Below are 144,179 nucleotides of genomic sequence, written 5' to 3'. Positions count from 1 at the left end.
CCTGAAATCATGATAGCCAAGAAACAGGCAAATACCTGCAACACAGATGGGAAAATATTTAAATTTATAATCTAGCAAATTGTACAATGTAATAATTAATGTTAACTGAGTGAATCATCAAGCTCACAACCTATAAAGTGGCAATCAGCTGTGCCTTAGCCAAAAGCCACATAAAAACAAAAAGTAGGTAAAACTTCATTAATGAAACAAGTTATTTATCTTATAGTTACAACAAAAATTTAACAGATTCTGATAGTAAGAAACAGTTTCCATTTCTGTATTTGCCAGACACTGGCATAACCTCATGCCAGACAGCTATAACAGGGTCCCTTCAGCAAAATCTTTCTGGCGTATGCAATAGTGTCTGGGTTTGGTGGCTGATTATGGGATGGATCCCTGGGTGGAGTAGTCTCGATAGTCTATCCTTTCGTCTTACCTCCAAACTTTGTCTCTGTAATTCCTTTCATGGATATTTTGTTCCCAGAGCTCATATCTCTAGCTGCATATGTAGCAGAAGATGGCCTAGTCAGCCATCACTGGGAAGAGAGGCTCCTTGGTATTGCAAACTTTATATGCCTCAGTACAGGGGAATGCCAGGGTCAAGAAGCAGAAGTGGGTGGGTAGGGGAGCAGGGCAGAGGGAGGGTATGGGGAACTTTCAGGATAGCATTTGAAAGGTATATAAAGAAAATATCTAATAAAAAACTAAAAAAAAGTTTCCATCTTAAGTATTAAATTAATGATCTAAACTTAAAAGATTATTGTATGCTGATAGTAAATGATGTCCCAAATTAAGTAGTTAACATAAAAGATAAAAAGGCAAATTAGTTCATGGGGGGTGAGCCTCAAAATAAATATTCATTAGTATTATAAGTAACACCAAGAATTGGCTTGTGGAAAAGATGTATAAGAAAGTGTAAAGAAAAACTAACAATAATTAATATATTGAAGACATCAAAGGATGTATTAAAGTGGGTGGAATGTCATCAGTCATTACTCTAAGGGAGTACTGAAGGCTTTTAAGTTTATTGATGTATTGTGGAGGCTGGAAATTAGATTTTACAAAGCCTTTGCGTTACTTTTCATGCTGAGCTCACAATCAAGAGTCATAAGTAAACCCTCACTTCTGAAATATCACACAATTCTAATGAATGCATTTGATTTAAGAAAAATTAAGCACTCAAAAAGTTTAACCTAATGAATATTTGAGCTCAAAACTTTATTTATAACACATTTAATGTGTGCTGCATTTGCTATTCATTTATTGACCATAATCATGCTTTATTTTAGCAAAATACAAACAAGCACTTGGAATACCGCATTGTAAACTCACTTTTATTCATGAGATTTAAAACTGAAAGCTATGTTAGTCTCACATCACACAGTATCCAGTTTCACATGTTCTGGGTAGCGGTGAGTTTCTACATATCTTTCTACATAAAACTTAACTTTTCTGTAGTAGTGTATAACTGTGAGTTTACGTATTGTCTTTAAAAACTGAAAATTTAATTTGTGAGATAGTTTAATTTACATGAGTGAACTAATGAGCTAATATACTTATGAATACATATAAATTATTGTACTGCATATTTCAAACCTACATCATTAGATGATTAAAATTGAAACGAAGTAACTTTCGTGAACTTAAAGAAGTTTTTAAATTCTAGTTTGAAAGAATATCTTTTAAAATTTTTCTTGACAATAAATGTCTTCTTTCATAATTAATAAAAAATAGAAATTGAAAGGCTATTTTTGTAATCTAGTTTTGTATTAAAACAATTCTGTAGTTAAATGAATTGAGGATTCAAGTTTAAAACCCTTTTATGGTATCTAAATTTTAAGTAAAATATTTAAATAAAAGAACACCCTGAGATGATCCCAGCATGGGGCCATATGGCCCTGGTGGGGCATAACAGGCAGAGACTCAAGGGTACCACTATGATGAAAAAATATGTGTTAGAGAGATGAAAGAGAAGCAGAATAATGAGTGCACAGTGAAGAGAGCTAGAACTGGAGACTACGGAGTAGTGAGGAACACACTGATATGCATAGTACATGATGCCAATTATGGTCCTGGTCAGTGCCGCCACCAAGGGCCATGTCTGGGTCTTGTGGACCTGCAACAAAAGATGTCTGTTGGCAGATGTCCCTGGCTGGGCTGCTGTTTGGAGCCATATTGATGTCAGGGGGCTATGCAGAGCTGGCCTCACCCTTCTGTCACCTAAGCACCATAGCAGAGTTGGCCCTGATGGTATGAGAGCAGAAGAGCTGGCCCTGTCCCTTACCAGCAGCAACACTTGGGCCAGCAGCCCTGCATCTTATCTAGGATCCATAATAGAGCTGACCCTGGTTGTGTGGGTTGCAGGAGAGTTGGCTCCAGGGTCATAGGAGTAAGAGAGCTATCCCTGCTCCACACTGGCTATAGCACTAGGGAAAGTAGGACATGAACCTTGCCTCAGTAGCACCACAGGATTAGCCTTGATTGCAGGCTTAAGGGTTTGTGGGTGAGCCAGCTTCAGGGTGTGAGCAGGAGAGCTCTTCTCCTGCTGCTGCAACACTCTGGAGAGCTGTTGCCCTGTACCTCATCTGGGCAGCACAATAGAGCTAACTCTGCTAGAGTGGGTGCTGGTGAGCTGGTCCAAGAGCATGAGAGAAAAGAAACTGGCTCTGGTCCTTGCCAGTCATGGCATTGGGTGAGCTAGCTGTGGCCAGGCTGGAGAGCCTCCCCTAGTGATATGGATGTCGAAAAGCAGGTGGGTTGGTTTGCTACAATGTAGGCCCAGATCCAAGGCTTTCAACTGGCCCACCCCAACATCTCCCCTTTCTATGAACTGCTGGGTCACAGTGAACAGGCCAGTCTTACAGTTTGAAAGCTACAGGCATTCACTATTCAGAGGTCATGAACCAGACCAATGACTTGAGAATTTGCAATGCACATTTGCAAGTAAAAAAGTGTGGGCAAAGGGGTATATGGTAGAACACACTGTGACACAGCACAGCTTCTGCAACAGGATTTCTTTTTCTTCTGTTGGGGGCTGGGGAGAGGTAGCAAGAGTGGAGGGTTAGGAATGAAGCGACAGGAAGATGAAAGGTTTGGGGGTATATGGTGATATAAAATTCATTAAGAGACAATAAAAAGTTGAATACAAACATTTAAATAGATTTTAGAGCAAAATATATTACAATGTTGAAACAAGTTTTGTAGGAAGAATTTTTTTTCACTCAAATTAGGACATACAAGGTATCATAGAAGCTGACCAAAAGGCAGATAGAGGCGTGGGTTTATATAAGCAAGGGAAACGGTGTTAGGTTAACATAGCGCTACAGTTTTGCATGCTGTGTCCCTAAAAAGCACAAGAGCTACAGGCTGAGCTCAGTGAAATGATTTAGAAACTATGCACCTAGGGCTTCATATCACTTGAGTTGCACCATTGAGTGCGGATGGGACTCCAAAACTTGTCTCTTCCTCTGCCTCTCCCTGTCAGTGAGGTGCTATTATGTAGGAAGTACAGTTTAGAGTAAGAATCGGAGGAACCAGAAGTTGGCCTTTACATGAATTTTCCAAAATCCTGAGCATTGTTTTGGTTCTAATCTTGGGGCTTGTCTGACTCATGAAAGTGGCCCCAGGCTGGGCAGTGGTGGAGCATGCCTTTAATCCCAGCACTTGGGAGACACAGGCAGGCAGATTTTGTGAGTTCGAGGCCAGCCTGTTCTACAGAGTAAGTTCCAGGACAGCCAGTGCTACACAGAGAAACCCTGTCTCGGGAAACAAACAAAAAACAAAACAAAACAAAAAGAAAAACAAACAAACAAACAAAATTTTAAAAAACCAAAAACCAAAAACCAAACCAAAACAAAACAAAACAAAGGGGCCTCAGGTACTTTTATCCACCATTAATAAAATACATCCTTATTACAAATCCTTCCTTAGAACCTAGATCTGAGCACTGCTTTTAAGTCAGTAGAACTGATTCATATTGCTGTGAAGGTCACAGGTGCTTTGCTGCATTGCTAGAGATTTTCTGTATAGCTTAGTCTATAGATTTGTTGTGATAATTGCCAGGTGGAAACCTTTCCCCAAAGTTTTACTACACACACACACACACACACACACACACACACACACACATGAGATTCTTAAGAAGTTTTGATCCAGTTTGAATGACCAAGTCCAGCTGTATAGAATTTTCATTCCCATCTCTTGGTGGTTTGCTTCTCTGCCAGTGGTAACAGCTGCATGACTCACCCAACAGTACCACGTGCTAACAGTTAATAGTACGCTATGCTGTCTTGCTACAGCCACTTAACAGTAGAGAGGATTTCTCATGGACTGATCTCAATTCCTAAAACAACTGTGATCAAGCAGAAACCTTTTCTCTTTGGTGTATGTTACAATAACAGAGATATGAAAATGCAAGATAAAAATATACATATTTATCAAATCAAATGATTGAATGTGCCTGATACCCTCTGAAGTCATTTAAGAGTTTGATATAGAAATGACAAGTGGCGATTGATTGTAACAAGAATTCCATTTCTCTTTATAAGCTTTTGAAAATACTTGGAAGGCCTGTATGTCAGGATAATTAAAAGTATTTAAATTTGATGAAGTGTGTGTGTGTGTGTGTGTGTGTTTTAATGCAAATGCTACGTCACATACATAGAGGTCAGGGTACAAGTAAGTTCTCTCATTCTTGTATGTGGGTCTAAGGCAGCAATTCTCAACCTGTGGGCCATGATCCCTTTTAGAGTCAAATGAATCTTTCAAAGCAGTCACCTAAGACCATCAGAAAATAAAGATATTTCCATTTCAATTTGTAACAGTCACAAAATTGAAGTTCTGAAGCATCAATGAAATAATTTTATGGTTGGAGGGGTCATCATAACACGAGGAACTCTACTAAAGGATCCCAACATTAGGAAGATTGAGAAACACTGGTCTATGGGATTGAACTCACGCCATCAGGTCTGTCATCAAGTGCATTTACTCACTAGGCTATATCATTGGTCCCAAGCAAGTTAATATTTAAGTAAGAGTTTTCATAATTTTCGCAACCCAGAGGACCATGTTTATAATTCACCTAGCTTCATTATACACATCAAACTGATGAACATTTGTCAAAATAATCTGTTCCCATCTCTGTTCTCTTCATTAAAATGAGGTGGCGCATGAGCTCACTGATGTAATACATGACATGCGTTTTTGCTTGTTCTGGAAGTATACAAGTTAGTCTTACTAATTAAAAAATTCAACTGTAATAGTTTTAAAATTCCCTGATTTCTAGGAACGTATTTGCTCTACTTACTATCACTTCTTTCCTACCCACCAGTCCAGTGCCTGCTGTCATCCCATACACTGTCAGTTTCAAATTGTGTGGCTTATCTTGTGCATTCTGCTCCAGGAAAGAAGGTGATCTGTACGGAAAAAAATCAATTCCTTCTTATCTTCACTCACATCTTACTGTTTTATGTCTGTCCCAGTAGCCTTATAGCATTTATCATAGAACATTCATCTTCCTTCCCATGGTTGACTTTGAGGCTCACGATCCTTCTGACAGGAGTCCACAGAAAATAGACATATTCTCAACCTAACCTCAGGACAAGGAAAAAAATACAGCTTTTTTTATTCTCAAGGGATCATTGTCAAATATATTGTCATCCAGACAAATTTCTTGTCTCTTATTTGTGATGCAAGCAAAGAGATGTTCTCTCCTCTTTATACTCTTTGGTTTTGAATGAAATATATATATATATATATATATATATATATACATATACATATATATTTATACACTCACACACAACTTAATACAAATCAGTCATATCTACCTCTCTTTTCCTCTTCCATTGACTCACTGAGATCAGCTAGTGCTGCCCACATTTGCATGGGCTTAGAATGTCTCCTGGGACATGGGAAGTTCCCTTCCCCAGAAACGTTTCACTTTCCTTGCTGCCTCAGTATCAGCTAAGGTCTGTAGGTGCTCTTGTCGATCCCAGAGTGCTGGCTGGCTTGCTCTTGTGTGTATGCTGAGTAACTTACCACAGTTGCTGTGAATTCATGTTTGTAATAGCTGTCACATTCTTACTTTTTAAATCAAGGTATTTAAATTTCTAGAATAGAATAGTACACATATTTACTAATAAATGAGGCTATAAAAGACAAGTTAAATAAAATAATCTGTGTTAACAGAGAAAGTACTTTTTGCCCATTGTGAGTGATTACTTACTGTAAGAAATTAGGAATTATTACATAAGTAAAATTATTAGTAATAGAGAGAGATAATTTATACATGATAGCAATTGGGATTTATTTTCAAATAGTAATACAGACTTGTTTTTCTCAAAAGACATATACCTATCGAACACAATATATTCTATTCAGGATAATGTGTCATAATTAAAATCTTTAAAATTTAGAAAGGGCTATAGGGAGATGGTTCACCAGGCTAAACCACTTTCTGTGTCTACCTGATGGCCTAGCTCAATCCCTCAATATAATTCTACATATGTATAATCTCAGCACTCTTAAAATAAGATTAGATGTGGATACAGGGGAACTGCTTGGAAGACTTCAAGCCAAATAGCCTGGATATGCAGTATGGAAATAAGCAGGAAGTCACTGCCTCTGAACAAGATAGAAGGAAAAAAACGACTCCTGAAAGTTGTCCTCTGATCTAGACATTCACATTACAGCAATTATGCTTGGCACATCATACCACATCCATAAAAAAAGAAGAAAATAAGTGCAATGACTAATATTTCTTGTATATTAAATTCAATTTCCAATGTACTTGCAAAGCAACTCTACTTTTAAAATATTATAGATTTTTTATTGTATATACATGGGTGTTTTGTTTAGCTATATATCTGTGTGTCATGTCCTTACCTGGTGTCCTCAGAGACCAAAAAGCATTTTATCTCCTGGAACCCAAGTTACAGATGTTTGCATGCCTCCATATGAGATCTAGTCCTCTTCTGGATATAGAGCCACTCCCTCAGCCCCAGATCATGGTAGTTTTAATGTTAATGTTTAACATTAAGCTTATTTTGCTTAAAATCCTACAAGATGTTGCTAGTCATGTCTATGATTATTTTATTAAGTTTGTTCAGTATTAAAGAACAAGCATGGTTTTTCTCTCAAATTACATGCAGTAAAATAAATCGCCATGATTGTTAGATGAGCAGATACTGTTGGGTCCAGAGCCTGTGCTGATTGCATTTGGATCAGAGAGGTTTTTCATGGTTTTCTGTAAAAGCAAATATTACTGCTTTTCCCGTTCTTTCCCTAATTAAGAGATGCATGTTAACTACAGAAAGACAATTATTTCCTTATTAGTGTAAATTAGCTTCATACTCAGCGATAGCTATAAAATCTAGAATTAGTACACTTTTCTGCTAAAGGAACAGAAAAACACTTTTTGAAATGTAAATGATGAATCCTAAGGCTCATGATGGCTTCTTAATGGAAAGGTGTTTTCCTGCTTGTTTTCCTCCCAACATAAAAAATATACAGCTTTGACGCATGAAAGTAAATGATTCTGCATACTACTTCAAGGATTTTGAAATCTCTTGCCTTAAAGAAAATATTTGAAGGGAATTATCAGATGATTGGCAGGGTGTATTTTACATTAGCAGTGCATTAAGCTTGTGTATATAGTATTTGCTTTTATATCATAGTCTCTTTCTGGAGATAGAATATGAATAAAATCCACGAGTGAAAATGTGTTCACATGTATCATAGAGGAAACTATGCTTGCACATAGTATGAATACTTTGATTAAAATATATTTGAATTAAACAATTCAAATAAATTTAAAAATTTTATTTGCTGCTGTTAAAAAAACAAGAGTTATTTTATCATCTACCTCAAGTGGTTTATTGAGGTAGATGTTTATTTAAAGAAAAAAATGTTTCTAATTCAATTTGACAGTGGTATTTTGTAGGAAGCCGCCCTCACATTTGCCATTACAAGATGGCGCTGACAGCTGTGTTCTAAGTAGTAAACATAATCTGCACACGTGCAGGGGCAGTTTTCCTGCCATGTGTTCTGCCTTTCTCATGATGACAACTGGGCCGATGGGCTGCAGTCAATCAGGGAGTAATACGTCCTAGGCGGAGGATAATTCTCCTTAAAAGGGACAGGGTTTTGCCATTCTTTCTCTTGCTTTCTTGTTCTTGTTCTTTTTCTTGCTCTTGTTCTTGTTCTTGTTCTTTTTCTCTCTTGCTCTCTTGCACTCTTGCTCTCTTGCACTCTTGCTCTCTTGCACTCTTGCTCTCTGGCTCCTGAAGATGTAAGCAATAAAGCTTTTGCCGCAGAAGATTTCAGTTTGTTGCGTCTTTCCTGGCTGGTCGCGAGAACGCGGGTAAGAGTATTTGACAATATCCACTATTGTAAAATACCCTATAAAGCTAACCTTTATTTACCTGATGGAAGTATTGTCCCGGAGGCTTACTCTTGAATAACCTCACCCTTTTTATTTCTTTCTGAACTCCGGCTAACTGGTTCTGAGCTGTTCTGGCTCAAACTCTTATCCAAGTTGACTGATTCAATCTGGCTTCTCTTAGCTTCTTATTGAAATGCTCTGCTTGAACTAAAACGAACTGGCAATTTGTTCTACTCTTCTGGCTCCTTCTTATTCTCTGGTTTCAACTGGCTCTGCTGGCCTGCACTGACGGCATGATTTATGAACAACTCCACCTCACAGCACTGCACTCACTGCTGTAATTCCAACGGACTAACTGAACTCTCTCGCCCTGCTCTGTTGTTCTTAAGTAGCTTTTCTCCCGAGAATTGGCTAATATCCTATCTCTGACACATTCTGTCAGTTTGATTAGTCATTTTGTCTGCTCTTCAATTAGATGTCATTGCTTGGGATTAAATGTATATACTAAAGGATTTCTGTCAGAGTGATTAAAGGTATGGACTAAGGGTGAGTCTGCATTCTTGACCTACCACACTGACCTGGAAGGTCTATGTGTGATCAGAGAAACCGTGCTTCTACTTACATTTTCTCTATAATGACTAGAGGAAGGGAGAGCATGGAGGAACGTATTTCCTCCCCAGTAGTCCTCTCTTGGACATTGTTCCTGTCTCTTAAGTAGCCCCTCATGACCCATTGTGCTTTCATAAATTAAAAACGACTCTAGGTTCTGCAAATGGGAGAAAACAAATGATCTATCCTTTTGAGTGTAGGTTATTTTATTTAGCACAATGATAAAGAGGTCTATCTATTTTCTTGTGCATAGTATGATTTCATTCTTTATTACAGCATAGTAGTTCATTGTGTGCATAGTATATGTTCTTTTTTAACTTGTTAATGAAAATTAACTTGGTTAGTTAAGTTCTGTTAAAATTATTATGGATAATGTAGGACACTTGCAGACTTTAAAATATGTACATTGTCATTGTAGGTTTTAAAGGAACATCCATGTTGAATTTTCTACATCTAAGGGTAAATTTCGATTCCCAACTGCAGTGTATGAATGGTTTTAAGATTTTAGGGAAGTTTATTATTGAATCAATAAAAATATCATCTAAAGATTCAGAAAAATTGAGGAGGAAGAAACATCTATAAATGGCAATGAGTGACTTAAGGTACTTAAACCATAGAGAAAAATAATTATAATTAATTATTACAACTAATGAAAACATCCTTAAGTGACAGACTAAAAGTTGTTAGGGAGAGGAAAAGAAATGAAAACACAAGAGAGAAAGCAGAGCTGAAGGGGCAGGGAAAAGCTAGGCTGATAGAATGTTTACTTTCAGGCCTGCTGATTTATGCATAGGTGTGTTGGTGTGAATGAAAGTAGCTCTTATAGGCTCATAGGAATCAGCACAACTAGAAGGTGTGGTCTTTTTTTGAGTAGGTGTGTCACTGGGGGAGGGCTTTGGGGTTTTTATTGCTCATGCCAGGCCAAGTGTCTCACTGTCTTCCTCTTGCTTGCTGATCCACATGTAGAAGTGACAGGTAACCTCCAGCATCCTGCATGCCTGAATGCTAGTCCATGTGACCCCCACCTGTCTCCATTACCTATGTAGCAGAGGACTGACTTGTCTGGCTTCAGTGGGAGGGGATATACTTGGTCCTGTGGAGGCTTGATGCTCCAGAGAAAGGGGAGGCAAGAGGGGTGAGGTAATAGTGGGTGGGTGGGTGGGTGGGTGGGGGAGCACCCTCTTAGAGGCAAAGGGGAGGGGGGAGGGGTGGGCTCATGGAGGGAGGATGGGAAGAGGGATAACTTTTGAAATGTTAAGTAAGAAAAAAATTTTTTTGCTTTTGTTCATGGTATTTTATTACAACAACAGAAAAGCAACTAATACAGGTTCCATCTACTCGTCTAATGATAATGCCAAATTACTGTTACTAAGTAATTTTTTAAAAGTTCCATGTTGGAAAACATGTCTTCAGAAAAGATACACATGCCTTATTTTCAGCAAAGGAAGGAGTGTTCAGAGGATACACAGAGCTCAATCTAAAGAGCATTATGGTGGAAACAGCATAAGACTTTAAGACAGGAGCATAAAAGAAATAGATTGGGTAGTATCCACAGTTGATATTCAGTGGCTAACTGTGTCAGCTACATTTCTCCTCAGGGTGAGACAAAAACAAACAAGCAAACAAACCAATATAATACAAAACAGAAAAAGACAAAACAAAACAAGAACTTCTAAACTGACTTTAAGTAAGGGTTGCTGATCATGGCTCACAGTTTGAGAGTATAGTTTGTCATGGCAGAGAAGGCATGGCAGTGAGTCTTGAAGCTCCCACCATGTCCTTATTTAGGAAGTAGAAAGAGATGAGTGTTGGTACACTGCCTTCTTTCTCCTTTTAACTAAATCCAAGAATCCTGTAATGATGCTACTACATTTAGGGGAAATCTTCTCTTGTGAACTTAATCTTTTAGGAAGCAAGTCCACAGACATACCCAGAGGAGTACAAGCATTCTAAGTCTGGTCAAGTTGACAATGAGGATTATCTACTACACTGACAAACAAAACTTCATCAGACCAAAAATACATAGGGTTCTGCTCCAACATTTTATTTTTTCATTGACAAATATTAGTTTCCTTTTCAAGGGAAAGGAAGACACGTTTGGGAAAAATTTTCATCTCTCATTTTGAGACATTAGTCCAGCCCCAATAATATTGATCATTAAACTTCAAGACAATATGTGTGTGTGTGTGTGTGTGTGTGTGTGTGTGTGTGTGTGTGTGTGCATGTGTGTTTATACATGAGTACTTGAAAAGAATACCCATCCTTTATCCTCAATGAAAAGTAAATTTGGAGACATGGTTTCAACCCTAATGGCTTACTATGATTACAAATAAAAGGAAATCGTTGTGATATAAAATTCCTATAAAGAAACAATAATTGAATTGGAAATTCAATCACATGTAATCTCAAAAAGAATGGTTTATCATAATAAGAGGCTTTGTCCATATACAACTTTGATCTGACAAAATTTTCTAAGTTTCAGAAATTTGGTACTGAAATTGACTTATACTTTAATTTTTAATGCAAGTTAAAATTTTGTAATTGAAAATTATGCAACTTTTTATGTGAAAAGACAAAGAATGATGAGTTCAAGTCCAGAGGACCAAGGGATCCATTTTCTACTATGGATATTTTATAGACTGCGTTATTTTCTTTCATTGACTTTACAGGAGATATTTCATTCTTCATTTCTCTTCATGTTGGTTGGTCACGAAGCCTTTAAATGAATGTGTAATGATTGCTGGTTAATATTTTAAGGCTCTAAATATTTTAACAATTCTGACAGCACTATAAAACAACTTGTAATTATTCTAAGATGTGAAGGAAGAGAAAGGTGATGGAGGGGAACATGTAATATTTAATTCATTGCTGACCTCTAAATTTAAATTATAATGATGACCTAAGAAACATTATATTATGTGATGAAAAATAATGATTGTTGGTAATTTATCAACAAAGAATAACCATGTGATAAATGTTCTCTTTGTTTGTAATAATTGGACAGAAAATATTTTAGAAGTCTTCAAAAGGCCATTTAAAACCAAAGTCACTTTTCCCCCCACACAGAAAGGCTGATATATCACCTTGTTCTACACATTTAATGATCAGAAATATATCCAAGTATTCATCACTACATTAAACGTCTTTAAGTAGTAGACAAAACTGATATGCTTCTTTTTATTTTAGCAATATGGAAATTAATTTTTTAAAACAATTACTGAACATTTTTACTGATAGTAATCAATTACAATGATTAACAATTATCAACAATAAATATTGATTTGAAAAAATAGGTAAGGATGTAAGAACATAGTAGTAGACATTTGTTTTTCTGAAGCAGTATGAGTGCTACTCATGAACATTTGAGAAAATGTTCAGTGTTCAGCAGTTGAGAAAAGTGCCAGTGTTCAAATTCTACTTCTGAGCTTCAATTTTTTTGAAGAGGAAAGATATTAAATGTCTTCCCCTATAATTGTTTATATTAATATAATCATGATTTTCTAATTTTTAAGTTTAAAAATAGAGGAAAAACTAATTTAACTTTTGTCTCCTTAATTTCACTTGTGGAATAGTAATTTAAATACTATCCTTGATAGAGGTTTGGGGGGATCAGAGTAACAGTCATATAAAAGAAAGGTAAGCACGCAAAAGATATGGAGCCCAGGTCAAAATTTCCTTTTGGGTAGGTAATTAGGAATATTCAGACTGACTGTTGAGGGAAATGAGGTGCATAGCATAAGATAGTGTTTGAAATTAGTAAACAGGTCTTCCATTCTTTAGAGATTGTCGTAAACAAAAAAGAGGAGAAAAAGAGATTAGCTTTTGATCCTTCTGAGTGAATGCTCCTCTATGAAACTAACTTGCAAAGTCTGTCTCCATTTGCTAAATCACAGCCAATGTTTTTCACAAGACCTGTGTAAGGGTTGTGTTTGCGGAATGTAGCTTATTAATGTATTTGAATTATTAAATAATGACTACTCTCATTTTTCACTGACTATAGAAAAACAAATTATTTGTCAAACTTTTATTAACTAACAGGAACATTATTAGTATTAGAATTTACAATTTATTTTCAGTACTGATGTGTCAAGTACAATATAAATAAAGTATGAACAAGTGTCAGCGTTACTTTAGCATGATATTTAAATACATTACATAAATGTTTTCCCGGAGGAACAAGTATGCTAAAATGAAAAATTCAAACACTTGAAAGTGCTAACTTTTCCTGATTCTTAGCTTCATCTATTTCCAGTAAATTATGAATAAAATAAATGTGAGATTATCATTAGTATTTTTTATATATTGTGGTATATTTTCAGGAAAGAAATTTATGTTTATATTATTAATCTTTCTGCTTGTTTATCCTGCTAGAAGGTAGCAGATGAAAATAATCCTTCTAATTGGTAGAACAAAAGAAATTAGCAAATATGTTTCAATCCAGGTAAAATTTTAATATTACTACACTTGATCTTAGCCAAAAGGCCGAGAAGCAATAAATTTTAATATCACTAAAGCAGAGGTACCCAATGTAAAATGTATATAATTTTAAATTTTATATTATGGAAGCTAAAACTAGTAAAAAAAAAGAAACTTCCTTATTAATTTAATGACATAATTCACTAAAGGCAATTTCCCAGATATTAAAACATCAATGTGTACTTTATACTAAAGCTGGTAGAGAGAATTTTTATGCTGCTTATTGATACTATTGATAATACTTGATGTTTGTTTGTGATGGTACACAGAATCGTCATAATCATTTTAGAATAGAAATGAAGAGAAAGTCCTTTTATTCAAGGTCTCATACAGCTGCTCCAACTTTTATGATGATGATAATTTATCTATTGCTCCTTAAATCTACATCAGATTTAAAATAGAAGCTACCAAGGAGAATATTTTAAAAAGGGTTTTTTTTTTTCAAAATCATAATCACCTTTGGTTATACTTATAATTCAATATTCAAAAGTATTAAAATATCTTGTGTGCACTTTCCTAAGATGATATTTTACTCTGCCATGATTCTGTGGCCCTGTGACTAGAGCTTCCCTAATGAGTTAGATGATATTTGGAAGTATGTCCTCCAATGTCATCTGTGAGAGGACAACTTTCATTCTCGAGGACTCAAAATGTAAAAGTTTTCAGTGTATATTGTGAACTGTGGTTGTATTTAGGTCTCTGTCTGCACAGGGGTAACGATGTGTGCTTTCCTTTGCTTGCTTTTGTGTTTATTCATTATGTGCTCAGAATGGAGCACAGGCACAATGTATCCAATTGTTGTTAATAGGGAATCAAACATGTCAGTGCATCCGATGCCAATAGACCTTTACTTACTGTGACTCACTTCTACTACCTCATTTACAGTCAAAGTTTCCTTTGTGGCATCAGGATGTGCTAAGGAAAGTGCTTATAAAGTTGTGTAGATTCACATTTATGTTTTCTTATGTGTTCGCATATTAATTGTTCCATTAAATGTTACTCTGATGTCACAATCATTCATTCCCCTGCACAACCCCTCATACAGTAATTATTAATTTTATGTATGTAATACATGTATGAAGAACATGTATTAATACATATATAACATGCATGTATATTCACACACATATATGTATATATGTATGTGTGTGCTTGTAAATGTCTTGCAGTTTGCTTTCGCATGTGTTACATAGTATAAGTAAGACAAATGAATAAGAATCCAGCTTGTCAAGTTCTCTGACAAATGACAGAAGATTAATGCATATGAGATGGATTGCAAGTTCAGAGGCAGCATAATCAAAGATGACCCTTCTGAGGAGCAAGCATCTGTGCAGCTACCCGAATGAGATGAGGGATGAGGTTGTGCTCTCCCAGTGAGAGCACTGGGGTATAGATAGCAACTGACCTTGTGAGGGAGTAAGAACTCCAGGAAAATGAGATGGAGAGAAAAATATGTAAAGAGTAGGAAGGACAAAATAAGCAGTCCTGTGGGATGGCCAATAGAAAAGACTGGTCATTAGAAAACATTGGCCATTAAAAAACACCATTGGCTATTGAAAAGCAGTGGCCAATAAAAAACACTTTCCAAGATTTTCCTGTAAACTTATTGAAAACTCCTGAACTTCTGAAATGACTTGTTGAATGAGCTGGAGAAATGACTCAGCTCTTAAAAGCATTCACAGGCTCCTCCAGAGGCCCTAATTTCAGCCCCCAATACTCATGACAGGTAAGTCACTGCAAACTGTAACTCTAGGTTTGGGGACATCCTTTTTCCTTTTCTGTCCTGCATCCCACTGCCCCTCAACACAAACAATGAGCATAGACACCAGCAAGGGCAATAAGTCATTCTAAGTAACTGAACAGTTTATTTTCTTTGGGCCAACCACTAGAACGCGCATCTCTAGATGATCCATCCGTTTGTCTCAGCTCCAAACTTTGTCTCTGTAACTCCTTCCATGGGTGATTGTTTCCAATTCTAAGAAGGGGCAAAGTGTCCACACTTTGGTCTTCGTTCTTCTTCAGTTTCATGTGTTTTGCAAATTGTATCTTATATCTCTGGTATACTAAGTTTCTGGGCTAATATCCACTTATCAGTGAGTACATATCATTTGAGTTCTTTTGTGATTGCGTTACCTCACTCAGGATGATGCCCTCCAGGTCCATCCATTTGCCTAGGAATTTCATAAATTCATTCTTTTTAATTTATATTGTGTAAATGTACCACATTTTTTGTATCCATTCCTCTGTTGAGGGGCATCTAGCCTCCAAACGATGACACCATTGCATACACTAGCAAGCGTTGGCTGAAAGGACCCTGATATAGCTGTCTCTTGTGAGACTAGGCCGGGGCCTAGCAAACACATAAGTGGATGCTCACAGTCAGCTATTGGATGGAGCACAGGGCCCCCAATGGAGGAGCTAGAGAAAGTATCCAAGGAGCTAAAGAAATCTGCAACCCTGTAGGTGCAACAACATTATGAACTAACCAGTACCCTGGAGCTCTTGACTCTAGCTGAATATGTATCAAAAGATGGCCTAGTTGGCCATCACTGGAAAGAGAGGCCCATTGGACTTGCAAACTTTATATGCCTCAGTGCAGGGGAATGCCAGGGCCAAAAATGGGAATGGGTGGGTAGGGAAGTGGGGGGGGGAGGGTATGGGGGACTTTTGGGATAGCATTCTAAATGTAATTGAGGAAAATACGTAATAACAAAAAATATTAAAAAAAAAAAAGAAAGCGCATCTCTATTCTGCCGCTACCGATTCAAAGCCCTCCCTGACCTTTCATGTATTTTTCAAGTAGAGAACTTTCAGCATACTTTTCATTGAAAGTAATTTTCCACAGTCTATTCTGATCAAGATTTCTTCTCTACCAAATCCTTACAGAAACTCCTTACCTCCTCACTCACCCAAACTCCATGCCCTCTTTCTTTCTCTGTTTGTAAGGCAGAGGCAAAGAAAAACAAACAAGCAGAAAAGCAAACCAGAATTTACAAAAATAAGAAAAGAAAAAGAAAGAAAGAAAGAAAGAAAGGAAGGAAGGAAGGAAGGAAGGAAGGAAGGAAGGAAGAAAGAAAGAAAGAAAGAAAGAAAGAAAGAAAGAAAGAAAGAAAGAAAGAAAAAGGAAGGAAGGAAGGAAAAGCACAGGAAACATCTCTCTCTCTCTCTCTCTCTCTCTCTCTCTCACACACACACACACACACACACACACACACACACACACACAAACACACACACACACAGAGTGACTTGGAAGTTTTCAGAGATATTCCTGTAGTGAATAAAATTGGGAAAGTGGCCTGTATTGGCCAGGTAGAGTAGGGCAATCAAGCCCTAAGTGTCTGCATTTTGGGCAGAACCTTGGTGGCAGGCAAGGGATGGAGCAGTACTTTGCCCAGTGGTCAGTGTTACTGAGATACAGATGGAGTCATCCCCATCATTTTCTTCTAAGACCCAGGGTCACTCTTTTGAGCTGGCATATCTGTCTATCATGGAACCCTTTTCATTAAATACTTTAAATGCCATATTCAACAGATCTCTGAAGAGTTTGGGGACTGTTATCTATTAAATATACATAATTTAAACAAATTTTACTTGCTTTTAGTTACTTGCTTTAGGCTTAACTTTGAAAACACACATATGGTGCTAAATAAAGCTTGCCACTAAATAAATTATATAACAGTTTACAAGTTAGTAGCTTTTATAAGATTAAGGTTTTATAGCTTTACCCCAGATAGTGTTTACAGCATAGTCTTAAGAGATTATTTTTGAGAGCAGGGCACAGAGAAATCACTTTGATAAAAGCATTTTAAGAATGGGAAGTAGAGAAACCTTAGAGACAAGAGACATTTGGAAGTGTAGAGAAATGTTTAGATATTAGAAATTTGGGGTTCATTTGTTTGTATAGTGATGAGAGATGGGATATTTTGAGTTCAGACTCTAGCTTAGAAAACCTAACCTAAGTTTGGACTCAAGTTAACTAACAGGCCAGTACCTCCACCCAGTTTCCAGGTTACTCCCCAAGAAGACCTATGTCTAGTACCAGGTTATTCCCCAACAGATCTGCACCCCAAGCTTACAAGCCTGCCTCTGACCCTAACTTCATAACGACCACTAATCAGGAGGAAAACAGAAGTTATGTTTATGGTTTGGCTCCCAATACCGGCCAATTATGTTAACAGTCATAAAATGGCCCCTCAATAAGATGTGTACCAGGCTAGATGCCCCCTTCTTGTCTCTACAAATGCTTACCTGAAACTGAGTTCTTGTCCACTCCTGCTTTCCTGCATCAGAGATGGTGTTGTGACCCACCCTTGTGCTTAAATAAAGAGAGGGTAATGCAATTACATTGGAATTGGCTCCTTGGTGGTATTTTGGGGGTTCACGAGTGTTTCCTGGCACAACAGTAGATGATGATGTTACCATATGAGAGAATTTGGAAATCAAGTGCTCCAGTTTTGGTCATTGATCTGTGCTGAGGCTAAGCCCTTTGCAGCAACATAGTGAGCCTCTAATATACTCTGAGTCCTAGGAGGAAAAGAGAAAAGACCACAAATTCTTGACAAAGACAAGGCTGGAAGGAATTTCTATAAGCTTCAAGTTAGCCGAGGGATAACATAGGTGGCCAAGATGGAGCCAGGGAAGCTAAGGGACTGCAGATGGGAGCGAAGAGATAACATAGTGGCCAAGGAAGGTTTTAGGACATCACCGGATTGCAGGCAACTTTAAGAAGGAGGGGAGACTTGCTATGTAGACCAGTAAGTGTTTTTAGTAGAAAGACGTGCCCACATTGGCATTACACAGATGAGTTAGCGGGTCATATCCAAGAGATGCAAGTGCCTAGGAAGCAGAGTGGGCTGCAAGAGCAACAATGAAGAAAAAAGGCAGGTGGAAGGAAGCAGCTGAAAAAGCAGATGCTAGAATCAACTAAGCATAAGCCAGCCAGAACAAAGGATCACACCTATGTTAGGAGAATCTAATCAGTGGTTCAAAGAGGCTGAGTCACCTTCAAGGGAGCTCAGTTATGCCACTCCCAAGGATTTGGCACTAGATAATAATAATTTTAAAAAGAAAAAAAAAAAAAAAGAAAGAGAAAGAAAGAAAATGAGGAGGAACTGACTCCTAAAGTATGGAGAAGATTTTTCACTGAAGGTATAACAGAGAAAGCATACAGAGAAAAGAGTTCAGGATAAACTTGACTGGCTAACTACACCAGACCATGAGAGGAAAGAGTAGGCGGGAGGGAGAGCAAGAGAGGAGCTGCCAGCTGAGAGGCAATCTGAACTAAGAAGCCAAGAGACTGAATTATACAGGGATCAGGCTGAGAGAAGTAAGGTGGCCACTTAGCCCCTTGAAGGGAATGGTTTAGATTAAGTGGCAAAGTAATTCTTAGATTAAGAATTATGGGGAGGTGCCACAGGTACTGAGGGAGACTTATCCTGGTTTGAGACTTAGCACACACATGCACACACACACACACACACACACACACACACCACATGTGCACACAGGAACACACACAAAAGCCCCACCAAAAACCACATTTTTTTTATCCATTAACATCCTGATTGCTACCCTTTCCCTGTTCAGTTCCCCCTCATACAGTTCTTCCTTCCCATCTCCCAGTCCCCTTCTCCTCTGAAAGGATAGAGGCCCCCTTTGGGTCCCAAACCTTGCACATCAAATCTCTGCAGGGCCAGGTTCATCCTCTCACACTGAAGCAAGACAAGGCAGTCCAGATAAGGGAACTGTATTCACAGGCAGGCAACAAATTTAGGAACAGACCCCTCTCCAGTTGGTGGGGGACTCAATTGAAGACTGAGCTGCATATCTGCCACACATGCGCCAAGAGCCTAGGTCTAGCCTGTGTCTGTTCTTTGGTTGGTAGTTAAGTCTCTGACAGTCCCCAAGGGTGCAGGTTAGTTGACTCTGTGGCTCTTCCTGTGAAGTTCCCCCTTTCGGGCCCAAAATATTTCATAAGAGTCACCAAGCTCTGCCAATGGCTGTGAGTTTCTGCATCTGTTTCAGTCAGCTGTTGGGTGGAGCCTATCAGAAGTTAGTTATGCTAGGCTCCTGTCAGCAAGCATAAAAGAATATCATTAAAAGTGTCTGGGATTGGTGCTCACCCATTGGGTAGGTCTCAAATTGGGACAGTTATTGCTTGACCACTGTGATGGTTTGACTATGCTTGGTACAGGGAGTGGTATTATTCGGAGGTATGGCCTGGTTGGAGTAGGTGTGACCTTGTTAGAGGAAGTATGTCATTGTGTGAATGGGCTTTAAGATCCTTTATCCTAGCTCCCTGGAAGCCAGTCTTCTCCTGTTTGGCTTGGAACAAAATGTTGAATTTTCAGCTCCTCCTGGGCCTGCCTGGGTGCTGTTAGGTTCCCACCTTTGATGATAATGGTCTGAACCTCTGAACCTGTAAGCCAGTCCCAATTAAATATAGTCCTTATATGAGTTACTTTGGTCATGGTCTCTTCACAGCAGTAAACTCTTAGCTAATACAGCCATTCTCTCAGTCTCTGTTCCATCACCCTGTCTCTGCATTTCCTGTAGATGGGATAAATTTTGCATTGAAACTTTTGCGAGTGTTTTGGTATCCTTATCATTCCACCAGGGTTCCTACCTGGCTACAGGAGGTGACCTCTTCAGGTTCCATATCCCCACTGTTGCGAGTCTTAACTAAAGTCACCCCTACAGATACCTGGGAGCTTCCCCATCCCAGATCTAGTGTGATCTTTATCCCCCCCCCCCCCCATTCTCTTACCCCTGTCAGCTACAGATTTCTATTTGTTGTTCTGGCCATCATTCCTGTTTCTTCCCACACCTGATCTGGAACTTCTCTCATTCTCCTCCCCATCTCCTCTCCCATCCAGCTCCCTCTCTCCACCTGCCTCCTATAATCATATTTTATTCTCCCTTCTAAGTGAGAATAAAGCAATTTATGTGGGCCTTCCTTCTTGTTTAGTTTCTTTGGGTTTATGGAATCCTGCATTTTATGGCTAATTTCTACTTATAAATGAGTACAAACCATTCATGTCCTTTTTGTTCTGGGTTACCTCACTCAGGATAATATTATCAAGTTCTATTGATTTGCCTACAGAATTCACGATGTATTTGCTTTAATAGCTGAATAGTATTCCACTGTGTAGAAGTGACACATTTTCTTTATTCATTCTTCGGCTGAAGAACATATAGGTTCTTTCCATTTTCTGACTATGATGAATAAAGCTGCCAAGAATTGGTCCCTTTGAAATATTTTTAAATACTGTTTTGATAGAAATAGAATTGCATCACTTTCCCCACAGCTTTCTTCCCTCTATCCCCTTCCAGCTACCCTCCCTTAAACACTGTTTCTCCTTCCTCTACCAGATTTATTAGCTGGCAATCAAAGGGTTATGTACAATGGAATTCAGAGTATGAAACCCCTCCACACACACACACACACACACACACACACACACAGAGAGAGAGAGAGAGAGAGAGAGAGAGAGAGAGAGAGAGAGAGAATTTACCCTACTTATCTCATTCCTTTTACTAATCTGAGATACTCAGGATATTCACTATGCTTACTTTTCATACCATGTGTTGCATAGCTCCAACTATGTGCCTGTAGCTGCTACTCACCCCAAGACACTGGATTCTCCAATGAAAGACACACACACACACACACACACACACACACACACACACACACACACAGCCTACTATTTTAATATGCCTTAAATGATTGGGCCACTGTCAAATTTCCATGTTGCTAATGGCTTCCCTTCAATAGTTCTGAATTATTACTTTCTAAAATCCATATTCCATCTTTGCTGCCCTAGACACAGTCGGTGGGACCTCCTGGGCTTGCTCTTCCCTGACTCCTACATGATTGTATGTTTTCTCTTCTGCAGCTCTCAAACCTTGCCCTTCCGCTTCCTCAGAATGGTAATACCAAATCCTTCTTCCATTAGTTTCCTTGCTCAGAAAATCTGAAGTCCTGCCTCTGCCTCACTGCTCAGCCATTGGCCAGTGGCAACTTTATTTACCAACCAGAAGCGGCTGGGGACAGGGACCTTTAACATTTTACATCCTCTCACGTGCAGGATTCCCAAATAACATAACTCAAGCAATAAACTATATTCACAACATGCCCCTCACTTGAATTTGATTCCATCTTTTTTTTCTCAATCATGCCAATGATCTGGTATACTTACCAGGTGTGAGAACAACCGGAGACCTATCCACTGTGCGTTTCTTTCTCTTTCCCCAAGAGTGATCTTTTTTTTAGGAATTGAAATCCAAATCCTTTTATCTTTAAAACATCTACTTAAATGTTGGCATTGAAAGAAGTTCGTAAGGACAATAACAAACCCCAGTTACCTTGCTGCTCTGTTTTAATTTGCCACAGAGATGGTTTGAGTGTTTCATTTCCAAATCATGGCAGTTATTCTTTTTCATTTCCTACAACCAAAGCCCACGAGGGTAAGAAATCCTGGTATTGAGCCTCAGCCTTTCCTTTGTTTCAAACAGTGTTTATTATACACTAAGCCTTCAAAATATTGCCAGGATAAGTAAGCCAATGTGGAATACATGGATGATGCCTGTGTAGCTTGAGGTAGTTAAGAGAAAATGAGCTGAAGGATATTGACATAACGTTTATAATCTATGATATCCTTATACGGATGAGAGAAAATGAAGAAAAATGACTAGAACACTGGGTAAGGGCAGGAGACTTTCTATGGGTTCCTAGAGAATTGCGAAAAACAGACTTATTTCAGCTTCTTTCTGTTCTGATGAGTATGTTTCTTTTTGTCCTTATCTCTCTTATTGCTGATCTGAAACAGCGTGATAAGCCCGGAAAGCTGAGAAATAAAGAAAGGACTTGTGAAGGGCTTTGGCTGATAAAGCAGACCAGTGAGCTTATTCTGATGTTATCCTTCACCTGACTAGGATGGATCCTCTGAGTGAGGAAATAACTCCTCACACTCCCAGTGCAGTGTAAAGGACAGGCTCAACAAGAGATTTAGGAAAGTGAGGGGAACCATTTGTCTTTATGGTAAGTTAATACTTTTCCCAGTTCTTTGTTATATATTATGTGTTAAAAATCCATCCACATTTCTAATTATAGAGTAATCTTTTCCAGCTGTGAAAGTTTTACCTGCCATTATCTATCATATGTGAAGTTTGGGTCCTCTGAGGATACTAAAACCAGCAAAGGAAAAGGATAAAAATTATTATCCGGTAAGCCCTGAACTGTGAGAACTCTAGTGCCTCACTCCTTCTCTCTGTAATTTCAGCATCTGTCTTGTAGATGGATGACTGATATCATATTTACCTTATTTTTCTTAAATTTAAAATGTTGAATTTCCACAAATTGCATATGGTTGGATTTTGTTTTTCTTGTAATTAAGCCTTGATCTGAGGAAAAAAGATCTGCTGATAGGCAAGAGAAAGGACAAGCATAATATGGGAGTCATTAAGATGTGTGCCGAGGCTCAGAGAACTGAGTTCCTAGTAGATATTCCAGAGAGACACTGGGGATAGTAGCAACCATATTAAAGTTACTTTACATGTGATTTTTAAATTCATACTATGGTAACATTTTAATAAACACAAATGCAAGCATATGATGAGGAATAGTCATGTTGAATGACACACACATGGGGTTGTGATGATCACAAAGGTTCTATTGAGAAGGAAAAGAAAGACTAGGACCAAGGTTGAGGATTGTATCAGACATACTGTCTTGCTGCTCTGGGGTTCAGTAATATCCTAAGCATCAGTATACTCAGAACAAGAGGGGTCAAAGACTGTGCTCCAGTTACTATTATTCTCCAGTTTCATAAGCAATTCTCACTAAAAATTGACCTGAGATTTCTGTACATTAAGGGGTCCATTAGGTAATAAAACATGTTATAAACATAACTTTTGGTGCAGTAATTCTTTGGGTTTGGAATATATATTATTCTCCTGGGAAGAACACAAAGTGTATAAAGTAAAATATATTTTCAAATTAAGGCAGTCCTTTTATTCTCTGCTCATTAGGTCCTAAAGAAACATGTAAAATAAATATTACATACATAAAAGTAGCTCTTAGTTATTAAGCAGTAATGCCAGTGAAAATGAATGAGAAATATCAGCAAAACACCTTTTGGGATATGATTGAGGTAAATAGGTAAATAGGGATAAGTAAAAAATATCTTGAATAAGGAAAAACAAAAATATATTATCTTTAGCTTCAAAACATTTATAGTCATGGCTTATTCTTAATGCCCAATTTTCTTGGTTGCTTAAGCCACATAAGAAGCAGAAAAACTTATTTACAAGTACATTTTCTTCAGACTTTTAACAGAAACCTCACTGCTCAATATTTTAATATTACACTACAAATATTTAATCTAATACCAATTTTATTGACTAAATTTATAAAGGTTAATACTATTAATTTTATTTTTATATCAGCAAAATAATATATACACATGGATGATTTTGAAAGTGTTTAGTAAATCTATTTAATGACAGTAAAAGATCTAATTTTTAGGCCCAGGTTCAGGAACAAGCACACCTTGGTAGGCATACAAGGTCATGGTTATAGAGGCAGAAGCAGGGTGCTCTAAAACGGACAATAACTAATAAGCTGTGTTTCAAAGGCAGAGTGGATCTGCTCATCATAAATTTGAATACATTTAAAAACAGTTGATTCAAAAATTAATGATCTTTTCAATTCTAAGAGGAGAGAGAAGCATCTATTTTTAATTATTTATTCACTTTACATCTTGATCGCTGCCCCTTCCCTCCTCTCCTCCCAGTCCCACCCTTACAATCTCTCAACCAATTGCCTCCCCACTTCTCCTTAGAGAAGGGGAAGTCACCATTGGACTTCCCACCCTGCCCTGGGATATCTAGTTCCAGCAGGACTAACTAAGCACATCCTCTCCTCTAAGACTAAAACCATTCAGCCCAGTTAGGCAAAAGGGATCCACTGGCAGGCAACAGAGTTAAAGATAGCCCCAGCTTCAGTTGTTACAGAACACACATGAAGATCAAGGTGCACATCTGCTCTAAATGTGTAGGGGTTTCTATAAGCAGCCCATGCATACTCTTTGGTTAGTAGTTCAATGAAGAGAAATATTTAATTCAGAAACTGGTCTTCATACTCCCCATTTCAGGTTAGGTGTAGTAAGATAAATATGAAGGACTGTGTAGTAAGTCATTGTGTTTGATATTTATTATGAGAATTAAAAAAAATTATAAAACAAAGAAGACCAAAAAAAAAAAAAAACCAAAAAACAAAAACAGTTCTTGCTTTTCAGTATACCCAAATGTTTCAAACAAAATGTATATAGATTGCCTTTGACAAGTTTAATTGAGACTGCTGGTCCTCCTACAGGGTTTCCCTCCTCCTCCGCCTCCTCCAGCTTTTCCCTGATACTCATAGGTGTTCAGAAAATTTCCCATATAGGTTTTGCTGTAAAAATATAACCAGAAAAACATAAGAGACTGGAAACAAGATCAATGTGCATTGGTCTCTCTTCAGGCAAGGACAGTTTTAACTGTCTTATGCCTCAATGAATTAAGTAAGCTCAAATAGAGTATTATGAATTATAGAGGTTCTGGTAATATTAGTTAAGAGACACTCACGATGACGAAAGTGTTAATAATTTTTGTAAGTTTAACTGTAATATGCACCCCACCCCCTATCTCCACAAAGATATTCCCAGCCCTTCACCCCACACCCCCAACCTGAAAACTCCCTGGGGCTTCCAGTGTCTTGAGGGTCAGATGCATCTTCTCTGACTGAACACAGACCTGGCAGTCCTCTGCTCTATGTGTGTTTGGGCCTCATATCAGTTGGTGTATGCCACCTTTTTGGTGGTCCAGTGTCTGAGAGATCTTGGGGGTTCAGGTTAATTGAGACTGCTGGTCTTCCTACAGGGTTTCCCTCCTCCTCAGCTTCTTCCAGCTTTTCCCTAATTCAACCACAGGGTTCAGCAGCATCCATTCATTGGTTGGGTGAAAATATCTGCATCTGACACTTTCAGCTGCTTGTTGGGTTTTCTGGAGTGTGGTCATGCTAGGTCCCTTTTTGTGAGCACTCTACAGCCCCAGCAGTAGTGCCAGGCCCTGAGACCTCCCCTTGAGCTGGATCCCAATTTGGGTCTGTCATTGGACCTTCTTTTCCTCAGGCTCCTTTCCATTTCCATCCCTGTAATTCTTTCAGACAGGAACAATTATGGGTCAGAGTTGTGGCTGTAGGATGGCAACCCCATCCCTCACTTGATGTCCTGTCTTCCTGCTGGAAGTGGGCTCTATACGTTCCCTGTCCCTACTGTTGGGCATTTCATTTAAGGTCCCTCACTTTGAGACCTGAGAGTCTCTCACCTCCCTGGTTTCTGGTGCATTCTGGTGGGTCCCTCCAACTCTAACCTTCTTGTTGGTTGCCTATTTCCATTCTCTCTGCTGGCCGACAGGGCTTCAGTCCCTTTCCCTCACCCAATATCAGATCAGGTTCCCCTCTCCCCCTACCACCAGACCCCAGTCCACTTTCCCTCCCAGGCCCCTCCCTGCCCACTTGGGCACCTCAGCTTAATACATGGATATTAGCCATACATGTGTGTGTGTGTATATATATATCCCAAAATACATTCCACAGAACTCAACAGACTCAATTTTTATTTTGGTTTTGTTTCATCTTGTCATGGTATTTTCTATCTTATTTGTTTTGTTTGCTATGATTTTCACTTCCGTCTTTATAGTTTTGTTTTGAGAGAGAGAAAGAGGAGATCGAGAGACTAGCATAAGCATGGTTGGGTTGGGAGATATCAGGATCTGAGAGGAGTTCAGAGGTGAAACATGAACAAAATAAGTTATAAAAACATTGGAAAATCCAAACAAAGAAAGAGAAAAAAGAAAGCTGAGATTTCAGAGGACTTCTACAGTGCTTCTTTTGTACCACCAAAAATACAGGGACTCTCCACTCTATTTCCTCATTTCTCAAAATAATAATTCCTATAAATAATTTATCTGATCACCAAAGGTGAAGCACATTGAAAGGAAGAGTGAAGGCATAATGACTCAGAATCCAAAAACCAGGAGCAGGTTACTGGCAATTTGTCTTCAAATTTATTCTTCCATTACAGTGACCATTGAAAGAAGATCATTCAGTCCTGGAATTCACTGACTTTTGACCTAGAAATAGAATAAGATCTAAGTAGCTTTTTTTTTTTTTATAAAGGAGACTGAACAGCTGATCTGATGACAAACCCAGTGAGCCTACACAAAGAGCAGGGTGACAGTTGTCTGAGCACTTTCCTGACTGTAAGAAGGGATGATATAATTCTGGCCTGTCACAGAAGAAATCCTTACCTTCCATTCAAGGGCAAAGGAGAGTTCACCTGAGCAAGAACCTGTATCTCAGGATTCCCTCCCATCCCACAGATGTGTGTAATGTCTCAAGAGGAGGACTTTTATCTTGAGAATCAATGATTCTGGGAGGGACCTGGAGATAAAGACTATTTTGACTTGCAGCTAGTATTGCCTCCTTAAACAGCAAGAACAGTAACCAGTAGTAAGACTTGAAGCTCACTAGAAGGTAATAATCCCACACAGATACTGGAATCAAATTAAATCCACTGTAACAACAGTCTATGAAAGGACACCCTGCCTTTTGAGATAAATATGAGCTAACCTCTTTGCAAATGTTGAGAGCATGTGAACAAACCTACCTCCCCTACCTTCATAACCAGATCATTCAAAACATTGAGCACCATATAAAATATCAGCAAAGCCAGAAGGTTCATTTGAAAACCACTCCTACAACACTGAGACTAGTTAGAGGAGGAACAGCCATCAAGGGTGAAACAATTTTCATCGTAAATGGTTCCTTTTCAGTGAGAAGTTACACATTATCTTGAAACAAACACAAAAGCTTCAAGATTTCAGGAGAAAAAAATAAGCTATGCTAAATAGTAAATTGAAAATTGAACTATTCAATAATAACCATTAAAGAATTAAAATGGATAAGCAGTGTAGTCTCTCCTAGGGAAGACTATTTCTCTGGCTCTAGGCAATACTTGGTTGTCTATAGTTGTTTTGAGTAAAGTTGAGGCCTCCTAGGAATTCCATCCTCCTTATTAGCATGTCTACTGTTGTGATTCATATTAAGGTTATGTTGAGACAGTTACACTGCTGAGACTTCCATCATGAAGAAACATACAGGGTACCATTATATAAATCAAGCAGGTTATACATATTTATTAAGGAATATATAATACAAACATGTATGTTTATATTTTATTGTTTTATGTATATATAGCAACAACTAATAAAAAGGGGACCACAAATTTGAAAAAAGAGCAAGGAGAGATATGGGTGTTTGGAGGGAGGACAAAAGGGGGATAAATGATCTAAATATAACATCAATAAATGAATGAACAAATTAATGAATGAATAGATGGATGGATAGATAGATAGATAGATAGATAGATAGATAGATAGATAGATAGATAGATAGATAGATAGATAAAACTGTGAATCTAAGAAACTTCTGGGGTAGTAGGAGCTTCAATATTTGTTTAACTCAAGTTCCAGATGAGGCAAAAAGCATGATAAGAAAATTGAAGAGATATAACCATGAAAAACATCTCAATGTAAGAATAAGTATAAAGTCCCTATATCCAGGAACTTCAACAGGCTGCAAATAGGATACTCCTAAAATTTGCATCAATAGATATCACAGCTAAAAACATGGTAATTAAAGGTATGACAATGCTGTCAAAGGAACCAGAAAGAACCATGGTGACACTTGTAGAAAAACAGCCACCAAGTGATCTTAGGAGATGTTGGTCCTTCTCAAACATTTGGGTGGTGGTAGGGGGGGTCCCTCAGCTCAAGTCAATTATTTCTCAAAGGATGAGAGTAAAGAATTAGATCATACATTGTATTGCCTTTAAGATGGTTAAAGAGCAAAAAGTGAATAAGGACATCAAATGAAATGGATAGATTAGATTATAGGAAAACACTAAGCAATTTTCATTAATAGGATGTTCATGCTTGTGTGGTGTGTGTGTGTGTGTGTGTGTGTGTGTGTGTGTGTGTAACACTTATATGAGTGCCAATAGAGGGCAGACGACGGCATCAGATTACCTGGAGCTAGAGTTAAATGTAATTGTATGTGGGGAATTTCAGTCTGGTCTCCAGTTGAGCTGAGGTCTGAACCCTGATGGTCATAATTCACCTACATGACATGGTAGGTGTTCCCTCATGCTCCTGGAACTCTGGCCCCTGCGTAACTTACCACCTCCCACAGCCCCCACAAGAGAAGTATGGTCAGTAGTCATGTAAACAATGGCCCAAGCTTCTGACCTTCAGGCTAAACTCCTCCCCAGTTACCTAGCAACAGTGAAGACCATAAAAGGGGCTCTTAGACCCCCACTCTCTTACTCTTACTCCTTTGTTCCTTTACCTCTCACTTCTCTCTCCTCTTCCCTTTCTCTTTGTCTTCTCCTCTCCTCTCTACTTCTCTCTCTCTCTAGCCTTTCCTCTCCCCCAGTTCTCTATTCCCCCCTGCATTTCTCTAATAAAGCTCTTAAACCATAGACAGCCTCTGCTCCATCAAGACCAGCTGCACACTCTGGTAAGTGTTGGGGACTTCTTCCCCTATTCCCTCTCTCCTACAACCCTGGGACTTTAGCAAGGTATCTCTGGGGTCCCAGGTCAGGGGCTGCCCCTTTTCCACCCCCGCTGCGTGGGTCAGGCATGCTCACCCAGGGGCCAAGGGGAAAAGTGTCCAGCAGCTCTGCCCGTGTCTGCCTGCCTGCCCAGAGCACAGGAACTCTGGCCCCTTTTCCTTCCCCTTCTTTCCCAAGGCCTCCCCAGGGCCCCCCTTTTTTGTTCCCAACAATTGTGTACTGCCTAATAGAGTTGTGGAAAACAGAATTTAGTTCTTTTAAAGTTCAGTAAATATTCTTGACCACTGAGTCATGTCTCTAGCCCTGAAATTATTAATCTTTGATTTCCACAAACAGTAATCCAATGTCCATATTAAGTGTGAAAGAAATAATCATAATAACTCTAAGAAAAAAATCAATGAACACTCAGATAAGTAAATAAAAAATAGGATTTTGAAAGTCCCTTGGAAAATCCCAACAATAATACAAGGAAAGATAAAGAAATGATAAAGAGTAAATCAAGAGAAAACAGATGACTGTAATGTGTTGAAGTCAGGACATTATTATTGTTACCTGAGGAGAACAAACTGGAAATTGTTTAGAAACGTGACAAGTGCCTGCAGAATAAATCCTGTACATGTACTAAAAACCAAAACTGATTAGTTGGATGAAAAAAAGGGCTTGCTGTTTGCAAGAAACTGAAAATATGTTACCAATGTAAGTTGAAAGTAAATACTCTTTTATAATAAACCTTCTTTACATATTTATTTATTCATATGTTTACTATGTGCATGTGTATACACGTGCATGTGTGGTTATGTTTGTTTCTACATGTGTGCTTATGTATCTGTGTGTTTCTATGTGAGTGTCTTCATGTGTATATGTGTGTTTGTATCTTTGTCTGTGTATGTGCATGTGTATATGAGAATGTGTGTGTGTGTGTGACAGTACATCTTTTGAAAGAAGAAAGCATGCCAGATACTATTTATGGGTTCTCTGTTTTGTGGGTTCTCGGAATTTAAATCAGGTTACCAGGCTTGGTGGCAATCATCTTTAGCCACCAAGCCATATTGTTAGCCTGAAAGAAAATAGTTTTTGTAAATTGTACATATATATATATATATATATATATATATATATATATATGATAAAAATAAAACTTTCAAAAATTTAAAATGTGTTTTTGGCAAAACAAATGTGATTTCATTATAATATGCTCTTAACTAAGTGTGCTTATTTTTATCCATGGGTCATCATGCTATGAGACAAATACCTATGGCACAAATAAAATAGATGAAGGAATCCACAGAAGAATAGAGAGTATATCATCATGTAAATACAATAAACATACAAGCATTGTTTCTAGTTACACAGGTTATTGTTAATATTTTAGTATTGTGTTGATCAAACTAGGTAACTGTACTTCCTTCTTCCTTCTTCGTTTTGTTTTGATTTCTCTCTCTCTCTCTCTTTTTTTTTTTATTCTAACTCTGCATGTTCAGGTTTGCTATTTCAGCTTTGCTAGCCTCAGAGCTGTTCAACTTTCACAAGGAACAATATTTTCTGTATGGAATACATGAACATACCTTTCTTTAATTCTTGTTATTTCCAAACAACTGAAGTGTACCGCCTGGAATAAATGCAAATGAAGTTGCAAATATTTGAATTTCATGGTCATCGCCGAGGTGAAGAGGTCCGTGTTTTTATGTTATACTGTCTGTTCTGCTGGATACATTAACAAAATGATAAGATGGCAAATTAAATATCTCTTTAGAGTTTTTGGAATATTCTTTTGGTGTATGCTAGTATGCTTCTTGTAGAAAATTACTTTGAAATATTTAGATAACCAAACCAAGGATTTGTCACTCAGATTTGTTGTGGATGTATATCCACAGCCACAGCAAAAATACAAGTGACATGTTATATTTTCATTAAGATGCTTGTATCTGTGAGTTTGACTAATCATTTTCTTTCTCTGGTTATGTTTAATATCTAGAGTATACAAAATTCTAAATATAAAGCGAGAAAGGAAAGTGCCAGCTGAGTACCAGAATTTATCTCCTTTTCCTTTCTTACTCAAGATGCTCAATGTGATCCATAGCTTCAGCCTCCAACCACCATCCCTTCCCCACTGGGATGGATTGTCCCTCCTTATGAATGAATTCTTTCTAAGCAGCGTTTTTGTGGCAGTGATGTAAAACAGGTGAGTGACTCACTATACAGCAAGGTGTAATTGTGAACATACTGCTCCTGCTTTGCTTTTTTCTTTCCTATTTATTTGTTTATTTATTTATTAGATATTTTCTTTATATACATTTCAAATGCTATCCCAAAAGTTCCCTATACCCTCCTTCCACCCTGCTCCCCTAACAACCCACTCCTGCTTCTTGGCCCTGGCGTTCCCTTGTACTGGGGCATATAAAGTTTGCAATACCAAGGGGCCTCGCTTCCCAGTGATGGCTGACTAGGCCATCTTCTGCTACATATGCAGCTAGAGATATGAGCTCTGGGAGTACTGGTTAGTTCATATTGTTGTTCCACCTATAGGGTTGCAGACCCCTTCAGCTCCTTGGGTACTTTCCAATCACAAGAGAAGTCATTAGATATGCACTCACTGATAAGTGGATATTAGCCCAGAAACATAAAACACCCAAGATACAGTTTGCAAAACAGAGGAAATCAAGAAGAGAGAAGACCAATGGGTGGATACTTCATTCCTCCTTAGAATAGGGAACAAAATACCCAAAAAAGGAGTTACAGAGACAAAGTTTGGAGCTAAGAGGAAAGGATGGACTATCAAGAGGCTATCCCACCCGGGGATCCATCACATAATCCTGCTTTGCTTCTAATGAGAGCCTTTCCACTGCACCTTTTCATCTCTAAAAACCATTCTTCTATAGATTAAGAGTGAAGCTAGAAATTAAATGCACTAGAATAGTCAATACCCTTGTGGTACAAATTTGGCTCAATTGTGGAAAAAAAAAGTAATTTGGAGGATTATCGAGAGGTTTTCAATAAATAGTTCAATAGCATCTATTAAAATGAAAGAAAACACATTCCAAGTACATTTAAATATAATGAGAAACTTAATCTGCCATGAGCAACGCTAGTTTAAGGCTCAACACCTACCATCTATTTTCTGTTAATATCTTTATGACAATCCCTTTTTATTTTGTAACATTATGTGTGAGAATGAGAATGTAAGAATATATTTTGATGTATTTTTTTCCATTTTTTATTAGGTATTTAGCTCATTTACATTTCCAATGCTATACCAAAAGTCCCCCATAGCCACCCACCCCCACTCCCCTACCCACCCACTCCCCCTTTTTGGCCCTGGCGTTCCCCTGTACTGGGGCATATAAAGTTTGCGTGTCCAATGGGCCTCTCTTTCCAGTGATGGCCGACTAGGCCATCTTTTGATACATATGCAGCTAGAGTCAAGAGCTCCGGGGTACTGGTTAGTTCATAATGTTGTTCCACCTATAGGGTTGCAGATCCCTTTAGCTCCTTGGGTTCTTTCTCTAGCTCCTCCATTGGGAGCCCTGTGATCCATCCATTAGCTGACTGTGAGCATCGACTTCTCTGTTTTCTAGGCCCCGGCATAGTCTCACAAGAGACAGCTACATCTGGGTCCTTTCGATAAAATCTTGCTAGTGTATGCAATGGTGTCAGCGTTTGGATGCTGATTATGGGGTGGATCCCTGGATATGTCAGTCTCTACATGGTCCATCCTTTCATCTCAGCTCCAAACTTTGTCTCTGTAACTCCTTCCATGGGTGTATTGTTCCCAATTCTAAGGAGGGGCATAGTGTCCACAATTCAGTCTTCATTCTTCTTGAGTTTCATGTGTTTAGCAAATTGTATCTTATATCTTGGGTATCCTAGGTTTGGGGCTAATATCCACTTATCAGTGAGTACATATTGTGTGAGTTCCTTTGTGAATGTGTTACCTCACTCAGGATGATGCCCTCCAGGTCCATCCATTTGCCTAGGAATTTCATAAATTCATTCTTTTTAATAGCTGAGTAGTACTCCATTGTGTAGATGTACCACATTTTCTGTATCCATTCCTCTGTTGAGGGGCATCTGGGTTCTTTCCAGCTTCTGGCTATTATAAATAAGGCTGCTATGAACATAGTGGAGCATGTGTCCTTCTTACCAGTTGGGGCATCTTCTGGATATATGCCCAGGAGAGGTATTGCTGGATCCTCCGGTAGTACTATGTCCAATTTTCTGAGGAACCGCCAGACTGATTTCCAGAGTGGTTGTACAAGCCTGCAATCCCACCAACAATGGAGGAGTGTTCCTCTTTCTCCACATCCATGCCAGCATCTGCTGTCACCTGAATTTTTGATCTTAGCCATTCTGACTGGTGTGAGGTGGAATCTCAGGGTTGTTTTGATTTGCATTTCCCTGATGATTAAGGATGTTGAACATTTTTTCAGGTGCTTCTCTGCCATTCGGTATTCCTCAGGTGAGAATTCTTTGTTCAGTTCTGAGCCCCATTTTTAATGGGGTTATTTGATTTTCTGAAGTCCACCTTCTTGAGTTCTTTATATATGTTGGATATTAGTCCCCTATCTGATTTAGGATAGGTAAAGATCCTTTCCCAATCTGTTGGTGGTCTTTTTGTCTTATTGACGGTGCCTTTTGCCTTGCAGAAACTTTGGAGTTTCATGAGGTCCCATTTGTCAATTCTCGATCTTACAGCACAAGCCATTGCTGTTCTGTTCAGGAATTTTTCCCCTGTGCCCATATTTTCAAGGCTTTTCCCCACTTTCTCCTCTATAAGTTTCAGTGTCTCTGGTTTTATGTGAAGTTCCTTGATCCACTTAGATTTGACCATAGTACAAGGAGATAAGTATGAATCGATTCTCATTCTTCTACATGATAACAACCAGTTGTGCCAGCACCAATTGTTGAAAATGCTGTCTTTCTTCCACTGGATGGTTTTAGCTCCCTTGTCGAAGATCAAGTGACCATAGGTGTGTGGGTTCATTTCTGGGTCTTCAATTCTGTTCCATTGCTCTACTTGTCTGTCTCTATACCAGTACCATGCAGTTTTTATCATAATTGCTCTATAGTAAAGCTTTAGGTCAGGCATGGTGATTCCACCAGAGGTTCTTTTATCCTTGAGAAGACTTTTTGCTATCCTAGGTTTTTTGTTATTCCAGATGAATTTGCAAATTGCTCCTTCTAATTCGTTGAAGAATTGAGTTGGAATTTTGATGGGGACTGCATTGAATTTGTAGATTGCTTTTGGCAAGATAGCCATTTTTACAATGTTGATCCTGCCAATCCATGAGCATGGGAGATCTTTCCATGTTCTGAGATCTTCTTTAATTTCTTTCTTCAGAGATTTGAAGTTTTTATCATACAGATCTTTCACCTCCTTAGTTAGAGTCACTCCAAGATATTTTATATTATTTGTGACTATTGAGAAGTGTGTTGTTTCCCTAATTTCTTTCTCAGCCTGTTTATTCTTTTTATAGAGAAAGGCCATTGAATTGTTTGAGTTTATTTTATATACAGCTACTTCACCGAAGCTGTTTATCAGGTTTAGGAGTTCTCTGGTAGAATTTTTAGGGTCACTTATATATACTATCATATCATCTGCAAAAAGTGATATTTTTGATTTCCTCTTTTCCAATTTGTATCCCCTTGATCTCCTTTTGTTGTCGAATTACTCTGGCTAATACTTCAAGTACTATGTTGAAAAGGTAGGGAGAAAGTGGGCAGCCTTGTCTAGTCCCTGATTTTAGTGGGATTGCTTCCAGCTTCTCTCCATTTACTTTGATGTTGGCTACTGGTTTGCTGTAGATTGCTTTTATCATGTTTAGGTATGGGCCTTGAATTCCTGATCTTTCCAAAACTTTTATCATGAATGGGTGTTGGATCTTTTCAAATGCTTTTTCTGCATCTAATGAGATGGTCATGTGTTTTTTGTCTTTGAGTTTGTTTATATAATGGATTACATTGATGGATTTTTGTATATTAAACCATCCCTGCATCCCTGGAATAAAACCTACTTGGTCAGGATGGATGATTGCTTTAATGTGTTATTGGATTCGGTTAGCAAGAATTTTATTGAGGATTTTTGCATTGATATTCATAAGAGAAATTGGTCTGAAGTTCCTTTGTTGGGTCTTTCTGTGGTTTAGGTATCAGAGTAATAGTGGCTTCATAATATGAGTTGGGTAGAGTACCTTCTACTTCTATTTTGTGAAATAGTTTGTGCAGAACTGGAATTAGATCTTTTTGAAGGTCTGATAGAACTCTGCACTAAACCCCTCTGGTCCTGGGCTTTTTTTTGGCTGGGAGACTATTAATAACTGCTTCTATTTCTTTCGGTAATATGGGACTGTTTAGATGCTCAACTTGATCCTGATTCAACTTTGGTACCTGGTATCTGTCCAGAAATTTGTCCATTTCGTCCAGGTTTTCCAGTTTTGTTGAGTATAACCTTTTGTAGAAGGATCTGATGGTGTTTTGGATTTCTTCAGGATCTGTTGTTATGTCTCCCTTTTCATTTCTGATTTTGTTAATTAGGATTTTGTTCCTGTGCCCTCTAGTGAGTCTAGCTAAGGGTTTATCTATCTTGTTGATTTTCTCAAAGAACCAACTCCTCGTTTGGTTAATTCTTTGAATAGTTCTTCCTGTTTCCACTTGGTTGATTTCACCCCTGAGTTTGATTATTTCCTGCCATCTACTCCTCTTGGGTGAATTTGCTTCCTTTTTTTCTAGAGCTTTTAGATGTGTTGTCAAGCTGCTAGTATGTGCTCTCTCCCGTTTCTTCTTGGAGGCACTCAGAGCTATGAGTTTCCCTCTTAGAAATGCTTTCATTGTGTCCCATAGGTTTAGGTACGTTGTGGCTTCATTTTCATTAAACTCTAAAAAGTCTTTAATTTCTTTCTTTATTCCTTCCTTGACCAAGGTATCATTGAGAAGAGTGTTGTTCAGTTTCCATGTGAATGTTGGCTTTCCATTATTTATGTTGTTATTGAAGATCAGTCTTAGGCCATGGTGGTCTGATAGGATACATGGGACAATTTCAATATTTTTGTATCTGTTGAGGCCTGTTTTGTGACCAATTATATGGTCAATTTTGGAGAAGGTCCCATAAGGTGCTGAGAAGAAGGTATATCCTTTTGTTTTAGGATAAAATGTTCTGTAGATATCTGTCAGGTCCATTTGTTTCATAACTTCTGTTAGTTTCACTGTGTCCCTGTTTAGTTTCTGTTTCCACGATCTGTCCATTGATGAAAGTGGTGTGTTGAAGTCTCCACTATTATTGTGTGAGGTGCAATATGTGCTTTGAGCTTTACTAAAGTGTCTTTAATGAATGTGGCTGCCCTTGCATTTGGAGCGTAGATATTCAGAATTGAGAGTTCCTCTTGGAGGATTTTACCTTTGATGCGTATGAAGTGTCCATCCTTGTCTTTTTTGATAACTTTGGGTTGGAAGTCGATTTTATCCGATATTAGAATGGTTACTCCAGCTTGTTTCTTCAGACCATTTGCTTGGAAAATTGTTTTCCAGCCTTTCACTCTGAGGTAGTGTCTGTCTTTTTCCCTGAGATGGGTTTCCTGTAAGCAGCAGAATGTTGGGTTCTGATTGTGTAGCCAGTCTCTTAGTCTATGTCTTTTTATTGGGGGAATTGAGTCCATTGATATTAAGAGATATTAAGGAAAAGTAATTGTTGCTTCCTTTTATTTTTGTTGTTAGAGTTGGCATTCTGTTCTTGTGGCTGTCTTCTTTTTGGTTTGTTGAAGGATTACTTTCTTGCTTGTTCTAGGGCGTGATTTCCGTCCTTGTATTGCTTCTTTTCTGTTATTATCCTTTGAAGGGCTGGATTCGTGGAAAGATATTGTGTGAATTTGGATTTGTCGTGGAATACTTTGGTTTCTCCATCTATGGTAATTGAGAGTTTGGCCGGGTATATTAGCCTGGGCTGGCATTTGTGTTCTCTTAGTGTCTGTATAACATCTGTCCAGGCTCTTCTGGCTTTCATAGTCTCTGGTGAAAAGTCTGTTGTAATTCTGATAGGCCTTCCTTTCTGATAGGCCTTCCTTTATATGTCACTTGACCTTTCTTCCTTACTGCTTTTAATATTCTCTCTTTATTTAGTGCATTTGATGTTCTGATTATTATGTGTCGGGAGGAATTTCTTTTCTGGTCCAGTCTATTTGGACTTCTGTAGGCTTCTTGTATGATCATGGGCATCTCTTTCTTTATGTTTGGGAAGTTTTCTTCAATTATTTTGTTGAAGATATTAGCTGGCCCTTTAAGTTGAAAATCTTCATTCTCATCAATTCCTATTATCCGTAGGTTTGGTCTTCTCATTGTGTCCTGGATTTCCTGGATGTTTTGAGTTAGGATCCTTTTGCATTTTGTATTTTCTTTGACTGTTGTGTCGATGTTCTCTATGGAATCTTCTGCACCTGAGATTCTCTCTTCCATTTCTTGTATTCTGTTGCTGATGCTTGCATCTATGGTTTCAGATCTCTTTCCTAGGGTTTCTATCTCCAGCGTTGCCTCGCTTTGGGTTTTCTTTATTGTGTCTACTTCCCTTTTTAGGTCTAGTATGGTTTTGTTCATTTCCATTACCTGTTTGGATGTGTTTTCCTGTTTTTCTTTAAGGACTTCTACCTGTTTGGCTGTGTTTTCCTGCTTTTCTTTAAGGGCCTGTAACTCTTTAGCAGTGCTCTCCTGTAATTCTTTAAGTGACTTATGAAAGTCCTTCTTGATGTCCTCTATCATCATCATGAGAAATGTTTTTAAATCTGGGTCTAGATTTTCGGTTGTGTTGGGGTGCCCAGGACTAGGTGGGGTGGAAGTGCTGCGTTCTGATGATGGTGAGTGGTCTTGATTTCTGTTAGTAGGATTCTTACGTTTGCCTTTCGCCATCTGGTAATCTCTGAAGCTAGCTGTTATAGTTGTCTCTGTTAAGAGTTTGTTCTTCAGGTGACTCTGTTAGCCTCTATAAGCAGACCTGGGAAGGTAGCACTCTCCTTAGTTTCAGTGGGCAGAGTATTCTCTGCAGGAAAGCTCTCTTCTTGCAGGGAAGGTACCCAGATATCTGGTGTTTGAACTGGACTCCTGGCAGAAGTTGTGTTCCACTCACTAGAGGTCTTAGGATCGCTTGTGGAATCCTGTGTGGGCCCTTGCGGGTGTCAGGCGACTCCGCTGGCAAGGTAGCCCGGGGCTCGAGTGGAGCAGAAGGGGCTTGTTGATGTATTTTTTTAAAGTAGAAAAAATAGTAATTTATAAAACTAATGGTGATTTATTCTATATCTGGTTTACTTGAAATTTCATTTTAAACTTAAATTTTGTTTATATATCTGAAGACCTTTAATACACATGAGTATTAAATATACTGGCTATATATAGATATTACATTACTCCTTAAAATCATTTATATTTGGTACATCCTAATTTAGCACTGTGTGTGTGTGTATGTGTGTGTGTGTGTGTGTGTGTGTGTGTGTGTGTTTGACATCAGTGATAATATGAGCATAATGAAAGTATTGTTTTTAGGAATTTCATTTGTATATTTCATATATGTTACTTTATAATTATACCTATATTTTTTGGTTGATAAAGTATCACTTACCTTAACTATTAAAATGTGTTAGAATAAAAAATAATATATCTTTGAGAGGACTTTATCTCTAAAACTCAGTGACAGTAATTTAATTAATGAGGTGTTTTTATTAATTCTTTCAGAATTTAATACAATGTGATGTGGTCACATTTACTCCTTCTTAACTCCTCCTATACCCATCCCTTCTTTCATACCTGATGTCTTAGGGTTTTATTGATGTGAACAGACACCATGACCAAGGCAACTTTTATAAAGGACAACACTTAATTGTTGGCTTACAGTTTCAGAGGCTCAGTCCATAATCATCATGGAGGGGAGAAGGTAGCATCCAGGCTGATAAAGTGCTGAAGAAGGAGCTTAGAGCTCTACATCTTGAGCAGAAGGCACCCAGGAGAAGACTGATTCTTCTGTACTGGGTGGAGCTTGAGCACTAAGGGTCCTCAAAGCTCACCTATACAGTGACATGCCTCTCCCAACAAGGTCACACCTATTCCAACAAGACCAAGCATCTTTTAACCACCTAACACTCCACCCCAACCATTTGTCCTATTTTAATGGATATTAAGCACTTGAGTTTTTAAAATTATGCTTCAAATGGAAAATAATAGATGATAAATAATTCCATAGAAAAAAAATCAATATCATGTGATATTTCCATGAAACATAAATTGATTAAACTCCTAATAATCTAAAGATTATTAAATACAGCAGTGGGTAACCAAGCATATAAATAATTGTTTCTTGTATGGATATTTTAAGATAAAAAAGTAACAAATTAAAAGATGAATATTGCATTATGTTCATAGGTGTTGAAATTGGCTATACTTTGCATATTGCTTTATTTTATAAAACTCTCTTAGGCTTTAGAGAATAAGGTTTGCATTGAGGTGTATGTGTAGTGGGTTAAACATACCATATATTCATATATGCATTAAAACATACATTTTCATTTCTATTTTAATATTTTATATCTGAAGTCACAACTTATTTGTTTACCCACTGTGTATTTAAGGCCTCTGAAACTTTAACAACAATTAAGTGTTGTCCTTTACTTTTTATTAGATATTTTCCTTATTTACATTTCAAATATTATCCTTTGTTTTTTAGCATATATACATATTTACAATTTTGCTATAATTACTCCGGGAATACATGTTCCTATGGGGATTATACTACCTAATAAGAGGAGATTATCCTTTGCAACTCCACAGCCAGCTACTTTCATGTTTAAGAGATTTATGATGCCTCTTTTTCATGTAGATGAAGAAAGATCTAAAAGATAGGTATAACTTGAAAGTGGCTTACAACTTAAGAAAAGACACCTTATCAGATAGGCAGCAATAAGAAATAAAATTGACACAAAGTCAGATGTATTCAGTGCATATATTTCCAAAGGACAAGTACATTTTTCACATTAAAATCTTAAGAATGTTCATAATTTGGTTAGTGTATTTATAATACATTTATAATATGACATTTTACAAATAGAATACAATTTTATTTCAAATTTGTGCTGATCAGTTCCCAAAATACAGGTAGTTCAGACAATAATTAAGTCTGGAGTTAGATTTCTAGAAGCTATGTACACATTCCAGACTTAATGTTGCACAAGGGCAGTAGCAGTAGTAAGGAGTCAGGAACTCACCTTCAAGCCTACAGTCACCAGTGAGCTTCAGGCTAATGAGAAACTCTGTCTCAAATGATAAGGATGGTTTGGTTAAGGATGATAACTGGGATTGTCCTCTGGTCTCCATACCCTTGTAAGCACACATGCATCAAAAACCATGCACAAACCCCCACACTTGCAATTTCTCTGTCGCTCTGCCTCTCTCTTATATATACACACACAGGAACACAAAGGGACACACACGTACATATCCCCCCCCCTCATGAACACACACACACACACACACACACACACACACACACACACACACACAGGAACATACACCTATACATACCCATAGAAATTAAACATTGTCATAATCACTAGCTTTAAAAAAAAAGATTGAATCATTTGAGAACGTGTAATCAAAATTATTTGTTAACGAAACTTTAGGCTTTTATGTCTTTATTACACAAGGTTTTGTGATAAATGAATAGAAATTTCAGTCCACTATAGCATGCTTATTCTTAATTTTATTGTTTTATTTTCAGTACTTTGTGAATGTATTGTTTTGTACTTGAAGGTCTACATTTTCCTTTTATCTTAACTTTCAATACTTTTATGTCTAGTTACTGCAAGATTCTCCGCTATTTAAATATTTGAATTCACAGCTTGACATTTTTAATGAAGGTCAATCAGTACAGAATCTAAAAAGGTCATATCACTTCTTCCACTCTTTGCAAAATAAAAAAAAAAATCTTTTCTTGGAAAAAAATCTTTAAAAAGTGATTGAGTACATCCTCTCTGATCACCATGGCTCAAGGCTGTTCTTCAGTAGCAGCACAAACAACAGAACGCCCACATACAAGTGGAAACTGAACAACTCTCTACTCAGTGATAACTTGTTCAGGGAAGAAAGAAAGAAATGGATTAAAGACTTCCTGGAATTTATGAAAATGCTGACACATCATGCCCAAACCTATGGGACACAATGAAATCAGTGCTAAGAGGAAAATTCACAGCACTAAGTGCCCTGGTAAAGAAACTGGAGAGATCTTACACTAACAACTTGACAGCACTCCTGAGAGCTCTAGAACAAAAAGAAGCAAACACACACAAGAAGCGTAGACTGCAGGAAATAGTCAAACTCAGGGGCAAAATCAACCAAATAGAAACAAAGAGAACATACAAAGAATCAACAAGACCAAAAGATGTTTTATAAGAGAATCAACAAGATAGATAAACCCCAAGCCAAACTAACTAAAGGGCCCAGAGGCAGTGTCAATTAACAAAATCAGAAATGAAGAGAGAGGCATAACAACAGAAATGGAGGAAATTCAAGAAATCATCAGATCCTACTTCAAAACCCAATACTCAACAAAACTGAAAAATTTAGGTGAAATGGATGGTTTTCTAGACAGATACCACATACCAATGTTAAATCAAGAGCAAGCAAACTATCTAAAAAGGCCCAAATCCCATATGGAAATAGAAGTCATTAAAAACTTCCCAACCAAAAAAGTCCAGGGCCAGATGGATTTAGTGCAGAGTTCTACCAGACCTTGAAATAAGATCTGATCCCAATATTCCTCAAACTATTCCATAAAACAGAAACAGAAGGAATACTACTTCATTCTATGAAGACACAATTACTCTGATCTCTAAACCACACAAGGACTCAACCAAAGAAATAGAACTTCAGACCAATTTCATTTATGAATATCTATGCAATGATATTTAATAAAATTCTTGCAAACTGAATCCAAGAACACACCAAAACCAACATTCACCACAATCAAGTAGGCTTCATCCCACTAGATAAACAAACTCAAAGAAAAAATTACATAATCATCTCCTTAGATGAAGAAAAAGCATTTGACGAAATACAATTCTCCTTTATGTCAAAAGTATTGGAGAGATCAGGAATTTAAGGCCCATACGTAAACATAATAAAAGCAATTTACAGCAAACCAACAGCCAATATCAAATTAAATGAAGATATTCTTGAAGCAATCACACTAAAATCAGGGACAAGACAAGGATGGCCACTCTCCCCATAGCTATTCAATATAGTACTCCAAGTACTAGATAGAACATTAAGACAACAAAAAGAGACTAAAGGAATAAAAATTGGCAAAGAAGAAATAAAGGTATCACTGTTTGCAGATGATATGATAATATACATAACTGACCCAAAAAATTCTACCAGAGAAACTCTCCAGCTGATAAACTACTTCAGCAAAGTGGTGGGATATAAGATTAACTCAAATAAATCAGTAGCCTTCTTTTATACAAATGATAAACAGGCTGAGAAAGAAATTAGAAAAACAATTTCCTTAACAATAGATACAAATAATATAAAATATCTTGGTGTAACACTAACCAAACAAGTGAAAGACCTGTATGAAAATAACTTCAAGTCTCTCAAGAAAGAAATCACAGAAGATCTCAGAAATGGAGAGATCTCCCGTGCTCATGGATTGGCAGAATTAATATACTAAAATTGGCCATTCTGCTAAAAGCAATCTACAGATTCAATGCAGTCCCCATCAAAATCTCAACACATTTCTCCAAAGACATGGAAAGAGCAGTTCTTAAATTCATCTTGAAAGGCAAAACAAAACGAACAAACAACAAACAAACAAACAAACAAACAAAACAGAATAGTGACAACAATTCTTAACAATAAAAGAATGGCTGAGGGAACACCATCCATGACCTCCAGCTTTACTACAGAGCAATAGTGATAAAAACTTCATGGTACCGGTATAGAGACAGACATGTTGATTAATGGAATAGAATTGAAGACCGACCCAGAAATAAAGCCAAAAACTTAGATACCTGATCTTTGTCAAAGAAGCCAAAAATATAAAATGGAAAAAAGAAAGAATCTTCAATAAATGCTGCAGGTCTAACTGGCTGTCTGTATGTAGAAAAATGAAAATAGATCCATATTTGTCACTTTGCACAAAGCTCAAGTCCAAGTGGATCAAGGACCTCAACATAAAACCAGATACAATGATCTAATAGAAGAGAAAGTGTGAAGAGCCTTGAACTCATTGGCACAGCGTGGGGATTTCATAAACAGAACTCCAATGGCTCATGCTCTAAGATCAAGAATTGATAAATGGGACCTCATGAAACTGGGAAGCTTCTGAAAGGCAAAGGACTTAGTTAATAGAACTAATCTGCAACCTTCAGATTGGGGAAAAAAATCTTCATTAACCCCACATCTGATAGAAGGCTAACATCCAAAATAACTTAAGAAGCTAACCACCTAAAAACCAAACAATCCAATCAAAAAATGGGGTATAGAACTAAACTGAGAATTCACAACAGAGTCCTCCCCAATGGTGGAGAAGCACCTAAAGAAATGCCCAAAGTCCTTAGTGATTAGAAAAATGCAAATCAAAATGACCCTGAGATTTCACCTTACACCAGTCAGAATGGTTAAGATCAGAACCTCAGGTGACAACACATGTTGGAGAGGATGTAGAGAAAGAGGAACACTCTTCCCTTGCTGGTGAGATTGCAAACGGGTACAACTACTCTGGAAATCAATCTGGAGGTTCCTCAGAAAATTGGTAATAGATCAACTGAAGACTTAGCAATACCACTCTTGGGAATATACCCAAAAGATGCCCCACCATGCCACAGGAGCACTTGTTCCACTATGTTCACAGTGGCCTTATTTGTGATAGCCAGGAGCTGGAAACAACCAAGATGTCCCACAATAAAAGAAGAGATACAGAACATGTAGATCATTTAACAGTGGAATAATACTCAGCTATTAAGAATGAGGACTTCCTGAGTTTTGTAGGCAAATGGGTGGGACTAGAAAATATTCTGAGTGAGGTAACTCAGACCCAAAATGACATACATAGTATGTATTCACTAATAAGTGGATATTAGCAAATAAATAACTAACTAAATAAATAAAAATAAGTACAGAGTACCAAAGACACAGTCTACAGAACTCAAAAAGGTCAACAAGCTGAAGGGCCCAAATGATGATGCCTCAGATCCACTTGGGAAGGAGAAGAAAGGAATCACAATTGGAGAGGTTGGGAGAGACCTGAGAGGGAAAGTGGAAGGAGGTGGAGAAAGGGAAATCTGATCTGGATCAGATGGTTGAGGGAAAAGCTCTGAAGCACTGAGGGCCTGCAGAAAGAATGGAGACAGGCAACCTCCAGAGAAAGGAGGTTGTGGGGACCGTCCAGAATGCACAAGAGACCTGGGAGGTGAGAGACTCTCAGGACTCAAAGGGAGGGACATTAGATGTAATGCCAGACAACAGGGAGAGGGAACTTATAGAGCTCACCTCCAGCAGGAAGACGGCATCAAGTAAGGGATAGGGTTGCCATCCCATAGTCACAACTCTGGCCCATAATTGTTCCTGTCTGAAAGAACTGTAGGGATGGAAATTGAGCAGAGCCTAAGGAGAAGAAAGTCCAGTGACAGACTCAAAATCCAGCTCATGGAATCCAGCTCAAGGTGAGGTCCCAAGGCATGTCACTATTACTAAGGCTATGGAGAGCTCACAAAAAGGGATCTATCATGACTGCCCTCAGGAAGACCCAACAAGAAGCTGTAAGAGTCAGATGCAGATTTTGCACCCCACCAATGGACAGAAGCAGCTGAACCTTGTGATTGAATTACAGAGAGGCAGAAAGAAGCTGAGGAGGAGGGCAACCCTGTAGGAGGACCAGCAGTTTCAGTTAACCTGAAGCCCCAAGATCTCTCAGACACTGGACCACCAAAAAGGTGGCATACACCAACTGATATGAGGCCCAAACACACATAGAGCAGAGGACTGCCAGGACTTGTTTCAGTCAGAGAAGATGCACCTAACCCTCTATAGAGTGAAAGCCCCAGGTTTGGAGGTCAGGTGCAGTGGGGGGTTGTGTGGAGTGGGGACATCTTCGTGGAGATGGGAGGGTTGGGGATGAGGTATGGGATGTAGAACAGTCGGAGGGTGTGTGTGTGGGGGGGTAAAATCTGTAGTGTAAAAAATATAGCTGTCTCCTGAGAGGCTCTGCCAGTGCCTGACAAATACAGAGGTGGATGCTTGCACCCAAACTTTGGACTGAGCATGGGGTCCCCAATAGAGAAGCTAGAGAAAGTACCCAAGGAGCTGAAGAGGTTTGGAGCCCCATAGGAAGAACAATAATATCAAACAACCGGAATCCCCAGAGCTCTCAGAGACTAGACCACCAACCAGAGTACGCATGGAGGGACCCATGCTTCCAGCCCCATATGTAGCAGAGGATAGCCTCCAGAAGGTACTTGGGCATGACATGCTTACAGATGAGGTCTGGCTAGAAGATGCTGAATTTGTAGCCCTGCACAATCTTGGGCAGACAGTTGCCCGAGTCGTAATGTGTCTGGTTTTATTTATTCCACTCTGAGCCCATGTGCACGTGGATGTCTTGTGTGACTGGTAGGCGTGGCCAGCCAGTGGCATCTTCATGCTGTACTGCCTGCCACATGCTCTCCCTTGCAGGCCAGAAGAAGATGTCCTCAGCATCACCCGGAGCCTGAAGCTGCTGGGGAGACAGACAGCTGCATGCCAGAATGCAGCTGTCCTCATTCGTCTCCAGCACATGTGCAGTCCACAGGCAGCTTGTGCGCTGTCAGCAGCCATGGGCTATAGTGGTTTGAGGCGTAATTGGACAAACTCTGCTGGATCAGGTCCTCCTCCATCAGTGCTGCCTCGCCAGTGGCCCCTCCTCCCCCAACCCGGCCTCTGCATCCACTGGTGCTGTGGCCTCTTCAGGTCCCCTGTGTTTACTGAAGTCCCGGAGCTGGGGTGGGGGGCTCTCCTCATGTTCGGGGCTGTGGGTGGCCTTGGGCTCTGGCTTGAGGATGGGGAAGAGAGGCTCTCTTGCCACACCCATTTCCTGCTTCAGTTGGAACAGTTTCTGTCTAAGAACACCTTGGTGGTACTCATGGAGCCTGGCCCTGGCGATGTGTGCAAGCAACTATTGCAGCAGGCTCTCCCAGTAGCCTATTTCAAGATGGCGGCACGAATCTTGCCCTTGATGCCCTCTAGCTGGTTATAAGTCTTTCCCTTGAACACTGACTGCACATTGGAGCTGACCAAGGCATTGACCGCCTCACGACGCTTGTCTGGGCCCTTGCCAGAGGCTTCCAGCCTGCAGAGCTTGGTGATCTCTTCTCTATGATGGTTGTCACGTCTTGCAAGTATTCCAGGTTCTTGCCCTGCTCCAGTTCCATGGATACCTGGATGTCCTCTAACAGGTACTCCATGTCTGCACTGTGAGGCTGTTGAGGAAGGCATAGGGTTTGTTCATCTCCATCGCCAGGTCAAAGTCATCCTCTGCCAGCAGGTCCATGGGCTTGGCCTGCCCATCTCGGATTCAGATCTTGGAGCAAAGCTTGGTCTGCTGCAAGTGGAAGCTGTCCTCCTCCTCCTCCCTGGTCTTAAAGTGTTCTGCTTCCTTCTCCCTCTGCAGCATCGCCAGCTCCTGCTCCTGCAGGGCTTTCTTCCATTCCTGCTCTAGCTGCAGCCAACTGTTTGACCTTTTGCAGCTCCAACTGGTTTTCCTCCCGGATCCTCCAAGGCCATCTTCAACATAAAGGTGCCCAGCAAGTTGTTGTCTCCAAAGGGGTTGTCGGTGGTGTTGCTGTAGCCCATGGACCCCCACAACCCATTTTCTGGTACTTCTTATGCTCCTTAGCTTCCTTCTTTGCCAATAGCCTTGCATGCAAAAGCTGCTGGGTGGTGGTGGTAGTGGTGGTGGTGGTGGTGGTGCATGCCTTTGTTCTTAGTTTGTTCTTCTTTGACTCTGGAAGTCAGAGATGAGTTTGAGGATAGCCTGGTCTACAGGACAAGTGCTTGGACAACCAGGGCTACACAGAGAAACCCTGTCTCAACCAAACCAAACCAAACCAAACCAAACCAAACCAAACCAAACCAAACCAAACCAAACCAAACCCCAAAATCAAACCATCAAAAAACAAACAAACAAACAACAAAACAAAACAAAACAACAACAGTGACTAGAACTTCTCAGTCGTGTGTGCAAATCAGTCGTGTGGGACTGAATCATACCACCTCATTTGGTTTCACAGCCCCTGGGGACAAAAGATTGAAGTTTATTGAAGTTTATATTTTCCATACCAAAAAACACCTGGATTCCTGGTTCTCCCAGCATTCCCCAGTCCCTACCTGGCATACCCTGCCTCCAGCCTGAATTTTCCAGCCTCTTCCCCCACTGGTTTCTTCCTATATAATTCAGACATTTTCTCCTCTCCTCTCCTCTCCTCTCCTCTCCTCTCCTCTCCTCTCCTCTCCTCTCCTCTCCTCTCCTCTCCTCTCCTCTCCTCTCCTCTCCTCTCCTCTCCTCTCCTCTCCTCTCCCCTCCCCTCCCCTCCCCTCCCCTCCCCTCCCCTCCCCTCCCCTCCCCTTCCCTTCCCTTCCCTTCCCTTCCCTTCCCTTCCCTTCCCTTCCCTTCCCCTCAGGCTTTCTTGAACTCAGTCTGTAGGCAAGGCTGGCCTTGAACTCTGAGATCTCTCTGCCTCTCTCTCTCCCCACTTCCAAGCAAGACAAAACTTTTTTAAAAAGATTTGGGATGGAACAAACTTTTACATATGATTTTCAAACACATTGGCTTGGTTCATGAGTGAGCTTCAAATTGGAACAGTCACTTTGAATAAATGTCCTTTCACCCTTCAGGGAACACTGACTTTGAGACCCAGAGTGTGTGGCTTTGCCTGTACCTCTTCTCCCTTTTCTAGCATGGCTATAGATGTGTGTTCAAATCTGTAGATGTCAAGCTACCTCTCTTCATTCCCCCTCCTATACAGAATATGTATTCAATAAATATGCATATTCAATTATGTATTTTCCTTCTGATTAATAGAAATGAAGACAACACATACAAGAGGTCATTCAAGAAACTGGTTCTTCATGAAAGAATTAATGTATCTAATACTATGATTTCAAACTCTAATTAGAGGAGCATAAATCTTGATCTAAATTTTGTTATTCTTGTGAGAACCATCATCATCAATAATGTGGATTAATCTTATAAATCTTATAAAATTGTAAAGAGAGTTTTCATTACAATGATGGCTTCCTGCCACAGTTTATTTATGCTTTAATATAGCACTAAATCTTTTAATATTAACTCTCTGTTATATTCTCAATTTTTCAGTTTTTTTCCCATATAAATGGCATGGTCAATTATAAGGACTTTCAAATCCTTTATATTCTCCCAGTCTGTTGTCCCCTACTGCTTGCCATATTGACCCTACACTTGTTTCTGTAGACCATCTGCTCATCTTAGAACATGTCAGATAACGTCATACTTAAGGGAGCTTAAATTGCTATTTCTTCACACTGTTAGTCCTTTTCTCAAGGTGTCTGCCCTGACAATGTCTAAATTTTGAAATCTTTAGTAGCAAAATTTACCCTACCGTAGAAGCCAGTCTACACACATTTCGCACCATTACTTCTCACACAGTCCTTTCTTTCCTAATGTTGCTCAAGGAACACATTATCACAGAATGATTTTAAATGTGGAAGAGCCATCCACTATAGTATGGAATCATACACATGATCACACACACACACACACACATACACACACACACACACACACACACACATCTCTCTCTCTTCTCTAGCAACTATAAATTACCAAGAACCCCTTGATAAGGAGTCGAACCTGGAAATATATAACTGACCTATTTTGTAATATTGATTGGCTTGACATTGTGCACATATGGGCAGTACTAAGCTAACTTAGGTTATAAAGGTAAGGCATGAAGTTTGATAGGGAATATGTTCAGAAGGATGAGGGAAATGTGACCTATACGTGTGTGTGTGTGTGTGTGTGTATGAATGAATGATATATATATATATATATATATATATATATATATATATATATATATATATATATATATATATATATATGAAACTGTAAGTCCCCAACCTTCAGTCAGTGGTACTTACTTTGAGATGCCCCTGAGTGAGAGATGCAGATCTATGCAAAAGCAAGGTTTATTTTCCAGCAAATCTGAGTCCACCTTCAATTAGTCCCTCTAGGAGAGTTACCAAGAAGGCAATCCTGAATGTCTATTACAAGCAGTTTTTATACTTTTTAGGGGCACAGATTACATCAGCAAGGTTAGAGTTCAAATTTACTGGCTAAGCATATTGACCTTTAAATCTATTGGTTAGCAAGCATGACATACATTTGAATTCTACCTGGCACTTTCCAGAGAGTCATGTAACTATCACTATATTCTGAGATTTTTTTTTTTTTTTACTCAAAAATGTTCCTGTGGATGGAAAATAGATCTTGGTCTAGCCTTGACCTGAGGTGGGTGGGTGTAAGGCTGGCCAAAGCCCCTAGGGCCTTTCAAAACAATATACTTGCAAGCACTATGGAGAAGGCTCAGTCAGTAAGTTTCCTAGAATTCATGTGGAAAAAAAGCAGACATGGCTGTGTGTGCCCTTTTAACGCTAGAATTGGAAAGTCAGGGACAGGTGGATCACTGGCACCAGAACCCTGCCTCAAAAAAGGAAAAAAAGGAGATGTTGACATCTTTCCTCTAACCTCCACAAATAGGAGCACACCTATGCAGAAACACAGGTGAGCATTCATATAACAACGCCTACAAACCAATAGAAACAGAAACACACCTCCAGTGGACCAAGGAAGTTGATCTTACTAGCCTGTGGCAAGAACAACTGCCGTGGAAAAGATGCTCTAGTGTGGACTTGAAGAGAATGGGGAACATTGAAAATTCTATGGCCAGAGGAAACGGTTTATCCTCAAAGAAAGTGCTAGGAAAATGTATCAACCTTATGCTTTTCTGGGAGGTATAGGAGGCAATGTTGATAGGATTAGTCTTGACAGGTTAGAACTACAGACATTTCTTTCCCTGAAGACTTGTTTCTAGTGGTCTGTTATTTGTCTCTGGAATGGTTAAGGAAGAAAAGACCATGATATGGAACAGCCACATATGAGCTCTCCTTTATTGACTCTCAAAATATATGCTCTCCTTTATTGACTACCCCATAAAATAAAAACACACAAAACAAAATCAAACAGACAAGCAAGCAAGCAAATGAAAACTGTGAGTGGGCCAGCAGTAACATTAAATCTGGAGGGTGCTGTATGGGGTCGATTTAATACAGGCTTGAATTATATAGTGAGATTGTGTCTTTTTTTTTTTTAGGTATTTTCCTCATTTACATGTCCAGTGCTATCCCAAAAGTTCCCCATACCCCCCCCCAAATCCCCCACCTACCCACTCCCAATTCTTGGCCCTGGTATTCCCCTGTACTGAGGCATATGAAGTTTGCACAACCAATGGGCCACTCTCTCCACTGATGGCCAACTAGGCCATCTTTTGATACATATGCAGCTAGAGAGACAAACTCCGGGGTACTGGTTAGTTCATCACCTATAGGGTTGCAGATCCCTTTAGCTCCTTGGGTACTTTCTCTAGCTCCTTCATTGGGGGTCCTGTGATCCATCCAATAGCTGACTCTGAACATTCACTTCTGTGTTTGCTAGGCCCCGGCATAGTCTCACAAGAGACAACTGTATCAGGGTCCTTTCGATAAAATCTTGCTAGTGTATGCAATGGTATCAGCATTCAGAGGCTGATAATGGGATGGGTCCCTGGATAAGGCAGTCTCTAGATGGTCCATCCTTCTGTCGCAGCTCCAAACTTTGTCTCTGCAATTCCTTCCACGGGTGTTTTGTTCCCAATTCTAAAAAGGGGCAAAGTATCCACACTTTGGTCTTCATTCTTCTTGAGTTTCATGTGTTTCGCAAATTGTATCTTATATCTTGGGAATTCTAATATTCTGGGCTAATATCCACTTATCAGTGAGTACATATCATTTGAGTTCTTTTGTGATTGGGTTACCTCACTCAGGATGATGCCCTCCAGGTCCATCCATTTGCCTAGGAATTTCATAAATTCATTCTTTTTATTAGCTGAGTAGTACTCCATTGTGTAAATGTACCACATTTTTGTATCTGTTCCTCTGTTGAGGGCATCTGGGTTCTTTCCAGCTTCTGGCTATTACAAATAAGGCTGATATTAACATAGTGGAGCATGTGTCTTTCTTCCCGTTGGAACATCTTCTGGATAAATGCCCAGGAGAGGTATTGCAGGATCATCCAATAGTACTATGTCCAATTTTCTGAGGAACCGCCAGACTGATTTCCAGAGTGGTTGTACAAGCTTGCAATCCCACCAACAATGGAGGAGTGTTCTTCTTTCTCCACATCCTTGCCAGCATCTGCTGTCACCTGAGTTTTTGATCTTAGCCATTCTGACTGGTGTGAGATGGAACATCAGGGTTGTTTTGATTTGCATTTCCCTGATGATTAAGGATGCTGAACATTTTTTTCAGGTGCTTCTCAGCCATTCTGTATTCCTTAGGTGAGAATTCTTTGTTTAGCTCTGAGCCCCATTTTTTAATGCGGTTATTTGATTTTTTGAAGTCCACCATCCTGAGTTCTTTATATATATTGGATAATAGTCCCCTGATTTAGGATAGGTAAAGATCCTTTCCCAATCCGTTGGTGGTCTTTTTGTCTTATTGACGGTGTCTTTTGCCTTACAGAAGCTTTGCAGTTTCATGAGGTCCCATTTGTCAATTCTCGATCCTACAGCACAAGCCATTGCAGTTCTATTCAGGAATTTTTCCCCTGTGCCCATATCTTCGAGGCTTTTCCACACTTTCTCCTTTATAAGTTAGAGTGTCTCTGGTTTTATGTGGAGCTCCTTAATCCACTTAGATTTTACCTTAGTATAAGGAGATAGGAATGGATCAATTCGCATTCTTCTACATGATAACCACCAGTTGTGCCAGCACCATTTGTTGAAAATGCTGTCTTTTTTCCATTGGATGGTTTTAGCTCCCTTGTCAAAGATCAAGTGACCATAGGTGTGTGGGTTCATTTCTGGGTCTTCAAGTCTATTCCATTGATCTACTTGTCTGTCGCTATACCAGTACCATGCAGTTTTTATCACAATTGTCTGTAGCTTTAGGTCAGGCATGGTGATTCCACCAGAGGTTCTTTTATCCTTGAGAAGAGTTTTTGCTATCCTAGGATTTTTGTTATTCCAGATGAATTTGCAGATTCTCCTTTCTAATTCATTGAAGAATTGAGTTGAAATTTTGATGGGGATTGCATTGAATCTGTAGATTGCTTTTGGCAAGATAGCCATTTTTACAATGTTGATCCTGCCAATCCATGAGCATGGGAGATCTTTCCATCTTCTGAGATCTTCTTTAATTTCTTTCTTCAGAGACTTGAAGTTTTTATCATACAGATCTTTCACTTCCTTAGTTTAAGTCACGCCAAGATATTTTATATTATTTGTGACTATTGAGAAGGGTGTTGTTTCCCTAATTTCTTTCCCAGCCTGTTTATTCTTTGTGTAGTGAAAGACCATTGACTTGTTTGACTTAATTTTATATGCAGCTACTTCACTGAAGCTGTTTATCAGGTTTAGGAGTTCTCCTTTGGAATTTTTAGGGTCACTATGAAGTGTCTCTTCTTGTCTTTTTTGATAACTTTGGGTTGGAAGTCGATTTTATTCGATATTAGAATGGCTACTCCAGCTTGTTCCTTCAGACCATTTGCTTGGAAATTTGTTTTCCAGCCTTTCACTCTGAGGTAGTGTCTGTCTTTTTCCCTGAGATGTGTTTCCTGTAAACAGCAAAATGTTGGGTCCTGTTTGTGTAGCCAGTCTGTTAGTCTATGTCTTTTTATTGGGGAATTGAGTCCATTGATATTAAGAGATATTAAGGAAAAGTCATTGTTGCTTCCTGTTATTTTTATTGTTAGAGTTGGCATTCTGTTCTTGTGGCTGTCTTCTTTTAGGTTTGTTGAAGGATTACTTTCTTGCTTTTTCTAGGGCTTGGTTTCTGTCCTTGTATTGGGTTTTGCCTGTTATTATCATTTGAAGGGCTGGATTCATGGAAAGATATTGTGTGAATTTGGTTTTGTCGTGGAATACTTTGGTTTCTCCATCTATGGTAATTATAAGTTTGGCTGCGTATAGTAGCCTGGGCTAGCATTTGTGTTCTCTTAGTGTCTGTATAACATCTGTCTAGGATCTTCTGGCTTTCATAGTCTCTGGTGAAAATTCTGGTGTAATTCTGATTGGCTTGCCTTTATAAGTTACTTGAACTTTTTCCCTTACGGCTTTTAGTATTCTATCTTTATTTCGTGCATTTGTTGTTCTGATTATCATGTGTCGGGAGGAATTTCTTTTCTGGTCCAGTCTATTTGGAGTAGGTTTGGTCTTCTCATTGTGTCCTGGAATACCTGGATGTTTTTAGTTAGGATCTTTTTGCATTTTCCATTTTCTTTGATTGTTGTGCCGATGTTCTCTATGGAATCTTCTGCACCTGATATTCTCTCTTCCATCTCTTGTATTCTGTTACTGATACTCGAATCTATAGTTCCAAATTTCTTTTGTAGGGTTTCTATCTCCAGTGTTGCCTCACATTGAGTTTTCTTTATTGTGTCTACTTCCCTTTTTAGGTCTAGTATGGTTTTGTTCATTTCCATCACCTGTTTGGATGTGTTTTCCTTTTTTCTTTAAGGACTTCTACCTGTTTGGTTGTGTTTTCATGTTTATCTTTAAGGACTTGTAACTCTTTAGCAGTGTTCTCCTGTATTTCTTTAAGTGAGTTATTAAAGTTCTTCTTGTTGTCCTCTACCATCATCATGAGATATACTTTTAAATCCGTGTCTAGTTTTTCGGGTGTGTTGGGGTGTGCAGGGCTTGGTGGGGTGGGAGTGCTGCATTCTGATGATGGTGAGTGGTCTTGGTTTCTGTTAGTAAGATTCTTACATTTGCCTTTTGCCATCTGGTAATCTCTGTAGTTAGTTGTTATAGTTGTCTCTGGTTAGAGCTTGTTCCTCTGGTGATTCTGTTAGCCTCTATCAGCAGACCTGGGCGACTAACTCTCTCCTGAGTTTCAGTGGTCAGAGTACTCTCTGCAGGCAAGCTCTCCTCTTGCAGGGAAGGTGCCCAGATATCTGACGTTGAAATCTGCCTCCTGGCAGAAGTTGTGTTCCATTCACAGGAGGTCCTAAGATCCAGTGGAGAGTTCTCTGAGGAACTATGGGTGTCCTCAGACTACGGGCCCAAGATGCCCAGGAGCTGGTACCTACTGGAAGGGCGTTAGATTGTGTCTTATATAAAAAAGAATTAAACAAAGATTAGATAGCTCCAGCAAAGGCAATACCTCAACCTTGCGCACATTTCCTTAGATGTCAAACTTGTATAAAATAGAACATTTAAAACACGATTAATAGACAGGGCACTTATGGTAACAGAAATTATATAGAATTTTTTCCTTATTAAGAATATTTTACAATTACATGGCTTCCATAAATTAGAGATATGTGCATGGTTTGGGATATATTCCAAATCATTGGAATAATTTCCAAACATAATAATTGCTCCATAATTATCTCAAATGTTCTACTTAATTCGTAAAGTTTAATTTCCACATTATTTCTACAACTATACAAGGACTGATACAACCCTCTGGTGGATGATTTTATTTCCTCAAATATGTAGTTCATGTTTTTTGACTTAAAGTAGCACACCAAATGCCATTATGTTGGCGTGGATGTTTAATAAATGTAATTATATGGAGACCAGTTAAACTGGATGCAAAATAATCCATGAGCAAATTACAGCACTAAATGGATTCTTCCTACCATTCATTATGAATATATAATCTTTATTCCACATTTCTTTCTAGTTGATTGTCTCTCTTGAGGTCAGTGAGAAAAATTTACATAGTTGCCTTTTATGTTAGTCTCTTGAGGTAAACTCTACAAAGCTATCAGAAAATGAAAAAAATCATCTGATTAATTGTTTCTGATGTTGAACAATTAGAAGAAACCAATCATTTGCATTTTAATAACATTGTAACCATCTGTTAAATGAATACATTAATCTTGATTAGCTTGGTTCCTGACACTTGCAGTCAGGGCTTACTCATGTGTACAAGGATGCTCAGAGTTTTAAAGTCATATATAGCTTTAGTTTCCAGAGTAAAATGGAACTCCATTTGCTGATGGAGTACAGAAAAGAAATAAAAGATGAATTATTATTGCAGGAAGAAAAATTACAAAATGAATCAGATAATTTGAGTTGATAAAAGCAATGATTTCATCTGTTTTGTTACATAAAACGTAACATAAATCATCATGTTGCTGGCCAATGACACAATTGTGGTTGCTTTTTCAACAAAAGTAAAGTATAAATTAGACAACTGTAGCCAAAATATTGTCCTTCAAACCTGTGAGAGGAAACATAAAGCCATTCAATTAATATCAAACCACTCTGCCATGTTATTAACATGAAGATTAAGAGCCCATTTTATTGTCACATCCTACAAATTTCCCTCCCTCCAAATGTTCCCTTTGTGATTTTATTACTTTGACAACAGTATTCATTTCACTTATAATTTTATTAATATTCCATAACAGTGCTACACACACATGCATTTATGATTCTCTATGTAAAGAAAAAACCCTTAAGAAATAAGACTTGCTTTGTGTCTAAATAATAACACAATAACTTAATAGATTACAAATGGACAATAAACACATAGAAGAATCTAAATCCTTAGGTGCTATTGAAAATGCTGCTTAATTTGTATTTGTTATAGTAAGCATAAGTAGAAAGAAGTACCATTTTTATAACAATTGAAGAAGTGTAAAGGAAAAATGTGGGTATATCTTGATGGTGCATGCTTTAATCCCAAAACTTGTCAGGGAGGCAGGAGATCTCTGTATATATAAAGTTGCCCTAATCCCACATAGCAGTTCCAGACTATACAGTGACTCCTTGTTTCAAAAAAGCCAACCAAGCAAACAAAACAAGAATAAAGGAAAAAGAAAAACAACAACAACAACAACAACAAGAGAAACCTTTCTGTTTGTAGATCAGCATTAGGTTCACATAGACAGTATCAACTAATGTTCAACTGTAGGGTCCAGGAAAAGTTTAAAATTTCTCATGCCATTGGTTCTAGGATTAATGTATGATGAGAAATATGTCTATTTTTGTTTGAACAAATTCATTGTAAACAAGTTACCCTTGGCATAAAATGTAAAAGATAAGAGAGGTGGTTTGAATATGCTTGGCTCAGGGAGTGGCACTATTAAGAAGTGTGGCCTTGAGAAAGTTTGTGTGACAATGTTGGAGGAAGTGTAGCCTTGTTGGAGGAAGAGTGTCACTGTGGGAACAGGCAATGAGACCCTCCCCCTAACCATGTGGGATTAATGTATGATGAGAAATATGTCTGTTTTTGTTTGAACAAATTCACTGTAAACAAGTTACTCTTGGCATAAAATGTAAAAGGAAAGAGAGGTGATTTGAATATGCTTGGCTCAGGGAGTGGCACTATTAAGAGGTGTGGCCTAGAGAGAGTATGTGTGACAATGTTGGAGGAAGTGTAGCCTTGTTGGAGGAAGAGTGTCACTGTGGGAACAGGCAATGAGACCCTGCCCCTAACCATGTGGGAGCCAGTCTTCTCCTAGAGTCCTTCAGATGAAGATGTAGAACTCTCAACTCTTCCTACACTGCCTGCTTGTACTGTACCATGATCCTACCTTGATAGTATTAGACTGAACCTCTGAATCTATAAATCAGCTCCAACTAAATTTAGTCCTTTTAAGAGAAGGAGTTACAGAGAAAAAGTTTGGAGCTGAGAGGGAAGGACGGACCATCCAGAGACTGCCCCACCCAGGGATCCATCCCATATGAAATCATCAAACCCAGACACTATTGTGGATGCCAAAAAAAGCTTGCTGACAGGCCCCTGATATAGCTGTCTTCTAAGAGGCTCTGCCAGTGCCTGACAAATACAGAAGTAGATGCTCACAGTCATCTATTTGATGGAACACAGGGCTCCTAATGAAGGAGCTAGAGAAAGTACCCAAGGAGCTAAAGGGGTCTGTGACCCTATAGGAGGAACAACAATATGAACTAACCAGTGCCCAACCAGAGCTGTGTCTCTAATTGCATATGTAGCAGAAGATGGCCTAGTTGGCCATCAATGGGAGGAGAGGACCTTGGTCTTGGGAAGATCATATGACCCAGTACAGGGGAATGCCAGGGCCAGGAAGCAGAAGTGGATGGGTTGGGAAGCAGGGGTGGTGTAGGGTATATGGGGCTTCGGGGATAGCATTTGAAATGTAAATGAAGAAAATATCTAATAAAAAAAGAAATATTTTTTTTTAAAGTTGCCTTGTGTATGGTGTCTCTTCACAGAAATGGAAACACTAAGACAGAAAGTCTGTTCAAGTGTTTTTATCCAACTCTGTGGATTCTCATGTTAAAGTAAAAGTAAATCACTCCAAACTTAAAATTCATATCCAGTTCATATCTCATCTAATATCATTGGGATCAGGTAGTGATCTGAGTGAGAACTTCCCCCTGTAGATTCAGGAACTTGAGCACTTTTCTCCAGGAGATGTTTCTGTTTGGCAAGTTTATAGAGAGGAAGAGATGGGTAGGGTTGATTTTAAGGCTATATAGCTAATTTCTACCTCTAAATCGATCTAAGCACTTCCTGAGTCTGGAGGGAATGTGCTCTCTCACTGGTCTGCACAGATTGCTTCAGTAATGCCTCTGCTGCCATGATGGGAGTCAGAAGCCAAACTAAAGCTTTCCATAAGTAACTTTTGTCCATGTTTTTTATCACAGCAGCAAAAATAACAACAAAAAATATCTCATAGAGATAGGAAAAGAAGCAGAGAATTACCAGGGAAATTTCTCAGAGCAATACATTTAAATTAAAAATCGATATTTCAACAGGACAAAAACTTTAACTTGTTATGGCAGTTTATTGTACAAAGCATTTTCTTGAATATAGTGTTGGAGAATAGTATTCTAAACATGTATACAATTTTCACTCTGTGCACTCTGAAATTCATGAGCTTCAGATAGTATGGGTTTTGTTGCTCCCATCCCCTAATAATGTAATTAGAATTTCAGTTGCTATGGTTTATAAACTGTCAGTATTTGCACAAATTAAAACTTATTTCTGGCTCTTTAGTTTTCAAATCACTATGTAAATAACAGCTGCGCATCATGACCAATCCTGTTGCTCCTTTCCCAGTCTGTAAGTCACTGGTCACTGTGCATCTGTTACAGTGTCCCTGCACAGAGAGTAGACGGTGCACTTGCTTGTGCATCCTCGTCTCCCGATGATAAGCCATATGACACTTATGAAGTGTGAATAATTGATAGAGGGTGTTGGTCAACAAAGATGTAAATGCAGCTTTCAAAGCTAAAATGTTAGCTGGAAATGAACATAGAGAAGAATGGAGACTTAGAAGCAGTAACCACAGAAGTGTGGACACTGGCCAATGGGAGGGAAAACAGACAGGAAAATGTAAGAAATGGCCACAGCAAGGTCTGTGACATGTCTCAGGAAGGGTGAGATGGAGATACCTGACAGTTATTTAGCCAGCCCAAAACCTAACCCAGGAATATCCCACAAATGCTTAAGACATAGAGAATAAAATACTTGCAGTCAATGCAAAAATTGGCATGTGATGGTCTGGAATAACATAGAGAAGATGGTAGAAACAGAAATTAACCTTGTAAAGAAAGTTAAAGACCATTCAATTAGTCTATGAAGAGAATTAAAAATATTTTAACACTCATTAATATTTTAAATAACATAGCAGAGGCCAGGCGTGGTGGCACACGCCTTTAATCCCAGCACTCGGGAGGCAGAGGCAGGTGGATTTCTGAGTTCGAGGCCAGCCTGGTCTACAAAGTGAGTTCCAGGACAGCCAGGGCTATAGAGAAACCCTGTCTTGAAAAACCAAAATAAATAAATAAATAAATAAATAAATAAATAAATAAATAAATAAATAATATAGCAGAAGCTAAATATTAACTATCTCATGTTTCTTGCTTCTCTGTGTATAGATGCACAGCAGTGATTTTAGTCATTTTGGCAATCCTGTTTCAAAGCTCAAGAACAATTATCTGCTAATTATTAAGGTTATTGGGTTATTTGGTCAGTCATCTCTGTAGTCCAGTATTTTAGGCAACAAGGACATTTTCAGTGATCAGCAAGAAGGGCTAGTGAGTGATGAATATAATCTGTTCAATTTGCATAAGGTTTCTGGGATATAAGTTTTTAGAGCTGACCATTTGGCACTGGACTAATTATTCTCTTAATAAAAAAACAAACGATCAGTGAATAACATAGGAGTAATGAAGGAGTGTAGGAATATCTAACAGATTTTTCCCCCCTGGATAACTTACATTATTTTTTAATTTTCAATTTTTGTTTTGTTCATATCCCTCTTTAGTTTTGTCAAGCTTTATCAATATTACTCACATTGGACATATTTGACATGGCTGGGATCAAAATCAGGACTACTGATTTTAGATTAGTGTTCTATCATTGGGCTAAACATGAACCTCTGATTGCATGCGTACAGATGCAATGTCCTTCTGAATTTGACATAAACATTCCTTTAATGATTTTATTTTGGGGCTTTTAAATTTATTTATTTATTTATTTATTTATTTATTTATTTATTTATTTACATCAAACACTACTTTCTTTCCCAGTATCTCCCTCAGAGAGACCCTCCCTCTATCCCCCCTTCACCTCTGAGGGGACTCCCTCTGCGTACCCTAACCCTGGTGCATCAGGTGTCTGCCAGGATGGGTAGATCTTCTTTCACTCGAGCTAGACAAGGCAGCTGTGTTAGGGAACAAATACCACAGTCAGGCTACAGCTTCAGAGTGAGCCGCAATTCCAGTTTTTGAGGGGTTCACTTGGATACTGAGCTGCCCATCTGCTACACATGTGCTGGGAGCCTTGTTCAAGCTTGTGTGTATTCTTTGGTTGGAGGTTAAGTCTCTGAAAGCTCCCAGAGGTCCAGGTTTATTGACTCTGTTGGTCCTCCTGTGGGATTCCCATCCCTAAAGCTATTGCCTGTCTGTAGAATAATTTCCCCTAACTGGACTGTCTTTGTCTGGCCTCAGTGGGAAAAGAAGCACATAACCCTGCAGAGACTTGATGTGACAGGAATTGAAGAATACCCAGGGTATCCTTTGCTCTCTCAGAGAAGGGAAGGAGGGATAGGAGAGGGACTGTGGGAGGCAGGACCAGGAGTTGGCATATCTACAATTTTTAACTCATTAATGATGTTACATCTTCTGGGAACCCTCTGATAATTTTGCATCTAAAATATTTGGGCAGTGACATCTTTTGTCTATTAATCTGCACGTAGATGACAGGAAGGTTAAATAGATCACACAGCAGACATTATAGTGGGCAGTTCTTGGAAAATGATGCTATGTCAGGTAGTCTTCACACTGGTATAACTTTTATAGAGAATTAAAACAGTTTAGATGCCAGTTGTTTTAGTCAGGGTTTCGATTCTTGCACAAACATCATGACCAAGAAGCAAGTTGGGGAGAAATGGGTTTATTCAGCTTATACTTCCACATTGCTGTTCATCACCAAAGGAAGTTAGGACTGGAACTCAAGCAGGTCAGGAAGCAGGAGCTGATGCAGAGACCATGGAGAGATGTAACTTACAGGCTTGCTTCCCCTGGCTTGCTCAGCTTGCTTTCTTATAGAACCCAAGACTACCAGCCTGGGGATTGCCCCACCCACAATGGGTCCTACCACCTTAATCACTAATTGAGAAAATGCCTTACAGCTGGATCTCATGGAGGCATTTCCTCAAAGGAGGCTCCTTTCTGTGATAACTCCAGTTTGTGTCAAGTTGATACACAAAACCAGCCAGTTCACCAATGTTCCTAATATGTTCCTAATATTCCTAATTAGGCAGCATATGGTATATTTTATTATTTTTTCATTTTCCATTGTTTATAAACAATAAGACATTCTATACATTCTGATGATTTTTCAAGTTGAAACAAAACAAAAACAAAACAAGACAAAGAAAGAGAAAATTCTAACTCTTGATTAGTAAGGATTTGGATATTATGTAAATCCACCATGAGTTGTTCTAGTTGTTTTTTTTTTTTTTTTTCTTTTTTTATTTCTTTCCTTTTTTCTTTCACAGTACTGATTATTTTACTGACTGGGACAAGGGTGTTTTCATATATTATTAAAAATTAGAAAAAGCATGATATTGATCTTGTAATGAAAACAATGAAGAAAACTTTATTATCAGCCAGTGCTTTAAAGTTTAAGGAAGAAAAGTAAATATAAATAAATAAGTTACTTTATATGAAGTCTGCCTCACCGGTATGAATAAAATTTAAGAAATACTTTCTAATGCTTTGATACTTGATAATAAAATACACAAAATTTTTTAACTGTTACAGCTTTGTGTAATATTCTCCCTGGTAGAAGTAAGAAATAATTTCTTATTAAATTATTCTGTTCTCTAATGGCATAACCATATTTGCATTTATTGTTTATTTTATTTCTTTGTCATAATTTATCTGCCTCTTGTCGTCAACCATATATTCTAGCTAAAATCTTTATAAGTAATGACAGGTCCAGAGAGATGGTTCTGTGTATAAGGAAGTAATGGTGTCTGATGTAGACTTGACACACTGAGTTCTGTCCCCAAAGCCCTAACCTCCACTACACACACACACACACACACACACACACACACACACACACACACAGAGAGAGAGAGAGAGAGAGAGAGAGAGTGAACTCTGATGAAGTTGGACATTTGAAACTGAGGAGAGGTAACCAGCCACATGGCAGACATAGAGTAGTATAAACAGGTTAATATAAGTTAAGAGCTAGTAGAAAGCAATCCAAGCTAAGGCTATAAGCATTGTAATAAAGTATAAGTGTGTGTGTCATTAACCTCAAACTGTAGCAGGCATAGAAAAGCTAGATTGAACAATTGTACTGGTTGGGGGATAGCCCATCACTTTCTGATTGCCTCGCTGTTCCAAAGAAAAGAATATGTAACTGGTACCATAATCATGCTCAGAAACCTGAGGCTGGGAAAATCGTGGGTCCAGAAATAGAATCTGTTAAATAGAAGTTAGCTTTTAAATATTCACACCCTTAAAGTAGTTTGTTCTCAGTTTGATCCAAGATGATTCTTTGTGTAGGATGTGACAATACAGAGAGACTCATTAAATGAGTGGGTAGTTCTCAGCCCTAAAAAGGTTATCTGTGTTACTGCCTAAAAGGCCCAGGGCAATACATGTAATATTGTGTGTAAATATTGTGGGAACAAAAGGATAATGAAATACCCTGAAATGTTCTTTTCTTCTATAACATGACCTTCTTGGTCAAAAATCCTCAGATCCTAGGTTAACGTCATAAAATAAAGACATGTAAGTAGGAAGATGAATGATTAGGAAGAATTGTAAGAAATAGAATGTGGAGAATACTATATACATATTATATATATATATATATATAGCATATATGTATATACACACACTATATATATGTATATAGTGTGTGTATATATATACAATATACATAGAAAATGTTATATGGTGTATGTTATATATAATACATGTATATATAATTAATTGTAATATATATATTTCTTGCATTGTTATATATTATAGGATATATATTAAAATCATTCACTATTATCTTCAAATTTTTAATTATACACTTTTCTCATTTTAGTTTAATTTCTCTTAATCCCTACTACATTTAAACTAACTTCACATGTCCATTTTTCACTTGTTAAACTTTGGAGACTACCTAATTATATTTTGTTATTCTTAGTCATTTTGCTTTAAAGCTGTTGATTTTAAGATAATATTAAAATTTGAAATTATACATACATATATATATATATATATATATATATATATATACACATACATATCAAGTTTTGTTTGCAATGCTTTTTAAATTTTTTTTCAAATTAAAATACACTACATGGTTTCCCTTAATCCCTTCTTATAAAATTTGGAGTTTTGTCCCAAATGATAGAAAACTATATATAAAACATAATATTTGCTATTTAAACGATGGGAAGTGTGTAATTTAGAGCCATCACTTCACTTACATTTTTACAGTTATCAACATTATATATTTCTATGGCAATTCTACCATCCCAGAGAAAATAATGGGTGTTCCAGTTTAAACAGCAATTTCCCATTCAGTTTCTTTCTTCAGGCTCTCCTAACTTCTAATCTACTTTCTATAAACAGGGTTTTTCCATACATTTTATATAAGTGAAATTATACATATTACTGCTTACCTGCCTTACTTATATACATTGAAATAACTTTAATGTCTTTTACATTTAAATATTTCAGTGCATTAGAAATCTGCATTCAAATTTTTTTCATGATGGGGAGATATTAATTTGTCTTCTCCTGTTTAAGCAATGACTCAAGCGATTTGATATGTCATCTTCAAAGGTTGTCCTGAAATGTTTGATGACAATGACAATTCCCACTTTTTTGTGTGAGATAAGTTTTGTGAATCTTTAGAGTTAGGTTGAAAGCATCCTTCTGATGTGTAGGTTTGTGTGTTTTTCTATGTATCTGTGTGCCACTCTTCAAATTTTCTAAACTTGAGGATTGACTCTTTTATTAGTTATAAAATTGTCATAGGTCATTGTTCTCCTGATACTTGTATTTGTCTCTAGTCCCTTCTGTTGTTTACTTCTTCCTTTGCTATCAGCATATCTTTTTAGAGTGTGCAAGTACATATGGTTGTATGCATATTTGGGGACTTACATGTGTGCCTGGACACCATAGATTGTTACTGGATAGCTTTCTCATATGTTCCCCATCCTGCTTGTGTGTGTGTGTGTGTGTGTGGTTTTTTATTAGATATTTTCTTTATTTACATTTCAAATATTATCCCCTTTCCTGGTATCCCCTCTGTAAACCATCTATCCCCTCCACCTCCCACTGCTCACCAACCCACCCACTCCTGCTTTCTGGCCCTTGCATTCCCCTACAATGGGGCATAGAGGCTTCGCAGGACCAAGGGCATCTCCTCTTAAAGATGACCAACTAGGCCATCCTCTGATTCATATGCAACTGGAACCATATGCAATATGCATATGCAATATGGAGCCATGAGTGCAATCATGTTTTTTTCTTTAGTTGGTGGTTTACTCCCAGGGAGCTCTGGGATTACTGGTTAGTTCATATTGTTTTTTGTTTGTTTGGTTGGTTTTTTTTTTTTTTTTTCAAGACAGGGTTTCTCTGTATAGCCCTGGCTGTCCTGGAACTCACTTTGTAGACCAGGCTGGCCTCGAACTCAGAAATCCGCCTGCCTCTGCCTTCCCGAGTGCTGGGATTTTGTTCTTCTTATGGGGTTGCAAACCTCTTCAGCTCCTTGGGTACTTTTTCTAGCTCCTTCATTAGGGACCCTGTGTTCCATCCAATGAATGGCTATGAGCATCCACTTCTGTATTTGTCAGGCACTGGCAGAGCCTCTCAGGAGACAGCTATATCACGCTCCTGTCAGCAAGCTTTTGTTGGTATCCACAATAGTGTCTGGGTTTGGTGGTTGTATATGGGATGGATCTCCAGGTTGGGCAGTCTATGGATGGTCATTCCTTTCATCCTACTCTTTGAGGCAGGGACTCTCACTAAACAAGGAGCTCAAGAATTCTCCCTGTTTGACTGAATGGTGTGCTCTGCATACCAACATTCTCTCTGCCACCCTAGCATTGGAATGACAGGAATTATCAGCAATCCATGTTTTTATGTGACTGCTGAGAAGAATACCCGTGTATGCATGCTTTTTCAGCAAGTATGTTTATTGTTGAATCATCTGTCATTCATTTTCCTTGTCTACATCACATAGTATTTAATATTTCAAATGTCATTTGGGTTATTGTTTTCTTCTGTTTGTGGAGGTGTATATGGTTCAGCTTGTTTGTTCTCAGCTATTTATAATATCCCATTTATACTTTTATTTCATTTTTAGAAAGTTAAAGATAAAAATAAAAACAAATTGTCACATATAAACATTTATATATAGTATAAACTTGCAAAAGTACAGCTATGCAATATGTTGCATATATTTTTTGTCTCTAACACTTTTATATGGTGTGTGTGTGCGTGTGTGTGTGTGTGTGTGTGTGTGTGTGTGTGTGTGTGTGTGATGCAAACAAATAGATATAGACACATGGTAGACTCACTATGAAACCCATTCTGGTCTTGACATCACTACGTAGTCCAAGATTCTCTCAAACTAGTAATTCTGATTGAGCCATACCTATATGAGAATTATATAAATGAATTACCAGCATGACTATAAGAGCTTGTAGTTCTGGGCTATCTGTATTCTTTCTTGAATTTTTAAAGTGTTTATTATGGATTTATGTGTGATGGCAGATGGGGCAGGTCTGAGAAAAATTGAGGGAATAAAAAACATAATCAAAACATATTGTATAAAAATCTATTTTCTTTTTTAAATATTTATTTGTTTCTTCATTTTACATCTTGCTCACTGTCCCCCTCCCAGTCAACCCTTCCCACAATCCTTCTCTCTTCCTCCTCCTCTTCTCCTCTGAGCATGTGGGGGCCTCCCTCACACTGATATTTCAATTCTCTGTGAGGCTTTGTAGGCACTTTCTCTCCCACTGATGCCAGACAAGACAGCCCAGCTAGAAGAACAAATCCCGTGGACAGACAACAGCTTTTGGAATAGCCCCCTGCTTCAGTTTTTCAGTATCCACATGAAGAGCATGCTTCACATCTCCTACATATGAGTGAGGAGCCATAGGTCCAGCCCATGTATGTTCTTTGATTGATGGTTCCAGTCTCGGAGAGCACCAAGGGTCCAAGTTAGTTGATTCTGTTGGTTTTTCTGTGGAGTTTTTATTTCCTTAGGGGCCTGCAATCCTTCTTCCTATTCTTCCATAAGAGTCCCTAAGCTTTACCCACTATTTGGTTGTGGTTCTCTGCATTTGTCTGAGTCAGCTGCTGTGTGGAGCCTCTCAGAGGACAACATCCTGTCTGTAAGCATAACAGAGTATCATTAATAGTGTTAGGGATTGGTGCTTGCTCATGAGATGGGTCTCAATTTGGGCTGGTTATGGTTGGCCATTTCCTCAGTTTCTGCTCCCTCTCCCGGGCCTGCATTACTTGTAGAGAGGTTAAATTTGGGATTGAATGTTTTGTGGGTGAGGGGATTGTGTTTCTTTATCTTTTTCCTCCTTATTTCACAATTTCATAGTTTGCAATGTCATAGTTTGCAAGTATATCTTATAAAAATGGGTTTTTAAGGTACTTTTCTTTGCTAACCTTGCTTTTGCATGAAAAAATCTATTTCTCAATATAGATTTTGAATATTTCTAGCAGTGTATCGAGATTCTTAGCTTACATTTGTTCTGCTAACTGTTAGAAAGGAAATTGTTGGTGGAGTTGAAGAAGACTTTTTATTCTCCGTAATGTAAAGATACCTCTGCTATCACTCAAATGTGTGTGCCAGTTTTCTAGTGTTGCCCTTGCCATTACCTACGAAAGCGTTACTTAGGAGTTCTGTTGCTCTTACTACTCTCAATAATTTACATTCTAGATGCTTATGAGATCCTGTCAGCAAATACATGTATATGAATATATATATATATATATAGTCTCTTATATAAGTTAATAATGACCATGTTTTTTCCTAGTTATCATGTTAACTCTAACTAGAAGAATAGCCTCTGGGTATCAGCATAATATGCTATTGTAAATGTTATGTAAATTGCTACTTCTCTTGTTTTTACAACTAATAAGTTTCACTATTCATTGAAAGAGTATTCTGTAAATTTCTTAGACTTTTGCATATAATCATAAAGATATTATTAATTGGAAACTATTTGATTTTTCTCTATCTTATTTGCTACAGTTTTATATATGTGGGAAGATCTGAAAGTTCTCTGTTTTTAAGTTTCACTTGAATATCCATCATATATATACATGTGTATTTGTGTTTATTTGACTTTCTTGTTTGAAGTGAATTAATTGTCAAAATTATTTGAAGGTAATATAATACCTACATAGACAAACTGGTATGCTCAAACATTTTAGCATATTATCTTGGTAGTGATTGAGAGAAAAACGAATGATCTAAGTCAGTATATATGATCAGTTTCTGGTTTTCTTAAACTAGCTTTATGTTATCAAATACCTATTAAAATCTGTCTAGATATTAAACTACTAACTAACTGGCCAGCCAAAAAACAAGTGAAACATAACAGCAACTGGCTCTCTCTATTCAAATGAAGATGTACATTTCGTTGAAGGGATGATAACAAATAACAGGCTATAATCAGATAAACAATTATAGGTACTTGGAACTGAGAAGGGTATAGACACTATTCCTTGTTACAAGCAATTTGCACTCCCAATAATCTCAGAAGATGAAATTATACCAATACAATTTTAGCTATATTTATTTACTCTATCAGTTTTACGTATCTTACTTAATTAACTGTCTTGTTTGACAAATTCTGCTTAAATAGTTAAATAAAATCAAACATAGGACTGACTAATAAAGGCACAATCTGATATATATTTACTTTGCAATCAATATCTGATTAAAGAATTTTTATCAAATCTCACCATACTGGTATTAATTAGCCACTGTAATATCCATTTCATAAAATATAAAATGTAATTCAGAAATACAATTGTATGTTAATGTTACATAGATATATACATACTCAGATGATCTTACATATAATTCCTTTATAATTTCAATGATGTGAATTATCATAAAAGACCATCTAGGAAAACACAAATGTATATTGTCACAGACACTTTTGGTCCCTGTCTGTGTGGAACGGGTCTCTGGTTGCAGGTGGACAAGGAGTCGGGAATTGACAGACAGACTTGACACAAGGGAGTGTGGATCTGAATGTAATTTGTCAAATCAAGCATCAGACTTTTTATGCAGACGAAAATAGGGAAGTTGGGTGACACCACCAGCAAGGTACAAAGAGATTACTGGATTCTTACACAAAAGAGGAATGCAAACACAGAAGGACTGGCAGGAACCAACTGGGATAAAATTCAGTGTTAACAACTGGGATCAGAAACAGCTCCACCTAAGGTCCATTTAATCTTAGAAGCCAGGGGCAAGGGCTTAGTGCCCTTGACATAGTTCCTCCTCTAATCTATTGTATAGTCCACCTTGCCCCTAGGCCATTGTAAATTCTTGTGTATGGGTGTAACTCAGCTATCTATAGTTCTAAATATCTACTCTGGTTCCTCTTTAGGTCACAAACTTCCTTCTTCTTAGATATTGGTAGATTTCTGTGTAGGACAGTGACTTAGCTATCCATGCCCAAGGTCGGACCAAGGACTGCCTAGAATCTAACTTAGCTATATGTCAAAATACCAATCCTTAGGAACACTTGTAATAAAGCAATATTAAGGGAAAGCACACAGATCTGTTTACCAACTAAAGCAAGGACAATGGAGCATTCTTTATACAGGATGCCACGGTTCCAGGAGACTAAGTTTCCATGAACTTTTCGCCTTGGGACAGCGCCCAGGTTTTCGGGGCCTGTCAGGCTTGTCACTACTGGAGTGGATGTAGCAGTATATCTGGATATATTACCCTAAAACATAAAGAAAGAAAGAAATTCTACCAAGAAAAAAAATCCTAGTGTGTGACAGAGAGGAATACCTTTGGAATAAAGGTATTTTTCTCTGTATTAAAGCTTTGTTTATGAATGTTTCCTGAGTGAATAATAAAGTTCTTTTATTGTAAAACTGTTTCAGACCTTTTTTTTTTTTAATGGCTTTTTTTGAGACAGGGTTTCTATGTGTAACCCTGGCTGTCCTAGAACTCACTCTGTAGATCAGACTGGCCTTGAACTCAGAAATCTGCCTGCCTCTGCCTCCCAAGTGCTGGGACTAAAGGCTTGTGGCACCACTGCCAGGCGAAATAAAGATTCTTTTTTTTTTATTAGATATTTTCTTATTTACATTTCAAATGTTATCCCCTTTCCTAGTTTCCCCAATGAAAACCTCCTATACCCTCTTATCATGGATGCTTTAACATAAGATGTCATAACTTAGTTAGAAAATAGTAGATAAATTGTATTTAATAATAGTCACTTTAGACTGATTCTTTTTTGCAAAAAAAAAAGTTGCATTGGAAACTAAGGAGATAGTTTACTTTTTCTTTTTCTTTTTATTGGATATTTTCTTTATTTACATTTTCAATGTTATCCCCTTTACCAGTTTCCAGACCTGGAAAGCCCCTATCCCCCCCTCTCCCCTCCCACCTCCCCTCTCCCCCTTCCCCCTGCTTCTTTGAGGGTGTTGCCCCACCCACCCACACCTGCCTCCCTGCCCTGGCACTCCCCTACACTGGGGCATCAAGCCTTCAAAGGACCTAGGGCCTCTCCTCCCATGATGCTGGCAAGGCTATCCTCTGTTACATATGTGGCTGGAACCATGGGTCCCTCCATGTGTACTCCTTGGTTGGTGGTTTTAGTCCCTGGGAACTCTGGAGGGTCTGGTTGTTTGATACTAGTGTTCTTCCTATAGGGTTGCAAACCCCTTCAGCTCCTTCAGTCCTTTCTCTAACTCCTCCATTGGGAACCCCGCGCTCAGTCCAATGGTTGGCTGCTAGCATCAGCCTCTATATTTGTCAGGCTCTGGCAGAGCCTCTCAGGAGACAGCTATATCAGGCTCCCATCAGCAAGCACTTCTTGGAATCCCTTTACTTTTTAAAGTGCCTGCTGTACAAGCATTGGTGCCTGTTTGGGGGTCTAACATAAAGAAGCCAGATGCAGTTGCCATAGCAAAATGAGAGGAAATATTGGTAGTCTCCTGGACTTGCTCAACAGTTTATCCAACCAGTGAGTGATTTTGTGAATAACAATCTGAAAGTAGTCAGTCCTGAAGTCACATTTACATAAATATACATACTACGGTGTCTGTATTTATACATTTATCATACATATACATGTAATAATAATTAATATCAATAATAGTAATTATTATTATGGAAATAAGACATCAATTTGAAAGACAGAGGTTGAAGGGCATGAAAGGATCTGTATTTGTACATTTATCATACATATACATGTAATAATAATTAATATCAATAATAGTAATTATTATTATGGAAATAAGACATCAATTTGAAAAACAGAGGTTGAAGGGCATGAAAGGGGCTGAGAATATCAATATATATGATATAATGTGTAAAAGTTGAGGCAAATATCTTATGTCAGTCGCAAGTCTTCATTTCCATGTGTACACATATGCATGTTTCTCTATGTGCACAAATGCCACACATACTTATATTCTACTTTCTCTCCTACTCATGAATGAGACCTTACATAATTGAATCAGATATAATCAAATAACTATTATCATCTATGATTAAAATTGACAGATGATAAACTATTTTGGACATATGTAAGGTACATATGTCATTTATACATCTCAAGTGCTGCTGCTATGAATCAGAATTTGAAGAGTAATACACAGGAACTAAACTGACTGGAGATTGATTCACCACAAATGCATGGATTTTCAGTATTTCATTATGAATCTTGTAATGTTTTTCAGTTTCCTGATGCTACTGAAGAGACATCACCATTAAGGGTGGCAGAGAGCAACAATTTTGTCTGTTGCGTAAATTTAAAGTGGAGTCACCTGGCACTTGTACAGTATTAGCATAATGCAGAGTTAAAGTTCTGTGGCTGAGATAATATGAAAAAACAGAAAGCTGGTGGCTGATTATGCAAATTATTCTTTGAGACTAATAATTTTTCTTTGGAGGAAAAAGAATGGATTCAGTGTAGATTAAGGTAAGACACTGTGTGCTCATTAAGTGTAACTGTGAACCATTCAGTGAGGTCACTGTGAAGAAAAAGATTTTGATAATTTTCCAAGGTATAATAGGAAGGATGAAAAGCCATTAAATTATTAACAATCATGAGAAGGGCCTGAGAAAATGGAGAAGTTTTACTCAAACTCCCTTCTTTTCTGTATGATATCAACTGTTCACACACCATGCTGAATTTACTTAGTTTGTTAGTCTATGATATTTCAAAGGGGATTGGACAGAATTTTCAACATGAGACATTCTATCCCATATTCTAAAACCAATGTTTTAGTGATAGAGGTACAAAACTTCTCAGACTCGCACTGTGAGAAAATTTTGACAAATCTGCTGTCTAGGTTAAAGCCCAATGAAAGACTTTGAATAAAGACTTTTGTCTAAAAGACAACATCACTTTCACCTGCAATTATGATAAAATTGCTTCAGAAATATCAAGTGTCTTTTCCATTGAAATTTATATCTTATGAACATTAAAAATAAATTGGTATTCTGGCAATCAAAGTGGTCACTGAAAAAGCTAGGTTCCTAGTGGTACTCACTTTAGTAAAGTTCAGAATATAAAGTTTATATGGACATATTATAGGAAAAAATAATTAAAATATAAATGAAGAACATTCTAAAATATTCATACTATATCATTTCTTGATATCTTCTTCCCATATCTCTCCACCTTACTCACTTTTAAGCAGCCTTGAATCTACTTTGTATAGACATATTTTGCTTTCAGTTTTTAGAATTTTTCTGCAAATGAAGTCATAGAGTAGATTTTTTGAGGGTCTGACTTCTGTCACTCAACATATCTATTCTAAAATTCAATCATGAACACGTGTCAATTTCATTATTTAATTTTATCATTGTTCTTTTAAGATTGTTCTTTTAATTACTGAAAGATAACCTTTGTTTGGAATTTGGTAAGTTCTAATGTTTAGTCATTGTTGGTGGCTTGAGTAAGAAATATGTTCCATAGGCTCCTGTCTTCGGGGACTGGGTTGTTAGGGAGGTTTGCACAGCCTTTAGGTTAGTGGAGCCTAGCTATGGAAAGAACATTACTGTGCTGGATACGGGCGATTTTCTCTTGCCCCACTTTCTTTTCTCTTTTTCTGCTTCCTGTCTTTGAATTAAATTGTCATCAACAGGTTTTCTGATATGTCTGTCATACGTTACCTGACTATTGCCATGGCTTACTCATTTCTGATGGAATCTATACCTCTAAATCTTGACTTATAATAAGTATTTTTCCTTAAATTGATTTTGTCAAAATACCTTATCACAGCAGTAGAATGTTCTCTCTCCTCTCCTGCTGTCTTCTCTTCCTTCCTCCTCCCAGTCTTTTGAATTGCTATAGAGTACAGCCTAACTCTGAGTTCATTATTAGTTCTATAAAGTTAGGATCCACTTGCCTCAAGCTTGTAATAAAATACAGTCTCAACATGCAGAGACCTAAAATTAATCGTTTTCCTTTTTTTGTTGGAGGGATGTTTGGGATACAGTAATTTGTCTTTTCTTGCTTGTTATTTTTGTTTTGTTTTTTTTGTTTTTTGTTTCTGTTTTTTTTTCCTTTGTTTTGTTTTGTTTTTGGAGAGTACTTCTGAGGATCTTCATAATAATTGAAAGCCTAAATCAAACTTTACTTAATTTTATGAAATCCTCTAATTCCTTTAGCACTTATATCTTATCCTGACTTATTTATAAACTGGAAAACAAACACACTATAATTGAATTTGTGTGTATGGTGAATTGTTGTGTTATTTCCTAAACAAACAAACAAAAGTCCAGAATATACATACCTTTTATAATACAGAATATGAGAAAGTCCCTATCTCTCTCTATTACATTGGTATAAATACAGACTAAGTTTTGACATGAAGTTGAGCTATTCTTGCTTCTTCTCTCTCACACTGAAGAGAAAGTAGAGGAATGCAGTGAATACTGCATGACATGTTAACAGCAGAACAGAACCCATTTGCATTTCAACTTTCTTATTCTTGTGTGATACTTTGCAATCTTCTGAGTTTGCTGTCTAAATTATAGATATAAAATAAAATTAGTTCAGTGAAGATATAACGAGACAAATATCTACTAAAGGACATATATTTTTGTTAAGTTAAAGATAAGAAGAGCCACTTTTTGATATGGTATTTTTCTTGATCACCTCTTGGAAAGTAGTCTGTTTTCATGATTTAAAGTGAAGGCCAAGAGTTAGAGCTCTTCTTCATAAGTCAACAAACAAACAAATAAGAAAACCATAATAAATGCTTAGTCTTGTTCTGGGATATGTACCAGGGATATGATAATTAGGTAGTACAAAGATACCTATTAGGCTCATAATCACCCTTATTATGGCTAGTGTCATTCTTGAGCAACTGTTCGTTGGGTGTATAAGAACACAGGTTGAATGATTCCTAGAAGGCAAGCCAGTAAACAATGTATCTCTGTAGCTTCTGCATCAGTTATGGCCTCTAGGTTCCCACCTTGAGTTTCGCCCTGATTTCCCTGGATGATGGACTACAAGATGTAATATGAAATAATCCCTTTCCTCCCCACATTGTTTTTTGCACGTGGAATTTTACAGGAATGGAAGCCACAACTGGCACAGAGATTATGTTCCAATTTTGTAAATGCTTTGGTAACTTTCTCTGTTCTCTCTATGGTGGTTCTGACATGTTTCCACCACAATATGGGTCATCTTTTTATTATGATTCCAAATGCTATGTAGCAGCATACTCACTCTGGCTTCTGAAGTTTTATGATCATGGTTGTTTCTGTATCATACTAGAACTCTATTGTGATGTTAAATTTTCTGTATTAACTTCATTAATTAATCAAGATTGACTAACAGACTAATACATTAATGATTCCTTAAGATCCTATAGGCTGGGTTTTTGAAACCAGAACCTAGTGATAGTCCTCTAAAAGTTTGTTTTTTGTTTTTTGTTTTTGTTGTTGTTGTTTTCATTAATTAGTTTATGCATTCACTTTACACCAGGATCACAGCTTCTCCTCTCATCCAGGTTTTTCCCTCACACAGCCCTTTCCCCTATTCCTCCTTCCCTTCTTCCTTTGAAAAAGGGAGACTCCCCATGGGGTATTAACCAACCCATGCTGAAACATCAAGTCACTGTAGAACTAGGAGCATCCTCCCCCACTGAGGCCACACAGGTTGGCATACTGAAGGGAACAGAATCCAGGTCTTTAAACTGTCTGTACCTCCTTGCATTTTTACATAGATGAAACAGAGCCCACTGGTTCTGAGGAGTATTTTTAGGGTCACCAATATTTTTATGAATGGACCAGTCATAACTTAATACTTCTAAAAAGCCTCAGCTCCAAGTAAAATTACAATGAAACTATGTTTTCAACCCTTGGATTTCAGAAGTCCAAATACCAGTCAGTGAAATTTCCCTTCATTTACTGTCTTATTTTACACTTTTTATTTTTACTGACCACGTGAAATTCAGTTCACCCTCTTATCCTGCTAGTCTTAACGAAGTCCAAAAATGAATTCGTTGCATGGTGAATATACTCCACAGACACAGTATTTTAATATTAGTGGTATGGAGTCAGTTCTCTGCTAACAAGGAGCTAGTTAAAGACTGGCAGGATAGATGAGAGAGAGTGGGCACATAGTCTTCAATGGAGTGATTTCTTATGTTTCCTAGTAGCAAGCAAGTGGTCTTATACTTGTATATAAGTAAATGTCCACATTTGTAAACACACTCAATATTTGAAACCTGAAAGTTCCCTAATTTCACATGTAAGTTTTCACCACCGCAAGTCTCTTAATTATACTTGGCATTATGAACTTAACAAGGTCTCACTTGACCTTACCCTGATGAATTATCCATCGTCTCAACTCTGTTAAATCTACTTTGAGGGTGTTACTTACTTTTTTGGCTCTGTATTAACACAACATGAGAGGCCCTTTATAATGTGCCACAGAACCCCTTGGGCTTTCACACTTGGCTTTTAAAGCTTGATTAATATCATGAGTTTCACAGTGTCCTTAAATGCCTTCACAGCTCCAGGCAGTGGCATTTGAATCTGGAGTCTCTATAATTAGAATTTTCCTCTGAATCCTTAATCTACAAACTGTCCCATTCATCAGGCACTTTCCCCCAGTTTTCTTCATGTTCTTAGTATCAGAAAAGTTGCCCTAAAACATTAGTTCTAGTATTCTACCATTAAGGGTGTAGGAGAACAACTCTACTACTTTGTTTCCATTTACACTTTATGACCTAATGTCTGTAATATCTCTATAGTTCAATATCTTTACTTATCCTTTCTAGAAGATAACTCTAAGGTAAGGAGTAACACCAGTTGCAGTTATTTCAATGTTTCCGTAACAATCCCTACAGAAAAGAGCAGTATCAAAACACAAGAGAAGAGAGAAAGAGGGAGAGGGGGAGGGGGAGGGAGAGGAGGAGGGGAGGGGGGAGGGGGAGAGGGAGCTTAGCTCAACGATTTCCCAGATACATATGAAAATGAAGGAATATGGATAATCCCTGGTATCCCCAACTCAGTGGTTTTGTTTGTGCTATCATGGAGGAGGTTCTGTATATGAAGGGGAGATGAGAAAGTTGCATTGGTGAGATCTATGGCTTCTGGGGCCAACAATTTTAATACCTGGTCTATAAGTGTTTCCATTTGAAACTAGACAATGAATGGGTACGTTGTGGTTATAATTCTATAACACCCATACAAACTTTATTTCTAATTTTTATTACATTAAATGATTTCGATGAGCCACACTTATTTTAACTATTAATAAATTCTAGTCTGCTAAGTAAATTGAAAGAATTTAAACCTATCTTTAAAACTCCTTTATAGTTATGCCAATTTTATAGTCATTTTATAAATGTGTAGCAGGTGTGTGTATGTATTCAAAACCATAGGTGGACATGTGTATGCATGTATGCAAGTATGCAAACATGTCTCTGTGTGTGTTTTTGACAGAGGAGAATCTCTGGTGTCACAACAAAGATGCTATCTACTGATGTGCCAATGTCCAAATATCTAGCTATGATTATTAGATGCATGCAGTGTCATGTAGGCAATTGTGCATTCAGTATCAGTAGGTTGTTGTGCTTCAAACACTTTTAGATTAAGCTATCTCCATAGTCTTAACTTTATATATTTAATTTTTTATTATATTTTAAGTGTATAAGTTGCTTGTCTGCCTATATATCTATGCACTACCTGCATGCTTTTTGTTAATGAAATCCAAAAGAGGATGTTGAACCCTTGAGAACTAAAGTTACATTTTTGAGCCATTTGAGTTTGCTAAAAGTCAAACCTAGGTACACTGGAAGAGTAGCCAGTTCCCTTAACCACCTAGTCATCTCTCCAACCCCCTTTTTCATATTCTTAGCTCTATCATTCAGTTTCATTTTATCACTGTGCTCTTGACCACATCTAATTTTTCATGTTTGTGCCAATGTCATATTTCCATTTAGCTTCCTGTTTATCCAGATGTATTCATGAAACAATTCAGGGATTTTTCATACCATGTTTAGACAGTATGAGGAACACCTGGTGAACATTAAAGTAACCTGGAAATCATAACTACAGGGCCAGAAATGCAGTCCATTTGGTACAGTCCTTGACTAAGATGTAGGAAAGCAAGGGCTTGATTCTCAGGACAACATACTAATGCAAGGTGGTGCCTGACTCTGTTTCCAGTATTTGAGAAACGAATGCAGGAAGATCGGAAATTCAAGGTCATTCTAGGCTACACATAAAGTTCAATGTGTTATATGGCATAAAAACGAATAGTAAGGAGAGATTAGTACTCCATCTCTAGGATGACAGGGGAGATTTTGATCTTACGTCAACCTGGAAGAGCTATTTTCCATGGTATGCAGATTAAGGCTTTTTAGGAGAAACTACTAAGAATTTGATTTTTCAGTGCAAAAGGAGGTTTTTTAATCAGAGTGCTATTTTGGTGACATGTCTTGGAAGGAACCCCAAGCACACATCCAAGAAAAAATTACTACTAGAGAAGACTAAGCACAGCCAGCAATGGTCTGTAGGATTCACGCTCTAGTGTCAAAAAGCAGGAGAGGAAAGGAGAGATATGAAGTAGAGAGACCTGATGTTGCAGTGAGAATAATGTTGGATCACATCTAATAATGATAAAAAAAGACACTTATTCCTGTAATAAACGAAGTGTAGTTCAAGTGAACCATCATTAGTTTAGGTAGGCTTGCAATTGTGAACCTCATAAGCTATAATAAAAAGACTTACATTGTATTCTAAAGGTTATTGTTTAAACTTACACTTCTCTAATAACTTCTCTGATTACCTTCAACATAGGTCATTTTGCTTTATTAATATTTTGACTATGAAATAGCATGTGACTTCATAATTCCCTAAAACTTAATTTATTTTCTGCTTACGCTCCTTTATTCGGAATATATGGACACAAAATAAATTTAGTTGCTGCTTGAGATTGATTCAACTTTTAACCTAAATTCTGTTATGTAGAACTTTTGTTGACAGAGTATTATTACTTATTATTACATGAATAAATGAAAGTTATATATAAATGCCACATTTAGACTAATGTATATGGTACATGGTCAAACAATTCTCTGAGGTTTTTGCAAATATAGTCTATGACTTTTATCTCATCAGAACATCTATCTAGGAAGAAGCACTTCCTTCCATAGACAATATTCTCAGTTAAACATATGTTGATTAAAAATAATGCCCACATATTTTTAAATCACACACATATTTTTGAATGCTGGGAATCTTTAGAGCTGAAACATCTGTAACATTCTATTAATGAAAAGTTCTAAACTGCATTCAGTAATCCAATACATTTCACGCAAGGTGATATATGCCTGTAGCAGTTATAATGTAAAACAAATATGAAAAAAGTTTCAAGTTAACATTTGTTATGTAACAAAACTTTTCCTGGTAATATAATGCATACATGTCTGTATACTCCAAACAGGAAACACATGACAGACAAAAGTACAGATATCTCCAATATCTAACTTCTTGAACCAATGAGTTTTTTTGGGGGTTACTTGCAGAAATATAGGTTAATGACTACTTCCAGGAACAGAAGTGACTCAGACAGCTGCATCACAATTCCCCAACAGAGCATAGGTGACAGCTCACAAAATTTGGGAACCTGGAGCAGATTGTCCAGCCTGCAGGCAGCTGACCTGGCCAGAAAGTGTGAGTTCTCAGTAACTTAGTTGGTTTACACCTCTTCCAAGCAGCTAGTCTGGCTTCTTCCAGCAGGCTACTCTGCTATAGAACAACCATGAATACAACTCTTTCCCTCCAGAGATTCCCAACACTTTTGTATTAAAGTCCATGAGGCTAGTGTCTCAAGAAATTATTACAGGCTTGGAAGGCAAAGCATGTGAACACTTCTACTTAGGTTTTAGGCAGTGGTTCTCAACCTTCCTAATGTTACAGACCTTTAATACAGCTGTGGTAACTCTTAACCAGAAAATCATTTCTTTGCTACTTTATAGCTGTAATTTTGCTACAGTTTCAATTTGTAATGTAAATGTCTGACATGCAGGGTATCTGACAGGAGATACCTGTGAATAGATCTGTTATTAGACGCGTTCTCACGACCGGCCAGGAAAGACGCAACAAACCAGAATCTTCTGCGGCAAAGCTTTATTGCTTACATCTTCAGGAGCCAGAGTGCAAGAGAGCAAGCCCGCAAGAAGCAAGAGAGCAAGCCAGCAAATGGCGATACCCCATCCCTTTTTAAGGAGAATTATCCTCCACCTAGGATGTATTACTCCCTGATTGGCTGCAGCCCATCGGCCCAGTTGTCATCACGGGAAAGGCAGAACACATGGTGGGAAAACTGCCCCTGCATGTGTGCAGACTATGTTTACCACTTAGAACACAGCTGTCAGTGCCATCTTATAATGGCAAATGTGAGGGCGGCTCCTCACAGATCCCCTTTTCTTTTAATAAGAGCAATAGGCCACCCATATTAATGAGAGTGGAGATAGAGGTCAAATCCCCAGTGTGCAGGTAAAGGAGCCGTACACATAACCTCCTCCCAGGCTCATCACCCAGAGGGGTCCTGGTCTGGTCCCGTGTTGTTTTTCCTGGGGGAAGGACACTTGAACACTCAACCTTCTTGAAAGATGACATGTCTCCCTAGAATAGGCTCATATATGCCGCAGAGCCTTTCTACTGCAGTGCTTAGCCTTGCAACTCTCTCGGGCTGCTGAAGCACACTCACTCTATCCCGTGCAATGAGACTAGCCTCATGGGATATAAGAGCTGAGTGGCCAGCGACCTATTGCCTAAGCATAGATAACCATATATCAGGGGGAGCACCATGTTTTAGAGCTGCAAGCGCCTGGGCAATAACCACCTTGTCTCTCCTAGTTTGGGCCTTAAGCTTACAGACCAACCAAAGAAGCAACACTAATCCACAGCGAAGTGTATCTCCACATAATCCCACCCCCATCCATTCTTTAAAGAAGGAAAATGCTGAGGAGATCCAATTGGGTAATCCTTTGATCAGGGACAGGTCCAAGCGCTTGGAGTTGACCTGAATGATGGCAAGTCTCAATTCCCGAAGGGTCTGTTCAAATTCAGCCATCCAATTCTGTAACATATACTGAAAAAGACTTTTTGACAAATTAGCTGCCCTAGTAAATTTAACATACTGAATGGAAATAACACACAATCCCGGAAACTTTTGTTCACACCCCAGCTGAGTTATTTGTCATAATACATCTAGTTGTATCTGGACAAGATCTATGAGTTGATTAACCAGCATGAGACCTCTCTGTACTGGGCCAAATAAGTTCATTTGCTCATTAATGGCTCTGAGGTCATGGAGCAGTCTCCACTTTCCTGACTTTTTCTTAATTACAAAAATTGGAGTATTCCAAGGTGAGGTAGAGGGTTCAATATGGCCTAATTTTAATTGTTCCTCTACCAGTTGAATCACAGCTTCTAGTTTTTCAGAGGATAGGTGCCATTGAGGAACCCACACTGGGTCCCCTGTTTTCCATGGTATGGGTCGTGCTGCCCCAATGGCCGCTATGGAAAACCCAGACCCTGTCTGTCTTGGTTTCCATTAGGTAAGATAGGCTCTATCCTTCCCTGTTCTTGATGTCCTAACCCTTTTCCTTCTTTATAACCCATCTTTGCCATGATATTTTTTGCTTTAGCTGAATACCCTCCCGATGGGGCGTTTTCATTGGACAAAATAAGGCCCAAATGCTGCATAATATCCCTTCCCCAGAGGTTAACCGGGAGTGGGAGCACATAAGGTATGAATTTCCCTTGCTGCCCTTCAGAGGATTCCCACGTCAAGGCAATGGAGCTTATAGTGGGACATGATTGATATCCTAGGCCCTGTAATGAATGAGATGACTCTGTGGTGGGCCATGCTTTGGGCCACCAATGTGTAGAAATTATACTTTTATCTGCTCCGGTATCAAGGATGCCTTCAAACTCTTTTCCGTTGATCTTAAGGCGGAGCTTAGGTCTATCATTTAAAGATACAACCAAATAGGCAGAATCATTTCCTGAGGAGCCCATTTTCTTTATCTCAGGTCCTGCAGATTTTTCCCTGGTATTATCAGGGAGGAGCAGCAGCTGAGCTATCCTATCTCCTTTACTAATAGAAAAAACGCCCTTAGGGCTTGAGCACAGGACCTGTATTTCAGGGGAATGTTGACAATCCATAACTCCAGGGTGGACTACTAAGCCCTGCAAGGTGAGTGAACCCCGGCCGAGAATAAGGCCCATGGTTCCCGGGGGCAAGGATGGTATAGGCTCCACTGGCACTGGCTGAATACTCATTTGAGGCATTAATAGGAAGTCGGAGGCGGCACGCAGGTCCACCCTTGTGGGTCTTCCTGGGTCGCCTCTCTGACTGCTTCCTGGGTCCTGACAAACCGGTTCCCATATCTTTGAGGGCCCTGGGACCGAGGGCCCGATGACCCGTTTTTTGGCACATAAGCTGATTGACTATCAGGTGGGGGAAGAATTCTGCCCTTTATATCCCTCACAGAGCGACACTGGTCAGCTCTATGATAACCCTTGCCACACTTAGAGCAAAGAGTGAGAGTTCCCCGCTTTTTATCTGGAGCTCTGCAATCTTTCTTAAGATGCCCAGGCTTTCCGCAGTTAAAACATGTCCTCCGATTATTTCTGCCCATGGAGCATTTTTGGGATTGAAGGATGGCAGCCGCTAAACCTGCATTGGTGAGAGGTCCCCCAAGCTCCCGACAAACCCTGAGCCAGTCTTGTAAACCTTTGTTCTTTCTTGGGGCTATGGCCGCTCGGCACTCCTTTGTGGCTTGCTCATAGATTAGCTGTTCTATCAGAGGCGCAGCTTGCTCTGACTCTCCAAAAATACGCTCTGCTGCCTCTGTCATTCTGGCCACAAAATCTGAGAAGGATTCCTGAGGTCCCTGGATTATCTTTGTTAACTGACCAGTGGTTTCACCTGCTCGAGAGAGCGCCTTCCAGGCCCTAATAGCCGTGGAAGAAATCTGGGCATAAGCTCCCCAATGGTAGTTTGTTTGATCAGCAGAATAAGCTCCCTGACCCGTTAACAAGTCAAAAGTCCAATCTCTCTGCTCTGGAGTCAAAGCAGCTGCGTTTGCTCGGGCCTGCGCTTGTGCAGCTTCATGCCAAAGCGCTCTCCATTCCATATATTTGCCCATACTAGGGAGAGCGGCTTTTACAACCGTTTGCCAATCACCAGGAGTCATAGCGTGATTCGCAAGCCTTTCCACTTGTGCTATAGTGAAATTAGCACTGACTCCATAGTTACGGACCGACTCGGCAAGCTCTTTAATCTGTATATACGCTACCGGAGCGTGGACACGCCCACCCTCGGCTCCTTCAAAGACCGGAAATGCCTGTTGTATTTTCCTTTGTTCCTCCTTTGGAATGAACGAGTCTGTGCATTGCCTCTCTGTCCATTGCCTCTCTGCGCAGGGCTGATGCACTACGCAGGGCGGGGGCTCAGCATAGGGTGGAGGTGCACTATGACCTTGAAGCCGACTGCCAAGAGGCCAAGCAGCAAGCTGGCCTTTGCCAGCCGCTTTTGGCTTCCTTAACTGATTAGCTAGCACTTTACCTGGCTGGTACCCTTTTTTCTCATAATGAGCTGCTTCTTCCTCCCAGTCTGTTTCTTCAGAGGAGAATTCTTCATCTGCTTCAGAGCTACTAAGAGCTGGCTCCCCGAGCCCATCCAGCGATGAGCACAGGCTCCTTTTCCTAGAGACCTCCGCTAATTGATCTTTCTTCTTTTCCCTTTTTCCTCTTTTTCTTCTAATCTCTCTCCAGGTATTCCTACCTGACCTTAACTTTTCCTCGGGTTCAAGACCCTTGGAAAGGCCTGTATACTTATTTTGTGCACCATGTTTCCTCTTTGCTCCTACTCTCTCTCCCCGCTTTACTTCTCATAGATTGACTTTAATTTCGTCTAGAATTCGCCCTGCCTTAACCACTTGATAACATGTGAAAAGGAACAAAAGGGCTTTTAACACTAGAAAAAATTCAAGGCCAAACATAACTTGTAAAGCCATTTTCCACTTTACTTCTGATAGACTGTCTTGAATTTCCTTAGAAAATTCAAGGCCAGGCTTACCTCATAAAGCTATACTCACTGGTACTCTCGTTCCCCAGCTGAAAAGTTCTGAATTCATACAGTTGAATCCTTCTTAACAGTCTGCTTTACGGGAACCTTTATTACCGCGACCCGCAGTTCTGGTTCTGGAATGAGGGATCTTCCTTGCGCCAGTCCCGAGTTTTTTCTCGTATTTTTTCGTCCCGGATTTTTTCTCGTCCCGGAATTTCTCGTCCCGTCCCGGGTTTCGGCACCAATTGTTATTAGACGCGTTCTCACGACCGGCCAGGAAAGACGCAACAAACCAGAATCTTCTGCGGCAAAGCTTTATTGCTTACATCTTCAGGAGCCAGAGTGCAAGAGAGCAAGCCCGCAAGAAGCAAGAGAGCAAGCCAGCAAATGGCGATACCCCATCCCTTTTTAAGGAGAATTATCCTCCACCTAGGATGTATTACTCCCTGATTGGCTGCAGCCCATCGGCCCAGTTGTCATCACGGGAAAGGCAGAACACATGGTGGGAAAACTGCCCCTGCATGTGTGCAGACTATGTTTACCACTTAGAACACAGCTGTCAGTGCCATCTTATAATGGCAAATGTGAGGGCGGCTCCTCACATAGATCGTTTGTCCTCAAAGAAGTCATGGCCTACAGGTTGAGAAGCAGTGAATTGAAGACATACAGTTTTCCTAAATGTAAAATTGCAATTTTATTTCCTGAAAATAGACAAGGTTCCAGAATAATTATAGCATATTAAAATCTTTGAAAAGTTATTAATAGTTTTTGATTAAATCATTTTATCTGTTTACATTCCAAAGTGTGCCCCCTTCCCAGTCCCACCTCTGCGAATTCTTCACCCATCTCCCCCTCCCCTTTGCTTCTGAGGGTGCTCTCTCTACCCACCCACACCCACCTCACTGCTACCAGCATTCCCCTTCCCTGGGTCATCAAGTTTCTACAAGATCAGGCACACCTTCTCCCACTGAGTCAAGGCAAGGCAGTCCTCTGCTACATATTTGCTGGAGTCCACAGACCAGCCCATGTATGCTCTTTGGTTGGTGATTTAGTCTCTGGAAGCTCTGAAGGGTTCACATTAGTTGATATTGTTATTCCTATGGGGTTGACATCCTCTTTGGCTCATTCAATCTTTCCCCTAGCTCTTTCATAGAGATCCCTATCCTCAGACCAAGAGTTTATTAACAGTTTTAAAGAAAATTCTGTTTCTATTGGAATTTACACAGTGTATTCAACAATCAGGATAGCTGACATGACTTATGCCATTCTCTGTGTCAGATACTCACAGGTTGGTCCTCAGTGGTAATATTCCTTGCATTTTATTGATTAATGCCATGACACACCAATTATCTTTACTTCAGTTTCTTACTACCAATAGCACTAAAATATAATGATTTTCTTGATCTCTCTGTTTCTCAGTATATCATCTCTCTTTCTGTATTTCTCTTTCTCTGAAAGAAAATGATAAATAAAAAATATACATTTGTCTAAATAGAATAAGTAAACAATAAAATAAAGCACTGTAATATACATAAATATTGCATAACTTAGAAAAAGGGATGACTTTTAACTAGAAACATTCATTTTTAAAAATAAAGTTCATATCTATGTCCATATTGGGTATACACTTTATATTAACAAGAAATACAGAAATATAAATTATGAACTTTTCATCGTAGAACTTTATTCATGCCACCTTTTTGAAATTCTATTAAGAAATTATTGTTATTTCTATTTGAAGATGTAACATTTCAGCCACACTAGGAGAAAATGCAATGTCTGTAAGACCTGTGTTTAGGCTAGCTTGGGATGTCTTATCAAGTTAAGAGAACATTTGAAACTCCATTTTTATTTAGTGTTAATATTAATTTAGTAAGACAATCCTGTAAGTGCACAAAACATTTTCTAAACAGTACAGCCATTGAGTTAGTTCTAATAATCTAATGGCGAATGTTTAAACAGGCATAACCTGAAAAAAAACATAGAAATATATAAAGAAAGAAACACAGCACCATAAACTTAGCAGAAAGATGTCAAAGAAAAAGAAAAAGCCCACTCCCACAGCCTCAGGTTCACTGCTAACAGGGTTCCAGTGTGAAGGAATGTCACATTCCCTAAACTCTGAGTACAAGATCTCCATATCAACTATGCAGTTATATGTGCCATGTTCCCATCCTTGTTTACCTTGAAGTGATAAGAAGATTAGAACACACAGATGTGGCAGGGCATATCATGCATATAGATGCACACACACTCAATAGTGCACATAAATATCGAAGGATGATAGAGTGCATCAGGAGCTAGCTGATCTTCATGAAGTCTTGGGCAAATCATAGAAACTGAATTGATTTATATATCTGGGAGAAAAAGGATATGCCAAGAGATTTCCAAGTTGTCCCATAGGGACAGAACCATGACACAGATCATTGCTTATGCAGTCAACTATTGAATGGACCACAGGGCCCCCAATGGAGGAACTAGAGAAAGCACCCAAGGAACTAAAGGGAACTGCAACCCTATAGGTGGAACAACAATATGAACTAAGCAGTACCCCAGAGCTCTTGTCTCTAGCTGCATATGTATCAAAAGATGGCCTAGTCAGCCATCACTGCAAAGAGAGGCCCATTGGACTTGCAAATTTTATATGCCCCAGTACAGGGGAACGCCAGGGCCAGAAAGGGGGAGTGGGTGGGTAGGGGAGTGGGGGAGGGTGGGTATGGGGGACTTTTGGTATAGCATTGGAAATGTAAATGAGCTAAATACCTAATAAAAAAATGGAAAAAAAAGTTATGGCTATTTAAAATACACCAGCAACTGAATATAAACTCCAATAAACACTTTGAGCCAATAAGTACTTTGCATCCATTGTGGAGAACAAAAATACAGAGATGAAGTAAAGGTCTACAGATTTGTCATTGAATGAAAGTAGTTATCAAGTTCAAGACACAAAGAAACCAAAAATAAGAATATGTCATGGAAGCCTTTTTGTCACACAGATATCTTGTGTAATTAATAAACAATGATGTTTAATACTGTGATAAAAGTATAGGAGTAAATGGTCATCAGGGTTAAGACATAGATTCCTGACCTGGACTACCACATTTATGTGATGTTTGTGACAATCCAAGAATAGCTAAACAGATTGAGAAATCAAGTGTAAAGGATACGATTTCAGAGAGACACATTTAATACAGTCCCACTGAGACAGTCACAGAGTTCACAGTCCCTACAGTGATACTTTATTAAACTCCCAGATTCATCAAAACTTTCTCTGATTAATGAAAACCCCCCAAACAAGCCATATATTCTAGTCAAACCTGGTGTCCCAGCACTCTGAGAGACTGAAATAAGATTGTTAACACAAGTTTCAAACAATCCTGGGTTACATAGTAAGTTTAAATCAAGCTTGAGTATCCTCTGGAGATCTTATCTATTACCACACCATTGCAAAAATAAATTCATAAAGTTATAATCATGTTGGGATATTGAATGTAAAAAGGGAAAGCTACACATCATACTAGAGAACTCTCCTGGGTTAAGTATGAATCACTACCTTGAAAGAGCCCATAGAGTTCCAGATGGCTTGTTAAGGAAGGACAGATCCAGTTGAATCCTGTTTTAGCCATACAATGCCAAGGACAAAGGAAGAATGTTATGAGCTTCGAGGCAGAAAACTAAAAGTACCATGTGCGTTACAGATATTGAAGTTCCAAGTCTCACCCTGCTGGATGGATCTAACAGGTTAGTGGCCAGAAAATATTTTAAATAACATCCTTTTCACTCTGCTGAAAGCAGGAACCTGACCCAAATGACAGTACTTATTGTCTGGGTCAGGGACAATATGACAGGGACCAGCAAAGGAATCAACCCCAATTTCTCACTTTGTGCTATTAGTACAAAGGCCAGCAGTGGACTGACAGCCAGCCTTGAGTTGGCCTGCTCTTTTACTGAGCAATAGCTAATGTGATAGAACATTATTTTTTAAAACAGTTTTTGTGTGTGTGTGAATTAATCTTTATATATGAGAACAATAAACAATTGAGATAAATAACTAAGTTATATGTCTAGTTTAAATGCAGTAGCAAAAATAACATTTATCCATGTGGACTGTACAAGGTAAACTATGTCTTGATACATTTTGTGGTGAGCAAAATCTATCTGACCTCATGACTTATCCTATATAAAGGGAGATGCCTTGGTAAGTGGTCATACCAAATATAGTCTAAGGAAAATGAGTGAGAGTTTAGACACCATGTGCATTTTTATACTCTCCTCATATAAGCGTGCAGAGGATGCTTCACCAGTGTGGGGCATTTTCTGGCAAATCATAAGCATGGGAAAGAGGTACAATATTTTTAAGTTATTGTACATTTTCCATAAAATGGGCTTCAAAGGCATTTTTCTCTAATACATTTAAATGTTCAACTTCATAATTTCTGAATGCAAAAATAATTTTATGTCAATAACTTTGCTTTTAAAACATTTAATTATGAGGCTGGTCAGTGGTGGCACATGCCTTTAATCCCAGCACTTGGGAGGCAGAGGCAGGGGGATTTCTGAGTTTGAGACCAGCCTGGTCTACAGAGTGAGTTCTAGGACAGCCAGGGCTACACAGAGAAACCATGTCTCAAAAACAAAAAATATTAATTATGAATACTTGGTTATGAGTATTTGTTTTTGTAATTTCTTAGTGAAGTTAATGAAAGAAAAATAAGCAGCATAAGTCGGCATCACATTAGAGTAAGAAAAATAGAGTATATCCCAAACAAATGGAAACAAGAACTCAGTAGATGTTGCTACATTAATAAAGAATAAGCTGAACAAAGAATTCTCACCTGAGGAATACCGAATGGCAGAGAAACACCTGAAAAAATGTTCAACATCCTTAATCATCAGGGAAATACAAATCAAAACAACACTGAGATTCCACTTCACTCCAGTCAGAATGGCTAAGATCAAAAACTCAGGTGACAGCAGATGCTGGCGAGGATGTGGAGAAAGGGGAACACTCCTCCATTGTTGTTGGGATTGCAAGCTTGTACAACCACTCTGGAAATCAGTCTGGTGGTGTATTAGTCAGGGTTCTCTAGAGTCACAGAACTTATGGACAGTCTCTAGATAGTAAAGGAATTTATTGATGACTTACAGTCGGCAGCCCAATTCCTTACAATTGTTCAGTCGCAGCTGTGAATGGAAGTCCAAGGATCTAGCAGTTACTCAGTCTTACATGGCAAGCAGGCGAAGGAGCAAGAGCAAGAGCTAGACTCCCTTCTTCCAATGTCCTTATATTGTCTCCAGCAGAAGGTGTAGCCCAGATTAAAGGTGTGTCCCACCACACCTTTAATCCCAGATGAAAGGCGTAGCCCAGATTAAAGGTGTGTTCCTTAAACTCGGAGATTCAATCTTCTGGAATCCATAGCCACTATGGCTCAAGATCTTCAAACTAAGATCCAGATAAGGATCTCCAAGCCTCCAGATAAGGGTCACTGGTGAGCCTTCCAATTCTGGATTGTAGTTCATTCCAAATATTGTCAAGTTGACAACCAGGAATAGCCACTACAATCCACCCCTTGTCAACTTGACACAAATAATATCTCATGTTCACATAAAACAATAACAAGGTTGTAAATACGCCTAACATGATATAACTATCCCTCGTACAATCGCAAACGCATTAGTAAATTTACAATGGGCATTCATATTACTTTATAATCCTCGTTTCTGCAACTGGTTACGTGGCCTTAATTGGTATTTATAACTACCTTCCTCTACTACCCATTCTGTATTTCCTTCACCTTCAGCCAGCACCTCAGCAGGTCTTGGCTCTTTTCCTGGAGGATTGACCCATACCTTCATTCCTGATGGGTCTGTGTCCTTTGTCATCCTGCTTGGATTAGGCTGTTGTAGTTTCCCATTGACTTTAATCACAGGACATGGTAGTACTAAGAGACGCCCTAAGGGATCTCCTACACTCCAGACATAATCTTGCTTACCACCATTGTGAAGAGGTAATCCAATTTCCCCATGGTAATCTGGATCTATCACCCCTCCTAACACTGTTATTCCTTTTTTAGCCTGTTGGTTTAAGGGCATTAGAAGCCCAAAATGACCAGGGGGAAGTCTGAGCTTCCAGTTCAATGGAATGTTTGTTGTAGCTCCTGGTAGGAGCACTCCCCTCTCTGGAGCCAAAACTTCTAGGCCAGCAGAACCTAGAGTTATGGGGACAGGAAGCAAAAATTTTCCTAGAGGGTCACTAGGAGTGATAGTAAGTGGAACTATTCCGTTTTCCACCCCTTGATTCCTGGACCCATGAATCCTGGCTATGGGTGAAACTGTACCATATATCGAGCGCTGATTCAAAGCATATACTGCCTTCTGAAGAACTCTGCCCCAGCCTTCCAAGCTGTTACCACCTAATTGGCGCTGTAACTGCGTCTTCAAAAGGCCATTCCATCTTTCTATCAGCCCAGCTGCTTCAGGATGATGGGGAATGTGGTAAGACCAGTGAATTCCATGATCGTGAGCCCACTGTCGTACTTCTCTGGCTGTGAAATGAGTTCCTTGGTCAGAAGCAATACTGTGTGGAATACCATGACGATAGATGAGGCATTCTGTCAGTCCGTGAATGGTGGTTTTAGCAGAGGCATTACGTGCAGGAAAGGCAAATCCATAACCAGAATAAGTATCTACTCCAGTAAGAACAAAACGCTGTCCTTTCCACGAAGGAAGTGGTCCAATGTAGTCAACCTGCCACCAGGTTGCTGGCTGGTCACCTCGAGGAATGGTGCCATATCTGGGGCTCAGTGTTGGTTTCTGCTGTTGGCAGATCTGGCAATCAGCAGCAGCTGTAGCCAGGTCAGCCTTGGTGAGTGGAAGCCCATGTTGCTGAGCCCAAGCATAACCTCCATCTCGACCACCATGGCCACTTTGTTCATGTGCCCATTGAGCAATGACAGGGATGGCTGGGGAGAGAGGCTGATTGTCCACAGAACGGGTCATCTTATCCACTTGATTATTGAACTCCTCCTCAGCTGAAGTCACCTTTTGGTGAGCATTTACATGGGACACAAATATCTTCACATCCTTTGCCCATTTGGAGAGATCTATCCACATACTTCTTCCCCAGATGTCTTTCTCACCAATTTTCCAATTGTGATCTTTCCAAGTCCCTGACCATCCAGCCAATCCATTGGCTACAGCCCATGAGTCAGTGTATAATCGTACATCTGGCCATTTCTTCTTGCAAACAAACTGTAATACCATGTGTACTGCCCGAAGTTCTGCCCACTGTGAAGATTTCCCTTCACCTGTGTCTTTCAAGGTTGTCCCAGAAAGGGGTTGTAATGCTGCAGCTGTCCACTTCTGGGTGGTGCCTGCATAACGTGCAGAGCCATCAGTAAACCAGGCTCTAGTCTTCTCCTCTTCGGTCAGTTGATCATAGGGAACACCCCATGAGGCTATAGGTGCATGCTTGGCAGCAGATGGCATTGTAACAGGAGTAGAAACCATAGGCATTTGAGCAACTTCTTCATGTAACTTGCTTGTGCCTTCAGGACCTGCTCTGGCCCGATCACGTATATACCACTTCCATTTGATAATAGACTGCTGCTGTGCACGTCCCACTTTATGACTTGCAGGGTCTGATAGTACCCAGCTCATGATGGGTAGTTCAGGTCGCATAGTGACTTGGTGTCCTATTGTCAGACGTTCAGTTTCCACTAAGGCCCAATAGCAGGCCAAGAGCTGTTTTTCAAAGGGAGAATAGTTGTCTGCAGATGATGGTAGAGCTTTGCTCCAAAATCCCAAAGGCCTTTTCTGTGATTCACCTACAGGGGCCTGCCAGAGGCTCCAAACAGCATCTCTATCAGCCACAGACACCTCAAGTACCATCGGATCTGCTGGGTCATATGGTCCAAGTGGTAGAGCAGCCTGCACAGCAGCCTGGACCTGTTGAAGGGCCTTCTCCTGTTCCAGGCCCCACACAAAGCTAGCAGCTTTCCGAGTCACTTGGTAAATAGGCCTAAGTAACACACCCAAGTGAGGGATGTGTTGTCTCCAGAATCCAAATAGACCCACTAAACGTTGTGCTTCTTTCTTGGTTGTAGGAGGGGCCAGGTGCAATAACTTATCTTTCACCTTAGAAGGAATATCTCTGCATGCCCCACACCACTGGACTCCTAAGAATTTCACTGAGGTAGATGGTCCTTGAATTTTGGTTGGATTTATTTCCCATCCTCTGATACGCATATGTGTTACCAATGAGTCCAAAGTGGTTGCTACTTCCTGCTCACTTGGTCCAATCAGCATAATGTCATCAATATAGTGCACCAATGTGATATTTTGTGGAAGATCCAAACGATCAAGATCCCTTCTAACTAAATTATGACACAGGGCAGGAGAGTTAATATATCCTTGAGGCAAAACTGTGAAGGTATACTGTTGGCCTTGCCAACTGAAAGCAAATTGCTTCTGGTGGTCCTTATGGACAGGTACTGAGAAGAAGGCATTTGCCAGATCAATAGCCGCATACCAGGTGCCAGGAGATGTGTTAATTTGCTCAAGTAAGGAAACTACATCTGGTACAGCAGCTGCAATTGGAGTTACTACCTGATTTAGTTTTCGGTAATCAACTGTCATTCTCCATGATCCATCTGTTTTCTGCACTGGCCAGATAGGAGAGTTAAACGGAGATGTGGTGGGAACCACCACCCCTGCATCTTTCAAGTCCTTGATAGTGGCAGTAATTTCTGCAATTCCTCCAGGAATACGATACTGCTTTTTGATTCACTATTTTCTTTGGCAGAGGCAACTCTAAAGGCTTCCATTTGGCCTTTCCAACCATAATAGCCCTCACTCTACAGTTCAGGGAACCAATATGACAATTCTGCCAATTTCTGAGTCTATCTATCCCAATTATACATTCTGGAACTGGGGAAATCACCACAGGATGTGTCCGGGGACCTACTGGACCTACTGTGAGTCGGACATCAGTCAAAACTTCATTAATCACCTGCCCTCCATAAGCCCCTACTCTAACTGGAGGGCCACAATGTTTCTTGGGATCCCCTGGGATCAGTGTCAACTCAGAACCAGTATCCAGCAGACCCCGAAAAGTCTGATTATTTCCTTTTCCCCAGTGTACAGTTACCCTTGTAAAAGGCCATAGGTCCCTCTGGGGAAGAACTGGAGAAAGGGTAACAGCAAAACCTTTCAGTGTCTTATCAAGATCCTTCCTCAGCGGAACCTGGCCACCCCTTCATTCAAGGGGTTCTGGATCTGCAAACTGTCTCAAGTCTGGAAATTGATTCACTGGCCGAGATTGCTGTTTACCACGATCTAATGTAGCCTTTCTTTCATTTGTTTGAGAATTTTTCTGCTTATACAGATCAAACAAATATGCAGTAGGCTTCCTATGTATTTCATTCCTGGAAACACCATGATTGATTAGCCAGTACCAAAGGTCCAACCGAGTCATGCCATTATAAATTTCACCTCTCCTGTGCTGACCATTACTGGGTATGTTATTATAAACATTCTTTTGTCTACACTGTCCATTATAATAACTAGAATCACCTTGTCTCTGGCGATTCAATGCTGCCACCTGGCCCTTGTTACCTCGGAATCCAACTAAACCCAGTGAATTTAATTCATCTAATTGAGCAGAAGCATCTCCAATGCTAAGATCTGGCACAAGGAAAAGGGAAAGAACAAAACCCTTCAAATGTGCTGGTGCCCCTCTCACCAATTTGCGTCTTATAGAGCTGGTGAAAGGCATATCTTCTGGACCTTCCCATTGTGGACAATTATGCTTTACACAATATATCCACTCTAGCATTGCAATTTCCCTAAGTCTTAAAATCCCTTCATCAACACTAAGCCACGGAATATCAGGCATCTCCAAGTCATTTCCAGTAGGCCATCTTTTGATAAAGACCTCAGCCAACCATTCAAACAAACTTTTGACACCTTTTTTAACTATGCGAGCTTCCGTATTAAACCTAGAATCTCTACTCAGAGGACCCATGTCAATAAACTCAGCCTGCTCTAGTCTTATGTTCCTTCCACCCTTATCCCACACACTTAATATCCATTCCCACACATATTCACCAGGTTTCTGCTTGAATGAATTAGCAAATTCATTAAGCTCCTTAGTAGTGTAGCGAGTTTCTTCATGGACTACACTTTCTACCTCCCCTCTAGGAGCCTGTTTTGCTTTGAGTCTGGTCACAGGTCTAGAAGAAACTATTGGTGGGCCTTGAGAAACATCAGTAGTGAAAGTCATTGCTGGTTTATCAGACTCTGCAAAATTAATTTCCTCATGTGGGGAAGGCATTATTTCAAGGGGTGGGGCTGAGGGTACTACTTCCTCAGGTGGGGCAAACCCTTGAGAATCTGAAGATTCAAAATTCTCAGCTTCAACATGGTCTTCCCACACATCCCCGTCCCATGTTGTAGGATCCCATTCTTTGCCAATTAGAGCCCTTACTTTAACTGTCGACACACTCTGAGGCTGAGACTTGAATTTTCGCTGTAGTTCAGCCAACCTTACAATGAGAGTTTCCGTTTGATTTTCTGCAACTTGAGCTCTATTGCTACAAGAGAGAAGATTTTCTTCAAGGACACACTTAGCAACTTTTAGATCGTTTACTTGTGTCTGGAGCCTTTCAATTTATCACACAACTCCTTCCTTTCATTCATCATTCTTTCCACAGATACTAAGAGCAGCCAGCCAGTAAAATCATTTTTCGATTTTTTCCCCATCTTGTAGAAAGCTTTGTGCACTGAATCACCTAATTCATTAAGAAAATCAAGGGCATTAGCTTCTTTAAGTTCGGAATATAGTTTCAACCATGGGTCTTCAAAATTCTCTAAGCTCCCAGGAGGGAGAGAATCTGGAGAGGTTTCAATAGTTGAAAGTGCTGGTGGATCAACAAGCCAGTTCCAGTATTTTAAAAGATTCATCCTTGTACTTCTGTTACTCTAGAACCACTCCTGGTACCAACTTCTGTATTAGTCAGGGTTCTCTAGAGTCACAGAACTTATGGACAGTCTCTAGATAGTAAAGGAATTTATTGATGACTTACAGTCGGCAGCCCAATTCCTTACAATTGTTCAGTCGCAGCTGTGAATGGAAGTCCAAGGATCTAGCAGTTACTCAGTCTTACATGGCAAGCAGGCGAAGGAGCAAGAGCAAGAGCTAGACTCCCTTCTTCCAATGTCCTTATATTGTCTCCAGCAGAAGGTGTAGCCCAGATTAAAGGTGTGTCCCACCACACCTTTAATCCCAGATGAAAGGCGTAGCCCAGATTAAAGGTGTGTTCCTTAAACTCGGAGATTCAATCTTCTGGAATCCATAGCCACTATGGCTCAAGATCTTCAAACTAAGATCCAGATAAGGATCTCCAAGCCTCCAGATAAGGGTCACTGGTGAGCCTTCCAATTCTGGATTGTAGTTCATTCCAAATATTGTCAAGTTGACAACCAGGAATAGCCACTACAGGTGGTTACTCAGAAAATTGGACATAGTACTACCGGAGGATCCAGCAATACCTCTCCTGGGCATATATCCAGAAGATGTCCCAAACGGTAAGAAGAACACATGCTCCACTATGTTCATAGCAGCCTGTTTATAATAGCCAGAAGCTGGAAAGAACCCAGATGCCCCTCAACAGAGGAATGGATACAGAAAATGTGGTACATTTACACAATGGAATACTACTCAGCTATTAAATAAAATGAATTTATGAAATTCCTAGGCAAATGGATGGACCTGGAGGGTATCATCCTGAGTGAAGTAACCCAATCACAAAGGAACTCACACAATATGTACTCACTGATAAGTGGATAATAGCCCAGAAACTTAAGATACCCAAGATATAAGATACAACTTGCCAAACGCATGAAATTCAAGGAGAACGAAGACCAAAGTGTGGACACTTTACCCTTTCTTAGAAATGGGAACAAAACACCCATAGAAGGAGTTACAGAGACAAAATTTGGAGCTGTGACGAAAGGATGGACCATCTAGTGACTGCCATATGCAGGGAACCATCCCATAATCAGCTTCCAAATGCTGACACCATTGCATACACTAGCAAGATTTCGCTGAAAGGACTCAGTTATAGCTCTCTCTTGTGAGACTATGCCGGGGCCTAGCAAACACAGAAGTGGATGATCACAGTCAGCTATTGGATGGGTCACAGGGCTCCCAATGGAGGAGCTAGAGAAATTACCCGTGGATCTGCAACCCTATAGGTGGAACAACATTATGAACTAACCAGTACCCCGGAGCTCTTGACTCTAGCTGCATATGTATCAGAAGATGGCCTAGTCGGCCATCACTGCAAAGAGAGGCCCATTGGACTTGCAAACTTTATATGCCCCAGTACAGGGGAACGCCAGGGCCAAAAAGGGGGAGTGGGTGGGTAGGGGATTGGGGGGTGGGTATGGGGGACCTTTGGGATAGCATTGAAAATGTAAATGAGGAAAATACCTAATTAAAAAAAAAGAATAAAATAGATTTCATCTCAACTATTAACAAGAGATAGAGGAGGACATTCATCAAAAGAAAAGAATCCACCAAGATAATATTATAATTCTAAACATTTATGAATGAAATATAACAACCAATTTCATAAAGGAAACACTGCTACAACTTAAGTCACATAATGACCTTAACACAGTGATAGTGAACTTCTCAAATGCCATGCTCTTGGCAATCAACAGATCATCTGGACAAAATATAAACAGATATATTCTTTAAAATAACTTAAAGACACACCTGAAAGCTCTAGACACATCAAAAAAATTCAGAGTAGATATGAAGAAATAAGTAAAAATTAAACTAAAGTTTATATTTATGGTACATTAATCAAAGCTCATGCATAGTCCATGCTAGAAATAGATTTTTATCACTGTTATGTCTTTGATAGAGATCCATCTAGAACATTTTTTCTTCTGGTTCTCAAGGTGTCTTCCGTTCTGTAAGTGTTTGTCATTACCTGAGTATATTGTTGGAAATTCCTAAAACACTCCATATAATTATATTTGTAGAATTATATGTTCAGCTTCTCTTGAGGCTGCTGATATGTGATTCCTACCTGCAGCATTTGATTTGACCAGTTCCAAGCCTTTTTATTCTACTTTATTTTTTTTTTTTGTTTCATCCTTGAAAGCTTAGAGCAGAATTTATACCAATAATTGAAAATCATGGCAAAGGACTAAAAGTCTAAGACTGTCATGTCCAACATGAGGGACCTATGCACTGAACGTGCTGTATTGTCTCATGGACAGACTTCTCTGTGTACTCTTTTTAGAGGTTAAATTTTCTTCCAGAGACATTGATGTGTTGATGCATATAGGGACCTTGACAGTTGATATTTTTAAGACTACAGACCAAACACCATCACCACCACCATCACCATCACCACCACCACCACCACCACCACCACCACAAAAACAACACATTAAAATCTAATTAAATCTACCATACATTTAAAAGTAGCTAAAACTAAGTGCATTCACTATAAGTGACCATAGGTAGAAGATCAGTCTTCATTTAATTGCTGTTCAAATTAATGTAAATTAATCAAGATTTTTGACAGATGGGCGTTGGAATAGAAAAGATCATGTGTGTGTGTGTGTGTGTGTGTGTGTGTGTGTGTGTGTGTATGTGTGTGTGTGTGTATGGATGGATAGAGGGAAGGAGTACAGAAAGAGAGATGACTGATATTGAATGGCAATTGGGGGGGTATCGAAACCTAGTGCAGGCAAAAACTCTCTGGAATCTATGAGGTCAACCTAGTGAGAACTTCTTGTAAAGGATATATGGAGCCTCAACCATTCATGTTCTAGAAGCAGGCAAGGCTTCACTGGTGGAGTTGAAACAGCAATCTAGTCACAAAAGCTTTGCCCTAAAATCTGCCTTAACTGCAAGATATGCTGGGATTACTCTGGTACATAACTTGTTTGAGTGGTTAGCCAATGATTATTCAAATTTGAGACCAGTGAGATGAGCGCAAACCCACACACAGTATTGCCTGGATAACTAGGAATCAGGGTTGGATAGTCCAGAGACATTGGGTAGAACAAAACACAGCCACACCAAACAAAACAAAGGGAAGCAATGAAGTGGTCCCTAATAATGTTCTGCTATAGTTATAGACTGGTGGCTCTCATAAGAGAGGCTTCATCCAGCAATAGTTGAGAATGGATATAGAGAACCACAGCCAAACATTAGACAGAGAGAGAACAAGAAATTTCAACGTAAAGGTCTACCACTGTTTCCCTTGCCTAGGATTCATCGAAAACCCCAAGAAGAAGTGGAGTAGTTGTAGGAGCCGGAGGAGTCAGGATACCAGGAGAATATGACCCACAGAATCAACTAAGCACGGACTGTGGGGGACTCATAGAGACTGAAGTGGCAATTGTAGAGCCTACAATGAGTCAGTGCTAGGTCCTCTGTATATATGTTATTGTTGATTTGTTGTTTTTCAGGTGACTCCTGACAGTGGGGGTGGGGTGTTTTTGACTCTTTTAGAATTCCTTTTCTCCTACTGGTTTGCTCATCCAGTCTTGGCATGAGGGCTTGTGCCTGGTCTTACTGTATCTTGTTGTGCTATGTTTGGTTGATGTCACTGGGAAGACTGCTCATTTCAGGGCTGAATAGAGGAGTTAGTAAATCTGGGGTAGAGGAGAGGGAGGTCTGGGAGGAGTGGAGACAATGGAAGCCGTGGTCTGGATGTATTATATGAAAGAAGAATAAATAAAAATAAAGAGAACAATTATTTTTAAAACTCTACTGAGTATACTTACTTTATGTGCCAAATACTTTAGACACTCATGTGAGAAGTATAGATGTCTTTCCTCATAAAGCTCACGATTGGACATGAGAAGCAATATAAACCAGTGCAAAACACTTCTATTGCATATTTGTCTGTTTGAGTGAGCTTTGATATGAATACTTGGAGAAAGGTCAGAGCTACTGTGGGTGGGCTCCTTTGAGAAAAGAAGAGCTATACTCTGCTAGAAGTTTTAACACATTTTATTTTATGTCTATATATAACAGGATCTTGACTTTTAAGTAAGAACATTGAGATTCACAGCTATGAGTTCTAAATAACTAGCAGGGGTTTATTTAAAGGGGAGATTCTATATATAAATTAATGTGGGTCAAATGAAAAAAGCTAACCTTTTCAGATTTATTTCTTTTTAATAACTGTAAAAGATTTAATATCTCTCAAAGTCATGGAACAAAGAAATTGAGCATTTCTCAATTAATGTACCCTTCCCATTCCATTCAGTAACCTTTTTTTTCAGATTATTCCATAGTATGTGGTAAAATTTAATACTTTCGAAAATGTACTTACAACATAGCCTACCATGCAAATAAGCCCACATTTTTACTAGAGCCCCTTTTCTTGAATTCTATCTGAACATTTGGACTCAGTTGCTACATTTTTATAGCAGAATAGTATTGGCAGAAGTGCTAATTAGTGTAATCTGCATCAAGTATGAGTATGAGTATGGTTCTCCCCGTAGCCACGTGCCACAGACATCATTCAATGTGTGGTGACTCCATTTACTTCCTTTTAAAGACGTATTCTTATTTGCTGTATATCAGTTTAGTGTCATATCTGCCTGGTGCCCACAGAAACAAGTGGAGGGTTTTGGATCCTCTGGAACTAGGGTTACAAAGGATCCTAAACCTCCATGCAGGCTTTGGAACTGAAGCCCTGACTTCTATAAGAGAAGCAAGTCTTCTTAGTCATTCAAACATCGGCAACACAAAGGCACTTGCCTAAGAGTCATGGGATGATGGTTAGGTGGTGGTTGCTTCTTTTCAGAAACAGATGTGAAATAAAGAACCTTCTCAGTGCAGTAAACCAAAGCCAGACTATAAACAGTTTCAAAATCAATTCATTAAGAAAATTGAAAGGACAGGAAGAAATCTAACCTTTTTATGTAGTAAAGCATATGGAATCCATTGCATATGAGTTCTTCAGGTAATTATGAATACTCAAGGAAGAATTCATGCCAGCACTTTTTTCCACTTGTATTTCAAACTGAATTCAGCTTTGTAGCTGATGAAATGGTAATAGTGTGTGCTTTTGAATCTTCTCATCATTTTTAGCAGTGTTAGGCATGGTTTCCATTTCATGGAGAAGACCTGAAATACAATATACAACAACTGCTTCCTCCTATAATATTTGTGCCAGTATTGAATAGTTCAACTTTTGTATGTTGTGAATTGCTTTTCTTCTCCAGCTCTGTGAACCTTAGTTGTAGAGATGAAGCTTCCAATGGGCACCTGCTTGATTTCTCCATGTTTCATAATATAAGTACTGTGTTCATCAGCATAAGTTTATGGAGAGTATCTAATAGTCCTGTCAGTAGCCTGTAATATTTTCCAATGGGAGTTTCCATGAAACTTAAGGAAATATATGTCATTCTTGGCACTGGGAAGTTTACATAGTGATATATGATGTCTAGTTGAGGCAGAGTCTCCTACTGACATGATAACACCATTTGTAACATTTATACCTAGGCATGTAATTTTGGAAATTATTTATAACAGGTGTCTTTCGTAGCCTTTTCACAAAGCCTTTGGTGTTTGATGTATCTTTTCATATTCCTTCCTTCATGATCAGCTTTTAGTTGAGCTCTGATATCTTACTTAAGTTCAATGAGAATAGAAAGATTGTGTTCAACCCTACTAGAAGAAAAGATAATAAACAGCCCAAAGTCTATATGCAAAGTAATTACAAATTATATACAACGAAAGCTAGGAATTCCAACACAATTTTGAAAAATATTAATCTAGTCAGCGTGTCTTTAACTTGTAAATACATAGTGACACTCACATAAAATGAATTCCCTACATCATAATACATCACATGATATAAACAGATACTATTTGAACATGGATAACATAGAACACATAGAAAAGTTAGATACAACAAGTAGTACAGTTAAAATAAATATTATACCACTAGGCATTAGTTAATTGTAAGACATTTAGCACACTTTCTAGTAGGTTATATGAAGGTAAAATAGTGTAAAACTCACAATTCCCTTATAATAGAAGTAAGGTGTAACAGAACTTTTTCTTAAACAGATATCTGATGGAAGATTACTATTCAGTTTTTAAAATGTAAATTATTATAAGTTAAAATATACTATTTCAACCATCAACTAAAATTTATATAAAAAAATCTCTTAATTGAAATCATGTTTTGAAACAAAAGGTAAAGGAACAATTTTATATTACCAGAAACAAATTTGACTATATAACAAAGATATAAATTCCTTTCTGATGGAGTCAAAATACTTAAGTCCAGAACATTATGTCTACAGCAGCAATGCTCATTGACTAATCTCTATCCAGAATATTAGAACTTTATATTCTGTAAACAGAAACAGGTCTATTAGGTTGCCCATTCCTTATGTTATTTTACAAGGTCATAGAAAGTCTGTGGATAGCTTATAATCTAAGATGATCCAGTTTAAATTATATAGGAAGCAATGAAAGTTCAGACTTTTGCATAGTAAGTTCAATTTTTAATTTCTGCTAAATTTATGTATGGAAGTTAAAATTGGAAATTATATACTTTCGAATTTGAATGAATCTCCTTTATGTAGGCTGAAGCTGTCATTAGTCACTTTCCAGCTTCTAGAACACCAGTTATACAAGCTGTCATTCAAAAGTTATTTTATGGTATGTGTAGTTTGAAGAAAGCTTTTTTTGTACACATAACATATTTAGAGACTATGTTCTTTGTGGTGTTGTATTAGTTATATTTATATAGTTATGTTACAACACCATGACCAAGGAAACTTTTGAACTTATTGTTCATGATAGATAAGATTCCATCGTGGCCAGAGAAGCATGCCAGCAATTGGAAGACATGGTGGCAGGAGCAGGAACCTGAAAGATCTAAGCCACAATCACAAGGCAGGGAAGGTAACTGAACCCTCTGAAAACACTACACCAACTGGTTCAAACACCCAAGACTATGTTGACTCTTTTTTCATTCAAAGCACCTCAGCCATTAATTTGCATGAATTTTGTGCATGTGCTTTTGATTTTTTTATATGTCTTACTAACTACTGTGTAGAACTGAAGAATAAAAACTTCTAAGCTAAAAAGGCATTCTTCTGACCCATCCAGCAGGTTCAGTTATTCGTGGGTCTTGAGGGGACTGCTCCTAAAACCAAATGGGGGGGGTGTGAAAGTGAAACAGAAGCCAAGTACAGAAAAGACACAGAGTCAATCTGAATCTTGTCAAGGCCTCATTGTATTCAGCAAAACTTGTAGTTTTTATACAAAAAGATCAAAGGGGAAATAGCCCTTACGCAGAAGGGCAGGGCGGGAGCAGTGGTAATTTTCCTTGGTGACTACAAGGGGAGGTATGATATCTAAAAATACATATTGTGGTTATGACATCTGCTGTTTGCATCAGTCACGTCTGGAGTCATCTTGTGGTAATTGTTGGTGACCTTCATCTGGACTTAGTCAGCTTGGGGAGGAGATCCAGTTTTATGTCTTAAGACTTGGCAGTCATCTTTTTCACCTGGATTATTATAAAGAATTTAGTTTTGGCTCCCAACATTCTTCTTTGGATCATTAAAAAATGTAATTCTTTGTTCAGAATGTTTAAAAGATTCTTTTTCCCACTTATGACAAGATTTATATCACTAGGATTTGATTAACAAACACTCTTAATCAAATGCATTAAAGAGAGGGAGCCGAAGATGAAGCTGAAAGTGATTCACTCAAATTGACAGACCAAAGCCAGGTGTCAAACGCATAATGAAATTGTAGTTGTCCAGATGAGAACAGTACCCATAGACTCATATGTTTGAATTGGTGGAATTGTTTGGGAATTACCTATAGAAAGAAGTGTGTGACTGGGTTTATGCTTTGGAATTTAAAAATTTTATGCTGTTCCTTGTTAGAGTCTCTCTCTCTCTCTCTCTCTCTCTCTCTCTCTCTCTCTCTCTCTCTCTCTCTCTCTCTCTGTCCTGGCTCATACTTGTGAACCAGATGTAAGCTTTGAGCTATTGTTCCAGGGTTATGGCTGACTGGTTGCTGTAATTCTTCCTGCCATGATTAGTAAAGTGACTTAGAGAGTAAGGATTGTAAGTTTTTGAAATACTTAAGTACAGAAATAAATGTCTAACGAACATGAATCTATCTCTAGTGAAGAACCAATATAGTGTTATACCATTGGGCATAGAAAAAGAATACCTTGTGCTACTCCAGAGAGATAACTGAGGTAAATGTAATCAAAGTTAACGGTATGTGTATAGGAAAATGTCATCATGAAACTATTATTCTACAAAATTGATTTATACTAATACAACTGTAAAACATATATATATATATATATATATATATATATATATATATATATAGTCTCACATAAAGATCACTAAAGACAGTAATTGATAAATCTATACCTACAGTTACAATGAATTATGCATTGACATATATCAAAGATTAAATTAAATCTTCTCTGTATTTATATGCTAAGACTGTTCTAATATGGTAAAAACACTTCCTGCTCTTCATCTTTCAGTTTGGCAATTCGACTTTTATTCTTTTCTAAAAATGGAAACAGTTCATTCTGATGAAACATCTCAAATGCTCTTTCATTTAGCCACACGAGCTTCTAATCTTCAATATTCTTTTCTGTGTATTTTCCTTTCTGTGAAGGAAAAATTGTCCTCCATATGTTATATTTTAGACCAATTCATTATTTCTTGACAGTGGGAACTATCTACCACAAAATGGAATCATTTATTTTACCTGTACCAGCATTTTATTAGCCTAAAGTATTTAACGATAAAATCGGGCGCTCTGAGTGTTTCATTGATCATATGAAGCAGACGGATTTTTCAGGAACAATTCATATTCATCCCATTGACAAACCGGCAACTTAACAATTTAACTAGATTGCTGCTTAAATACCTATATACAGTCTTTGTACTGCTGCTTAGAGTAAATAGAAGATAATTTTCAAAGAATTCAAAGATATCTTCAAGCACTTTTGTGAGTTTATATCTTAAAGACTTTTAAAGCCATTTCAGGAAAATAATAGTGGGATATTAGAGTCTTCTAATATCTAAAATATAAATGAACATAGTAACTTTTGAAAGATATGCTATCTTAAATTTAGATGAATCCTTGCTGCAGAAACAGATTAGAATGATCCTTGGCTTCAGCAGCCCCTTAATTCTGCATAAATGTGGTCTCATTTGTCCTTCAGGAAGATAGCTACCATCTCCTAGGTTAAAGGCTTCCTTTGTATGTTGAAAAACACAGAATTTGAAGAGGAATAGTCCTACATTTTCAAAATTGTTGCCCAAAAGATCCTAAATTGGTAGAGACAAATGAAGGGAACATTTTTTATGTATTAAAGTATCTGTCAATTTTAAGCTAATTCAGAAATATTCTGCTAGGTTTTGATGTCTAGTTGGCACAAACTAGTCTCTCCTGAATAAGAAGATTCACCTAAGGAATTATCCTAAATGACCTGATTGATGATAAAAGTCCCACAATTATGGTTTTTATGGACATCTCTTTCAGTTATCAACTGAAAAAGAATATTTGTGTGTGTGTATGTGAGTGTGTGTGTGTGTGTGTGTGTGTGTGTGTGTGTGTGTAATTTTTTCCTTTTATTCACTCTTGCATCCTGCCATGCTATATATTTGCCCTGTTGATGCTGTTGCTACTGATTCCTCCATTGATGGCAGCATAATCATTTCCAATATTTCATATTTGAATAGAGACCGGTGGCGGTCCAAAAACTTTCTGTGCTACCAGATCCTGGTTGAGTCTTCTGAGGTATTCCACTTTGAGGCACAAATAACAATGGGTTAACCCCCACACCTACAGAGAGATACATCTATTTTTGCACCATTCCTATTGTTGAAGCTCCCATATTCAAGAAATGAGTACCTGGTTCTCAGAATCTCAGATGTGATCGGGCTGTCATTATTTTAAAGCAAACTTAACAAATGTGTGTGTGTGTGTGTGTGTGTGTTTAAAGGAACTGAACATTTAAAGTCTTTTTTAGTGCTTTAAAGAGATTTTAAAGACCGTGTAACTTAAAAATTGGAATATTCACATTAATATAAGATCTTGGGGGACAATTGCAAAGCAAAATTTGTAACTGAGTGGGAACGCTTAGTGTGTCAAGTTGACAGTAGGTCGACTTTTACAACAAATTTATTGACCACTTGCTACAAGCTAGAGTAATTAGCAAAGAGGGGACGTCAATTGAGCAAGTGTCCCCACCAGATCCACTAATGCGCAAGTTCATAGGCTTTTTCTTAATTAGTAAATGATGTGACCTAGTTCAACCCACTGTGAATGGTGGCCACCCCTGAGCATATGGTCCTTGGCTGTCTAAGTGAAAATGATGAAACTGGGAGGAACAACAGATCAGTAAGCAATGTTCTTCCTTGGCTTTTGCTTCAGTTCCTGCCTCCAGGTCTCAGTCTATTGAATATATGCCCCGATTCTTTTCCATGATGGAGTTTAATCTATGAATTGAAATACATCTCCTATCCCCAATGAAATCACTTTTGGTTATGGATATTAACATACCAGTAGAAACTCTAAGATACATAAGGAATTGAAGGAGAAATAAATTAAAATATATGGCCATAAATTACTTCAAGCATTGTCATTACTTACATTATAAGCTTTGGAGACATTTGAGACATGGTGTGTGTCTTAGTCAGGGTTTCTATTCCTGCACAAACATCATGACCAAGAAGCAAGTTGGGGAGGAAAGGGTTTATTCGGCTTACACTTTCATACTGCTGTTCATCACCAAGGAAGTCAGGACTGGAACTCAAGCAGGTCAGAAAGCAGGAGCCGATGCAGAGGCCATGGAGGGATGTTCTTTACTGGCTTGCCTCCCCTGGCTTGCTCAGCCTGCTCTCTTATAGAACCCAAGACTACCAGCCCAGAGATGGTCCCACCCACAAGGGGCCTTTTTCCCTTGATCACTAATTGAGAAAATGCCTTAGAGTTGGATCTCATGGAGGCATTTCCTCAACTGAAGCTCCTTTCTCTGTGATAACCCCAGCTGTGTCAAGTTGACACAAAACTAGCCAGTACAGTGTGGAAACAGACTGCAGTAGAAACTTCCTGGAACCTATGAAGGTGCCTCTAGGAAGGAAAGTTCAAATGGGTAAATGTAACCTTGACAGGCTCTGGAGTAACATGTAGTGTGAGCCTTTAAAGATTAAATTAGATGAATTGAGAAGGGAAGAATATTATTAATTATGTGTTGACATTTTCATGGGCTTAGGAGGAGAGGAGAATCATGGGAAAGAAGAAGCTTCAGGAGAGGAGGAAAGAGAAGCCACCATAGATTAAAGGTCAAGAGAGCATGGCTCTTCAGTCTGCTCCACACTTTGTTTCCACATTTCCTCCTGTGAATATTTTCTTACCCTTTCTAAGAAGGACTGAAGGACACACACTTTGGTCTTCCTTCTTCTTGAGCTTCATGTGGTCTGTGAATTATATCTTGGGGAGCAGAGACTGAAGGAAAGGCCATCTAAAGACTGACCCACCTAGGGATCCATCCCATATACAGTAACCAAATGCAGATACTAGTGTGGATGCCAAGTAGTGCATGCTGACAGGAGCCAGATATATCTGTATCCTGAGAGGGTCTGCCAGAACCTGATGTATACAGAGGTGGATGCTTGCAGCCAACTATTAAATTGATCACAGGGTCCCCAGTGGAGGAGTTAGAGAAAGGACTTAAGGAGCTTAAGGGGTTTACAACCCCATAGTAAGAACAACAATGTCAACCAACCAGAGTTTCCAGGGTCTAAACAACCAACCAAGGAGTACACATAAATAGAGGGACTAATGGCTCCAGTCGTATATGTAGCAGAGGATGCCCTTATCGGGCATCAGTGAGAGAAGAGGCCCTTGGTTCTGTGAAGGCTCAATGCCCCAGTGTAGGGGAATGAGAGGGCAGGAATGAAGGAGTAGGTGGATCAGTGAAGTACACCCTTATATATGCAGGAGTGGGGGGATGAGATAGGGGGTTTCTCAGGGGGATCGGGAAAGGAGCTAACACTTGAAATATAAATAAATAAAATATTAAATAAAATGAGAAAGAAAGGGGGGAGGGAGATGGAGAGGGAGGGGGAGGGGACAAGGGGAGGGGGAGGGAAAGGGGGAGAGGAAGAGAGGGAGAAAGGGAGAGAGGGAGAGAGGGAGGGAGGGAGAGAGGGAGAGAGGGAGAGAGGGAGAGGGAGACAGGGAGAGGGGGAGAGGAGGAGGGGGAGAGGGGAAGAGGGGTAGAGGGAAAGGGGGAGAGGGGGAGGGGGAGAGGAGGAGGGGGAGAGGGGAAGAGGGGTAGAGGGAAAGGGGGAGAGGGGGAGGGGGAGGGGGGAGGGGGGAGGGGGAAACATGGCCCTAAGGACTGCTCAGTTGGAGTTAAGAGAAGCCCACATAAATCATAGTAAATAATAAATAATAGCTTTGGGTTATTGACAAGAAAGTAGAATCTAACATCATGGTGGGTAGGCAGTCGCCTAACTATCATGCTGTTTAGGACATGTGTACTGGCTAGTTTTGTGTCAACTTGACACAGCTGGAGTTATCACAGAGAAAGGAGCTTCAGTTGAGGAAATGCCTCCATGAGATACAACTGTAAGGCATTTTCTCAATTAGTGATCAAGGGGAAAGGCCCCTTGTGGGTGGGACCATCTCTGGGCTGGTAGTCTTGGGTTCTATAAGAGAGCAGGCTGAGCAAGCCAGGTGAGGCAAGCCAGTAAGGAACATCCCTTCATGGCTTCTGCATCAGCTCCTGCTTCCTGACCTGCTTGAGTTCCAGTCCTGACTTCTTTTGGTGATGAACAGCAGTATGGAAATATAAGCCAAATAAACCCTTTCCTCACCAACTTGCTTCTTGGTCATGATGTTTGTGCAGGAATAGAAACTCTGACTAAGACAGACATGTAAATATAAAGGGTGTGTGAATATGTCTTTCACGTGAGAACTCAACAATCAAAGTCAGGGTAGAAACCCTCGGTTGGGATTTAAAATAAGTTCTACTACAATATATGGAACCCAGATCGGGACAAAAACTTACTTAAAATTAATATAAGATATTTAAATGGAAAACACATGGTATCCCTTTAAAATTAGGAGTCTGAAAAAAATTGATTTCTTAGCAAAGCCCCATGTTTTTTCACCCCAATCTGCACAGATTCAAGACTGAAACAAAATACATACTGAATTGACACACATAATTATGGGGTTTGTGACATAAGGTAAGACAGCTGTACCTCCAAGCTGACCAAGACAACATGCTGAGAGGCAAGCTCTACATGGATGCTAGGAACTCTTGCTAAGAAATGAAAACAGACAACTCAGAGGGGGGAAATAATCAAGGCACATGCCTCTCATAATCTAAATAAATGAATAAATAAATAAATAAATAAATAAATAAATAAATATTAAAACAGTACTATCTTAAACAACTAGCTTCTTTTTAAAGAACTCGGCTAGATTTTTTTTTTAAATTATTTTATTTATTTATGTTCCAGCCATTGCCCCACTCCGGGTCCCCACTCCCACCGTTCCTCATCCCATTCCTCCTCTCTCTAGTTTCTGAGCGATGCTCCCTCCCCTGCCCCCAGGCATTCCCTTCTCTGGAGCCTCAAGTCTCTATAGAATTAGGCTCACCTTCTTCCACTGAGGCCATACCAGGCAATTCTCTGCTATTGTCCTGGGCCTTGGGCCCGGTACCTGCGACCAGTCTGTGTATGCTGTCTGGTTGGTGGCTCACTTTCTGAGAGCTCCCTGGTTCCGGATTAGTTGAGACTGTTGGTCTTCCTATGCGATCATCCTCCCCTTCAGCTTCTTATCATTCTCTTAATTCAATCATAGGGGTCCCAGACTTCAGTCCCATTTTTGGGTGTAAGTATCTGAATCTGCCTCAGTCAGCTGCTGGTAGAGCCTCTCAGAGGACAGCCGTGCTAGGCTTGTTTCTGTAACCACATCAGAGCATTAGTAATAGTGTCAGGCCTTGGTGCCCATCCCCTTATCCCCCTGAGATGAATCCCAAGTTCACTGGTCACTGGACTGCCTTTCCTTCAGTCTCTTCTCCATTTTTGTCCCTGTAGTTCTTTTAGACAAGAACACTACTGGGTCAGAACTATTGACTGTGAGTTGGTAACCCCATCCATCCACTTGACGCCTGGTCTATCTACTGGAGGTTGACTTCACGTTTCCTCTTCCCACTGTTGGACATTTTGGGTAAGGTCACCCCACATTGAATCCTGAGAGTTTCTCACCTCCCTGGTCTCTGGTACTTTCTCAAGGTTCTGCACATCTTTCACCCCACCCCCAGGCTGTATATTTCCATTCATTCTCTTGGCCCTCTGGGATTCTCTCTTCATCCCCCTCCCCCAAAACTGATCTTATTCTCTTTTTCCCCCTCACCCTCCCCTTTTCCACCCTGGTCCCTCCCTCCCTCTGCCTCCCATGATTATTTTCTTTCCCTCTTCTATGTGAGAGTGAAACATCTTCACTTAGTCTTTCTGTTTCTTAAACTTGTTATGGTCTATGGGTTATATCCTAGGTATTTTGTACTTATTGGCTAGCTTCCACTTATCAGTAAGAGCATACCATACATGTTCTTCTGCATGAGTTACCACACTCAGCGTGATTTTTTCTAAATCCATCCATTTGCTTGTAAAATTCAGGATGTCCTCATTTTTAGTAGATGAATAGTATTCTATTGTGTAAACGAACCACATTTTCTGTATCTTTTCTTTGGCTGAGAGACTTACAGATTGTTTCCAACTTCTGGCTATTATAAATAAGGCTCCTGTGAACAAAGTGGATCACATTTCCTTGGAGTGTTGTGGGGTATCTTTGGGTATATGCCCAGAAGTGGTATAGCTGGGTCTTCAGGTAGAACTATTTCCAGTTTTCTGAGGAACCTCCAGATTGTTTTCCAGAGTGGTTATACCAGCTTGCAATCCAAAAAGCAAAGGAAGAGTGTTCCTATTTCTCCACATCCTCTCCAGCATGTGCTGTCACTTGAGTTGTTGATCTTAGCCATTCTGATTGGTGTGAGGTGGAATCTCAGGGTCGCTTTGATTAGCATTTTCCTGATGACTAAGGATGTTGTACATTTCTATAAGTGCTTCTTGGCCATTTGATATTATTCTGTTGTGAATTCTCTGTTTAACTTTGCATCCCATTTTTAATTGGATTATTTGGATTTTTGGAGGTTAACTTTTCGAGTTCTTTATATATTTTAGATATTAACACTATATCGAAAATAAAGTTAGTGAAGATTTTTTTTCCAATACATAGTTTGCCAATTTGTCAGTGTCTTGCCTTACATAAAGAAGCCTTTCAGTTTCTTTCTTTCTTTATTTTTATTTTTTATTTTTTATTTTTTATTTTTTGCTTACCAGTTTCATGAGGTCCCACTCATCAGTTGTTGATCTTAGAGCCTGAGCCATTAGTGTTTTGTTCAGGAAATATTCCCCTGTGCCAGTGGGTTTGAGACACTTTCCTAATTTCTCTTCTGCTAGAGTCAATGTATCTGGTTTTATGCTGAGTTCCTTGTTCCACTTTAACTTGAGTTTTGTGCAAGGTGATCAATATGATCTATTTTCATTATTCTAAATATGGACCTACCAAAGGAGAAATGTGAGTGCCAATTTAGTCACAAACCCTTTGATATATGATAGTGTCCAGCCTACAAGATATGCTGGTACAATGGTGATACAAAGCCTGTGGAAGTAACTCATCAACATCTGAGTTGACTAGAGGCCTACTTCAGGAGATGGAACCCATACCCCGCACTTCGTGGATGGCAAAGAACCTGACACTAGATAACCCAGGTTAAAACCAAACATGGTGGGAGATATGTTGTCCTTCCTGGGAAAGACAGGTGACTGATCTGTGAATGACTTCCTTGAGGCAAGGCCTCTTGGAGTTTTTCTTCCATTTGAAGAGTAACAGTTGGGATGATAACCAGAATGACTGTGTTAATTCTTTGGAGATAGAGCTGTGATTTCTGCCTATCCTTATCAGATGGTCTCAAAATGGATAGGAATATATGAGGAAAAAGGAAGGGGGTTGGAACCATCAACCACCTCTGAGAACCTAAGCATGCCAATATATTGAAGTAAGGGAAAGTTCAAAACTTACTTAGAAAAGGTAGGGCCTAGAGAATTAGGATCTAAAGGCCAACAGGAAAGAGTTCATTCTCAGGACAAGTTAGTTTATTCTTGGGATAAGTTAGAATGGATAATTTGCTTTGCTCTTTAAAATAATATAAAATTGGATAGAATCATGTTTGCCTTAGGAAAGTGCTTATACAAAATAAAGAATCAGTGTGAGTAGATGGAAAAGTGTTAACTGTTTGTGTTCTTTATAGAAAAATGGTATACTATAAAATAAAGATATATTATGGCCTAAACCCCAACTTAATGTACATTGTGAGCATATTGAATTAATAGGAGATGAAATACAAAAGCTATATTTCTGTGTAAAGTTTGGATTTTAATCATCTTTTACATTAAAACTGCATGAGTGCTGCTGTCTTCTGCATAAACTAGATGTGTCTGGGTAGATATAATCATTTGGCTTGCAATACAGTACTTGAGTCATTTGGCTTGCAATATGAAGGTATGCTTAGCTATGACATAGTCATTTGGATTGTAAAACTATGCTGCTTAGATGCAGAGAAAGGTTAATCACTGACTACAAGGGAATAAGGGAAACTTAAAATGAATTTCAAAAAGAAGTTGTTGAGATTCGTGGACAATGATTAAGGATAATCTGAAACTGTATAGGTTTGAATGACTTGAAATTATCAATAAATAAAGATGTCTTAAGCCACTGGGCCACTTGCTTGAATGGCAAGTGGTCAGCATTCTTCCTTTTTCCTTACTCCACATCTCTGTTCTAGGTCACTGAACTCCCTTGAGAAGAATTCAAACACAAATAATATTCTCTTCAAAACACAAACTGAATGTAGCAATAAAATTACTTCATTGTGCTATACTCTTAGATGAGTGCCTTGCTCAAAGTTATCATCAGAGACACTTCTTCCTGCAACAAGTGAGAAAAAAAAAAGCAAAGAGACACGGCTAGACAATATGCAGAGAGTGAGTGTCTTGAACACTCAGTCCTAAAATGGATGTCTCTATCATATTCTCCCATGCAGAAGAAAGTGCAGAGTGCTCTTTGTGCATATATATTTGCTTCTTATTTAGAGTTTTATGGAATTCCATATTGAGCAATCAAGTGAGTCTCTATGTCTATATCAATATAAAAGTAATATTATAAAGATAGAAAACCAAGAGTCATATATTTTAAGTTAAATTATATATAATCATAAATATAATCATAGGGAAAATATAGAATTAAAGCCTAGGTCAACATGACATTTAGCTCACACATACAACTTTTATACTAATTAGATAAAAATGTTTTTAAAAACATGAAAACAATTAAAAATTTTTACTCTCCTGCAAATATTATATGGGCTCAATCATTTCAAATATAGTTTTGTCTTATCAAAAATGAAAATTTTGGATTACTCTGGAATACTACAACACCACTATGTAATATCACAGAATATAAGAATCCCGTTGAGAATAAGAACAGAAACCAGTGGTCATGGTATGGGAGGAGAGAAATACATAGACAGAGATAAATGGAAAGATTTTCTCAAATGCTCACCAACTAGAATCTTAGGGCACATTACATAAGTCAGTGAGAAGAATGAATTCAAAGACTATCCTGTAGCTTCATCATAGCTAAACAATACACCAAATATTAAAATTGCATTATAAAACAGCAGAAGGGAAAAGGTTAAACACTTCATTTTAACTGTATTGCCAACCATTTAATATAGTACATATAACTAATATTTAATAATAACCATATACTAAGAGCCCTCCCCTGAAACATAGCAAACTCTTCTGTAGTTAGTGGATTTTTTTCTGAATTAACTCTTTTCTGTACATGAAGAATAAGAGTATTTCTCACATAGCTATGAGGTCTCTATCATGTTCTGAAAATTTAACATTGATATGTTCCTATGATATCTGCTTCCCATATTCCAAGTTGGTCTTGTGATAGTGTTTAGAATATTCCTTTGTTCTATTAGTAAAGAAAGACAGTGATCTGATATTTCCTTATGCTTCTTCAGTTGAAACAATTCCTTAGTCCTTGTTGGACTTTGTGTATAATTTTTGTTGTTGTTGTTGTTGTTGTTGTTGTTGTTGTTGTTTTCAAGTCTTGGTTTCTCTGTGTACCCCTGGCTGTCCTGGAACTCACTCTGTAAACCAGGCTGGCCTCAAAATCAGAAATCTGCCTGCCTCTGTCTCCCAAGTGCTAGATTTAAAGGCGTGTGCCATCACCACCAAGCTGTAAAATATTTTAACAAAAGGCACAACTCAGTATTCACAACCTTTCTCACTTTCACTAAGTATGTTTCATCAATTACTCATTTACAAAGAAGACTGTACATTCCTGTCATTGTGATATGAAGAACCAGATCAAATCTACCTAACATTTTCCTGTCACATGTTTTTGTAGTGAGATATTTATATCTACTGTGGTGTTATAATTTCTCTTTGTAAATAAAAATATATCCATTTGGGGGGATATTCAAATTCATATTATCGCCCTTGTTCCACTGTTACCTTCAAACTAATGTGAAGCAGTTACTGTATCTTGTCACTGGTTTCTAGGTTATCAGTGGATGAGCAAAAGCAACAGACACCAGACAAGACTTTAACATGTCTGTTGACCATCATGGAATCATTATTTATAAATAAAGCTTTGTGAGAATAAAACCATCAAAGCCACAGACTGTGAGAGAATTTGGTTCTTTAAATCATATCATTAAACAGCAGTAACTCTTTTAAATATTGGTTCTGCTATTACCATGGTTACAATCACAAACTTCTCCAAATACTGAAAGATTTGAATTTTCCCTCTGTTTCTAAGGATTACTTGTTTGAGATAATTTGGTAGACCAAACTAACAAATGACAAATTTTTCTGTAATGCAATATCTAAAATCATCATAGAATTTACCCAAAATAGGTAATTTTAGAGGATTATAAAAGATAATATAAAGAATTATATTGCTTAAGTTACACTGTTTTGTACTTCTTATTTATTAATTAATATTGGAATTGGTACTAAATATCACTGTAATTCAATTTTCTCTGTTTTGCCCCCACAATCTCTTAGGTTTTCCCAGTCTCTAAACCTTCATTAAATGAATCTTATTAGAAACTTCCTATGTATTTAAAACTTTGGGGAACTCACATCTTAATATGAAATAGGGCAACTGCATTTAAATAAATACAAAATAAATGTGAGAATTTTCCTTAGAGTTCACTAGAAGTCTTCATCATAAAAATTACTGGCACATATATAACAGAGCTCTGCCAGGTCTGACTTCAGTGGGAGAAGGGGGAGGCCTCAGGGAGGGGGAAAGGCCTTGTGGGGAGGAGCATCTTCTCAGAGACAGGGCAGAAGAGGAATGGGATGAGGAACTGTCAGAGGGGGGGCAGGACGGAGAGCAAAAGCTGGATTATAAATATAAATTTTTTTAAAAAAGAAAATGTATCATTTTGATAAAAATTAGATTTCTCTTATTGCAGTACTCGAAACAGTCTACTTGAATGTCAAACAAGGCCCTCTCTTGACTCTCAATGCACCATTTAAGTGCAGATGTACCAATAGAATAGCTAAAAACATATTGAATTCTATATTTCACATTTTTATTTAGGTATTTATTTCATTGACATTTCCAATGCTATCACAAAAGTCCCCCATACGCTCCCCAACCCACTCCCCCTCCCACTCCCACTTCTTGGTCCTGGCATTTCCCTGTACTGAGGCATATAAAGTTTGCAAAACCAATGGGCTCTCTTTCCACTGATGCCAACTAGGCCATCTTCTGATACATATGCAGCTGTAGACACGAGTTCTGGGTGCGGGGGAGGTGGGGTACTGGTTAGTTCATATTGTAGTTCCACCTATAGGGCTGAAGATCCACCCAGCTCCTTGGATATTTTCTCTAGCTCCTCCATTGGGGGCCCTGTGATCCATCCAATAGCTGACTGTGAGCATCCACTTCTGTGTTTGTTAGGCCCCAGCATAGTCTTACAAGAGACAGCTATATGTGGGTCCTTTCAGCAAAATCTTGCTACTGTATACAATGGTGTCAGCATTTGGAAGCTGATTATGGGATGGATCCCCGGATCTGGCCATCTCTAGATGGTCCATCCTTTCGTCTCAGCTCCAAAATTTGTCTCTGTAACTCCTTCCATGGGTGTTTTGTTCCCAAATCTAAGAAGGGGCAAAGTGTCCACACTTTGGTCTTGGTTCTTCTTGAGTTTCATGTGTTTTACAAATTGTATCTTATATCTTCTGTGTTCTAAGTTTCTGGGCTAATATCCACTTATCAGTGAGTACATATTGTGTGAGATCTTTTGTGATTGGGTTACCTCACTCAGGATGATGCCCTCCAGGTCCATCCATTTGCCTAGGAATTTCATAAATTCATTCTTTTTAATAGCTTAGTAGTACTCCAGTGTGTAAATGTACCACATTTTCTGTATCTATTCCTCTGTTGAGGGGCATCTGGGTTCTTTCCAGCTTCTGGCTATTATAAATAAGGCTGCTATGAACATAGTGGAGCATGTGTCCTTCTTACTGGTTGGAACATCTTCTGTATATATGCCCATGAGAGGTATTGCTGGATCCTCCAGTAGTACTATGTCCAATTTTCTGAGGAACCACCTGACTGATTTCCAGAGTGGCTGTATTAGCTTGCAATCCCACCAAAAATGGAGGAGTGTTCCTCTTTCTCCACATCCACACCAGCATCTGCTGTCACCTGAATTTTTGATCTTAGCCATTCTGACTGGTGTGAGGTGGAATCTTAAGGGCTGTTTTGATTTGCATTTCCCTGATGATTAAGGGTGTTGAACATTTTTTCAGGTGCTTCTTAGCCATTCGGTATTCCTCAGGTGAGAATTCTTTGTTTAGCTCTGAACCCCATTTTTTAATAGAGTTATTTGATTTTGTGGAGTCCACCTTCTTGAGTTCTTTATATATATTGGATATTCGTCCCCTATCTGATTTAGGATTGGTAAAGATTCTTTCCCAATCTGTTGGTGGTCTTTTTTGTCTTATTGATGGTGTCTTTTGCCTTGCAGAAGCTTTGTAATTTTATGAGATCCCATTTGTAGATTCTCGATCTTACAGCACAAGCCATTGCTGTTCTATCCAGGAATTTTTCCGTTGTGCCGATATCTTTGAGGGTTTTCCCTACTTTCTCCTCAATAAGTTTCAATGTCTCTGGTTTTATGTGGCGTTCCTTAATCCTCTTAGATTTGACCTTAGTACAAGGAGATAGGAATGGATCTATTCTCATTCTTCTACAAGATAACCGCCAGTTGTGCCAGCACCATTTGTTGAAAATGCTGTCTTTTTTCCACTGAATGGTTTTTGCTCCCTTATCAAAGATCAAGTGACCATAGGTGTGTGGGTTCATTTCTGGGTCTTCAAATCTATTCCATTGGTCTACTTGTCTGCCACTATGCCAGTACCATGTAGTTTTTATCACAATTGCTCTGTAGTACAGCTTTAGGTCAGGCATGGTGATTCCACCAGAGGTTTTTTAATCCTTGAGCAGAGTTCTTTCTATCTTAGTTTTTTTTTTTTTTTTTTTTTTTGTTGTTGTTATTCCAGATGAATTTGGAGATTGCCTTTTCTAATTCGTTGAAGAATTGAGTTGGAATTTTGATGGAGATTGCATCGAATCTGTAGATTGCTTTTGGCAAGATAGACATTTTTACTATATTAATTCTGCCAATCCATGAGCATGGGAGATCTTTCCATCTTCTGAGATCTTCTTTAATTTCTTTCTTCAGACATTTGAAGTTCTTATCATACAAATCTTTTACTTCCTTAGTTAGAGTCACACCAAGGTATTTTATATTATTTGTGACTATTGAGAAGGGTGTTGTTTCCCTAATTTCTTTCTCAGCCTGTTTATCTTTGTGTAGAGAAGGGCCATTGATTTGTTTGAGTTAACTTTATATCTATCTACTTCACCGAAGTTGTTTATCAGGTTTAGGAGTTCCCTGGTGGAATTTTTAGGATCACAAATATATACTATCCTATCATCTGCAAAAAGTGATATTTTGACTTTTTCCTTTACAATTTGTATCCCCTTGATCTCCTTTTGTTTTAGAATTGCTCTGGCTAGGACTTCAAGTACAATGTTGAATAGGTAGGGAGAAAGTTGGCAGCCTTGTCTAGTCCCTGATTTTAGTGGGATTGCTTCCAGCTTCTCACCATTTACTTTGATGTTGGCTACTGGTTTGCTGTAGATTGCTTTTATCATGTTTAAGTTTGGGCCTTAAATTCCTGATCTTTCCAAGACATTTATCATGAATGGGAGTTGGATTTTGTCAAATGCTTTCTCTGCATCTAAAGAGATGATCATGTGGGTTTTTTATCTTTGAGTTTGTTTATATACTGGATTACAGTTATGGGTGTCCATATATTGAACCATCCCTGCATCCCTGGAATAAAACCTACTTGGTCAGGATGGATGGTTTTTTTAATGTGATCTTGGATTCGGTTAGTGAGAATTTTATTGAGTATTTTTGCATCGATATTCAAAAGGGAAATTGGTCTGAAGTTCTCTATCTTTGTTGGGTATTTCTGTGGTTTAGGTATCAGAGTAATTGTAGTTTCATAGGATGAGTTGTGGAGAGTACCTTCTACTTCTATTTTGTGGAATAGTTTGTGAAGAACTGGGAATAGCTCTTCTTTGAAGGTCTGATAGAATTCTGCACTAAACCCATCTGGTCCTGGGCATTTTTGTTTGGGAGACTATTAATGACTGTTTCTATTTCTTTAGGGGATATAGGACTGTTTAGATCATTAACGTGATCTTGATTTAACTGTGGTACCTGTATCTCTCTAGAAACTTGTCCATTTCATCCAGGTTCTCCAGTTTGGTTGAGTATAGCCTTTTGTAGAAGGATATGATGGTGTTTTGGATTTCTTTAGGATTTATTATTATGTCTCCCTTTTCATCACTAATTTGGTTAATTAAGATGCTTTCCCTGTGCCCTCTAGTGAGTCTGGCTATGGGTTTATCTATCTTGTTGATTTTCTCAAAGAACCAGCTCCTCATTTGGTTGATTCTTTGAATAGTTCTTGTTTCCACTTGGTTGATTTCGCTCCTGAGTTTGATTATTTCCTGCCGTCTACTCCTCTTGGGTGAATTTGCTTCCTTTTGTTCTAGAGCTTTTAGGTGTGTTGTCAAGCTGCTAAAGTGTGCTCTCTCTAGTTTCTGTTTAGAGGCACTCAGATCTATGAGTTTTCCTCTTAGAAATGCTTTTATTGTGTCCCATAAGTTTGGGCATGTTGTGGCTTCATTTTCGTTAAACTCTAAAAAGTCCTTAATTTATTTCTTTATTCCTTCCTTGATCAAGGTATCATTGATAAGAGTGTTGTTAAGTTTCCATGTGAATGTTGGCTTTCTATTATTTATGTTGTTATTGAAGTTCAGCCTTAGTCCATGGTGATCTGATAGGATGCATGGGACAATTTCAATATTTTTGTATCTGTTGAGGCCTGTTTTGTGACAAATTATATGGTCAATTTTGGAAAAGGTACCATGACGTGCTGAGAAGAAGGTATATCCTTTTGTTTTAGGATAAAATGTTCTGTAGATATCTGTCAGGTCTATTTGTTTCATAACTTCTGTTAGTTTCACTCTATCCCTGTTTACTTTCTGTTTCCATGATCTGTCCATTGATGAAAGTGGTGTGTTGAAGTCTCCCACTATTATTGTGTGAGGTGCAATGTATGCTTTGAGCTTTACTAAAGTTTCTTTAATGAATGTGGCTGCCCTTGTATTTGGAGCATAGATATTCAGAATTGAGAGTTCCTCTTGGAAGGTTTACCTTTAATGAGTATGAAGTGCCCCTCCTTGTCCTTTTTGATGACTTTGGGTTGGAAGTCGATTTTATTAGATATTAGAATGGCAATTCCAGCTTGTTTCTTCAGACCATTTATTTGGAAAATTGTTTTCCAGCCTTTCATTTTGAGGTAGTGTCTGTCTTTTTCCCTGAGATGGTTTTCCTGTAAGCATCAAAATGTTGGATCCTGTGTGTGTAGCCAGTCTGTTAGTCTATGTCTTTTTATTGGGGAATTGGGTCCATTGATATTAAGAGATATTAAGGAAAAGTCATTGTTGCTTCCTATTATTTTTGTTGTTGAAATTGGCATTCTGTTCTTGTGGCTGCTTTATTTTAGGTTTGTTGAAGGATTACTTTCTTGCTTTTTCAAGGACGTGGTTTCCATCTTTGTATTGTTTTTTTTTTTCTGTTATTTTCCTTTGAAGGGTTGGATTCATGGAAATATAATTTGTCAATTTAGTCTTATCGTGGAATACTTTGGTTTCTCCATCGATGATAATTGCAAGTTTGGCTGGGTATAGTAGCCTGGGCTGGCATTTGTGTTCCCTTAGTGCCTGTGTAACATGTGTCCTGGATCTTCTGGCTTTCATAGTCTCTGGTGAAAAATCTGGTGTAATTCTGATAAGCCTGCTTTTTTATGTTACTTGACCTTTTCCCCTTACTTCTTTTAATATTATATCTTTATTTAGTGTATTTGTTGTTCTGATTATTATGTATCGGGAGGAATTTCTTTTCTGGTCCAGTCTCTTTGGAGTTCTGTAGGTTTTTGTATGTTCATGGGCATCTCTTTCTTTAGGATTGGCAAGTTTTCTTCTATAATTTTGTTGAAGATATTTGCTAGCCCTTTAAGTTGAAAATCTTCATTCTCATCTACTCTTATTATCCATAGGTCTGATCTTTTCTTTCTCTAAATTTCCTGGATCTTTTGAGTTAGGACCTTTTTGCATTTTCCATTTTCTTTGATTGTTGTGCCGATGTTCTCTATGGAATCTTCTGCACCTGAGATTCTTTCTTCCATCTCTTGTATTCTGTTCCAGATGCTTGCATCTATGTTTCCAGATTTCTTTCCTAGTGTTTTTATCTCCAGGGTTGCCTCACTTTTCTTTATTGTGTCTACTTACCTTTTTAGGTCTAGTATGGTTTTGTTCATTTCCATTGCCTGTTTGGTTGTTTTTTCCTGTTTTTCTTTAAGGACTTGTAACTTTTCAGCAGTGTTCTCCTGTGAGTTTTAGTGAGTTATTAAAGTCCTTCTTGATATCTTCTACCATCACCATGAGATATTCCTTTAAATCTGGATCTAGCTTTTTGGGTGTGTTGGGGTACCCAGGACTGGCTGAGGTGGGAGTGCTTGTTTCTGATGATGTTGAGTGGTCTTGGTTTCTGTTAGTAAGATTCTTATGTCTGCCTTTCGCCATCTGGTAATCTCTGGAGTTAGTTTTTATAGTTGTCTGTGGTTAGAGCTTGTTCCTCTTGTGATTCTGTTATTCTCTACCAGCAGACCTGGGAGACTAGCTCTCTCCTAAGTTTCAGTTGTCAGAGCATTCTCTGCAGGCAAGCTCTCCTCTTTCAGGGAAGGTGCACAGATATCTGGCATTCGAACATGCCTCCTGGCAGAAGATGAAGGTCTGAAACAGTGCCTGTTCCAGAAGTTGTTAGCTTCTGTAGTCCACACTCTCACCTGTGCAAACTAGTCTTGGTGGAATCAGGGAACCAAGATGTCTCCTGCAGATGCTCTGGCAGCTCCCTCCCCGGGCTGGGTGAACACCTCTCCTCTGGCAGGGAAGATGCATGGATGTCTGTGCAGACTAGTCTTGGTGGAATCCGGGAACCAAGATGTCTCCCACAGATGCTCTATATTTCACTTCTATATTTGGCAACCTTCATTCATATATATTAGGTGACATATTACTATATTTTGATTTCTATTTTTCATGTTACTAATCTGTGAACCAAAATTACATAATTAGTACTTCTTTTTCACAATACTCTTATAGTCTAGGGAGAGTTAATTTGTCCTTTCAGTTTTGCACATATATTGAAAATGAGCTTGCATTCGGGCATGGTGGCACATTCCTTTAATCCCAGCACTCAGGAGGCAGAGGCAGGCAGATTTCTGAGTTTGAGGTCAGTCTGGTCTACAAAGTGAGTTCTAGGACAGCCTGGGCTATACAGAGAAACCCTGTCTCAAAAATACAAAACAAACAAACAACAACAAAAAAACAAAAACAAAAAATAAACAAACGAACAAAAAAAGAAAAAGAAAATGAGTTTGCAATCCCATAGGAAGAACAACAATATCAACCAACCAGACTCCTCAGAGCTCCCAGGGACTAAATCAACAAACAAAGAGTACACATGGAGGGGCCCATGACTCCAACTTCATATGTAGCAAAGGATGGCCTTACCTGGCATTAATGGGAGGAGAGACCCTTGGTTTTGTGGAGGGTCAATTTCCCAGCATAGGCAAATGGTAGTGCTGTGAGGTAGGAGTGGGGGTGGATGGGTAGGGGAGTACCCCTCATAGAAGCAGGGGAAGTGGGGATAGGATTTGGGTTTGTAGAGTGTATACTGGGAAGGAGGATAACTTTTGAAATGTAAATAAATAAGATAACCAATTAAAAAAGAAAGAAAACAAGCCACATATGAAGTCCTAAAACAAAGACATGGCCATCACCTCATGACTGACCTCGTGTAATCAACTGGACACTCTTGCTTTTCCCATGAGTGTAGTTATTAGACTTTTTTTTCATGAGTGTTTTATTTGAACTAAGAATATCCAGAGGCAGGTTTTTGGCTTCTTCATTAAATTCTGTTTCCATTATAACAGCGAGATAAGCAAATTCCAATTTTCAATTTCCAAGGTAATAATAACTTTATAGATAATCAGAGAAAAAATAGCCTTGGAATTGCAAAGAAATAAAAATTCTCCTTAGGGCTTATAGGAGCTAATAGTAAATCCAAGCAAGTGCAGGCATCAACCTGGATGAATGGTGGGGATGCTGAGAAGATGTGCTGGTGAGGTGCCTATGCAGCAAACATGAGGCTCTGAGTTTGGATTCCTGCCACCAATATAAGTCTATCAAAGCAGGCTTACAATCCTAGCACTGCAGTTGGGAATCAGAAACCTAAGGGACACTGAAGCTTATTTGGTCATCCAAGAGGGACACTGTCTCAAAAATCAAAGCTAATGAGCAATGGAGAGAGACACTTGGTATCATCCCCCAACATGGGGTTGCTCTCTCAGAGTTGATGAGTATGGATATAGGGAGGATGAACTCTGAGAGGGACAACAGCAAAGGGGGTACCGTTTGGGATGTAAAAAAGAAGATAATATATAACTAATTTTTAAATGATATTCATTAGCCTGATATCCAATTTTAAAAATACAATATGAAGGTGAAGACAAAGAGAAACTGCTAAAATGTTTTCCAGAAGCATGAAGCCTGGAATTTGAGTAATTAAAGCCATGTATGAAAGCATGCATGGTGTAAAGTCTTTAATCCAATCACTGAGGCAGTAGAAAAGACAAACCATTTACTGGAGGTCATTGTCCAGTCAGCCTGACTTAGAGTGTTTTAGAGTGAGCAGGGCTCTTGATGAACTCTCTTAGGTCTTCTTTTCCTTATTAGTGGGCTATGTTGCTTTTTTCCTCACATCTTAACACATTCATGGAGTGTTACTATCATCTGCCTCTTGCAGTTTTTAAAAATATCATGTAGCACTTAGGGAGGAGCAGTCCCCCGATTCATCACAGGACCGAAGGCTGTGTTTCATTTGCATCTTCTTCCAGGACAGTCATTTGAACCATTACTTTACTGTGATGAGCACCCGTTCACTCATATTTTCTCCACACAAAGAGGAATAAAAATAAATCTATCAGAAAACCATAAGTGTGTGTGGTCTTATATTCTATCTCCTTTTAAAAACAGTAACATGGGGAAGTCAAATGTGAGAATGTGAGTTTGTATTTTCTCAGTGGCAGGTTTAATTACATACAAAACAGAAGCATATGTCAATATGAAGAAATGTAAATTAAATTAGATATGAATAATAAAGAGCCAAAATGTATGTAAACATTGAAATAATTATTGCAACAGACATTTTCCTTGGCTTTTCCTTAACCAGTATAAGCTCCTTCCAAACAGAATAGAGGAACATTCATAGGGTTGTGAGGCTTACAGCTATTTTCCTTGTTGTTTTCCACCATATATGATTTTAGGCAGAGAGTGGAGACACTGAGTTCTAGTCGTATTCTTTTCGCACAACATTTTAAGATTTTTTTTTTTTTATTGAATCTTTTGGAATTTCGCATCATGCAATCCAACCCCTCTCATTTGCTAGTCTTTCTATATCTGGGAGTGCTCATGAATTCCCTCCCCAAATTAAAAGTAAAATAAAATAAAATAAAATAAAACCATATTGCCAATTCTTTTGGGCAATGAACTGCTATTCCATTAAGTGCAGCCTTCTCTCATACCCATCACAGATGTTGAGTTTCCAGTTCTGCTGTGTGTGTACCATCCCACTCCTCATCATGAATGGCTTTACCATCACATTTCACATTTATCCTGTCAAGGAACTGCTGGACCACATGAAGAGGCTGGATTTGTGGAACGAAAGCAACAGGACCCCCGCGGCTGAGGCAATAGCAGGATATCAGTGAGGAGCCCTGGTGAGGGTCTAGTGTTGATGGTGTAGCAGAAACCAGAGACCTTGAATCACATCAACGAAAATGCAGTGAACATTTGCAAATAAAGCTGTTTTGGCAAAATGTTACATAGTATATCACATACCACAGCTTCCAATGGCACATTTAATTCTTTTCATGAGATGGTACATGATGGTTAATAATGATCCTCAACTTGACAAGATCTAGAATCACCTAGGAGATACATCTGTGGGAATAGTTAAGTTTGGTTAGCCTTGGAGAATATCTATGAGATTGCCTAGATCAAGTTAACCAAAACATGTAGAACTGACTCAAAAATGGTCAGCACATTCCTGTAGGTTAGAGTCATAAAATGACTAAAACCAAGATGAATTTAGTACAAGCATTCATTGTTCTTTGCTGGTTGACTATACATGCAATGTACCTGCTGTCTTCAAACTCCTGGTTTCATGACTTTTCTGGTTGTTTGTACTGGATTGTCTTTGAAACTTTTACGCAAAGTAAGCCAATTCTCCCATAGGTGCCTTTGTAAAGGTATATTACCACAGTCAAGCAAGCAGTAAGCAATGCACAGGGTTTCACTCAATCTTCCAGTTTAGCCATAAAGATACTCAAACAGGCCTTGAACTTGCTAACCATTCTCTCATCCAAAATCTATACAGCTGGGATTAAAGGCTTATCTCCAGATAAAAATTCTGTGTTTATATGTTATTTATTTAATCTTGGCATTCATGATTTTATAGATGATTTTGATATATGTATAGTCTTGATTATGATGTGTGTGCATGTGTGTATGTGTGTGTGTGTGTGTGTGTGTGTGTGTGTGTGTGTGTGGTTGTGTGTGTATGACTGAGAGAGAAAGAGATAGAGGGAGACAAAGAGACAAAGACAGAGAGACATACACAGAAAGAGACAATGATTAATTCCTTTGGTTTTTTTAAAACAAATCTTTTAAATCCATATTTCCTAGACTATAGAACAGGAGGTAAAATTTAAAAAGTAATATTTCTTCTTTGTACTTGGAAGAACAGAATACCTTTATATGCTATTACATAATCACATAATACTTTATATATACAGTGAATTTTACTTTGTGTCTTTTTAGATTCATTTGAGAAAAAATTGTGACTTAAGTAACCTTCTGTGGAATATTTTTATTTACTGTGTTTGACTTAAATTAGTATTACTGTAACTGGCACTTAGGATTTGCTTTATGCAAAAACATTGACTGACTCCTCACTTGAACCCACAAGACACTTTCAGTTCCTGGAAGAGAAGAATCTCAAGACAAATGCTTCACATCCAAATGAAAACAATTATGAGGTCAAGGCTGCTGTCTAGAACAGGAATAATACCCTTGTGAGTCAGAAAACAAATGATGACTAGCTTAGCAAGAGGGACTTTTGTTTTGGAGTATGTAAATACTCATATTCTTATATTATGATATACTTGCAATTCTAGGACTCTCATCTTTACATGGTGCTCAACACATACATATACTAACAGTAGGTGTAGCCACATAGGACATGGGCAATCACCTTAGAAATATTTGGTTCAGAAAACAAAACCAGTTATAGTAAGAACCAGTGTACTCTTCAGTTACAATAGCAAAGAATAGACTAATACCCAAGAAGATTGAGCTGAGACAATGATATGTTGGTGGTGGTGGGTAGTACCACATACAGACCAGGAATTTTTAATTATCTCTTTTCTTTTACTTAAAATTCATGTCAGTATCTCCAAAGATAGGCTTGAGGTCTCTGGTAATTTTACCTGTTCTTTGTCCTAATTTATCAACATTGGATACACCTTTTTCTGATTTTCAGCCTTCCTTTTCTCACTTGGTGTACTGTGGATGACTTGTGAGCACTGGTAAATGGTGAGATTCTCTCAGAATAACTTAGTTAACACTACTAGACACCGGCACTTTGAATAACAAATTGTTGAAGAATGCTCTATATGCGTGTATATAATCCCCTCCTCTGAACTTCTGTGATGAAAATGTCCTGAAAGCTATGATGTATGATTTGATTTGAAACAAATCATATGGAGATATCTTGTCCTCTATTTCCACATGGGAATTCCAGATAGTTTTGTTTGTGATAAGTAACTACTCAACATGGCCAAAGATAATCATCCTAAATATATAAAAATATATATATATTTCCCCAGGAACTTACTGTGTAAGTTTGTAATTATTGAATCTGTTATGTACATGCTATGATAGTTGCATAGACACTCATATTCATATCGTTCAAAAATTTAGAATTTATTGAGAAATATTCTATATTTTGAATAGTGAATATTGAAAATTATAGAAAAATAATTCTAGATCTGTCTTAATTTCTTTGGCTGTACATTGTTGAGTAGTCCCAATTTTCCTTGATAGTGGCCATAGAAAAAAGAAATTTAAAAATTCGAATCTTATTTAATAATTTTATTTCTCAAATTATACATTGTATATAACTAACATATAGCAAACACACATAATTGAAAGACTGCAAAGGTGTATGAAGGCTACAGCAGGATTCAAATCAGCCACATTTTAGGCAGGACCAGAGTCCAGAAACACATATAACAGAGGCATTGTCTTATTTAGGACTTTTTATTGTTGCTAGGAAACACCAAGACCAAAAAGCAAGTTGAGGATGAAAGGGTTTCCTTGACTTATACTTCTATATTGCATATCATCATTGAAAGAAGTCAGGGCAGGAATTTAAACAGGCAGGACCTAAGGCAGAGTCCATGGAGAGATGCTGCTTTCTGGCTTGTTCCCCAGGGCTTGCTTAGCCTGCCTTCTCATAGAACCCAATATTGCCAGACCAGTGATGATACTGCACCCAGTGGGCTGGGCCATCCCCCATCAATCACTAGTTAAGAAAATGACCTACAGCTAAATCATATGAGACATCTTCTCAATTGATGTTCCCTCCTTTCAGAGAATTTTAGTTTGTATCAAGTTGAAGTAGAACTATCTACAACAGACATTAATGGTAAGAAAATGAAAAGGTTAGAATCCAGTTGGAAAACTTTTGTAGGTAACTCAAGATCTTGGGTCAGTACTTGATCAACACCTCAATATTGGGAATAGTTGTAGAGACCAGGTACAAAACTGTGGAGGACAACGAGGCAAGCTATAAAATGAAATTTTCATGGAGTTAAAAAAGCATGAAATTGGAACAGAATATTAAAGTGGACATTTGAGGCATCCATGCTAATAAAGGCCATCAGGTTAAGGTGAAGCCCCCATAGAGCTGAACATTCAGCCTGTCTGTTTCTTGATGTACACACTGGACTCTAAGAGGACACATTGGTGTAAGAAATCACCATCACAATGCTGGATGTTATCCTATTCTTGGGGTCCAGATGAGAGAACTTCACTCTCTATCAGACTATTTTTGATGTGTGTGTATCTATCTCTATCTATCTATCTATCTATCTATCTATCTATCTATCTATCTATAGATATATATCTACACACATACATATGCATATATATATAATGTGGGTAGCCGCCCTCACATTTGCCATTATAAGATGGCGCTGACAGCTGTTTTCTAAGTAGTAAATAATCTGCGCATGTGCCAAGGGTAGTTCTCCACTCCATGTGCTCTGCCTTCCCCATGACGACAACTCAGCAGATGGGCTGCAGCCAATCAGGGAGTGACACATCCTAGGCGGAGGATAATTCTCCTTAAAAGGGATGGGGTTTCACCATTCTCTCTCTTGCTCTCTTGCTCCTGAAGATGTAAGCAATAAAGCTTTTGCCGCTGAAGATTCCGGTTTGTTGCGTCTTTCCTGGCTGGTCGCGAGAACGTGTGTAAGATATATATATATATATATATATATATATATATATATATATATATATATATATACACACATACATAATGTGTGTGTGTGTAATGTTTAGACCAGTTTTCATGCTTTTTACCTGTCCAATCCTCCCATACCTCTTCCCACTCCCTACTCAAACTCACATATTTTATTTTTTTAAGAGCAACTGAGTACACTTAATGCTTTGGGTATGTTAAAGTGAGTAGGGCCATCTATCATTACATGGATAGTCTCTCAGGACACACATTCTAAAGAGAACTAACTCTTTCATCCTCAGAAGTCACAAGCATTAATAGCAGCTAGAGGTGGAAGTTTGATCAGGACGGCCAATTACCTTGGGTCTTCTATGTAAGAATGAAGTTCTCTTCTGTCCATGGGGAAATTTGGGCTGGTTTCATCTTATGTAGGTCTTGTGCTTATAGTAATGTGTGAAAGAGTCCTAAAATGTCTGGCAAATACTCTTTTGCTAAAGATTTTTAATACTTCTAGCTCCTATAATATTTTTGTCTCCCATTCCATGATGATTTCTGAAACTCAGGATGAAACAATGTGACATGTTTGTTCCAATTAGAGCTTAGCATGTCACAATTTCTTATTCTCTCTTCTGAGTCCTTTTATTAATCACTATGTAATGAAAAATTAAGCTTTTCTATAGTTGATTGAGAAATAGATTAACCTTTGGGTAAAATATAAGAACTTGGTGGGGGGACAGGTTATTAGTATGTCCATTTAGAAGAAAATTATTAGGGTCTTATTTATTGCCTGTACCTTAGCCAGCCACATATTTTGGCATTTTGTTACATACTAGACAAAGAGTCCATATTGTAGAAGAAGGCTTACATCTAAGGAGAAAGTGGTTGGTTTTACCCATAATCATAAAGCCACTATTACAGTGATAGGCATATCCTACTAGACCAGTCATTATTACAGCTCAAAGTAATCACAGATGAGTAAGACTTTTAACTGTTTGTTACATCTGATATCATGTATAGAAACCTTCAGCACCACCAAATGAACAGATAAGGAAAATGTGGAATAAATACACAAAGGAATATTATTTAGATAAAAATAAAAATAAAAATTCGATATTTGCTGATAAATGTACACAGTTGAAAATAATTATTCTGAATGCGGTACTTTAGTTCCAGAGATTATAAGCATGTTCTATTTCATATGTTGGGACTAGCTTTGACTCATTAGACATTTGTATTTAAACTGCTGTAGGCTTAAATTGCAGGAATGTAGTAAGGTCGTACGGGATTTCAAGAAAGCAGGGACAGAACACCCAATTGTTGTTTAGGTGTGCCTCCTGGACGATGCTGGGCAAGCAGAGGTGTCTATGTGCCCATGTGTAGAATAATCTTTCTCTTCATTTGCACCCAAAATGAACCAAATGTTGCACTTGAAAAATGGAGTTGCACATGGCAAGGCATAGTGTGAAATGTAGACATGTAAAAAACACATATAATATAACTTAAAGAAGAGCAGGATGAGTTAGTTTCATAGAAAAAGAAAAAAATGATATTAAAAGGTAGAAAATATCTTCAGAGTTGAGAGGCAAGTCACTAAAAATGAAATAATTTAAATATATGTGTGATATATGTTTACACGGATAACACTTTTATCTTCAGCCTTAAAATTGAATTCACTTTATGTCTTTGAAAATTAAATGCTATTATTTGGTTTCTTGAATCAGCTCTCATGACTAACCTATTCTTCAAAGATTCAAATGCCAAATTTGTCTCTCTGCCAATAATGTGGTAAATAACACTTTCTTAATTTTCACAAGTCAATATAAAGAGTAAATTTTGTATTTTAGAGATCAACAATAATCTAGCTGTCTGGGGCTATGTGGGACTGTGATAGGTAGCCTGTTTTGGTTGAATGGGGCTTGAGATCTCCGTGGAAAACCTCTGGTACCCAGGCCCACAGGGCTATTGTTCAGATTGATTTTAAGTGTCTAAAGGTTTTCTTTTTCAGTAGACTCAAACTCTTTCAGTAGTCTATTTGAATCTGTTTTCTTGCATGGATATGCATTTGGTAAATGTCTGGGTTTGTGTGTGTGTGTTATGTCTGTATGCATTTGTGTATGTGTTGTGTGTGTGTGTGTATACGTATGTGAAGGTTTTTTCTTTCCCAAATTACTGTCACCAATAATATTGAAACATAGACTGTTACTGATCAGGGTATTCTACTCAGCCAACTTACCATATAGAACACCTGTCTATGACTCAAGTGCTGCTCCTTCTGCCTGACATTTACAAGAATGCTGTGCATTCTAACTTTAGTCTTCATGTTGTACTGTAAGTATTTTATCAACTGAGATATCTCCCCATCCTCCATGTGGATTTTTCAATTATATTTTAAGTTTAATATCCAAATATACTATTATATTGTATCACGATTGTAAAAGTTTGACTGAAAACTTGCTACCAATACCAGACATTATAAATGCAGACAATGGATTTTTACATTTAAAATCTAAGTCACATCTGATATTAGCTGCAATCTCTTGGGAAACACAGCCTTTTGTGGAAATGTGACTACGTAGTCTTTAGAAAATCAGGGGAAATGTAAAGCTATCCAGAAATCCCCCTTTCAAGGCAAGCTTCTTCCTGCTAAAAGCGTTAAGGCTAATACTTCCTTTCTTCTCTCGCTCAGTGGCACCTAACTTGTAGGAACCAATCACTAAAAAGCTATAAAAGTAGAATTCTCATGTGGTGGACATTACACATCAACTCTGTTTAGTAGAGAAAGCACTGAACGATAGAGACAATATGTAAACCTTTACTTCTGAAATAGAGAAATAGATTTATTCTGGTGGCTGGAGAGAATACATCAGTCCCTATCTTCACGAGTACAGCCTCCTGCATTATCTAGAGTTCCAGAAACCCATTAGCCTGAGATGTTTGATAACATAACTGAAGCCTGGATTTAATTTATTTTGCTGTGTCAAAAAGCTGGCTTGTATACCAGATGCACAGGGGGGATGCTGCAGATGATAAGGCGGAGAGTGTTCCTGGCAGAAATGCAGACTACTAGCTTACAGATAACATGTAGACGTTAACCAGCTTATTTTTCTCCTTGAGTAGCTTAAAATATTTTCAACCTATTTCGTGTTAATAAACATACACAGTTGCCTTTGGAAGATATAGCACAATCTCTCTCCTTCCTCTTAGAATCATTAACCTGTAAGAACATCTTCTCTGTGGAATCATGTAAGGGTAATGAACCCTGCAGGCTGTGCTGTTTGCGATGATAGATGGCAGCAAGATATCTGGGCTTTTAGAAGATGCAGAACCTCTGTCCTTAATGACTTGCTAAGTCTCTAAAAATCCCTTTACCAAGAGCTTTCTATGTAATCAGCAGTGTGTGAAATTTAGTTGCCTGACTCTGCTCTCTGCAGGAGATTTCTTTAATTTGTTGTTTGTCTTCACACTTAAAGCCAGGCATCATAGAAGCCTATGGCTTAATCATTACAGCAAAACCCAAAGAGAATTACAATGCCATCAGTGGCACTTATATGCTTCTGGAATCAACTCCATAACTGGCCAGTTCTAATTGCTAATGCCAAGTTAACAGCAATGTAAACTCATGTAAAATAAAACACTTCCTTTATTTTCTCGTTAGAGATTATTTGAACGTGTCAGCACTTACTTATTTTGTATGTGCCGTGAAGACAGCACTTACTTATTTTGTATGTGCCGTGAAGACAAGCACTACATTTTTGGATGGTCTACTTACTAGGTACGATATCCAACTAGCTGCTTAAATTCTTAATATTAAGCTTCTTTCATGTTTAAAGTTAATGTTAAGGATATAGAACACACTTTAAATTAAGAGCAAGTGACCATCACAATATCTTTGTTCCTTTTGCACTCCTCATGTTCTTCAAATGGTGTTATTTCCCAAGTTTAGTAACACAACCCTTAATTCCTGAGGTATTTGTTTATCAGTCATGCAACATCATTCAGGTAATTATCCTTTCCAAAGATTAAGAATAGAATCTGTCACTACAAAAGCATGTTGTAAAGAATTTCCTTTGATGCTAGGAGATTCTTCTTTGCTTCCTTGTGTATCCACTGTGGAACACATTTTCCCAGTGCATTGAGACACCTGTGGGGCTCAAAATGGCCAAACAGCATTTTTAACTTATAGTAAATGAGATCATGGTGTACTTTTGTGGAAAGAAATGGTCGTGAGTAAATTATTGAGGTATGGTGTTTCACACAACTACCCTGTCCAACTCTTTGTTCTTGTGCTTGTAACAACTTGATGTGAACAAGCATTAATAAAGGAGACCTCATGAAACTGAGCAGCTTCTGGAAGTCATAGGACACCATCAATAGGAAGAAGCCATAGCCTACAGAACTAGCAAAAGATATTCCCTGACTCCACATCTGACAGGAGGCTAATATACAAAACATATAATGAACTCAAGAAACTAGATATCAACAGATCAAATAATTTAATTAAAAATGAGGTACAAATATCAACAGAGAGTTGTTAGTAGAAGAAAGTCAAAAGGTTGAAAATGCTTAAAGAAATGTTCGACATTCTTAGCTATTAAGAAAATATAAATCAAAACTCCTTTGACATCCCACCTTACAACTATGAGAATCCCTAATATCAATAACACAAATGGAGTGCATGCTGACAAGGATTTAGAATACTAGGGACACTCCTCCGTTGCTGCTGGGAATGCACATATGTATAGCCACTGTGGAAATCAATATGGCAGATCCTGAGAAAGTTGGGAATCAATTTACTTCAAGACCCTGCTATACCACTCTTGAGTATATACCTGAAAACCGCATCACTGTACCACAAGGACAATTACTCAACCATGTTCAATGCTGCTCTATTCCTAATAATCAGAACTAGAAACAACCTAGATGTTCCTTAATAGAAGAGTGGGAAAAGAAAATGGATTATCACTCACCTATGAAAAAAAATGGTACCCTGAAATTCGTAGGCAAATGGAAGCAACAAGAAAAAAGAAAACACACTGAGTGAGGCAAATCAGAGCTAGACTTATATGTGAACACTGGCTCTTAAATAAATAAATAAATAACCATGGAATAATCTCCCTGGGATGGGGGAATAGGTTTGATTTTATGATTGAAATGGAATTAAATCTGAATTTTAATCAAAAGATCCAGAGGGTAGTGAGAAGGAACATATGTTTGTGGGAGGGAATGCTGGGGCAAGTGCATTTGAGAGATGGTAAGAAGCTTAGTAATGTGTAAAATTCTCAAATTCGATGAAGTTGATTTTAAAGAAGTCTCTTAATAATGTAGGTTAGAGATTCTCAACTGGCCGTCTCTTGTTACCAAATGGATCTTCCAGTACCAGGAGCTGGTTACACTGAGTAACTACTATTGGACCAACAGTGTCCCCTGGATACCACTAAACAACTAAGCTGTTGCTAAGACAATGGGTTGCTCTTCACAAACTGTCAGTGAGGCCCAATTGCTGAGAACAATGCACATACATCTTATTGAACATTGGGTTATTAAGTTAGAACCTATGTGGAACCTTCTTCCCTACATTCTAGTGTTTTTGTATTAGGAAAATAGAAGGTATTGTGCAGGCTAACAAAAGTGAGATGCAAACATCAACCCAGCTACAAAACCTTTGGCTTACTAGATATAGCCTACCTGAAATATATACTAGGGCAATGGTGTATCAGGACCTGTGAGAATAGCTTGCCAATGTCTGATTTGACTATGGCCCACTCCATAAGATAAAATTCATACCTGGAACTGTATGGGTGACCAAGAACCAGAATGTAGATACTGTACAGAGCTAGGGTAAAGCTAAATATTATTGGCCTAAAAATAAATAAAAGTAACAACAAAATAAATCCTAATGATAGGCTGTTCTACACATAGATGATTGCCTTATTTAGCCATCACCAGAGGGGCTTCTTATTGCACAACTTGGGAGCAAATTCAGCAGGGAACATTACATACATAGCATTGTCCTCATCATATCCCTCCCCTCAGATCTCAGGAAACTCAATGGAAGAAGAGGCTAAAAGGGTGTAAGAGCCAGAGGCAATGGAGGACACCGGGAGAATAAAAACCTCTGAATTAAGTAAAGCTTATATAAATGCAGAGATTAAAGGAGCAAGTATAGGCCTGGCTGGAACTGCACCAAGCCCTATGCATATGTATTATAGCTTCCAGCTTAATATTTTCATAGGACTTCTGAGTGTATGAAGGAGTGGGTCTCTGATTCTCATGCTTATGAACAGAAGGGGCTATGCTTCTTCTGTTGGGTTGCCTTGTTTGTTGGTTTTGGTTCTACCTTTTTTATTTATTTATTTATTTATTTATTTATTTATTTATTTATTTATTTAATCTCCTAGAAACCTGTTCTTTTCTAGTGAGAATCTGAAAAACGAGTCGTTTGTAATAAGAGAGAAGGTTAGGAGGATCTGGGAGGAAGAGGGATGAAACTGTAATCAAGGTATATTTTATGTGAAAATGATATATTTTCAATAAATAGAAAGCCAATATAATGAGAATTTCTTGAATGACACAGTGCCATTCTGAAGAAGTCTGAAGCATGCGTTGCTGACTAGATGACTTCTGAACTAAGCAATGCTCTAGGACAATGTATGTTCAACACGAGTGTGCAGCTTCCGTGTACAAGCTCACACTGCAATGATTTCTTCCACAGACAACATTAGTGTTTCCAGGGTTTGGGCACATGCAGGAAATTATTGTGAGCTACAGTCAAGGCCTTCTCACTAAATTCTGAGTTAGGAAGGAAATGAAATAGTTTCAAACTTCTTTCTCTGTTAGTTAGAACAGACAGACAAAAAATATAACCAACTTGGAGAGACACATTCTCTTTTGCTGGTTTTCAGCCTGCTGTTTTCTTCAAGTAACACTAGATTCACATCTCTTGTCTCATGTACTCCTGTGGGACAGGAGTTAATATTAGTTAATATGTCAGGGAAGTCTATACTAAAACTCCAATATTTCACAATGATTTTTTTTGAGTGACTACATTTCCTTTATGTACTTCTCTCTTTCTTTCTTTCTTTCTTTCTTTCTTTCTTTCTTTCTTTCTTTCTTTCTTTCTTTCTTTCTTTCTTTCTTTCTCTCTCTCTCTCTCTCTCTCTCTCTCTCTCTCTCTTTCTTTCTTTCTTTCTTTTTCTTTTTTCTTTTTTTGGTATTTATTTCATTTACATTTCCAATGCTATCCCAAAAGTGCCCCACACGCTCCCCCACCCACCCACTCCCACTTCTTGGTCCTGGCGTTCCCCTGTACTGAGTCATATAAAGTTTGAATGACCAATGGGCCTCTCTTTCCACTGATGGCCAACTAGGCCATCTTCTGTTTCATATGCAGCTAGAGACATGAGCTCCAGGGGGTATTGGTTAGTTAATATTGTTGTTTAACCTATAGGGTTGCAGATCCCTTTAGCTCCTTGGGTACTTTCTCTAGCTCCTCCATTGGGGGCCCTATGATCCATCCAATAGCTGACTGTGAGCATCCACTTCTGTGTTTGCCAGGCCCTGGCATAGTCTCACAAGAGACAGCTATATCTTGGTCCTTTCAGCAAAATCTTGCTAGTGTATGCAATGATGTCAGTGTTTGGGAGCTGATTATGGGATGGATCTCTGGATATGGCATCCTCTAGATGGCCCATCCTTTCGTCTCAGCTCCAAACTGTGTCTCTGTAACTCATTCCATGGGTGTTTTGTTCCCAATTCTAAGAAGGGGCAAAGTGTCCATACTTTGGTCTTCGTTCTTCTTGAGTTTCCTGTGTTTAGCAAATTGTATCTTATATCTTGTGTATTCTAAGTTTCTGGGCTAATATCCACTTATCAGTGAGTACATATTGTGTGAGTTCTTTTGTGATTGGGTTACCTCACTCAGGATGATGCCCTCCAGGAATTTGCCTAGGAGTCTCATAAATTCATTCTTTTTAATAGCTGAGTAGTACTCCATTGTGTAAATGTACCACATTTTCTTTCTTTCTTTCCCTTCCTTCCTTCCTTCCTTCCTTCCTTCCTTCCTTCCTTCCTTCCTTCCTCCCTCCCTCCCTCCCTCCCTCCCTCCCTCCCTCCCTCCCTCTCTCTCTCTTTCTTTCTTTCTTTCTTTCTTTTTTTCTTTCTTTCTTTTTTCTTGATGGCATAATGCTTCAATATTGAGTCCCTAAGTTCACAAGGACATAAGTAAACATAAAAGGAAGTCTACCACCTATTCTCTATATTAGGTCATAAATTTGTTCCACCTCAACTTGACAGGATAAAACAACATAAGAAACATTTCAAAAATGATAAGATTTTTAGTATAAATTTCATTAAATAATTGCCTTCAAAATTTCTTTTAAGATTCTTTGCATCATTCATATTAAATTCAATAGTGAACAATGAAGAAATGTGAGTCTTAAGTTATGTCTTCATTAGCATTTGCAAATTTGTGTTTTCTCTTAAAATTACATTTATACAGACATACAATGTTTGTTCCCTCTCTTATCCTGCTTTCCAACTCATTAATTCATTTCCCCTTCCCAAGTTCCCTTCCTGCTTTCAATTCTTGTTTTAGTGACCCAGCCTTTAATTAGGATACTTTGCATAAACATGAAAGGAGGCTGTTTGTTTGAGTGACAGATAGTGGAAGGTACCTGTGGCTACACCCTTAATGTATTTAAGGACTATTACAGTGACTTATCTATGAAATTAGGTATTATAGCAGATAATAAAATATCAACTTCTGTTAATAAATATACAACTGTAAATCAAAATCAGTACAAACTCTATGGGCAAAGCAATTACTAAAACAGTAGAGAAAAGTATTATATTAGAAAATCCAATATGAATTTTCAATATAATAATGGAGAATTTTGGATGCATTTCCAGAGAACCTCTCATTTTCCCCATTTTGATTACTAATTGTGATCCAACAAAATATTTAAAAATAGTTTTAGTTGCTTCTCTGTTGCCGTGATAAAATGTATGACTAGATGCTATTTAAAAATGAAAAGCTTCATTTTGGCTTACATTTACAGAGAGAGAGAGAGAGAGAGAGAGGGAGAGAGAGAGAGAAGAGGAGGGGAGCGGAGGGGAGGGGAGCGGAGCAGAGGGGAGCAGAGGGGAGGAGAGGGGAGGGGAGGGGAGGGGAGGAGAGGGGAGGAGAGGGGAGGAGAGGGGAGGAGAGGGGAGGAGAGGGGAGGAGAGGGGAGGAGAGGGGAGGAGGGAGAGGGGAGGAGAGAAGAGAAGAGAAGAGGAGAGGAGAGGAGAGGAGAGGAGAGGAGAGGAGAGGAGAGGAGAGGAGAGGAGAGGAGAGGAGAGGAGAGGAGAGGAGAGGAGAGGGGAAGGAAGGGAAGGGAAGGGAAGGGAAGGGAAGAAGGGAAAGAGAAGAGAAGAGAAGAGAAGAGAAGAGAAGAGAAGAGAAGAGAAGAGAAGAGAAGAGAAGAGAAGAGAAGAGGAGAGATTACTAGATGTTCCATAACTTTCTCAAGCACCTTTGCCAATTGTGGAATACATTTTTCACATTCATGAACCTACTGGGGATACTTGTCATTCAAACCACCACAAAGACCAAACTGCAATTAAATTCAAAACAAATAAAACTGTGATTTCGGAATATAACATATCACTCAAACTGCAATTGCAAGTAAAGACATTTATCAGAAGAAAATAGAATAAATTGTTGTCAATTTCTACAAGCAATGGGGTGTTAAACAAAATGGATGAAAATATTTTCAGGGAATTAATCTGTCTTCTAGTTGCCATTTGAATTTGCAATGTACATTTGTTCCAATATGTATGCTCAATTATTTTTCAAGCTCCCTTACTCTCTAGAATGTTTGATATTTTTTTAAACAAAATGAGAACAAACTAAGACTTAGCTGTAGAGAAACAGCAAGTTTACAGATTTCTTCAGAGCATGTTTCGAACATAACTCAAGCCATGGGAAAATAAAAAGAACGAACACCTCAATCATTAATAAGGACAATGCAGAAATCAGAGTTTTCATTTATATAAAACTGTTTGCACACACTGCAAGAAGAGGCTTAATTAAATTGTATTGGTTTCACTGACAAATGCTAGACTATCATCCACAGGATGTAATTAGTCCAAAATGGATACAAAGAGAAAAAAAATTGATGCTCTGGATTGACTGGTGGTGGCATTTCTACTATGTAGCCTTTGAAAAGGTTAAATTTCATTCTTCTGTATTTTTAGAACTAATCGTACAAACTTCTTAATAGAACGTGATAGAACTGGATCAGATCAGCCTGCTGAATTTGAAAGTATTCTCCCAGGGGGCCACTTAAAGTTTATAATCATTCTTATTGTAGTGAGAATTTGAGAAATAATTGCTGGCATACAGGGATTTCTTTATTGTATTTTGCTGAGTTAAGTAGATTAAATCAAGATTACTTAAAGTTTTTCCCATCTAAAAGACAACCTATTTAGAATCCCCAGAAAAATACTGGTGGCAGAAATAATGGGTAATGTTTAAATTTGATCAATTAAAGCTAAACTATGTCTATATTTCACACTTGTTTTAGAGGTCTATAAAATTAATATGATTGTTGTATTAGTCTGGGTTCTCTAAAGGAGCAGACCTGATAGAATAATCACACATATGGGTTTGATTAGTGTCCTAATGGTAATAACCAGATGTCCAACAATGGCTCTGTCTGAATAGAAAGGCCAAATACCCAGTAGTTTTTCAAGACTGGATATCTCAGCAGTCCAGACCAGCTGTTGGAGTCTCAGGGAAATCCTACAGAGCTGGCAGTTCAGTGTATGCTGAGTCCCCTGAACTGGATGCTTGTAACAAGGAAGGAATTACTGAGCAACACAGTAGGTGAGCTTGTCAATGAGAGTGAGAGCTGAAAGGGCCAAGCAAAGGCTCAGTTCTTGTGGTTTTATGTGGACTTCTACCAGAATGGGTGACACAGATATAAAGTGGCTCTTCCCACAGCACATGATTCAATCAAGAACACACCTTATCCGTTTAGTAAATAGTTTTTATCAGAGTGACAGGGGCAACAGTCAGAAGGACTGACAAGACTTACATGTCAAAATAGAAACCTTTCAACCCAACATAAAACATTGCATATTGGGTTTTGAGATGATATATTTTCTTTTTATAGTGACTGTAATGCTGAAATTTGAATAAGGAGTAATGAGACTACCCTAATGAATTTTCATTTTTGTTAATTAGATATTCATATTTCTGACACACTCAAAGATACACTATTACTTGTCAACTTACAGCTTTAAAATTAGTGTAAGTCTGCAGACATCTGAAATCACAGCTAATCAACATTTACAAAGCTATCTTTTATGACATCCATGTTGAATAGAATGAAACAAAATAAGAATTCAAGTTATTGTCATTTGTTTTACTTCACGGGTTTGAAAAATGGCTCACAGACATCATCTCATTTAATTGCAGTATCCTTGAAGAATGAACATTCATAGCAGGACTGAATGCATTCTTGTTTGGGAAGACATTACACAGGCATTTGTGGAGATACCATAGGAAAACAACAAATGACTGAAAATAGAATCATTTTATTACAACGAGATTATTTCTGGGTAAATAAGATCACTATTTAATTTGTATTTATGGTTTCAAAATCTCTTTTTGTCCATGAAATACTATTAAACTCCGTTTTCAGTGTAAAAATCCTTCTAGTTCAATGACCCACCAGACAAAAAAAAATTATCAAAAAGAAGTTTTTCTAAGAAAATTATTCTTCAGCCAGGCGTGGTGGCACACACCTTTAATCCCAGCACTTGGGAGGCAGAGGCAGGTGGATTTCTGAGTTCGAGGCCAGCCTGGTCTACAAAGTGAGTTCCAGGACAGCCAGAGCTATACAGAGAAACACTGTCTCAGAAAAAGAAAAAAAAAGAAAAAAGAAAAAAAAAAGAAAGAAGGAAAGAAAGAAAGAGAAAGAAAGAAAGAAAGAAAGAAAGAAAGAAAGAAAGAAAGAAAGAAAGAAAGAAAGAAAGAAAGAAAGAAAGAAAGAAGAAAGTTATTCTTCAGCATTCCTGTAGAATGTATATGTTGTACTTGGTATTGGGGTATCTCCCAGCTCTTTGAGAGTTCAGAACACTTCTTACTCAACTGCCCGCTTTAAATACAGAAGCTCCCATGTGGTAGCACACCACTTTCATTTCAGCACTTGAAAGGTAATGCCAAAATTCTCAGGAGTTTAGTGTCATAGCTACATAGTGAGTTCAAAGCCACTCTTGTATAAGTGAAAGTTTCTCTCACTGGTCTCACCATAGACACAAACATGTGTCTACACAAGTGCATGCACATCTACATATGTATGTGTCTAAGTAAAGATCAGTAACTAGCAAACGCTAGATATTAATAAGTCAAACAAATGAAACAAAAACAAAGTAAAAATCAATATATATTTTGAGACCTTCCTTCCTACAGTCTTTATTTCTAAACTTCTATGTCTTATTTAATTTATTTTTTATTCCCCTCTTCTCTTCTCTTCTCTTCTCTTCTCTTCTCTTCTCTTCTCTTCTCTTCTCTTCTCTTCTCTTCTCTTCTCTTCTCTTCTCTTCTCTCCTCTCCTCTCCTCTCCTCTCCTCTCCTCTCCTCTCCTCTTCCCTTCTCTTCTCTTTTCTTTTTTCTTTCTTTTCTCTTTTTTCTTTTTTTAATTTCATGTCTTATGCACTAGTATTTTTCTACAAAGTACTTTGGCTGTGCTTTGGAATGTTATAAAAGGTGCATAAACAAGTGTAGCCTTGTTTCTGAAAACAAAAATAAATAAATAAATAAATGAAATTGGAAAAAGTAACTCAAATTGAGATATCAAAGTCTGAATTCAAATGCCTTTTACTTGCTAGTAATTCTAATTCCAGGATACCTGGAATTCTCTTCTTACCTCTACAGGCACCCATAGTCATGATCACAGATCCAAACACAGAAATAAATGCTCAGCTTTGTCTTCATGTGGGTATTCCAACTGGTGGAACTGGGACTGTCCTTGACTCTCCATTGCCTGTCTGTGGATTCTTTTCCCAACTATCTGGGCTGCCTTGTCTGGCATCAGTGAGAGAGGATGTATCTAGTCCTGCAGTGACTTGATGTACCACAGTGGTTTCGTTCCCAGACAGGGCTGATCCCTTCACAGAGATGGGGCAAGAGGTGCTGTGATGGCCATCTTCTGCTACATATGCAGCTAGAGACATTAGCTCTGGGGGTACTGATTAGTTCATATTGTGGTTCCACCTATAGGGTTGCAGACCCCTTCAGCTCTTGGGTACTTTCTCTAGCTCCTACATTGGGGGACCTGTGTTCCATCCTATAGATGACTGTGAGCATCCACGTCTGTATTTGCAAGGCACTGTCAATGTCTCACAGGAGACAGCTATATCAGGGTCCTTTCAGCAAAATCTTGCTGGCATATGCAATAGTGTCTGCGTTTGGTGGCATGGTGATTCCACTAGAGGTTTTTTTATCCTTGAAAAGATTTTTTGCTATCCTAGGTTTTTTTGTTATTCCAGATGAATTTGCAAATTGCCCTTTCTAACTCTGTGAAGAATTGAGTTGGAATTTTGATGGGGATTGCATTGAATCTGTAGATTGCTTTCGGCAGGATAGCCATTTTTACTATATTAATCCTGCCAATCCATGAGCATGGGAGATCTTTTCATTCTCTGAGATCTTCTTTAATTTATTTGTCAAATTGCTCTGGCTAGGAATTCAAGTACTATATTTAATAGGTAGGGAAAAAGTGGGCAGCCTTGTCTAGTCCCTGACTTTAGTGGGATTGCTTCCAGCGTCTCTCAATTTACTTTGATGTTGGCTACTGGTTTGTTGTATATTGCTTTTATTATGTTTATATATGGGCCTTGAATTGCTGATCTTTCCATGACTTTTATCATGAAGGGGTGTTAATGAGGTCAGCTGGTTTTGATATTATTGATTCCTGGTAGGGAAAACTTTAGATTTCTCCACAGAAAGTGGAGTTAACTAAGACTCTGAAGATTGTAGCTATTTATATACCTACAGCTTATGGAGCAATAAGTCTTCCTCTGTAAACACACTCAACATGTCCTTGTAGACAGAAGTGTCACCTCTAAAGTGGCCTCATACACCTGTATAGAAGAGAACATTGAGTAAGTGTCTATGTGTCTTGTCTTTTATTTGCTGTGGCCATTACTTGAGCGATACCATTTTTAAACTGGAAATTAATTATTGCAGAAATGGCTATAGAAGTTTCAGGCATGGATGTCTGGCCCCATCATTTCTGTGTTATAAGGACCCAGAATATGATGGTTAAATGGCATGACAGCAAGATTGCTCAACCCTGGCTGCCAAGAGTCAGAAAGAAAGGATAGGGTCTTAAATATCCTTCCAAGGCATAACCATAAATTAGACTAGAATGTAACTAGTCTAACATAATTAGTATTATGATAAATTTAGTACTTTCAGGATAACAAGTAGGAAAGATTAACTAGGGTAGGAAATTACATTTTTAAGGGAAATGAGACAAATATAAAATAATGATTTTATCCTTAAACATTTGCAAACTGGCATAGTAAATATGTTTTGTTATTTTGCTATAGAAACACAACTATAACAACCTACCAAGAGTTATAATTCCTATTAAAAACAATATAGAGTAACACACTCATTTGATAATGATAAGATTGTCTATGAGTATCTTAAAAGCATTTTCAAAGGAAATAATCCTTTTGCACATGCACTGAAGGAGAAACAGGGTCCTTGTCTTAGTTAGGGTTTCTATTCCTGCACAAACATCATGACCAAGAAGCAAGTTGGGGAGGAAAGGGTTTATTTGGCTTACACTTCCATACTGGTGTTCATCACCAAGGAAGTCAGGACTGGAACTCAAGCAGGTCAGAAAGCAGGAGCTGATGCAGAAGCCATGGAGGGATGTTCTTTACTGGCTTGCTTCCCCTGGCTTGCTCAGACTGCTCTCTTATAGAACCAAGACTACCAGCCCAGAGATGGTCCCACGCACAAGGGGCCTTTCCCCCTTGATCACTAATTGAGAAAATGCCTTATAGTTGTATCTCATGGAGGCATTTTCTCAACTGAAGCTCCTTTTTCTGTGATAACTCCAGCTGTGTCAAGTTGACATAACACTAGCCAGTACAGTCCTCTTGGAACCCATTAGGCATTTCTGTCTCATCAAAAGTTACTGAGGTAGGAAAAATTTTCATAACTAGTGTACAATAGACAGATGTTCAGTGCGAATGAGTTTAAAGCATACATTGTGTAGCGTGATGCTATATTTTTAAAAAATGAAGGCAAAATTAGTTTACTAATTCTTATCTGGGAAGACCTTAATTAGCCATGCACTGTTGATTGATATTTGTTACTTAAAATGGAAAACAAACTCAGTAGTGATAGAAAAAAAAATTAACTGGTTGTATCCTTAATTTTTAAGTTCTAACTTGGTAAAATTATGTTCTAACCCCCCTTCTTGTATATGACCCTACTGTGAAGTCACACAAGTCAGCATTCTATGGGAAGCAAGGTCAACTGTGCTCTGAATTGAAGTGGGATTGGAACATAGAGAATAAATAAGACAGCACAGTGAGTTTTGAGTTACTGTCTCCAGAATGAGCATATCTAGCCAGCTACAGAAAAGGCAGGAGGCAGATACATCTCTGCAGGTCCATTTTGCCCCTTGAAAGCACATCTTATGGATAAAAAGAAACAGTAACCTCTCTCTATGCAGTCTGGAAGATTTAAAAGAGTTCCGGAAACCCTGCATGGAGCTTGTTTTCTTTCTTTGAACTCACTGATGAGGTAAGTGAAGTGTTTTCTCCTGTGGGGAATCCAGTGAGCAAACAGGCAAGGGAAGAAAAGTCAGAAAGTTCTGCCCTCTTGGTCCCTTTGAACTTGACCAGGACCCTGAGCAGGGGGTTGATTAGCAGGCAGACAGCAGCTGCCTCAGAACGCAACTGCTGAGTAAGAAACTGAGCTGGAAGGGAAGGTGTGCACACGTGCTTAGAAATTAGACATTCAGGCAAGTCAGCCCTCCTTTCAGGGGTGGAGAAAGGAGAAGATATGTTCCCTCCTGGGCACAGGGTATTCCTTTATTACTGTTTCTTGGAGAAGGTGCTTTGGTCTATAGACTTTTAAGGAGGAAGTAAAGAATTGTATGTATTTGTGTGTGTTTGTGTGAATGTGTGTGTGTGATAGACAATGGGGATTTTATAAGATGCCTGCTGTTTTCATCTTTCACTTCCTGTACAAACCAACACACACACACACACACACTCACACACACACACACTCAAACTCATGGAATAACAATCACAGGCACACATTTATCTGTAATCATATGATAGAAGGTGATATTTTTTTTTTTTTTTTGCTATTGCAGGAATATTTGTTATGTTAAACTCCTATAGATGATTTTCACTATAATAAAGTCTTCTTAGGCACACTTTATTTTATTTTGCCATTAAGCAGGTGAGTAGCTTCAGTAAACCAGGAGTAGAATGGCTATGTACTTATTCTCTACTTATACTTACCTCTCTTATGTTTCCTGTACTACAATTTCTGTGATAGTGTCCAAGGCAGACGAAGTGCAACATTAATCTACATAATAAACATAGATTTTAGAAAGCAGTTTGATACCATAGTCATTCAATACCAAATAATAGTCATAGGTTTCTTGCTAGGGCTCATGACCTGCCCAGCCATGGGATTCTTTTTCTGAAAAGTTCCTTCTCCTTAACATCTAACAAGAGTCACAAAAATTGTTTGATCGTGGCATGTTCAATTTTTCTATCTATGATTACTAATTAAAAGTCCAGCATCCTTTCAATTTTCAGAGTAGAAATTAAAATAAATCCAGCGACGTCAGAACCATTAATTCAATACCTGTCTCTGCAGCAGAATCAGTTGGAAATTCCTTGTTGGAAAAGGTACAGAAGTGGTGGCAAGTCCTTTCTAGAAAAGATCTTAGGAGGCAACTACTTGAAAAAAAATGTGATTTGATATTTACAGGAACGTGCAGGAGGCAAGGTCAGTTATGTATAGAATTATGTAGATTTTGAAGGTTATAGAAACTAATATACAATTTAAGTTGACTGACAGCAGCCGCATCTGTTAGAGGTGGTAGTGGGGCTGCTTCTTTGTTAGTTTCCTTTACCACGTAAATACTTCAAAGGAGAGGATGCGAACTACTTTTCTAGAATGTGAGTAAAACATAAAGCCATTCAGATATGGTTTAGAAATGTGCGTAGAGAATATTTATTCAGATAGATACCAAATATGCTGTTGATAAAAATTTGACCTGGCCAGTTTAATCTGTTCAATGTTTTTTGGTTAATAAAAAAGATCAGAGAGTTGCAGAGAAAATTAATAACTTACAGTTGATAGCAAAAGTAGGTGTCTCCAGAGTATTTTATGTGCTGAAAGTTATTGAAATGGTGCCTATTCAAAGAATTGGGAAAGGATATCATATTTTGTTTTATAAATTGTTTTCCTTTGACATATTTGGGCTATACTTCTACAAGTCATAATTTTTTTTTAAAAGAAATCTAGAAACAAAAAAAATTAAATTAACTCTACATCAACTGCATTTCACAGAATGGAATTTTACTAATTAATACACACATGAAAAGTGCTCACAATATCCTTAGTTACTTAGTAAAATGCCCTGTGTGAGGATTGAGTGCCTTAAGTACTGTGCTAGATTTTATAGTAACCAAATAGCTGAGAATCTGTTTCTGGTTTGTAAGTACGGTGTGAACTTCCTTGCCAATCATCAATGTCTAGTGTAATATAATTTATAGATGCTGGGAACATTCATTTATTTATTCACACATTGTCGGGAGTCTGCACCACCGAGTCAGAAGTAGCATTAAACAAGTTCAGCTGCCTAGAATCTTTC

The 144,179-nt window shown here is 38.5% G+C and overlaps 2 pseudogenes; both read right to left on the bottom strand.

Moving 5' to 3' along the window:
* Positions 1 to 13,340: 13,340 nt before the first annotated feature.
* Gm52224 lies at positions 13,341 to 13,486 on the bottom strand (annotated as a pseudogene).
* A 27,218-nt stretch (positions 13,487 to 40,704) lies between these two features.
* Gm36147 lies at positions 40,705 to 120,605 on the bottom strand (annotated as a pseudogene).
* Between the last annotated feature and the right edge of the window lie 23,574 nt (positions 120,606 to 144,179).

The sequence above is a fragment of the Mus musculus genome, chromosome 15 (genome assembly GCF_000001635.26).
Source record: "Mus musculus strain C57BL/6J chromosome 15, GRCm38.p6 C57BL/6J".
In the NCBI taxonomy this organism is placed as follows: domain Eukaryota; kingdom Metazoa; phylum Chordata; class Mammalia; order Rodentia; family Muridae; genus Mus; species Mus musculus.
Note: the sequence above shows the minus strand (reverse complement) of the source record. Positions and strands in the feature narration are given on the sequence as shown.